The 103993-nt window shown below is 44.2% G+C and overlaps 5 protein-coding genes across 8 annotated transcripts; 3 read left to right on the top strand and 2 right to left on the bottom strand.

Moving 5' to 3' along the window:
- Window positions 1-2793: 2793 nt before the first annotated feature.
- Window positions 2794-35048, top strand: itga5 (integrin, alpha 5 (fibronectin receptor, alpha polypeptide)). 2 transcript variants are annotated; one of them, XM_068330028.1, is made up of 30 exons: window positions 2799-3297; window positions 11240-11370; window positions 14889-14989; window positions 15542-15665; window positions 16653-16714; window positions 16816-16861; window positions 16944-17069; window positions 17146-17190; window positions 17443-17486; window positions 17677-17733; window positions 18341-18393; window positions 18548-18756; window positions 18829-19020; window positions 19106-19151; window positions 19571-19684; window positions 20861-20916; window positions 21308-21465; window positions 21559-21696; window positions 24380-24447; window positions 26142-26292; window positions 26401-26493; window positions 27283-27362; window positions 27465-27545; window positions 27638-27743; window positions 28095-28253; window positions 29227-29334; window positions 31730-31843; window positions 32299-32400; window positions 32481-32603; window positions 32726-35048. In XM_068330028.1, the coding sequence occupies exons 1-30, from the start codon at window positions 3089-3091 to the stop codon at window positions 32807-32809; spliced, it is 3180 nt and encodes a 1059-aa protein (XP_068186129.1). In that variant the 5' UTR covers window positions 2799-3088; the 3' UTR covers window positions 32810-35048. The 2 variants fall into 2 exon arrangements, with proteins under 2 accessions (XP_068186134.1, XP_068186129.1); XM_068330033.1 differs by lacking the exons at window positions 32299-32400; window positions 32481-32603; window positions 32726-35048 and having other exon boundaries at window positions 2794-3297; window positions 29227-29404.
- Window positions 35049-35122: 74 nt separating this feature from the next.
- On the bottom strand, window positions 35123-52294 carry rapgef3 (Rap guanine nucleotide exchange factor (GEF) 3). 3 transcript variants are annotated; one of them, XM_068330064.1, is made up of 28 exons: window positions 50817-51153; window positions 50328-50406; window positions 44883-44927; window positions 42066-42172; window positions 41864-41985; window positions 41289-41466; window positions 41108-41192; window positions 40780-40840; window positions 40459-40535; window positions 40228-40374; window positions 39989-40092; window positions 38787-38875; window positions 38608-38686; window positions 38335-38485; window positions 38163-38245; window positions 38050-38080; window positions 37877-37952; window positions 37632-37769; window positions 37427-37524; window positions 37182-37307; window positions 36783-36964; window positions 36545-36635; window positions 36401-36451; window positions 36236-36323; window positions 36055-36119; window positions 35910-35964; window positions 35715-35786; window positions 35123-35629 (listed from the first exon to the last, which is right to left on the bottom strand). In XM_068330064.1, exons 2-28 carry the CDS (start codon window positions 50379-50381, stop codon window positions 35511-35513), a joined length of 2574 nt encoding a protein of 857 aa, XP_068186165.1. In that variant the 5' UTR covers window positions 50382-50406; window positions 50817-51153; the 3' UTR covers window positions 35123-35510. The 3 variants fall into 3 exon arrangements, with proteins under 3 accessions (XP_068186165.1, XP_068186148.1, XP_068186157.1); XM_068330056.1 differs by lacking the exon at window positions 50817-51153 and adding an exon at window positions 52228-52294 and having other exon boundaries at window positions 35124-35629; XM_068330047.1 differs by lacking the exons at window positions 50328-50406; window positions 50817-51153 and adding an exon at window positions 49032-49425.
- A 2225-nt stretch (window positions 52295-54519) lies between these two features.
- On the top strand, window positions 54520-57214 carry slc48a1a (solute carrier family 48 member 1a). The gene is made up of 3 exons (XM_068343182.1): window positions 54520-54956; window positions 55681-55848; window positions 56004-57214. Exons 1-3 carry the CDS (start codon window positions 54827-54829, stop codon window positions 56138-56140), a joined length of 435 nt encoding a protein of 144 aa, XP_068199283.1. The 5' UTR covers window positions 54520-54826; the 3' UTR covers window positions 56141-57214.
- A 103-nt stretch (window positions 57215-57317) lies between these two features.
- Window positions 57318-63553, top strand: LOC137613745 (solute carrier family 26 member 9-like). The gene is made up of 21 exons (XM_068343170.1): window positions 57318-57444; window positions 58214-58340; window positions 58422-58561; window positions 58673-58783; window positions 58862-59037; window positions 59113-59277; window positions 59348-59500; window positions 59606-59688; window positions 60177-60324; window positions 60397-60510; window positions 60619-60696; window positions 60790-60885; window positions 60967-61073; window positions 61160-61229; window positions 61319-61411; window positions 61493-61633; window positions 61712-61942; window positions 62057-62111; window positions 62315-62451; window positions 62799-62852; window positions 62933-63553. Exons 2-21 carry the CDS (start codon window positions 58216-58218, stop codon window positions 62942-62944), a joined length of 2289 nt encoding a protein of 762 aa, XP_068199271.1. The 5' UTR covers window positions 57318-57444; window positions 58214-58215; the 3' UTR covers window positions 62945-63553.
- Window positions 63554-76541: 12988 nt separating this feature from the next.
- Window positions 76542-82408, bottom strand: tmdd1 (transmembrane and death domain 1). Its single transcript, XM_068324197.1, has 7 exons — window positions 82369-82408; window positions 82183-82297; window positions 80076-80107; window positions 79650-79832; window positions 78696-78815; window positions 77792-77944; window positions 76542-77391 (listed from the first exon to the last, which is right to left on the bottom strand). The coding sequence occupies exons 1-7, from the start codon at window positions 82406-82408 to the stop codon at window positions 77201-77203; spliced, it is 834 nt and encodes a 277-aa protein (XP_068180298.1). The 3' UTR covers window positions 76542-77200.
- Between the last annotated feature and the right edge of the window lie 21585 nt (window positions 82409-103993).

Below are 103993 nucleotides of genomic sequence, written 5' to 3'. Positions count from 1 at the left end.
GGAACAAAGACAGAATGGGAGGTGACCGTAAATCTGAAAGTAAAGATTTTAAGAAATAATTTGTTTTGGGTTGATCAGTAGTGAGGAAGATGTGGCTCCTGTGCCATTTTCAGCTGATTTTCTTCTTCTTTGAATTGGCTGCTAACAGCTATTGGCTCCTCAATTGCTGTTAATAACTCTGCTGCTGTCCCAGAAGGGGGAAGACAATAGCCCCCCCATTGTTACCCTTTAAAATAGCTATGTAAACAGAGCCATAATGTTCTACAGAGTTTGGTGAAAGGATTGATACCCCTGGGCTGTATTATTAATATGAAAACTGAGCCTACTTTAGCTTAGCCTAGCACAAAGACAGGAAACAGGAGGGAAAACTTTTGCCGTTAAGTTTTATTGTGTGAGGGAAGTTGTTGCTTTCATTCAAGACAAGAGGATCTAAACCTCTATCATATCACTGTCACCTCAGACAGCATTGATTTAGCATTTTATGCTAACCACCCCCTATTTCACCCTTGTGTATCAACAAACAGCATTGATCTTCTCGCCTAACGCTCAGATAGAAATCAAATATAGATAAAATCCAGAATGTTGAAGTGTTCCAACCCAAATCACGCAGGAGAAAGAAAGCAGGTTATGGGGATGTTTGCTTTCATGTGTTGCCAGATCTGTTTAACTGCACCATAAAGAACTGTAAGGAAAATGGGAGACAGCTGCATGAAAATGCCATGTTGACACCTTCATACTTAGATAAAGCTGTGAGGAGATAATGACACTAAGTGGCCCTCTGGCTGCGCTATTAATAATTTGTCCCAGAATACTGGAAAACATTTGGTTGCTATAGAGGAGGAGATTCGATGTTTATGTGTGCAGGTGCTCAAGCAAATCCCATATATATATAATATATATATATATATATGCATATTTATAGATGCATATTTATTTATATAAATATAAATACAAGTATATGCAGGATCTTGCAGACGTGCCAATGTGTCAGGTCTATATTTAAAGTAGTTGGCCAGCTGTGTGGAGTTCTGCAAAATGTTCTCCTGCACTTCAGATCTGTTGCCACGGCGGCCAAGTGATGATGTCAAAGCAGAGGCATTGGAACAAAACCACACCCACCTTTTAAAATGAATTCACAGTTTAGACATAATGGAAAATATTGTTAAGTCATTCAGACTCAAATTTGCATCACAGAGCGGAGAAAGGGTTTGAAACTAAACAAGCTTGTATACTCCGGCTTTTATAGTTTAACTCATGATGTGAGCAGAAAAACCCTTGAAATAAATATTTCTCTTATCTCCTGGCCAATTGTGAGCCTTTGAGATGTCAAGCAGATCACTGAGGGTGGAGAGAAAACAGAAGAGTGCAGCTCAATAAGGGAGAAGAAACTAAAGAATGACTAACCTCTGATACCAGAATTATCTGTGGAAGTGTTTGCTGCCCTCTGACTCACCTCATCGCTGAGGTCATGGGACTGTTTGTGATGACACGATGACCTCTGATGGCTTCAGATGATCGGAAACGTCGATCATCATCATTCTGTGCCACCAGTTTGTTTTTTTAACAGATGCTAAAACGTCTTATTTCTACATACGATTTGTTTCTTGAACCCAACTCCTCCTTCAAGTTCATCCCAACAATCTAAAAACAGAATGAGACCCTCCAGGATCAGGATCAGGTCTTTGAACCATCAAGTGGCCCCGACAGCTGTGAACTCCCCCTCCCCCCACAGTCGCCCCGAGACACTATGGATTTCTCCCATCAGTCTACAGTCAGACTTCCCTCCCCATGCTGGAGCGCTTCAGACTAGTTATAAATACGAGCAGCACTTGACAGATTTCATGTTGTTCCTGCCACTCGTCCAAATTTGGCCCCTGTGTTCGATCCCCGAGGCTCGGAGTGATTCAGTTAAACCAACAGTCACCAATTCCAGCTGGCCTGGATCAGATGTTTGGAGGTTTTCTTTCGGTGATTGGTTGCTTTTCGCAGCCCAATTTCTCACCTCTGTCCTGTTTGAGTAAGAGGTAATAGTAAAAAAGCTGCCCATCCCCCTGACGTCCCATCCCTGTAAAGCCAGAAACATATGATCCATTGGGTTCTGATAGTGATCCGGATCGCCATCTGTGTCTGAATCCCTTTTCAAAGGATTATTAATGATTACCAGAGAAGGGTAATTACAAGATGTTTGGCTTCCAGCTTCATGATGTCGACAATGCCGGGACAAAAATGACACAATCCCCCTAAGACGTACCACATGTTGAAGTCCGATGTGGATCCAAGCAGCATTCCGGGTCTGATTACACTCATTGGAATCATGGTAAATTTGTTGCTGAGATTAAATAGTCGTAATCGTCTTCAATACCCACAAACCTGTGATTATTTTGAATTGTGGGAGATGGTTTCATGATGAAGGTGTCACACCAGCAAGGTCAACCTAGTGTTGAACTGCTGCTTTCTGGTGGAGACTTGTGCTCCGTTTCCTTGAAAATAACAACAATTTCCCAATTAATTCTCCTGATTTATCAGAGATTAAGAAGGTTTTCTTGACCCCCATCACCTTTAACAGCACATTCAGTCTTAACAGCTTAAGATAATCAAGATAAAAATGGAAACCAAGATTTGGGACCCATTGTTCTCGCATTAAGGTCACTGATAAGAAAATCCCTGAAGACAAAAGTGTGAAACTTGTTTCACCAACAGTGATCAGGGACAAATCTGTGGACGCGGCCATGTTTTTTTTTTTAAATTTATTTTTCTTTTCTTTTTTTAAATTCTCCCTTTTTTTAAAATAGGGAATCACAGGCTCCTCCTCTTCTAAACTTTGTCACGGGTGTGGGAACTCCCTGCTCCATGTATGATGTGTAGGTGAGTGTGGAAGGCGTGGGCATGGAGAGAGGCAAGAGCGGGCGACGCCGAGAGGAGCTGACGGAGCATTAATGAGACACTGGCCGGTTAGAGTTACAGGGATGCAGTTGTAGCCATATTCCACCGCTGTTTGCAGGATCCACTCGTGGTCTCGTAAGCGACAGAAAGTGGGACGATCTCCACATTTAAACCGAACTTCAGCGGATTTCTCTATTCGCCAAAAATGGGCTCCGGACAACTTTGCGTAAAGACGCCGAGGACAGCAGCGCGCCTGGCGCGATCGTTCCTCCACATCACCGGGTTATTTCTCACTTTTTCTCTGCCTGTCTGCGAGGCGTTCAACTTGGACGTGGAGAACCCAGCTGTTTACAGCGGACCATCAGGGAGCTATTTCGGATATGCCGTTGACTTTTATTTGGCTGATTCTTCCAGGTGAGATTCTCCAACGTCAAAATGTGTCCTGCGTTTGTAGGAATAAAATATTTAATCAAGATTTCCAGCAAAAAAAAAAAAAAAAAGTACATGAAACATTTGTGTTTAGTATTTCTGGGTACTTCAACATGTAACCAAACTTTCCATTAGATTGTGTAGATTTTTTTTCCAACACGTTAAAGCTCCCATGTTAAGTTACAAGACACGTTCATAATAGGAAAGAACATTTTGGTCAGTTAGATGTCCTTTTAGCTTCGATTTATTTTTTTGGAGCTGGTCTCTGGACACATGCTTTACGCACAGCGCACACGCCCTCTGCGCACAGAACTCATTGTAATAAAGCATTTAATTGACTAGTTTTCTAATTGAATCTATTAAATACGACAGTTCTGATTTTAAAAAAACCAAACGAGTTTGCGATTGAACCAAAATAAAGATTAGAACCCTTTGGAATCGCCATCAAATCTGTAAAATGACACTAAATCCCGACCTTTTAATCTGCTCTTGCCTTCAAACGGCAGAAAAATCCCATTAGCTGTAACCTTTAGCAATCACCTCCAAGTGGTTTTGGAGTGGAGCTACTCACTGAGATGCTTCCTGGCTCTGTTGAGGATGTGATCCCTGCAAAACCCAGCATTCTTCCTCTGGAGATTAACGCATCAATCATTCTGAGGGTTTTAAAATCATCCATACATGACTTTGGTCTGGACTAATCCCCCTCAGGAGAAGCGGAGAGTGTAGAACATCTTAGAGGACTTCATATCATCTGGGATGGAGCAGAGAGCGAGGCATGGGTTAAAGCAGCTGCTGACTGATGTGCATTTGTGCTGCTACCCGTTCTGTAGGTTTTCGTAAGCCTTGGACCCAACCCGGCAATCGTAATAATCATTACTAAAAGGTTAGGCAGCCACAGCCAAGGTTACGCTCAGACATAATCAGACTTCCTGGCTGTGTCTCCGTCTGCGGAGCCAATCTGCTGGCCGTTCAACCAGCCAGTACGCTTGGATTTGTGAGGGGGCTTTGTGCCGAGTGGGCCGCCAGCAGAAGCAGCTCTGGTTTCCCTGTTCCTCCTCCCCTCCTCTGTGGACGGCAGACACTCAGACAAGGGGAGATTTCCCCCCTCTTCCTGTGGCCCTAGCTGTTCTTTTAAAAGGCTGCTGCTTCATTTCCCTGTCTGGAAAGCACTGCCTTCAAGAGAAAGGTATGATTTAGGATGTGAAGATTGAGAGTGTGGACCCTTCATCTCTCTCCAACATCCCCCTCCTCACCTCCTCCTATGCTGATGTCATTCTGCAGGGCTTTTTAATTCATCCATCTAGTAAGACCTTCCCCCCACCGTCTAGCCTCTCGCTCGCCATCATCTCTCTTCGTCTCATTAAGTATGAGACAGAGTAGACGTCATCTTCCTGATGACTTAATCTGAACTTTCCTGCAGTGGAGATGCCACGCTTACGGAGGAGGGGGCGAGACAAAGGATCGAGTGTACAGAGAGCAGGAATAATTTGCAAGTGAAGCTTCCTTCAACCCAGTGCCCTGTCATTTTCCTGTGGATGATGACTATCCACAAGTCAAATGTCAAACAAAACAAAGTACGAGTGAGCAGATTTAAGAGCGCGAGTCATCGTTTTATCAGCAAACCGCATGTATCATCCACTTTAATTCACAGATCCTTAGAAGTTGACACCAAAACGCATCAGTGTGAGTTTCTGTTATCTCTTGTGGGGGAGTTGCTAGGATCCCGGGGTGAGGTCAGCCGAGGGCCTCTCTTCCTGTCAAGATTAGCTGCTGTTAGCCCGACTCCAACCTTATGAATAGAGCTGTTGGCATTCCATCATCGCTGTTTGGACTGTGGTGGGACAACAACAAAATGAGACCGATGGCAGATGTAGATCCAGAGACATGAAGGATGATACTTCTCCCATCTTTAGACGCTCTGGTCAGTCCTACAAACACAAAGCCTGGCTTTCGTCCACGTGGACGCTCATCTATTACCGCTCTATGTAAGCCGCTCTTTTGTGCCCTTCGGCCTGGAGTAATAAAATTAAGTTTGGATGCTGGCGGAATGCCCACCATGGGAGAACGCCTGAGGATAGAGTCCATGATCTGTGCGAAGGCTCTTGTCAGATGGACTCAGGAAGGGCAAGAGGATCTATGGCCTCCTGTTGTGTGTGTTATTTCATGTTGAGTGACGACTGACTCCTTGCTTGTGCTCCGGTTCCCAGGCTGGACCGCCTCTTCATCACTGGAAAGACATCTGAGGGATGCCTCTCTCCTCTCACACTTAATAATCAGACATTATCTGACTCCTCTTTGACTTTTCCCTGGTGCCTGGCAGAGATAAGGGAGTGGATTGTACCAAAGTTGAAGGTTAGGGGCTGTAAATAATAACCGACCCATCCTGGGGTGTATGAATGGGGTCCTGTTGCCTGTCTGCGAGCAACTGTTGGGCATTTGGTGGAGCATGAATTTCAAGCACCTTTCCCCTCCCGACAGCTCTGGGTGGGATTATAGAGCCATTACGAATCAGCGTTCAGTGATGGAGTAATATGTTCCAGTCCACACACTTGTGCCTGTGACGTTTGGGAAACGTGCATGAGCTCACGGATGGTTGAACCATGACAAGCACACGGTTGAGGTCAGCCAGTCCATGTAGGTCACTCTCCTGAAGTTTACCCTGTCAGACGGGACGGGAGTGGAACCAATATTGACACAGGACTGGGGGTCTCTTCTGACCACTTTGGCCGTTGTGTTTTCTTTGTCTATATTGAAGTCCCTCTCTATATGTGATCGGTCTTATTCCTGTTTTTTTCACTGACGTCCTTTTCTACCGTTCTTGAAGTTGAACCAATAAGTGTCCGTGCTGCAGGAGTTCGGCTTGTATATTTGGGCTGCCAAGCTTTTCTTTATCCAGGTTCACGTCTTTTGCGAGCAGACAATGGAGCTCTTTGTCCGACGGTATGACTTGTTTACTATTTTCAGTTTGAGGAGTTTTCAGCGTGACTCATTTCTTTCTTGATTTATGGGCCTCCTTTAATTTTCTGTTGTTAAACCTGGTGTTCAACATCGACGGTCAGACGTCGAGCAGGCTGGGAGCTTTAAAGGTCGGTCAGGATATACTAAACTTGGCTTGGCTGCAGTCTGTCTGAGACATAAAGCTCTTGTCTAATTTTTACTGCTCTGTAGGTAAGAAAGTGCTTTGAATAATGAGCCAGTGTGCGTTTCACTGGAAAAGGATGTGGACCTGGATGGTGATGATGTGTTTAAATGGCCCATAGACCCCGTCACGTCTGCTGTATCGGGTTGGGAATGCCCCAAAGACGTCATGTCTCCGTTGGAATGGTGCTAGCCGTTGGTCAGGACCATCTTGACTTATACTTCACTTGTTTTAATCTCAGAAGGCCAGTGGGTCTGGTTTGTTTTAACCCCCGGGTCACAAAGTGACTCATTGGTAACTTGAGAAAAGCTAACATATATATATATATGTATATATATATATATATATATATATATATATATATATATATATATATATATATATGACACAGCATCTTTCAGCACGCTGGTTGAAATTCAAATGAGTACAAAAGCTTTTTATATAGAAATGATATATCTGGATGTATGCGTGTGTGGATGAGTTTGTGGGTGCAAAACGTGGCTCAGTAGCTGCTCCCCAACACCCCCCGACCACCTTTCCCTCCCCCATTATCAGGTCTAACACAACAGCCTCCCTTTCCTGAGGTGAGAGGACCAGACCCCCTGATGTGAGCATTGTGGAGAGGTGTGAACCACCAGCAGTTAAAATCCCTGCAGGAAGATTTTAGAGCTCCGTGAAAGGATGGAGGTGGGGGGTTGCAAACGTTCGGCGTGAGAAAAGGCTTAAACATTTTAATATGGCTAATTGTTTAAAACTTGTGAAACGTTTATAATTCCTCATTGACCACATGTGAAGTTATTTTTTGACATAACACTCTAAACATAGAGAGATATAACCCATTCACATGATGGGTGCAGCTCCCTGATAGGTCAGAGGTAAAGACAACAATCACTAAATAAGTATCTAGGTCTGAGTAATTCCCACAAAGGTCCTAAGTGAAAATTTAAATTTCAAATTTCCTTTTAGATTTACGCATTTTTTGTTTTGTCCTGCTGTGAATTTAGCAGGGCCCCTTTTGCAATTCCGGTTTCCTTCTGAAGAGACTGAGAATATTTTTCTTGTGGTTGCAGAGGGATTAAATCTAAACAAAGTTTTCATTCATTGCGTGCCTCCAATATTCACTCATTTAACGCTGATTTAACTGTCATTAAGATTAAACATTATGACCCTTCATTGTCTGAGACGTTCATTTATTTATTACTGTTTTGACTCACCGCCTCCTGTTCCTTCTCGGTTTGCATATGTATGTGCAGCACGTACATATTTTACGGTGGGATCAGCGTGAACTCCACGGACTGGACTGTTTATTTGATCAGTGTAGGCTGGTTTGGGTTCAGATCTCAGTTTTCATGTTCATCCCAGGTGGTGGAAATGTTTATATATTTGGTTTACAGAAGACTCGACTTGCTGCTGTCCTGCAGGGCAACATACACATCCTTTATCTGCTACTAAAACACACAGTGCCGTATGACTATCTCCATGGCATGTGTCCTCAGTGCAGCAGACGCCGCAGCAGCGTGAACTGCTACTCTCATCATCCTCAGCGGCGCTGAGAACATGTGCGCATGTGGTGTGTGAATGGATGATCGTCCATATGGAGGATTTAAAGACTCAAACAGCTCCCGTCTGGATTCGCCTCTGAGGATGCGAGGCTCTTCGTACGGCTCCATGTGGTCTAGAATAAGTCATAACACAGTAGTCCAAGTCTCGCTTCTCTGATTCAGCCAATCTCATGCTGAAGTACCCAGGCAAGCCGAAGAAAGTCAATATTGCAAGCGTATGACTTCATGCAATGATTCAATTGTGGAACGTGTGACCAGCTCTGTATTTCCATGCATTGACCCAGGCATCGTTTGATTTAATTTTTAGCGGAGCAAATCATCAAAGCCGTGGTATTTTGATATCCTCTGTCATTCCGTTGCTGGAGTGGCAGCGCTGAAGGTCAAGTTCTGTCTGGCTTAAATCACTTGGTTAGGGTTCCTTTCCTGATATGGAACCACTCCAGTGTTGAAGCATGTGTTGATAGCTCAAGGTAAACTCCACGGACCACTGAGTGTCTTTTGCCGAGGTGTCGCTGAGTTCCAAAGACCACGGCTCCCCGTCCAACTGTTGTATCTGTGCCACAGTATTCAGTGAGTCCTGCTGAGGACTGCCGCCAGTGCTGGTTGGCTCTACACATATATGTCACGCTTAAACTGGCCATTGCTTACATTCAACTAACATCATCTCTGCAGCAGGGGTGGAATTGGTTCACGCGAAATTAGGAAAGAATTCCTTTTGCTAAAACGACAGGGGGCAATAGAGGAATTTGCCCTAAGACAACTTCCTCCTGCAACCTTCATCATTAACAATGCCAACACAGAAGCGTCACATCAGCGGTAGTATTACAGTACTCTTCCTCAGCCCCACATTAAATACTGGTTGCATTCCAGTAATTATGGAGGGGTGGGAAACTTCTTGTAGAATAGCCCTCCCTGACAAAAGACAAATTCAGTTGTTTGCTTATAGTGAAGCTATTTCACACATTTCTTCCACGCAAGATCAGTCTCATTTATTTAATTAACGTTAATCGCGTGTTGGGTGGTGGAGGCCATTAGTGGTTGCTGTATGAGTCGTCTATAGAGCTTCTAATGCTTTTCATTTGCTACCTCCCTGGGGACGATGTTGCTCATGTTTCTCTTTTCGTGAAATGGGGTTTTGTGTTTGTCCACAGAGACATGAAGGATTGAACACTGGTTTAATTTCCCAGTAGCCAAAACATTATACCGAGCATCACCAAAAGATTGGTCCTAGCTTTGATGCTACCTAAAGACAGAACAGCTCCAAATCACTTGACCTCCAAAAATGAAATATATGCATACGCCTTTCTGGTCCTAAACGCCACTACATTTACAAAGGAATCTGTAATCCAGTACTCGGGTAGCTAGTTGCCTTCACTGAATGCTAATGATACCAAATCTCTACCTTTTGAGCCCACCGCTAGCAGATTAGCCACTGGCAGGGGAAATGCCAGTTAAGCACCAGACTGACTCTTTCCAGATAAAGACCCATTAAATGCTAATCCCTCGTCATTTACAGTGCTTTCTGATTGCTATCAATCTGTACTCTCTCTCTCTCTCTCTCTGTGTGTGTGTATGCGTGTGTGTTGGCACATCTGTGTGTAACCGTGTAAGGTAATGAAAAGTTGCATCTACTGCCAGCTTGCTAATTAAAGCATGATCTGCTTGTTTGGTTATTTCCTGTATTTGTTTCTCTGTGAAAAACTTCCACAGAAATCTACGGTTGGACTCAAGATTCTTTGACACTGAACATCCTTGGTTTTGTTAGTTGGCACATTTTCCTTCAGCCGAGTTGTTTATTGAATACATGTGGTTGATTATTTCTTGACATTGAAACATTTGTTGATCTCTGCTCTTCTGTCTGATTCTTTTCTGGTTAAAGTTTCTGAGCAAATTAACAGAGGAGCGTTGAATATTTCCCTACTCTGTGCATTCCGAGAGGGAGATCCTCGGCCGCCTCATGAGAATTCTTCCAGAGGAAGACACCCTGTGATTTAGATTAATGCACAGGTGGAGCTCTGCTGCTCCCCTGATATATCCCTATGTCTGCACATGAGGTCATAAACCGTTCCTCTGCTCTCCAAGTCGGAGCAATTTGCTTCGTTTTCTTCCAAGACAAACTGGGAGTCTCTGCTTCTCATTTGGAATTTGGCGTTGCACCACATCTCCCCTGAGGTATTAAGACCACATTAATGGGCTGATACTAAATTCATTACCTCAGCTCTGTAGCCATCCCTTCATTCTCCCACATTTGTGTTTTCAAAACCTTGAGGTAGTTTACTGACCACCAACAAAATTAATGCCCATTTTTTTCCTTAAGCCATTCCATAACTTTTGCTGTTTTGTCATCTGAGGTAATAGATTGGTTTAATTGGATTAATCACGACTCACAAGTGCCTTTTGACGCTTGCTGCCTCAAAGTCTTCATAGCGTCTAGCTGCCCTTGGGGCAGGATGCTCCGTTTAGCCAAAATACAAACGTTCATGGACAATCTGGTTGAGGAAAGGGTGTGCTCTTCCTGCAGTGGAACCCTCTAGACGCCGTTTGCCCTTTGCCTCCTCTACCCACATCAATACCAGCAACTCTTAGTGTCAGGTCAAGTGGGTCCGGAATGAGGTAATGGCTAAATCATCCACTTACGGGGAGAAACTTTGCCAACTTTGCCCAAATCTTGATGTACATCAACAAATCGCGACTGGCTACGATTTCTACCTCCACCCTGAGAATCCTGTGCTCAGTTAGAACTTGAAGTGGTTGACTGCCCTTCCTCTAGTAGTACAGTGCAGCAAGGACCTCGAAGTTATGTGTCACAGCTGAAGAAACAAGAATGTGACTCCACTTAGCCTGTCTGCTTTTTTTGTTTTCCTATTGAATCTGCCCCACAGGGGTACATGTGCGACCGTTTGAGTGTTTCTCTTCGTATATATGACTGCACAAGTGGTGTTAATACATGCCATAGAAGCAGTTTCCCTGGTTTGTGTGTAAAAACAGTGCTGCTACCTGTTAAAATGTTTTTCTTCTGAGTCAGAATGCAGCTTGCTAAGTGCTAAAATAGGCATCGAGTTTGAAGCTGTCAGGTGGGAGGTCTGGAAAGTAATTCTTTAATTGAGGCCATGCTAGAAGCCTGTTCTTTTAAAAAAAAATGGTTTAGGTAAAATGTTCTGGTTTATTTTGTGGTTTTAGTAAATAAGAAACATTTGATTTTCAACAAATCGTCTCTTGTTTGCAGTGCGAGCGTCGTGATCGGCGCTCCCAAGGCCAACACGAGGCAGGCTAACATTACAGAGGGAGGATCCGTCTTCTACTGTCCGTGGAGCCTCGGCCAATCAGATTGCCACGTCATCGAGTTTGATACCAAAGGTAAGGATGGTGAAGGAGCCACTGAGGTGGTCTGACATTTCTACTGCAACTCTTCTGGTATTGTTTTGGGAAATACTTTCTGATAACTTTTGAACTTACTGATTCATTTTGGAACATATCCTGGTGGATGAAGAGGTTAAGAACCTGAAGATGCTGTTCATGTTCTATGAGAGCACACTCTTGAGTACATGAGTGTTTTCCTTCCTGGCTCGGGCGTCAGTATTCCGTTCCGCTGAGCGCTTGGTGACTACACTGATTCCTTGACTTGGGAAGATCCTTTTTTTTTTTTTTTTCCGGTTTGTGTCCTTTCTTTAGAGATGAGAAGGATAAAGAGGCACTGATGAGGGTTTTCAAGGAAACTTCTCACTTCCTCTCGGACATGTTTATGTTGCCTCTCCCCAGGAGGTATAGGCAGATAAGCAATCAATAAACAAACAGATGAGACAAAGAGATATCCCGTTGGTATGACAGGTGAATCAGACACCACCAGTCCTGACAAAAGAGCTCCAGTTCAGTTAGAATGAGGTAAGGTGTTTTGGGAGGACAAGGGGAAGTCGGTGAGGTTGTCTAATGAATGGATCTGTGTTTCAGTCTGTTGACAGACTACCGTTTGAATTGTTTGGCACGGCGTATCGATAGCAAGGTGAGGATCAGGACAGATACTGAGTCTTTTTTTAAAACTTTTCTCCGAAGAAATGAAACCATAGCGTTTGTAGGCCAACTTAAATACACCGTCCATAACTCTCGATATGGAGAAATATTCCATTGAGTGTTTCACAAGCCAGTTTAACAACATTCTTTTATTGGACACTGTAGCTCGGTACTCTTTGCTCCACAAATTTTTTTTTTTTGCTGTGTTTTTCTTGCATTATAAATGCGTGGGACGTCCAGGGTCGTTGGCTGGAGGCCAAGGCGAATGATGTCACTCGCTAGCATCGAGGTCTCGCCGTGATGGTTAGTGCCCTGAGTTGTCAGAGAATGTCTTTCATATTTTCTAAGGGCCTTTTAAACAGGGCTGATTTCAGTGCCAGCGCTGGTTCGGACATCTGGAGATCAAGACAGATTCGAGTACAATGGAGAAACACTCCACACATGGACGCATGCATATGAATGCGATCGCGCCAGACAGCTGGTATGTCGGTGACATTCGCCTTGCAATTCATTTGCTGCTGTCATTGTGACTCTTTACTTTGCTCATCCTGAATGTGGCAATGAATAGGCATTTATTGATCGAGCTAAGAGCTATTTTTTACTTTTGAAAAACTCTCCATAATGAATGCTAGTAAAAGGAGTGCTGCTGCATGAGATATGATTTTCCACCAGATTGCTGCTACTTACTATGAAACAAAGTGGTGTCATAGGTCTCCCAGTCTCTCGATGTGCTTCAGGTCTGACCCCTAAGCCACAGACCCTCTTAATTAGCCTAACTAATTGGGTCGAAGTGGCCAGAGGCCCCCTCCCTCCTATCCACTTCCTCTTCCATCGAGATAAGAGCCTTTCTATGGATCTGTGTGGGAGGGGTACATACGGATGGGATGGGAAGGGAGGGTGGGAAGGCCAGAAGGAGCGAGAGGGAAGTGGAAGAAACCAGAGCTCCGTCCCTCTGCCCCCGCCCCCCATCTTGTCTCCGGCTCCCAGCGCTCCCACAGGGGCAGCTGATGCGATGAGTGAATTTGGCCATTTGTCTTAGAAACTCTTGACACACAGAAATACACACACATTCACATGGAGAGGCTCGAGCCTCACTAATGGCTGCCCTCTCACACGCAGTTCAAAGGCGAGCGTGAGTCATATGGATGCACTCCAGACCCCCACACTCCTCTGCGGGTCCCACGGGACATGGGTCGGGGGCACCGCGTCGCTTCAGTGAACAGCGCTAACCGGCCTCCCCGGGGACTTCGGTCAGATGACTTGTTGTCGCTTGTATTTGGGTTTTATCTTTATCTGTTTTTTTCCTCAAAAGAATTTCACGTAGCTTCAGATGACAAACCGAACCGAAATGAACATTTTTAATACCCAATAAAGTGATTCCAAATTAACACAGCGATTAAAATGACTACGCTAGAGGTCTGCGAAGCGGTTATGTCAGTTTGTTTCCTCATTTTTTCGTGGTCAGACAACTGATGATCTCGTGGTTGCACAAATTCTAAGAGACCTTTTCTGCCTCTATTTCTGGTTACCTGGATAAAATGACTAAAACCGACACAGCCACTGTTTAGCACCCACCTTTGCTCGATGGCTTTGCATTACACTTATCCAAACAAAGACCCCGGAGTTAAGAAAATATTAACAAGATGTATGCTTTCAGAAATATACCATACAGCTAAGGCGGATTAGTTAAAGTAATAGGCTCATATGAATCCGTTTGAAGTGTTGGTCATGTCATTCCCCTTCAGACCACTTAAAACACAAGGACGAGGTTTTCGTTGCTGTAAGCCCATGATGAAAAAAGCCCACAGAGATTAAGCAGAAATACAGTGGGGTTATTAAAAAGCTATAATGTCTTTGTTGACCGTCTTGGGTGAGGGGAGGCAGGAATCCCCTGAAAACAAAAGCGCGAAATAGCTGTGTGGACATGGATATATGGGCGAGATAGGGGAAGAAAAATGAAGTAGATGTTTATAATACTGAAAATAAAAACATAGTAAGGGAGACAGGAGTGTGGGCCTAAACACAGATGAGCTTAGAGGCCGCTACGAGGAAACCGGGCCAGAGTTTGTGTGTTTTCCTTGGACCCCGGCCCCTTCGCTGTTTCCACAAGGACAAGAAGCAGCTTGAGGCGGCCTAGCTGGTTCAGGACAAAGACTAGGAGGAGTGAGCAGGAACGCGAGTCCTGATGCGCAGCCTGCTTTCTTCACGTTCATAAAGGTCATGACTATTTCTCAGTCTTTAAGAGATGCTGCTGTGCTCATTTGCAACACATATGTGGTTTGAAGAAGTCTGCAGGGCTTCAAACGTTGATCACCAGAACCGCTTAGGTCGTTCTTCACCTCACATGTCCACTTCCTTTACGAGCTCTACTTTTGACTTCGCCAGGCCTCCGGTGTATGAGCAATACAGTAATGATGTGACTTCCTCACTGAATCAATTTGTTTGCGTTTTGTTCTCCATTGCAGCACAGGCATGACATCTGCCTTCCAATAAAGTTGTCTTTAAACCTGACTCCCCAGGCCATCTGTCGCGTCGCCTGCTGCTGTCAAAGCGGCCATGTGGGAGATCTGCTTTAGAGGGCAGGTGCTCAAACAGACCAAAGGTTCAGCGAGGTTAAGCGAGGCCAGCCCCAAACCCAACTTAGACAATCCAAGAGAACAATCGTCTCCTGAAGATCGGCCAGAAATCCATTTCAAATTCTCACTCTGATTGTGTTTGCATGGAAAACTGCAGTCTTAAAACCTGCCAATGGTCCAGATGTTTCTGAGCACCTTGGAAGGGGAATTAAGTATTAGGACACTTGACAGATGGAATATGTGCTCTGTCATGCTCTTACTCTTACTGAGTGTCATGTTTACTTCTCTTAGGAGATCGCACTACTTTGCTGAATGAAACAGAACATCAGGTTGACTTCAAATCCAACCAGTGGTTTGGTGCCACTGTGCGTTCTCACGATGACACCATTCTGGTAAGTTGACCTCCTCAGAGATGATTTTTTTAAGGGGGTGGGTTTGGATGAGAAGGACTTAAGTGTCAGCTTTGCACCACACCACTGCTGCTCTTCGCTGTTATGATTGGGGGTTTTATTGAGGTCTGGCCACATGGTTGTGAGAACCAGGATTTGGAGTTGTGTTTCACTCCGACATCATGGGGGGTTGTGTGTGTTTCTAGTTAGAAATTTGTCTCCCAAATTACTGTCCATTAAGTTGTTGTAATTCAGGCTCAATTTTCACCTCCTGTTTCGACACACTGTAAAGAAATGTTTTGTGTGCGACCCCCTGACATCAAAGTGGAGCCGCCTCATGTTTGGTCTGATTGTGAGGGTTGTGACCTGGGTTGAGTTACGTGGTTACCCCGCTCCAGATGTTCCTCTGACCTCGGCCTGGGTCTCTTCCCGAGTTCACCAGGGTGATGTTGCAACGGGAAAAGATATACCTACCTAAAAAGCTCACCCTATTCATCACCACATATCCTCCCTCCCCACCAATCCCCATGCCTCTCCACTTCCTCTCTACCTCAGGCTTGCGCCCCCCTCTATTCCTGGCGGACTGAAAAGGATACCCCCCATTCTGACGCTACTGGAACCTGCTACCTCTCAGCAAAAAATTTCACCAAATTCGTGGAGTATGCACCTTGTCGCACAGGTAAGAGTCACTGTTAAAAAGGATCTTATACTTTTTATTTGATACCAATATGTTTTTCCAAGAATGTTATTTATAGTCTTCCCGTACTAAAGAGGTGTCTTTTGATATTTTGGGAATATCACTTTTTTTCTCCAATTTCGAAGCTTTTTCTCAGATATTCTTTTATAACAACAGGAACAACCTATTGATTCTACATCACCAAGTCTTAAAACTTCACTTTACTTTTGTACTACTTGAAAATATCTTAAGTTGGGAAAATATTTTTTTCTGATGTAGTTTAAACGGACTGAACACGGATTTTGTTATTCAAGATATTTCATCTTATTTCAAGACCCACTGGACCATGATGTTTGTAGATGACGCTGTGATCTGCAGCAAAAGCAGAGAGCAGGTGGAGGAACATTTAGATAGGTGGTGGCATGCATTGGAGAGGAGAGGAATGAAGATTAGCTGAACTCCTCATTTATTTGTGCATATATGAGAGGAATGGTGAAGGAAGAGTGAGGCTACAGGGAGAAGAAATAAGGGAGAAGAAATAGTGAAGGTGAAGAAACGGGTCCAAGCAGGCTTGAACAGGTGGAGGAAAGTGTCAGGTGTCTGATATCACAGAGAGTCTCTGCTAGAATAAAGGGCAAAGTTTGTAAGAGTGTGGTGGGGCCAGCCATGATGGACCGATTAGAGACATCATGACCGTAGCCATCCCTTCATTCTCCCACGGGGTCATGGCTGTGTGTCCATCAGTCTTATCAATCCAGCAAAAGACTTTGCTGTTTTTCCAGTCAAATGCACCTGTGATGGGGAATCTTTGGTATTCCACGCTTGTTTTCCATAAACATAGCTTGTCTTGATATGGCAGCTGTCTCCTTTGTGGGGGATGGACAAGGGTAACTCTTAATCTATGAAACTCATTGAATATTATTTGATTTTCCTGTTTTTATTAAAGAATTATTGCATCAAATAAATTACAATACTACTTGTGTGTTTTAGAGATCAGCGATGCGGTGGGACAAGGTTACTGTCAGGGGGGATTCAGTGCCGACTTCACAACGGTAATAACTAACGTCCTATTAATAAACCGACAGAGATTTCTGGGGTTTTATTTGATCTTTTTCATTTTCTTTGTAGTAATTCTCAAGGTTTTATCTTTCAGGACGGCAAAGTGGTATTGGGAGGGCCGGGCAGTTACTTTTGGCAAGGTATGTAGGTCACCGTAATTGAAGCTACTGCCTCAAAATACCCTTCAAATGCTATTTTAATTTCTCCTTGGTCTTTCTTCAGGTCAGGTGATCTCTGCAGCCAAGGAGGACATTATCAGAGCATACTACCCAGGTTATTTCATGCAGTCTGTTGGGAGCCAAATCCAGACCAAACAGGTCCTGGCTGAACATGATGACAGCTACCAAGGCAAGACACTGTCAGTGGTTGAGTTATATTACATACATATGACATATTAGACTCATGCCTTTGCTCTTGTTTACAGGCTATTCTGTTGCTGTTGGAGAATTCAGTGGCGATCAGGTAGAAGGTGGGTCAATAAAAGAGAGTATGCACCTCATGGCCAATGATAGATGAGGCAAGAAGGATGTGAAACACATATAGGTTTCTGCGTCGGAATGCAAATATTACAGCTGAAGTAAATTGCAGTCAGCTGTAGTATTTTAGATGATTATTGTGCTGGATATGCCTTCAATAATGTAATTCTCTTATCCCTCGCTGGACTTGACAAATGCATTCTTTCCTCCTAATTATTTGTCTCATCTCACTTTGCAACCCTCAGATTTTGTGGCCGGTGTCCCAAAAGGACTCATGCTCTATGGATTGGTAAGGGATTTAATCATCACTTTTATTTAGGAGTCTTTAGAATGAGAGACCTGAGTTTTGTTCAGGAAGGTTAAAGGTGATGTTGTCAGTGGGGATTGCTTTAACTGTGAATTTCATACCAGAGCCTGTGTTATACTGTTAGACCATATAAAAACATGTTCACCATATGTATGCAACGGCTGTGTTGCAGGTGTCCATTCTGAATGGAACAGACCTAAAGACCATGATTAACTACACTGGCGAACAGGTGAGTACCAGAGATCCTATCTCTACTTTCAACAGAAAGCTCCTTCACGTCCACTTCCACCCTTGTTTTAGTTGCCGTGCTCCGTGTGCAAGTTCGTAATCCGCTGAATCAGTCCAAGAAAAAATAATTTCCTTTAAAACGTCCCCTTTACTAGATTTTGGAGTCATTCGTGGTTTGGTGTAAAGCTTAACTTTGGGGAAAGTACTGTGGCAATTTGTGTAAATGGTTCCGAGACTTGAATTGCACGGCGCTTGCATAAACAATGATGATTAACCTTGAAGCTGAATAAATAAAATCACAAGTGAATTTCCTGGCTGCTTCTAGCATACCTGTGATTTTTTTTTTTTTTGCTAAAGTTTACGACAGAAAATGAAACTGACCTCAAACAGAAACAAGACAGAACTTGATCGAATCTGTTAAATCCATCGAGTTCTTATGTTTTCCTCCAGGCCTCATTTCTGTAATGCAGAAAGCACGTTTGAAATAGTGCGACTGTTTCTAATAATAAACCCAGTAATCCCAGATCAGACCAAATCGTCATGATGCTAATGCCTTATGAGAAAAGATTTTTTATTGGCTAAAGTCTTGGAAACAAATTTGTTTACAGATGGGGTCGTACTTTGGCTATGCGGTGGCAACGACTGACATAAACAGTGATGGGTGAGTGGTAACCTCGTCTCCCTTCCTCACCCTTCTCTTTCTTGTTCTATAATTAGCTGACAGAATCCAGATTGGATACCATCCACCACCCATTACAGGCATTGATGCACCTGACCTTAAATGAATTCCTGTGACTTTGCCTCGTTGTTTACAGGATGACGGACCTGCTGGTGGGCGCCCCCATGTTCATGGTCCGAGGCTCCGACGGCCGTCTGGAAGAGATGGGGCGGGTTTATGTTTACTTACAGAGTGACCCCCTGAATTTGGAGCTCCGCCTCCCTCATCTGACGGGCACACAAGTATTCGGGAGGTTTGGCAGCACCATTGCACCGCTTGGAGATCTGAACCAGGATGGTTTCAATGGTGAGAAAAACAAAAGAGAGAGCAAAAAAACTTGTGACGTAGACGAGTTAACGTAATGCTCTTCTTTGACAGATGTGGCTATCAGCTGTCCATTTGGTGGGGAAAATCAGCAGGGGCTTGTCTACATCTATAACGGACACCCCCTCGGCCTCAGGGAACAACCATCTCAGGTGATTGCTGGCCAGTGGGCAACTGGAAATTTTCCTGCCAGCTTTGGATTTGCCCTCAGGGGTGCAAAGGATCTGGACATGAATGGATACCCAGGTGAGCGCCGCTGGAAGTATGCAGTGACCATCAATAATCTTCTGTTGTTTTGGCGTGTTCTAATCATATTCCCTTTTCTCCTCAGATCTCATAGTCGGTGCCTTTGGTGTTAATAAAGCAGTTCTCTACAGGTATTTTGTTTTGAATCATGCATTGCAGAACCTCAGACCCCCAGACTCCAGTCTAGGATAAGCTAACTGTACCCCTAAAAGATATCGGCATCAAGTTTCTCATTTTACTCTCAGAAAGCAAAGACGCACATTTCCCAAAATCTAGAGATACATTCTTTTTCTTTATCCATAGCGAATGTATGTAACACTACTCCGTCCATCTGTAGCTACTGTACAATTCACATGTAATAGAGGTGGTGAGGAGGGCATGTGTGTGGGGGGGGTCTGTCCACATTATTTCAAAAACTGCTGGACAAAATTCCATGAGTTTCTCCCCATCTGTATTTGAGTCATAATGTGCGTCTCATAATTGGTTTCTTTAATTAGCTTATTTGAACCTTTGACAGCGATCACAGTCTACGTGTTTTCTTTTCCCACAGATCCCGGCCAATAGTTACCACCAGTGTTTCTCTGACGGTTCACCCGACCATGATCAACCCAGAAGAGAAGAACTGCGTGATCAACAGTGGAAACACAAGTGTTCCTGTTTCCTGGTGAGTGTCCAACTTGTCCACGATTAAATTGTAGCTTCCTGTTCTCTCTCTCTCTCTCGCCTTCACATCTTCCCTTCATGCATGAACACTCCTTCCTTGGCAGGAAACTCTTGATAAGGAATATCCTTTCCATCAGCGGTCACGGTATTAAACTGCACTGGAAGCAGCTTTTAACGTTTTTGAAAACGTTTTCACGTCACATTATTTCTGTCTGTGAGGAAAGAAACAACTCGCTGAATAGCAGCACTGTTTGCCAATTTCTAGCCTCACCCAAATGTGGATAGTTTTCAGTTCAACAAAAGGCGAGAGGAAACAGACGGCAGTCGTTCACTGCTCGACATGGTTGATTCTGCACTCACGTGTCTGTGCCCCCACCCCTCCCTCCAACCCCCCCCCAACCCCCAACCCCTTTCCAGATCCTGATCCATGAAGGAAACTCTTGTATACACATGTGTCTTGATTACGCTGAGTTGCCTGGCGATGACGAGCGTTGGGTGGGGGTGAAAAGCGAGCACAACGGATAATGGCAGGGAGAGCAAGAGGGGAGGGGCTGGGAGGCTCTTCGCTGCTACTTTGAATGAGATATTGTTTGGTGGTCGAACACAGCTGGGAAACATCAGGACACGTAGACTCCTGCGAGCGGGCGCATGCAGTCGTGCAGCAACGGGAGCATGTATGTGAAGTTAAACCAGCGTTTGAAAGACGTCCTCATTGCGCTCTGTGCCTTTTTCCAACAGGAGTTTTCTTTTTTTCCTTCCTCACGTCTTTGTGGGTTTATTAGTAAAAAGGTTGTTGGGGCGGGGGAGGTTTGGGGTTACTGACTTTTGGACAGTGGCATCATGGGAGAGATCTCCAGGCATATAAGGTCCATAGCTTTTTCCCCATATAGACGGTCATCACTGTGGAAACCTGAGTCGCTGCCCAATTTCACCCTTCTTAATTTTTTTTTTTTTTTGTTCCTGGGGGGGCTTTCAGATATATCTCCCCAAACATTTTGGTTTTATTATTCACTTAATTCTGTTGTGTTCCATGTAATGTAATGTCAAGCATGTCAGGGAAGAGAGGGAACAAACAAAAGCATGTGAGGTTTCTTGTCTATTTTGTATAATTGGACTGAATCTCTGCCATAAATGAACATGCTTCCCTCATCATTCCCTTGTCTTCTGTCCAAAACAGCGTCAGCCTGAATTTCTGCATATCTGCTGATGGGAAACACCTACCAGCCATCCTAGGTGAGCCAATTTTCCACATCTGCACTTAATTACAAGTAGGGAAACTGTTAAGTAGCCACTAGTGCTAATATTTTAAATCCTTAACAGTCTGCAGGTCAGTGTTTTGGCGGAGGAGGTGACCGTTTTGGGGGTTTATTACGGGGAAAAAATGCTTCTTTTTTTTTTGTGAGCAACATTTTAATTTTCAAACTTCTTCATTGCTCTTTTACTTTCTTTCAACTGGTGGCTATTTCTAATCATCCATTCTGTATGTACCAATTTGTGTGACACCGTGTGTGCATTAGAACATATCAACAGGTCTTTTTTAAACCTGTAGTCAGATGACCTGAACATTCATCGTGCTGTGAATACTCATCTGTGCGTGTGTGTGTGTGTGTGTTGCATGTCTCAGATTTCGAGGTGGAGGTGGATCTCGATAGTCATAAACACAAGCAGAAGGGTGCAGTGAAGAGAGCCCTATTCTTGGATTCCCAGCAGCCTTTGCTCAAGAGGAGCGTGAGGGTTCCCCACGGCGAGCGAGTGTGCAACCACACCAGGATCTACTTGAGAGTACGTCAATCTCTGATCAGCAGCTGTGAAAAAGCAGTAGCTATGTTTCTGTTTCCTGATTCAAGGTTGTTTCCTTTAACATTCTTTCTGCAGGATGAGAAAGACTTTAGGGATAAACTCTCCTCCATTTACGTGGCCTTGAACTTCAGCTTGGATCCAAAAGCGGCAGCTGACTCCCACGGCCTGCGGCCCATCCTCAACTATCAGAACACCAGCTTCATTGAAAAGAAGGTACTTTTGCTTGTACTAACCTTCCAGCAGTTAAAAATAGATGTCCCTCGGAGTTTGTAGTCATGGCGCCTAAAACAAATAGTCCCATGTTCATTTTAACCTCATGACGTGACTCCTTGAAAATGAAAACTTACCTCTAGAATTTGGAATCATATTGGTGTTATTATTGGTTTTAAAGTATTCCAATAAAAATAGAAGTTGACTAATGTTGGGTTCGTTCAGGATGGAGCTCTTAAGAACGATGATTTCTCCTGCGGGGACATGCCTCCCCCGTCCACTCAGTTTCACGCTAGTCCATCAAATTGTATAAAGATGGTCCAGAAAGCTCACAAGATTCAAAATGTTTTTAAAAAAACCCCGCTGTCTCGAATCACGCCAAAATTCAATGAGATCTCCTCTGCCACATGTCCAATACTTCTACCAAGTTTCATTAAAATATGTCATGTAGAATTTGCGTAATCTTGGTTAAAAGAAGGATAAAACAACGCCAGGGAAGATGTAACCTCCTTGGCCGAGGCCTTCTAACGTCAACGCATGATGGAGTACCGTTCTGTAATAATCTACATGTGGTGCTTACACTTGACTAGACTCGTCGTCTGAACTTAGATAAGAATATCCACCTCACCGAGTATCATTATCTGTATCTCTGGCCAACCTCTTGCTGACTTTCCTGTCTCTGATGAAAGCGTAGCTCTGTTCCTTTGAATGTCGTCTCGAAACCATCCAACCGGGAAGAGGTCCAAGGTGTCTGGAAAGTTCTTCTCAAAAGTAAAACGTGAGGCTTGTGAACATCGAAGCGTTTCTCCACCCCGGCAGGAACCGTTCTCGGCCCGCTTGGCGACACGACGGCGCGTAGATGGCGTGTTCCTGGGCTTCAGGCGCATACGGTATTCGGGGGCGGGGATCAGCCAAGCGATTTGCCCATCTGGGTGAAGTGTCTTGGCGTTCTGCCCGCTTGCCTCTGGCAGTGAGTGCAGTTGGATCAACATGTGGGCATCCTTTCAGCTGTGGCGCAGCACCGACCATATGTGAGCTCAATGCCAGCAGCGTTTGAGGAATGACAGCCAGTTTAAGCTCTGTCTCCATCCTATCTCTATCTCTATCCTGACGTGTTTGTATCTTTCTCTCATGGGGTCAAGACTGAACCCTGTCATTGATGTTCTTTCTACATATCAAAGCTGATGGGCCTCTAACAGATGTGGTCTGAGACTGCTGAACCAGAATTTGAGCTAAAAGCCTGAGCTAAAATTTTTCCCCCCTAAATGCCCAAATAGACAAATCTGATCCGTGCAGATTGGGAAAAGTTTGACAAGACGCACGATGTCAACACATGCTATGAATCTGTTGCAGGCCATGCGACCGTTCAGACACTGCCAAACTCTCTTCAAGCTTGAGTAAAAACAAGAGATGCTCAGTTGTTCTCTTTATGTGTTTAAATAAAAAACAAAGGGATGAGTATGTGCAAAACCAGAAATGACCCAAGTTGTCATCAGACTACTGAAAATGTGCATCAATGCCCTCTTTGTTGTGATAATAATAACATCTGACCAAATCTGTCTCAAGTTAATGAATGTGCTTCACTTTTAATGTGAATTTTTTGTGGATTGATTCTGTTGATGATGGCTGCCGTCATTGTGTCACATGTTCAGATGCATGTCGCTGTTGTTGAAATCCACCCATGAGCCTTCAGACATTGTTTTGCTTTCCTGCACAGGCGCGCATCCCGGGCTTCCACATGTGGTGGAGTTTGCACAGTGGTTACCACGGTGTTCATAATTAAAGCCCCTGGATGGTGTAATGACAAGGGGCGGGGGTGCTGCGCTCTCTCTAATCTCCTCCTCCATATCTATTTATTATCCTTATCGTCCCGAACATCATCACACTGTCACGGTCGCAGCGGCTCGCAATTTAGCGAATCCGCAGAGCTTTCCCCGCCGCCGCTCCCGCCACACGTTCGGCAGTCGTCCACTTATCCAGGGGGGGCTTCTGTCGCTTTCTTGTCTTTCCCTCCGCTGTAATCTCTCAACCCGCATTTCTGCTTTTCAAGTCAACACAGATTTCCTACATCCCAGTGAGTTTCCTTCGAGTCTCCTCCCATTTTTTGGTGTGATCAAACGCGGATACGGTTCTCCGGGTGGTGGAGCGTGTGGTTTGGACGCGGTTGGCCGCATGGCGCTCTGATGTGGGTACGCCGGGGAAGGATTGGGGGGAGTGGAAGAGAACTGGAAGCCCTGTGTTCTGCTCTCCAGGAGTATCTCCTTCGGCATTGGTCTCCGGGCCCAAGCTCTTCATCCCTTCATCATTTCCCCTCTCTTACAAACAGAAAACACGTGTGTGCACGCTTGGACAGCTGGTTATGGGGGGTGGGGGGCGTCTGCGCCCATGATGACCTCACCGAGTCAGTCATCGTTCCTTGGAGGCACAACTTTGTTTTTTATACTATCTTATGTGCACTGATGACATCTTGTAGATACTGTAGAGGAGATTGCAGTGCAGGTGCCTGTGTGTCACGGGGGGGGGGGGGGGGGGGGTGTATTAGTCATCACACATGTTGCATCCTGTTAAGCTCATCCTGTTGTCTCCCATAAATGGATACCTGTTTTATCTGTGTGATTAATCCTTCAACTTGTTGTGTGATCAGCCTGGAGGAAAACTTTAATCGCCCTCACCGTTCGTCTTTCAGGCTCAGATTCTGTTGGACTGTGGAGAAGATAACATCTGTGTCCCTAACCTGAAGCTGGCTGTTCATGGGTGAGTCTATTCATATACTGTCATTGTCAAAAGCAAAATGGATTCCAGGAAAAATGTTAAGATTCTGAACAGAGCCAGGCAGCAGATGCTGAACTCACCAATTTGGAAACGTGACCTTGGATTCAGTTCAAATAAAAACAGAACAAAGACATTATATCTAAAGCAATACCTCATCAATGTCATTGATGAGGTATTCCACACCAACACATTTCATAATAAGTTGGGACAGGGACATAATTGGATCATCTCACTATTATACAGCGTGGTGGGTGAGTATGAAAGGACAAACCAAGAAAGGCCCAGTCATTCGAAAGTAATTTTTTGGAAATCGTGGATGTGTCCTCCAGGCTAAAAAAGACTTACTAGCAAAAAGCACAAAAGTCTGAGCCTCCCTGAAGGCATCATTAATGCTAAGAGGTACAAACAGGTTTTTGAACAGCGTGTGCTTCAATCCAGAAGGTGTCTTTTTCAAGGACGTTCTGTCTTATTCCAGCAACACGAAGCCAAACCGCATTCTGCAGCCTGATAACCAGAGCCTGATGTGATTTTGGAATAAAATTATCTGGGTGCTAGCTGGACTATTGCCCCTGCAGTCCACACCTGTCCCCAGGTGTAAAAGTGTCCCATTATGAACTCTGACTGTGACAACAGAGACCTTGGATTGTTGAGCAGCTGATGTATCTGGCATGGAGGGGACAGAATTCCTCTTTGTTAGCATCCTGCTGGTAACTGAGGGTTGTTACAAGAAAAAGCGATGTCACAAAATAATACATGCCCCTGTTTCCATGTTTATTATTGTTTTTTGTTTTTTCTATAGACATCCTGTAAAAACAGGAAACCGCTCTACAGGTGGGGCGACTAAACGGAAAAAATGGATCTGTCTGGAAAAAAATCAAATTCCTCTGTTATTTTGATTTCATATTCCTGTATTCATCTAACATCTGCCTTCATTTTATTTTCAACATTTGGCTGATCCTTCGTGAGCGACCTCGGAAATGGAGCCGTATGAACCGTGATTGATGCAATTAAAATGATAGCTCAATGCATTTTTCTGCATTCTAGAAGTTAGTAGAATATAATAATACTAGCTGGTGTTTTGTAGTGATGATTAAAAGGAATTTTTTTTGGGGAAAAAAAGTGTCAATTCCGTTAAATTCTTCAATTTTGCTTCCAAGACATACATAACCTGCTAGGTAAGGGGGATTAAGGAAGCTTTACGGTTTTGTGCAGTTTTCTTATTTGGCGCCTTTGTTTGGTTTAAAACCAGCGCTGCCAGTTAAAAAATCACGGCTTTAACTCGAAGGCCATCAGAGGATCGGCTTCAGAAATCTTGTCTCACTCTCCTTTACTGCTTAATAAGAGCAGGCGGTAATTAAAAGCATATGTGTGGACAGCCTTATGGGTTTTCTTGTTGTTCCCAGCTATGGATGGACTGGGAGGATGGAAAGGTGAGGAGTTACTCACTTCCACTGAGATACTCAGCGTGCATGATGTAAAGAATTTAAAGTTTGAAGCTCAAAATGTGAAGTTGCGTTGAGTTTCTGCTGTGCAAAAAAAGAAACCTCACGTAATGAATGTCGTATTTGTTTTTTTATCAGAAAGACCTAACAACTATTTGTCTAAAGAGTCCTGACACCATTTGACCTGACCGTTGACCCCATTAGGAATCTTTTTCTCTTTGCTTGGGTCCTCAGGAACAGGAAGGAAGTCTACCTGGGTGATGACAACTCGCTAACCTTGACTTTCAACGCCAGGAACGACGGTGAGGGAGGGGCATACGAGTCCGAGCTGTATGTGGTGCTGCCTCCCGAAGCTGACTACAGCGGAATTGCCCGAAATAATGAGGTGACTAGCGATGCAAGAAAACCCGCAGCCTCCAATGAGTAATATATCTCTTAGACTTGAATGTGGTCGTTGTTTTACGTTTGATCCGTCTGTTCTCTCGTTTGTCAGAGCCTGACCCAGCTGACGTGCAGTTACGAGACGGAGAACCAGACCAGATACCTCAGCTGTGATTTGGGCAACCCCATGAAGTCTGGCACCAATGTAGGGACGCCGCTGCGTTTAATGAGCTTTATGGTCGTCAGACCTGAGGTGTTCTTAGAGAACTGTTGACAAAAGGTTTTCCTGTTGTTGTTTTTTTTTTTTGTTTCTGTTGGAAAAAAAGCTCTGCCATTCTAGGCTGGGTGCGAACAGCACGGGAAAAGTCAGCCTGTGTGAGGAAATGTTGTGACAGGAAGTACAGACTCAGTGCACTCAGCTCCCTGCTGGGAAGAGTTCCCTTTTTTTAATGGTAGTGTCACTAGCTGGCAGGCTTTTATAAGTTTGTAGAGGAAAACAATCGGCTATTCGCTAAGTGGATAAACTTCATTTTTCTTCTTTATGATACAGTATTTTCTGCACTATAAGGCGCACTGGACTATAAGGCTCCCCTTCAATGAATGGCCTATTTTAAAACCTTTTTCATATATAAGGCGCACTTGATTATAAGGCACAATGTCGTTTTTTGAGAAAATTGAAGGCTTTTAGTTGTGCCTTATAGTACGGAAAATACTGTAGTTGCTGTCACGGCATCCTGGAAGGTCTCATAGACCACGTCATTAAAGTTAGCTCATAAAAAAAGTGGATTCAGAGAGACTTTTTAAACAGGTTGTGTTGAAAGCAAATGGATTTTGAAATTTAAAAGGATAACAAGAATGTATCTGTGCACACGCACATGGTTTTTTTTACTTCCGTCCTTCTTTGTTAATGTTCAGTTTCAAATGTCATTTTTGCTGATCTATGTTTTCTCCACATTATTACAATAATTCCTAAAGATTATCTTCCTCTCTGCAGCTGTGGGCGGGTCTACGCTTCACGGTTCCGCGGCTGAAGGACACGCACAAAACAGTTCAGTTTGAGCTGCAGATTCGCAGGTACAGCTATCACCGGCCATTTACACGATACGAGTAGATTCTGATCGCTGTAGCACCGGAATGACATCAACTCATCAGTATTTCTTTTCTGTGTTTCCACAGTAAAAATGAGAATAATTCCCACAGTGAGGTTGTCCTTTACAAGCTGGAGGTTGTTGTTCAGGCTGAGGTCATCTTACAGGGGTGAGTGGGATGTTATGGTTCCCTCATTTGAACTTTCCAATTTTTAGTGCCTCTGGATGCATATTTTGACATCCCCCACTTTTCTTTTTAAGTGTGTCTCGACCAGATAAGGTCTCCTTCCCACCGGCCAACTGGAAGTTGACCAAAACCTACGGAGTGGAGCAGGACGTCGGGCCTCCGGTGGAACACATCTATGAGGTAATCAGCCACCTTCTTAGCTGTGGAGACTCATGGGGGCTTTGGCAGATTGGGTTGGAAAGCAATTCCCATTGTTCATAAAGCATGTCGGTTTCCCAGGGTAGCCGTGAAAGAGAAACTAATGAAAACATAACCCAGATTACGCAGGGAGATTTATTGTCAGGCGGTGCCAGTTTGCGTTCATGATTTAATGTAGATTGAGTAAATATGTCAAATATTAAACTTTCCGAATGGGAAAAGAAAAAAAAAACAGTTGCAAGTTCTTAGCTTCAAGTATGATATAAGATCGAGCTGCTCTTGAAGTTTTCTCATGCCTCACATGCTTGAGTTAATCTCATTTCCTTTGTCCAGCTGGTGAACAACGGGCCCAGTCGGATCAGCCACACCCCGCTTGAGCTGCACTGTCCCCTGGCTGTCCAGGGTCACACCCTCCTTTACCCCTTGGAGTTCTCCACGGAAGGCCCGATCAACTGCACCTCAGACAAAAACATGAACCACCTTCACCTCAAGGTGAGTGCTTTAAAAAGGGTTTCCTCACAACCAGGTTTGGTAAAACGCTGTAGTAAGCATGCCGGGACAGTAGGTGGCAGTGTAACATTTTAAATTCAACACTAGAATAAGATTCAGTCAATCTTCATCGGAGGGGCGTTACTAAGCAGAAACAAAACTGGACTTTTCTCACTTTTTTGTTGTTGTTGTTCTGTCCAGATTGTAGGTAATATACAGGAAATGGAAATGTGATGTCACCAGTTTTAGAGGAGTTGCATCTTGAAATTAAATGAAATCAACTTTATTGCCCATTTACATGGTTTGTTCAAAAGATCAACAGTTGGAACCTGGTTTTTTAAGTTTTCAGGCCACCGAAGAGTTGTTTTTTTGCCCTAAACACGAAATAAATGTACCATTTTAGGGTAGAACTGTTGTGTGAATGATCCCTGAGGCTAAATCAGAAAGGCAGCATCTCCTACCAAGTCCTCGTCAGATGTGTGATTCACATTTGGTTTGTCCTTTTGGTCGGCCCACACCCACCTCCTCCTCCCAACGTCTCAGCTCCACCCAGGACACTCACCCCACCATCGCTTTGAAGCTGAAGCTCTTCCCTACGCTCTGCACAGCTTGATTAACCACTTCACCAGTAATACGCTCACTCATCTTCGACATCCATGCCCCCTTGTGCCTCATCCGCGGTTGTTTCTGCGACTTCATCCGAAGCTTGACAGATGTTGAGCAGGGTTGTGAGCTGTCATCCATCTTAGCTGTGATCTAATGTCCCCCTCCCCCTGTTGAATTGCTAAGTTTGGTGTATTTCCACGGGAACCCATGTGGAGCGGAGCTCACATGCTCCTGATTAATGACAAACCGCCTCAGGGTCATGCTAACATTAGGTACTCTATTGACAGAAAGGGTGCTGTGCTCTTCTACTCGCTGAGGTCAATGTCTGCATCGGTCTAACGGGTGGTGTTTGTGTTCTCTGTCTCTTTAGCTCCAGCACACATCCACAGAGCCACCTATCCTGGCGCTTAAAGCCAATGAGCACCACGTTGACAGGAGGGACGTCCACAAGACTCAACTCGCTCATTTGACTAACCTGGTAAGACGCCTGAGACGCCGGTTGTGTTGAGACGACGCGTGAACATGGATGAACTTCATTTGGCCAGAAGGTGAAGGCCAATCTCATAAAGAGTCAGGGAATTAAAGAGCTTTGCAGGCAATTAGATGAGGAAGTTGAACACTAAAAAATAATTTGGAGCATTTCTTTACATCATGGCCTGGTTCTGTTTTGGGGACACGTGTCCAGATCTTGTATATGAGACCCCCGGGATTGGGTAATTAAATTATGATTTTGTTGAAAGGGAGGGGTCAGAGGGCACAGGCTTGTCCCCTTGATTACCATTAAAGAGCCTCGTAGCGGTGGAGGGGCGGCGAGGCCGAGGGACACGGGAGGGTTTTTTGTCCGCGATGCAGCGGTTACTTCACAGACCCCTCTGTAATTTTGGGCTCCGGGTGTCGTGAGGCCTAGAGCCTCTGCACACTGGACCTATTGATTCATCCAGCTGCAGGTAGCTTCTGTTGCTGACTCTGTCTGAGGATACCTACTTGAACTAAAGAGGTCTTTGTCCGGACGCCCGTCGCTCCTGACCATGCTCGTTTATCAAGCCTGTCTGGTGACACGTCGGAATAAAGGACCTCATTCTGCCGATTTTCTTTCTTTTTTATTTCCCTGTCTGCACTTTTGTTTTTTGTGCTCAGCAGGACAGACGTTTCAGCTGGAAGTGTCTCTTGATCTACGCGTGCTTCATGTCCAGCAGGGCTTTTGATGAAGCGGGTTGACTCGGTCGTGTCGTGAGAATTTAAAACGGTCTAGCCTCGTCTTTGAAGAGCTGAGCTAGGCAAGGACAAAGGGCCACTTAAACTGCAGTAATAACCAACTGCTATTATTTTTAACTTCTAGCATGATTTTTCCATGAGGTACTTTCTCAAGCCGATTTTCTAATCAAATCCATACCAACCCTGTCATTTCGGGTCATTTTCTGCTGGTCATTTGCGATTGTGAGATCCGGATAGGTGGACTTAGCTTTAAACTACCATTCCTTAGTGTCCAATGCAACGCGCAGCTATAGTTATCGTCTTATCAGTTGTTTTAGACTCTCTGTGTGCACCAGTTTTTAAGTTTAGCTTTATAACTCACCAGGATGTTGTCCCAAAGGACTACAGTAGTTCTTCCAGCAACATGTACTAAAGACTTTGATTAGAAAGTGTGCAATAGGTAAATATTTTGTAATGATAAACATTAATTATGACAGTATTACCAAATGTAAAAAATTAACAACCAGTCATGTCAGTAATGACATATTATCAATCCGTGAGGCACCAGAAGGTTTGTGTGACCTGTCTAAAATGTAGACTCATAAACTGTTTTCATAAAATCTCAAGCCGTAATCTAATTTACTACATTTTTAAAAATTTTTTATAAAGCCTGAACGCCCTAAACCTGAAGTAACCTCTTCTGAGCTCCATGAAACAAGACATGTTTGATGCATTTTCTTTCTCTAAATATGCTACTAGAATTATTTTGTCTGACCAGTATGACAGAAACCAGGAGGATAACATTTATTGAAGACGCCCTCAGTTTCAGTTTTTCTTGGACCAGCTGTTGTTTGGTTACATCAATTATCTGAGTGTTTGCAGATACATTTTCTGACTCTATGATTAATCTCCTAATCTACTTTTAATAACCTGGGTGTGCAGCAGCTGTGTGGAGAGGCCAGACTGTTATTTTATGAATCTGTGGGAATGGCTTCTATGCCCTCAGAGATTATGATCTTGACCACATAATCCCACCGGGGGAGGATACACGTTAGAGGCGTCTTTGGCACCGGTCCATGTTGGTGTAGTTTCCACAAACCTTTTCTTGCCCTGGCGCTCGGGGGAATCGGGGAGGTCTACCTCAAGGAAGTTGTCTGATGCGCTCCCCGTCTGTCTGAAATACACTCATTAAATCTGTCTACGCCCGAGCCTGAAGGAACTAGGTGGTGCGCTCTCCACCTTTGATTGGCCACGCTGAACCCCTTTAGTCTGGTTGGTGGTCTGGTTACACCATCAGCTCCACAACACATCGGGCGCATGTTGGTGTAAAACACACCAGACTGCATTATGGGGATCTAATTAAGTATTGAAGAGTCTTGAGAGAAATGGGTCGGTTTTAGCGGTTGGTGATAAATGTGGAGAGTGAACTTGCTGGATTTTTACAGTCTCATGACATTCCTTCAAACCTAATTTGAAGCAGGCGTGGAACTAAGATCATAACATTGGGTCCTTTGTTATATTTATTTGACCTGTGGTATTAACTACCATTTGTCCCTCCAATTAATAGTCGGCCAGTGTTCATATTTGTCCTCTTATGTTTCATATCCCTTTAGCCCTGTTCGCTAAATTAGGTGCACATATGAGTAAAACAATTTTAATTCTTCTTTGTGTTCCTGCAGTCTTGTTCTAATACAAAATGCTGGACGCTCCATTGCAACGTGGGCCTGCTGGAGAAGGGGACAACCGCCATCATCAAAGTGCGCTCTCGCGTCTGGGCTGAGACCTTCATTGAGGTGTGTTGAGGATGAATCATATCCTGACCAAACAGCTAATACAACACCTCGAATGTGCAGCTGGCAAATGTGCACGGCTGCAGTCGCCAGGCTTGCACGTTGACTCGGCAACATCTCTGGATTTGGATCAGCTGCTGGTTACAGTCGACCACAACAAATAAGACAACAGTTGCCAACTCAGAACTGTTGCACACTCAGCTGGACGACTGCAGCTGACATTCTTTTTTCCTGCCTGCTGTCACAGTTACACACTTCTTACCACACCCTCTTTGTAACACAAGCCAATATGTAAAAGCATTCAAAATTAATTTTCTGGTATCACAGCTGCTCACAGGAAAAAAATTCTTGACAGGGTTTTCTCTAGGAGAAGCATGCAGTCTTTGTCGACACCTAGTGTTCAATTTGTGAATTGCAATTTTTAAATAAACTTTTTTTATTTATTTTTTTACCCTCAGAGATCTTACAAGCAATATGTATTGGAATGCGTGGCCAGTTACAACGTGAAGAAGATGCCTTACGCCATCTCACCCAAACATTACCCCAGTGGAGACAAAAAGGTATTTGCTTGTTCTTCAACGCCTGCAGGAATGTGGTCTCAAAGCATTGTTGAATTATTCTGACCGATTTTTGTCCTCAGGTGGTGACGCATGTGGTGTGGAACAAGCCAGATGTGGAAAACTCAGTTCCTCTGTGGATCATCATCTTGGCCATCTTGGTTGGATTGCTGCTACTGGCTCTACTCATCTACATCCTGTACAAGGTCAGCACCACTGTAAATTTAAAAAAAAAGTCTACAACAGTATACCAGAGACTTAAAGGTGACTGAAAATTCAGTTGCACTGATCAGATTCTTTAATCTGATTTCTTTAATCTCCTTTGCAGTTTGGCTTCTTCAAGCGATCCCTACCTTACGGCACTGCCATGGAGAAAGCGCAACTCAAACCTCAGGCTGCGTCCGAGGCTTAGAGGGTGACCAGCGCCACCAGAACCGCGGTACCTGGCCGTATGATTGCAACAGAGAAACACAACGGAAGACGCAGAGTGGACCTGAGAGCAGTTAAGCGAAAGAGAGACCACTGGAACTCCACTGTGCTGCACTAGATGAAGACGAATCCAAAGACATCCACGCCAAATGAATGTTTTTTTTCTCTTTTCTTTTTTTAATTTATGTCTCGATTGTTGGCAGGTTGGGATTAACTAATAGAATTTATGTCCATGTCTCAAGGCTAATTTCAAACTGAACAAGGACAAAGTGACTTTTGTATCACCCATTTAACTGGCATATCTTGGTGCTAAATCTTTTCCGATGAGTTCATTGCTGGGAGCTGTGAATTCTGCTGCCTGCTGAGGCCTGACAGTATTCTTCTAGTGTTTCCTGAACACATGGTTTTATTTAAAGAAGATCGATGAATAGGTTTCAGGTGAAAACGGATGCCCAGACGTTAAAAATCTATTGAACTGACCCATCTTTTATCACAAAATTTTATGTAATGTAAGCCCTGTTGTGTCTGAGGTGCCCCCCTGATTCTCAGTGAATGCTGGGATAGGTCAACCCAGGCCTGTGCCAGAAAAGCAGGCGTAGAAAATGAATGGATGGACGTTTCTGTAATGATCTCTCTGTGACTCAGGTTGGTGGACAGGGTTGAGTTGTTTTTGCACTCAAAGGAAATCTACTGATATATCTCCAAAAGACACCTGAGACCGACCGACTGAGTTCTGATTTTGACTCCTACTGATGTTTCAATCCTGTTGGTTCACCTTCAGAGTTACCAGCACCGGCGTTGCTGTTGTTGTGTAGTCGACTGGGTTTGGACTGGAACCGTTGCAGACCTGTGAAACCTCACATCGGGCCTTGAAGTGGTGTGGCACTTCTGTCGCAAAGTGTGTTTTTATTTTCCTGGAGGTGCATTGTTTGCTTTGCTCTCACTCCGTTTGCTCTGGGCTTGCACGCTAAGGAGACCACGACTGAAACAATAATGCTCAAGGGGGAATCGCAGAATCGACAATGGCCATAGAGCGATGAGGTCTTGAACCAAAGACGAGACAATCAGCACTGTCGAGGCCCTTCGACGGGATCATCCCTCTTCAAGCGCGGAGACGCCATAATCCTGATTGTCTTTTGAGTTAAATGCGCGCCAGGTTTTGGAAGGAGAAGCGTCTGAAAATCATCCCGCCACCGCAAGACTCCAGGGACTGAACTTTAAATTGTTTAATTTGTCATGAACAAAGATTTTATGTGCCTTAAATGTAAATACTTAGTCTGTGGTCTGGAGTCAGGACTTTGTGTGCTTGCATGTGTAAATATGTCTCTATGTGCGTACATGCGTTTGGATGAATGGTATATTTATGAATGTTTGTTCAGCGTATGAATTGATTATTGGTTATTCCCAATGCTTGGTCCTTCCCCGTCACTTCTGCAGGTTCCGCCATGAGAATTCAGTCCTCGGTGGATAGAATGGAAACGACCGAGGCTGCCGTCCAGATGTCAGCATGTACCTCTAATAAAAGGGATCGCAACTAGGCACTGGGAACTAAATGTTGTTTGAAAGTGCAATATTTATATTCACTCTTTTTTTTTTTTTTTTTAAATTACAGTGCTTTTTAAAAAAAAATTTTTATTTGCGTCAGACTGCAGACTCAATCCTTTGTAAGGTTGTGGCTTTTCACTCACATGCTCACCACTTCATCAGCAATCACAATTCAAACCAAAGATAGATGATGCTAGAATTTAGATGTGTTGACGTGGTTTTAATACCTGTGCTCTGCTGTTTCACCTGTCCCAGAATATATTAACCGCGTATTTTACATTTGTTTGCCTCATCACAATCAAGATCCCCATTTGGTATCAGATTTACAGCATCTAATATCATTTGAAAACTCTTCACCAAACACGTCGGCCCGTTATTTATAAGGACAGGGGAACATTTTTATGACTTCCTCCATAGTTGCGTTGAGAGAAGGCACTGGGTTCTTTATTGTTTGTTTTTCCTGACATGTTTTTTTCTCTCCGGGACTTCCTAAAAGAAGTTGTACATATTTATGACAAGGGGGAGTGTTTTTTTTAAATCAAAGGATAACTGATGTATTGTGAATTTTTTTCTCACCCCATATTGGGGAGAAGATTTTTGTCAGTGGGGGGGGACGTGGTTGATTTTTACTTGTTACACTTTGTACTTTAAAAATAAAACATTTCCCTTTTTACAAATCCTTCTGCTTTCATTGAGTACACAAAAATGTGAAAATAATTTATTTAGAAAACAGTATATGAAATTCTATCACCAAAAAACAAAACAAAACAAAAGGATCCGGTACAATACGTAAGATTTAATGTGAATATTCTAGTGCACAAATACTGACCTAAAGTAAGAAGCTATGGCAGATACTTGTAGTTTGTGTTCCTACGGCACTTTTGAAGAACCCATTGGTTCTCAGCAACATGCAGGATGTGACAAACAAATTCTGACAGATGCGTATAATTTAACCGGACATGTAACGTTGCCTCTGTTTGATTAAAAAGGTCCAATTCCCAACTGGTGCAGAAGTGGATTCTCTGATCCAGTCACCACGAGCATCCATCGACAAGCATGGAAGATTTCTTCACCCAGCAACGATCGGTTCTCTGCTTCTGTTTTCTGCCCTGGTTGAAAAGTCTTTGCAGGCCGGTGTCCTAGCTCTCTAGCGTTCTGGATAAGTGTGTGAGTCTTCGCTGGTTGTCAATCACCTTTAAGTTCTGAATGTAGTGTCGGATGTTGCAGGGGATCCTCAGCGGGAGGGAGAGGTCCGAGTCTGGGTGGGAAGAACGAATCATTTTTCATGCCGTATGTTAAGAGTTATTCCTTGTAAAGTTTTGCCTAGATACAGTAAATCTTACAGGTAGATAAGCGGGTCGCAGGTCCATCCAGAAACATCCGGTCAGCCAGACCCCTCTGTGGAGACGACGGCACTGCAGAAGGAAAACAACTGAACTATCAGATAAACCCTGAACACATCTTTCATATAAATAAATAAAGCATATCTTCTCAGTTCTGTGATGCTGCTAGCGTCACCAGCTAACCGAGCCACGTACCATAAGGCTGGCTTCTGCACCCTCGTACAATTTTCACTGTCTTGGCGATCATGCGCTGGGTAAAAGAGGGTAAGAGAGAGCATTTTAAGTCATACTGTCAATAATTAAACCAGAATAAAATTAATTTAAAAAATTTTTGTCTTACCAATTTCTCAAAATTGACCAATTTGTCTATATAGTTTGGATTTCCCTCATTAATGAAAGTCATGTCTAGGGGTGGAAAAAGGCAACAAGCTTCAATAGATAGAATTTGTTTCCATGACAACCACATGCAATGCTTTACAGGTGACTCTGCTATAAGGATACCCCTATATATTTATCTATACCTTTGAGTAGCAGAGGTATGAAAGGGATGTAAGGTGGACTGAGTTTAGCCACAGCCAGTCTGTAGGCTCTGTGGTTCCGTGAGGGATCCTGACAAGAAAATAAATTATAATAACATGCACAGAAGGTTTTAATGCCCTTTAATGCCAACGTCATCTTTAACTTACCAGCAACCTCTCGTAAGCGCAGTATATTCTTTTAATCTTGCTGGGAATTCTCTGTAACGGACAGCACCATCAATACCGACAACGGTTTTATTATTGAACAAGCGGTTTTTTCAGATTTTTATGGTTGCATTCAGGTTTTCTCACCTCCCAGGTCTTGTAAAGTCGGCGCACTGCGCTGTTGCTCAAACCAAACATCACAGAGAAGAAAGAGTTGAGATTCTTTTGCTCCTTCAATCTGTAATAAATTTGCCAACAAAGAGATTCGATGGGAACGTTGCAAAAAAAGAAATATTAGCTAAATCTTGGTGACAAGACAAATCAGAGAGATTGCAAATTTGTCTCATATGGAGCAAAAGTGTCTTATGTAGCAAAAATCTCTCACACTGCCGCGATCTTTATGAACTTCTTGAGCAGGACGGCCCGTTTCATCAGATCTTCGCAGAGGCACAGCTCGGTCACCACCCAGTGCTGAACCTCGTTGAAGCGCCGCACGAACCGCTCCAGGTTGGCCGTGACGGTGCCTGCGAATTTATGACGGCCGAAAACTTGGTAGATGAGCTCCATCTGGAGAGACAGAGGCGTCACGGCTGATGACGTCAATCACTTCAGATGTGGAACTCAAACGGAGGACGGTTTTTACCGACGATGGTTTGAATCAGGTAGCAAACAGGAAGTAGAACACTCAATGATCTGATGGAAACCTCTAAGTCTAAGCTGTTAACATGATGAATACATGATTATTAAGTCTTAGCTGAGGTGTGTGTTTGAAATACTTTGTCACCTCGTGCACGGTGGTGAACAGCTCCCAGTCGTGATTGGTGAGTTCGCTGGCGATGTCCTTGGAGCCCATCTGCTCCAGGATGTCGGTCGTTCCTCGCTCTGGACCCTGCTGCTCTTTCAGGGGAATCTGGGAGGAAGAGAAGGAATTAAACAATATCGGGGCGAGTCTTCGACGGCTTAAACAGATGTGACGTTTCCAATTTCATTTGACAAAAACCGGCTTTGGAGGGAACACCTGCCGCTCACCAGATCGTCCACTTCATCACTTCTGCAGATGAACAGTCTCTCGTTGAGCTCCAGCGCCGTGTAGACCGCAGTGGCATCCAGCTTCAGGTGAACTCTTTCTGCGTCCATTTAATATAACAACAATATACTTAAGCGTAAAAATCTGAATGTTTTATCTTTATTATTGGATCATTGATAAGATGCCTATTCAACATCTGAATCCCACCTCCTGTGGAGTTCATTTTCACCAAGACGTGATCGTCGCAGGTTTTCCCGATCGCTGACATCACTTCCTGCACAGATGCGTTCACCGGCAACAGCAGATTGAGAGGTTTCCCATCCAGGTTGTAGATTTCATGAAGCACTGCACCGAGACGAGACAGATGGGGTGATGCGTGCAACTCGTGAAATACGTGTCACTCGTGAAACACGCCAGCACGTACATGAGATGATGTGAAGCGAAGTTCTTACCTTTATCCCGAGCTTTGATTGGCTGTAACCTCCCCACTGGCTCCTCGCTGTTCCAAAACCAGTCGAATACCTGATTCTGGTGAGAACATCCAAGTGTCTCAGCAAAGTCAGGGACATTAAATGACACATGAGACATACTGTAGAACTGTCATCAATAAACGAACAAAGCTCACCCTGCTCATGGAATTATATCCATTCTCTGAACTGTAAAGATATTTAGAGGAAAATTAGAAAATGTAGGGATCCAACAGAAATAGAACTTATCAGATTATATAGAGCAGTTTACACTTTAATCCTCCTCCTGTCTCGTAACTGTTCTTTCAGCACGCCGGACAGACGGTAATCATTCTCCACCTCCTTCTTCAGCCTCTGTGCCAGCAAGATGGATGTAAAAATACTTTTTTAATGAGACAGAAATAATCCAATTCAGATTGAATCGAACACGTGAACAATTTTACCTCCAGGAAGTCCATAGCGACCGGGTCCTCTCTCAGCAGAAGGCCGTACAGCGCCACCCACTGGCCGATCAGCTTCACGACCTTCTGCTTGGCAGTGAGGACGTAGGCGGCCTTCTCTTGATCGGAGCCCTCGGAGAGCTCCGCCCTGTAGGTGCGGTGATGTTAAAGAAATTAACACTAAAAAAGGGGAAAACATTGTTCACATTCATCATCATCATCATCATCATCATCATCATCATCATCATCATCATCATCATCATCATCACAGGATATTGGTGCAGCAGCGCGGGGAACAGCTGGCTGCAGGGCATGAAGACTTTGTGAGTCAAGAGGAAGTCGCTCATGCAAGCATCTGCGGGAAGGGGGGGGGGACGTCACAAAAAATGTATGTTTAAAAAAATCGTCATGTCTACGTCATCAAAAGAGGAAGTTGATTCCTGCAGTGGACCCACCTGGAGCGTCATTTCCATTAGTGTCCAGCTTCACCGTTTCAAGTAGGTGCTCCAGGATTTTCTCAGGCGTTCCCGACATAACTTTGTACCTGCAGAAGAGGAGAGTCCGCTTTCCCTAAACACGATGTAAAATAATTTGTTGTGCCTAAATTACAAAATACAGTAATATACAGTACAATATTATTACATCCCGCTTCAAAGCGGTGATGTATTGTAATTGCCAGTGTTTGTGTGTTCGTTCGTTTGTTCGCTAGTCCACCAAATATCTTCGCAACCGTTGCAGATAGAACGATGAAACAAAAGACACATTACTCAGGCAGCAAAGGGGATGAAAATGAGATGATGACCTTGACCTTGAGAAAAGTAGGTCAGGGTAAAATTTCAACATTTGTACACTCAGGAACCGGATAAGATAGAAAGACAAGAGAGAAGGCCAGTGTGAGCAAGACCATAGATCAAAGCACTAGCTTTGATCTATGGAAGTAGGTCAGAGCACTAGCTTTGATTTTTGACCTATGCAAGTAGGTCAGAGTAAAATTTTGAATTCAGGGGTGTTGTTGGAAGTTATAGTCTGTAACTGTCTCGGTTCTTGTTACTTTTAATGTCCTTCTAGTCATACTTTTGACTGTTTTATTGTTAGTTTTGCGTGTTGGCATTTGCTAATAGTTAATATACAATAAGAAATGACGTAAGTCAATAACGAGACTGCTCATTTTGTTGACCTGTCATTAGTTTGTGTGTTTTTGCCACCCACGTGGAAAAAAAAGAAGAACTGGAAGTAAGTATCTGACGTCATCACGGCGTAGTTTGACTCCTCTCCTAACGCACTCACAGCTGTGTTCTAAACCACAATTCAATTGCTAACGGAATGGGGTGGAGGCGTGACTCCTGATTGTTCAGAATCAGATAGGTCGGTCCTGATGTGTGCAGGTGAACGAGGTCCACGTCATGTTAATTGACTTTTATGTTTGTTAGAACACTTTAAAGGCTGATAAGATGCTGTTCAGGTTGGGGTGGAAGTCCATTTCTTCGCCGGTTGTTGTGTAACGACGCACACACTTTACTGTCTCACAATGTCCAGAGGCAGTATTTATGTCACCGGTTTGATACGGTATCTGACCACACCCTGGTAAAGTGTCTTAATGATTATAATCACGCGTGTGAAGCGGGTTTTGTGTTGTCTGTGCGTCACACTTTCTCACTTATTGTTCCCCACTCCTCCCTGCTTGGCCCAGTCGGAGCTCTTCTCCAACACCAGGACGGTTTTGCCGTGTTCTTCCAGTCGTACTGTATTTGCTTCAACATCCTACAAAAAACAAACAAACAACACGTTTGCGATTTACATATGTTACATATGTTACATATGTTACGTATGTTACATATTTACGTATGTTACATATGTTTATGTGCATCTCTGCACGTAAAAGAATCAGTCCCGCACCTTGAGGATGCGTATAAAGTCCTGTTTATCCACACGGAGGAAATGGCAGTTGTCTTCTTTCAGGATGATGGTGGCGGCGCGCGGCGCATCATTCAGCAGGGCCAGCTGCCCGAAGTCCTCGCCTTCATGCAGCGTGGTCACCAGGCCCTGCACGCACACGGATGCTCACCACGCATCTAAAACAGTACCGACGAAGAAAGGCAAGTCTACGATCTCTTCTATGGTACTTACCTTCCCGTGCGTGATCACATTTACGGAACCTTTCCAGATGATATACCAGGAAGTGCCTTTGTCTCCCTGACTGAACACTGAGAACACAAAGAGTCAACAGTGAGATGTGGCAACAGGAAAAAAACACACACATGATGACCTGATGGCCGCCTCTGAGGTTATAAATCCATCACATGAGGTCCTTTGGACATTCCCCTCCCAGTGTTGCTTTCAGTTTGGTAGTGATATTGCATCAGAGGAGGTTGTATACTTCGAGTGTTGTTGAACAACACAATGGAACCATGTGTAGTGTGTAAAAGTCAGCAAAGGCGTCACACTCACACACTGTTCCGGCTTTGGCATGTGATTCGAAGACCAGCACGGTCGCCAGCTCCTTACGCACCTACGGGAACATCAGGGCAAGAAATGAGCCCCGGCGTGTTTTCATTGTGCGACTGCTGCAATAATCATTATTTGGTCAAAGTTGTTAAAGAATTACAGGAAGGCAAAAGCATGGGTGTGTCGAGAAGCTATTGTTAACAACGGTACGGGCGACTGTTATTATTTTTGTTACCATAGAATTACAAATCTTGGAGGTAGAAGTGATCTAAAGGTAAAGGTTTAATCAATAGGATGTTGCTGTGATCAGAAGGCAGTGACGGTGACTGACGGAGGTGGAGAGGTGAGCGACGGCCTTGACGTGGAGCAGCTCCTCATAGATGACCTCCAGGTCTTCGGCGCTCCTCTGACTGGGGCTGAAAACAGAGAAGTTTAAATCATAAAAAACGACGTTTTTGCAGCTAGGTATGAAAGACGTGCTGGGACTCATCCCACCGAGACTCCACCCTCACCATTTGCGTAGAATCATGGTGAGGAGAGCGTCGGGTCCGAGCTGAGAAAGCAGCGAAAGACTCTCCTGCAGCTCGTCCTCCGAGTCTTTCTCGTTGGCCCTGTGGTTCTGGACGCCGTTGCAGCCTTGGACCCGGTAGAACTGGGTTTCCTTGTCGTGGAAGTTCAGTTCGTGTTTCACTTGATTCAGGCGGAAACAAAGAACGGACTGGTGAATATTGTAGTAACTTTAAAAACACGCAAATATGTGCAAATCTATTCTGAGCTGTCGCCCTTCAGGATGATGGAGTGTTCGTACACTGATTGGAGTGGGGGAACAACCCCCCCCCCCTACCAGCAGAAATATCAGCATAGTGAACACTTGACTGGGGGGACAAGTTGTGCAACATCCCACATTCATCAGGTTCCATGTTCCTCAAGCACCTCTGGAAAACTCTCAAGTGCAGTTTGAGATGCTTTTATCGGAATTTAGGAAAATATTCCAGTGATTTGCTCCGATTACTCCACATACTTCCATGTTGTGAGTGCGCAAACGTCCAATTAATGACTCCTAATTCTGGTCCGACACACATCTTACCATGAACAAGGACTCCTTCATCCACTAAGACCTGCCACATCCCCACCGCCTGGCTTCTTGATTGCAGGCATTCACTCTGCGTCATCAGCCAATCAACCAGTTCTTTACCGGGACAGCATTGTCTGGGAGCGCAGAGGAGAAATCATTAAGAGGATGATGGTCACACGTGGGTGGAAGAATTCCCGCCCACGGCGAGGGGTACCTGTAGGTTTTGAGGTGGTGCTTCCTGTCTCGGATCAGGCTGGGGTTCCTCTCCATCATGGTGCTGCACAGCAACCTCGCCGCCTTCACCACTCGATCTGAAAGGAACTGAACGTAGAGGAAAGCTCCGTTAACCCCTTTGTGTCTCCCTTTGACAGATATTACGTGAGTCGTGACCGACTTTATGAAAAACAACACGGGCAGCCTTGTTTACCGAGACGACAGAAGTGTGTGTACGTTGGTGTGTGTGTGTGTGTGTGTGTGTGTGTGTGCGTGTGCATGTGAAGGAGTAGGAGGCCAGTTTATTCCCCTTCAGCGTGAAGGTTGTTGTTTTTGTATGTTGACGCCGCAAGTGGAGATTCCTGTGGGTGTTGGAGTGTAATGCTCTGTGTGTGTGTGTGTGTTTGTGTGTGTGTGTGAGTGTGTGTGTGTGTGGGAGGTTGCAGGGAGGTGAGAATGGCTTAAAAATGACTGTTTAAAGCTCTCCCACGCCCCTCTGAGTGCTCCACGCCTCTGTCTCCGGCTGGCACACGGTGACGGCAAACTTTAATTCTCTGACCACCCTCGTTTTTCTCTCACTTCATTTCACACACACACACGCACACACACACACACACACACACACACACACACACACACACACACACACACACACACACACGCACACGCACACGGCCTTCACTCAGTCTTGTGATTCCATGAGTGACTCAGATGGTTTGCCTGTTTGTTCTTTGGATTTTCCTTCATGCGATTCTGTTTACCCAAGGCGGTTGTTTTGAAATTCTCACAGATCTGTAAAATTACTTTTTCCTCATACCATCATTTTTCCGGCGGCGTGAGAACACCGTTTGGATCCTTCCAGTCTTCTGCGACTCATTTAGGACCTTCCAGTCTTGCCGCCCTTTGACCGACAACACGTTTGTTATATCTAAGTTCTCACGGGTTGGTGATTATAACATACAACTCTAAAGGACGACTTTCATATCGACCTGTTCCCAGACATCAGCAGCGTAAATGTGCCCCAAGGCGTCTGCTGTGCCCGTCTGGATTTATGTTACCTCAAGGTCACCGGTTTTCCCAGGGGCCTACTTTCCCTCGGGACTCCTGTGGTCACATTCTCAGGCTTTCTTGATGAGGCAATTTTCCATTAGCTAACTCAGTCTTTTTAAAAGCAATATCAAACCCCATACATCCCTGAATGGGCTTCCGTCCAACTGCTTAACCTGACCACTATGTCATTTAATGTCTGCCTTTAGGCCTTTTAATCCTGTTATCTCGCAGGTGACTGTTTCAACAGAGTAGAGTTACAGAGAAAACACCTTCGCTGCCCACGACACCTACTGAACCGGTAGGGTGCATCCGGCGCTGATGTGTGGGCCGTCTGTAAAGTTTGGACAAGCACTTATAACCTATTTTATGACTTACTGCATGTGCTGCTGAAGTCATTTTACAAGCAGGAGCATTCACTTAAAAGGCATTTTAAGACCAGTGATGTAAAATATATGTAATAATCAACTTCAGATTGTATCATTTATATGGTCTTTACATATGAGTCTAAATTGCGACACTCCTTTAACAGGTGCTGCATAGGTCCATTATCAGATCGAACACATTCACTTGGGGAAAGTTTGTATTGTCTTTCAACATCATTTAATGTTTAATTTTACCTTCTATCTCTTCCATCTGGCCCTGGCTGAAAAAGTTAATCATGACTAAGCATCTGAAGCACACTGTAATTGGTTTTGGCGAATGCATTTGTCTCGCGGGGTCGATGGATGAGGAGTACCATCGTCCACTCGTCTCGTCTGTAGGTGAGACGGTGACCGTCGTGTGCCTGCAGCACAAAACGAGTACGGGGTGGGTTCCGTTGTCCGGTCATTTTGAATCGTCCAACTTGTGATAAGTAAAACGATAAATGAACGAAATTTTATTTTTTGAACTGGGGGAGGAAGCAGGACAACCAAATTCCAGACAGAAAATTCCCAGCTCCTCGGGTGGATTTGGAGGCGGTGGCGCCACTTCTACGCCGCCCTGGCTTGTGATGGAGTATGATGCAAGGTACTCCGGTGTGTTTATGTCAAGGACAATACATCATGTGCTTTTAGAAGCGGACAACAAATCAAACACGGGTTTGTAAAAGCAGCCTGTCTTGTACGCTGCTCTCAGAATGTTTGATGCTCATTAGTGACTTTTATAATCTGAAGCCAACAAACAAGACTCAGAGTTCAGCAACACCTGTCTCCTGATGATAGGATCAAGTCTCTATGATATAAACCTGAAAAGCACAGATATCAATTGTTCGGGTGCTGACAGATCTGTGTCATCGTCAACTTGTTCTAACTTAGGAGTCATTTTCCGTGTCACTGTCTCTTATCGCCGTTTTTAAAAAGGTACACTTCCTGACTTGCCGTCAAAGAGAACGAGATAAAACTGAGGGGCCTCGGCCGGACGAGGAAGAGCTCAGGAAGGGTGGAGGAGATCAATTAGCCGTGAGCTCTCTAGTGTCCTTTAGACTCCTTGACCGCTTGCCCTGTTGGGAATGTGTTTTTTAAGACTTGCTTGAGTAGTAATGCAGGATATTATAACAACAAAAGGATGAGTTCAGCAAACTGAGAGAATGCAAGCGTGGCGAATCTGAATACTAGCAGAGGTCAACGTGGCTTAAAGCCACCAGGAGAGAGACCATTCCTCTTTTTTGCTATCAGTCCCAGTTTTTAGCAGTACTGTAGTTCTGAAACACTCGTGGGAACATCAGGCTCTTCATCACTGTAGGAAGGTGATGTACTCCAGCATAGCTCATTATCTCTGGCATACACACCTGTTTCATTGTGTCCTTTGAATCCAGAGCCTCTGACAGCGGAGTCTAAGAGAGATAAGAAAAGATTCGTTAGCTGTTTCTTCATGACCCAAGCCCCTGAAATAAAGCAGACGGCTTGCTTTAGAATGGCAGGAACTGTAGCTGGACTGGTCACTGATGATAATGTTGCCCTGGCCGGCTCAAATAAACACATCTAAGAGAGTTGGTCTCCCTGGATAGAAAGGATAATATTTGTCTTTTCATTGGGATGAGGGTCAACACAAACACACTATCTCATCTGCGCTGTTACCATTGTCTCCGCTGTGATGGGGTGAGACGTGGGTGGGTGCAAAGTGTGTGTAATGAGGTGAGAATAGACTTGCTTGGATACCAACAGAAGTGAAGAGCACGGTTTGAACTGCAGACCTTCATCTGAAAAGACCAGTTAAAAAACCTTAACCATTTAAAGCAACACGATGAGACGTTTAATTATCTCCGTCGGATACTCCTTTTAGTCTCAAGCTAAAGCTGCTGCTGCGTTCTGTTATCCCGCATTCCCATGTCTGCAGTTTGACTTGCGTTTGTATTTCCTCTTTCTGGCTCGGTTTGGTTGTTTTTATGATCCTCTTCTAGCTTCTGTTGTCTCCACGCATTCCAAAGGCAATTACTTTCTGTGAATTTAATCCAGAGTTGTTTGAAGGTTTTTTTCAAGGCAGTTATTAAAATCAAATATTTCTCTCCAGGCTGGGTAACGTGGCGGTACTTATGGATATTTCTGGACCTCACAAAATGAAGGATAGCTCGGTCTCAGCAACTGACTGTTCATTTTGCGAGGAAAGAACATTATTTAATGAGATGTGGTTTACTGCATTCCATGCATTTCTTTTCTTTGTCCTGTGCTGATGCATAGTCTGGACATCCTGGGAAGAACGTGATAAATGCAAGGTGTCTGTAATGATCAGAAAGTCGTGATTCATATCTGCCGAGGGTCTCCAGTTCTTCACATGTTATGTTTGGTCTAATGTGCCACCAGATGGGAGAAAGAGGGTGAAACTTCTGACGCCACTCAAGGATCAGAAAGTACTTTTGTCACTGAAGAATCCTTTACAACAATTTCCAAAAACAACGGAGTGTTCAAGAACCCACAGCTGTGACCTGATCTGCCTCAAAACTTTTAAGGATGGAGAGCCATCTGTTCCTAAAAATACATATCAAACAAACATGGGTTATCACAAATCCTTCATCAACCATTGGTTGGATTGTTTATTTGATGTTCTGTCAGTTTGCCTCTCAGATTTCTTTGAAACTTGGGACGACTGAGTAAAAATCAGGGACAAATCTGTTAAACTTTGGAGTTGATCCAAGATCCTTATTCGCTTCCTTTAGTTTTTGGAGATAAGACATTTTCCCCCTCAACATTTCTGTCTAGTTAGCGTATATGTCTGACAGATTTTTATGAAGCTTGGAAAGGTTGGACTAACAGGAAAGAAGATCCCATTGTGTTTTGGGGTTGATTTGGGTAATGATAACGTAACAGGAAACAGACTGAATGTTCTGGCTTCAAAATTAAAGTTCGCATCCTCATATCTTGCCAAACGTCAGCGAGGACAGACTCTGGCCTCCATGCAACTAAAGTGGGTGGATGGAACCAGGAACTAAGTGGATGAGTGAACTTTGTCTCAAAACAGGAAGCATTCGATTTCTTTGACATTTGAGAGTCCTGAAGGGAACCGTCTCGATGGTGCAAAATATCTTGTCTTGTTTGGCGGAACTGTTTTCTCCACTGACTATCTTTCTCTCAACTGTGACTTGGGTTCTGAAGTAGTTGGAGTACATTTCAGTCTTTCCAGGACAGATACAACAAGCACATGGAGACGATGCCCTGGGATCGTCTAGTCAGGACAGAAAACCAGGCAAAGCTTTGACCCTGTTGGGAGTATCTGCCTGCATCTACCCGCAGACCGAAAGAACCAGCGTCTTGTGCCAGTTAAATTGTGTTCAGGGTGGATGTCACCCTCCAGTGAGCAGAGATACTGGATACCATCAGGGGAACATTTAACTCGGCAGTTCTCTGCACCTTTGAATAATATTGAGCCTGAATCATGTGGTGAGAAATTTATGATTCGGGCAGACCACAGCTTTTGTGGCACACAAACAACTCCCAAGGAAAACACAATCTTGTGGATCAAGGGTGTCACTTTGTTTGTTTGTTGACAACAACCCGAACGAGGTGACATTAGAAACCACTAGAAGCCTCTTCTACTTAAAGTCACTCTCTTCTTATGAACTCTAAAATCTGCTGAATAATAACCCCGTGGCTGTTATTTAGCTGGCTGATCACCTGGGGCTTGGGGCCTGTTTTACAATAAATGACAATAATATCTACCACTGACGGAACAATAGAAGTGTTCCTGCTCATATGTGGTTGTTAATTATATGCTTTAGCCTCAACTTCACACTAGAATCAACAGGTGCCGGTTTAACCTGCAGATGCTGATGAAGGGTCAACAGTTCTTGTTTATTGCTGAACAGTCCTTGGTACAAGAACATTTACAGAACACATTCACAATAAATTTGTGAAGCTTTGGCACATAAACATGTGCAAAATGAATTACATCATGCAACAAAAGGGGGGAAAAAAGACTATAAATGACATCAATGAATGTATAAAGTCAACTTGAACTTTACTCTTTAGTGTATATCTTGTCATCGCATCTTTGTGGAAGTGTTCTTGCGTAATTTATCACACATAAGATAACCTGAGTAAAAGCAAACCGACTTGATGCAGCGACAACAAGTTCAGCTACTCCTGTGGCACGTCGGAATAAGTGGAGAGACCATAAAGCTCAGGTCATCAGGTGCGTCAGGTGCTCACGGGTTCTTATCATGACTATCAGTCGGCCGCACGGGTTAAGATTCTGACCCGCTTCACATGTAACGCCACACTGGTATTGGGGCTGGAAGCAGCAGCGTGCCCAGAAGAAGGATTTACAGGTGTCTTTTTCCTCCTGATACGGAAAAGTCAAGTAAATTTAGAAACAATTGAGAGTCTTCCTGTGACCTGGAGACAATACCCTCCTTTTTTGTGTTCATCTGCAAAACTCCTCAGAAGAATTAGTGAAGTTGGAACGGCCACCAGCGAGAACAATAAACAATTCACTATTAATAACCAGAGTGTGATTAAAGAAAATAGCTTTGTGTTGTTGGCTTCCCGCGCTGCCGCCCTCGAGCTGCGAAAAACAATAGAGGAATCTGTTTCAATCCGGAAGCGATCTGGGAATATCTAATATCTAATGCTGTGTCACAGTGGAGGTGACAGGAAGTGAAGTTATCTAATCCCACCCCCCCACCACAAACACTGTCAGGTCACCTGATCTGACAAACGGCATCCCTGCAACTCCACCTTCTCCTCTTCTTCTTTATTACAAAACCTGTCAGAAGTTCCCTGTGTTGTTCAGGAACTGAGTAAACTTCTCAGGCTATCGAGCTGAAATTCACCCAATGCTAATTTGCACCACAGATTTTGGGGAACCAAACTTCTCCAGGTGTTGTCTTCAGGGGTTTTTTTTTTTTTTTTTACAGAAAAACAATCTCAATTTGATAAATATTACAATTTACAAATTCATTCATTCATTCACTCACTTTCCAAACGCGCTTCATTTGTTGTCACTGATTTGCAAAGTCACCACATGAAAAATAACAATCAAATCTCTCATTATTTAAAAAGACAGCACCTTATTTAAAAAGCTGCCAGTATCAGGTTGGTTGAACTCTAACCCTGTTTTAAAGCCTTCGGCTTTTACTCCACTAATTTTATTCAACATTAATTACTTGCTACTTCCCAAGTCACGATTATTGAAGTAACTAACTTCAAAATTAATTAATGGCTCTTAACATCCCATCAATATACAGTAAATAATGGATATGTTTATGTTAATATTGAAGGAAATATTTAACAAGCCCACAGATGCAGAACTCATACATAGATTCAATTTGGATTCCTTTCACATGCAACGGATTATTTTTACACTTATGTTAATGATACCGATAAACACTGATCAGCAAAAATGGTGGCGTCTTATGGTCGCTCTGATCTCCTCTCCTGTTAATCCCCGGCAGACGGTACTGCGCTGAAGCATTTCTCTGGAGGACACGGTAAAGGGAGCATACCCAGCTGATGCCTCGTATGGCCGGTGTATCCACAGAGCTGCGGTCCGGGAACACTTGGTAGTAGTGACTCCGAAAAAGATGCATCTTGCCTTAGATCACAGCAAACAAACCCCCCCCCAAAAAATAAAAACAAATAAAAACTTTCTCTATCGGACATTATTCACTGCGCGGCATCGTCCCGTTACGCACGAGTTACCGAACAGCGACCACGTCAGTTTGGGATTCTGCATTCTGTCCGCCCACAGAAAGACCACGAAGCAGTGCGGGTCTCCCCTGAATCCACACGCAGACGGGTTCCCTCAGTTCGGTCACGCTTGTGTCCGACGCGGACGGAGCGCGTAATGTTGTGCCAGCCCTCACGGCACAGGCGCACTGAGCCGATGTGCGCGATTTGGGGTTTGGGGAAGGAGACGTTAGACAGAGGGCCTCCTACAGCATTTTTTTTTTTTTTGCACTCTAATTAATGGCATTTGATTTTCCGAGCTTGACACGGACGCACGTACACCGTGTGCGTGCGGGACAGGTGCGCAGCGAACAAGTTGTTCTCTGTGTGACATCATGTCAGTGAACAGAGAATGCAATGTCTAAGTCAACAGACGCGCTCTGCGCATATTTTTACTGATGGCAGAGATGAGAGATAAAATGCCTCATCCCTCTGTCTCGCTGAACGGCGTCGTTCTGTTACACCGTGTGTCGCTTCGTGGAAAAATCTGGATCAAAGTTGAGCCCCTGACGTTTATTAGAACTGCCGCAACGCGCCAAATACGCGCGCTGCGTGGACTAGTTTGTTCAGCGTGTGGCGCACATGATCCACAGAACTCTGCACAAACACACACACACACACACACACACACACACACACACACACACACACACACACACACACACACACACACACACACACACACACACACACACACACACACACACACACACACACACTTATCAGGCTGCCCAGCTGTCTGGCTCGACCGGCCCCGGAGGCGCGTTTGTAGATAAACCTTTTCAAGGGCAGAAAACATTTAAGATTGAACGACTTATGATGGTTTTTGGTTAAATTATAAGCAGATACATAAATTTCAGCTTCGTTATTCAGACCCGGTGTGTGTAAGCTCAACGTTTCTTGGTGGAATGTGTGTGTGTGTGTGTGTGTGTGTGTGTGTGTGTGTGTGTGTGTGTGTGTGTGTGTGTGTGTGTGTGTGTGTGTGTGTGTGTGTGTGTGTGTGTGTGTGTGTGTGTGCGTGTGTGTGTGTGTGTGTGCGTGCGTGTGTGTGTGTGTGCATGCAGGTGACTCACGCCCCCCATGACTGGTGTACATCGTCTTCTCAAAGAACCAAACTTGCTCTCCATAGTGAGGATGGCTTTAAAATCGTGTCTGTGTGGAAACACATAGAAATGGGTTGATGTTCATTTTCTTCAACATACTTTTTTTTGGTTACTTCTCTTTAATGAGTCACAACCAAGACTCACTATCAAACGGGAGCAAGGGGGCCCCCTCTATTTAGGTCCAAGGGCTAGATGTTCACCTTATAACTGGAGCATGCCCAGCTGAGCCCTGCAGCCTGGACTCATTATGTAAGACTTGTTTAAATACCAGCTATTGTTCCAGCAGTAGGACTGCCCTTCCTGTACTGACCTCGACGCCGGAGCCACTAAACCACAGCTCTCCTCGAGATTCACACGCAAGAATAAGAACAGAAGATCCATTGGTGACGGAATCTTAAAGCTTCTGCAAGCATGCATGTCTAATGAAATCTTTTTTAGTATAAATAGAAAACTTCTTACCAACTTTGGACCCCTGTGGACACATGAGAATCCTCCCGTCATAGGGAGACAAAGACCTGGTGTTAAAAATAAGCGAGCAATCAAGCTGTAAACAGAGAATGTTGTTGTCTGTGCATCGACTCAAGTTGTGTGACGACTTGTTTCACTCACAGGGATGTCAAATTCTGAATGTTCCAATAGAGGAATCTAGTCTGATGGGATGGAATGAGACATTTGAGCTGATAACAGATTGTTACCATCTGTCTGATAGAATCTAACCTCGTTGTTTTGATTCTTGTCTTTTAGTTTTCCTCTGAAGAATAGGTGTCTTTATTGGTTTAGCTGTGACCTTGAAGCAAAACTAAAAAGATTTCTGCCACTATGAAGGAAAAAAATCTATTTAAAAAAAAACAAAAGTACCTTGAAGTGTACATTTACACGTAAAAGTTTATTTTATACACCTGTGTGGCATTTTAAGTATAGATGCTGCCCTCTATTGAGAACACGGTTGCCGTGCAGACTCCATGTAGGAGGAAGAAGCCTCTAATGATGTCAGGCAGATTTAGATTCCTGCAGGAAAAACACTAAATGAGTATGTTTATGTTAGATTAACACATAAATATGACTTTTAATTGATCGTACACTCATTATTCAACTAAATTAATAAGCCAATGACATTTTTGGTTGTGATGTTTGTATTTATTTCTCAATATTTCTTATTTATTCCTTGTTAATCTCATTTTATTTCTATATTCATCTGCATGTGTGTGAATGTTTTTATTTATATCCACTGGGAATGGGAGTGGGATTTCCTGCAACACATCTACGCCCACGGATTGTGTACTTTGCCAGCTAACTTTGTTGTTGTGACTGTCTGGTCTAACACACACACACACACACACACACACACACACACACACACACACACACACACACACACACACACACACACACACACACACACACACACACACACACACACACACACACACACACACACACACACACACACCTTTTCCTTCCTCTGTGTCTCTTAGAGGCGACAGCGAGGACATATATTTCATTAGCTTGACCTCACGGTCAATGAGGACTGACAATCAGCTTTAAAACAGGATAACAATAATTCAGAGCTTTGTTAGCATCATTCTCACACATTTAAGAGTTTAACATTTAACATGATTCGTTAAATAGAAATAACACTTTAAGAAACAAAATATTATCAACACTCGCATGTAATAAAAAACTCGCTCTCCGTGAAAACGCTTGTGATGAAAAGTTTTCAAAAACTTCTCACCATGCAGAATTGATTTGTCAGATCTTACATTTACATCACATCATAGAAAAACAGAAAAGTTCATTTCACATCTGTTAGCAGAAATCACAAATCAAACCATCCACAGTCTGTCAGAAGTGTTTCGATGAGGATCCATACCTCACGCTGGAGCTCTCCTTCCTGCTCTCTGCTGCTCTGGTCACATATCAGAGGATGATTTCCCAGCTGATGAGGTTTATGTGAGCTGAGTGGAATTTGCCGGACACAGCTTCCTCTATCTGTCTGGTTGGTCATAAAGACGGAGCCCCGGGACATGGGCTGAGTGCAGCAACGAGACACAGCCATGTGTCAATGTGTGGAAAGATGGAATGAGAATAAAGGCAACAAAATCTTTGGTGTGGTTTGCTTTCACCTCGCAGCTGCAAAGAAATACTTTGGCTTTTTGATGTCACATTTGATTTAGACTGGTTCATATCTTCTGATAATCACTGGAAATGTTTGAAGTTCAGCTTTGGATGGCAGACTTCTAACATCATGTGTGCTGAAATTATTTGTATAAAACATTATTTTTATAATACATTGTTAATTTCCCTGACGGAACCTCCTTAAGGGATCAATAAAGTTATACTGTACTCTCTACTCTATTACTCTTAATGATTACTATGCTTCCATGTTTCCTGCAGGGATTCCTGGATTTCTCTGATCCACCTAGAGCAGGGGTGTTAAACTCATTTTCACTGAGGGGCCACATTAGCATTAAATGTTCTAGTTATTGTTAAATAACTCTGAATTTATTACCTATTCATGTTACAAACATTACAATTGCACAGAAAAAACGTATGCTCGTTGCTCTTGTAGCTGCTGCAAAAGTGAGGACTCAGAATGGAGTCTGGGAACATTAAATGATTCAACTGACTTGTCTAAGCTCATCAACAAGACACAGATATTGAAAATTGACACAAGAGACGGTCCAATAATGGTCAGAAACGAAGATCTTCCCCCAAGACTACCAACTTTATTAAAAGAGAATAAAATCAACAACACAAACACCAACGGACCAATCAGGTCTCAATTACCTGCATGAGCACTGCAGGACGGCAAGGATGACTGCAATCAGGGAGCCAATCAATGCCAGGGCCCTCACCAAGCTCCGTGCCCGACACACACACTGACACAGCAAACAAACCATAAAAAACAAGGATAAAAGTATAAAATGTGAAGGCTGTGTGAAAATTACCACTACACACACAAACTAAGGGGAATGTGGCGCTGAAGCGAGGGACAACACGTGCAGCACGTGCAGCAATCAGCCAGGAATTGGTATAAATTGTTACCATGAGCCAGACAGGGAGCATGATGCTTCCTTTCTCGGGGTCGGGGTCCCTCGCTTCAGCTCCACACTCCCCTTAGTTTGTGTGTGTAGTGGTAATTTTCGCACAGAAAGGAAGCATGATGCTTCCTTTCTCACTCAGGAGTTGATTGCTGCACATGCTGCTGTAAGTTATTCCATCAATCAAGGATCAAACTATCCAAGTGAATTAAAGAAAAATTACATCAAACACAAGTTGGGACATTAACTGTGTTCAAAACGTTTTGGTCAAAATTAAAATGGGTTTAACTACTGCATTTTGGGAAATGTAGTTTTTGGTCAAAGCAAACTTTTGACCTATTTATTTTTAGATACTTTGACCTTTTATGCTCTCAAGGGCTACATAAGATGATGTGGCGGGGCACATTTGGCCCCCAGGTCTTGAGTTTGGTATTTCATCTATCTTTCTATATGAAACTTAATGTTATACTCAGTATACTACTTTGAAAATCTTTGTCGGTTTGTTCTTGATTTGTGTGTGACATTTTGTACCTTTAATTTATACTTAACCCTTAAAAAAATACATACTTACTTCTTTTTACTTCATACTTATTTCTTTTAATTTACTTGTGATGAATTGAACTAAAATAAGCAGCACGTGACTTCAAAGTGTACTCTGCCTTCCAGAGTCACCTGAGACAAGCTGTTTCAGCGTTTCCCTAAAAATATAATGAATGTTTTTCAAACGGGTTTTTGTGGAACTAAAATGCTTCCTCTTCACCAAACCGTATTTTTGGAGGCGCAGTCAGCAAATTATCAGCTCTGGGAAACAATTTGCTGTTTTTCTTATCTCCACTTGGGGCGCTGTGTCCCCCAGTCAGGTATTTAATTGTTGCAAAGATCTTCTATGTAGAAGAGATGGTTGACGCAAGTGCAAAAGTCAAAAAAATAGACTTGACATTTTCTTTAATATCATAATAAAAAAATTACTTATTCTTTATTCCGTGTGACGCATATTCCCGAAACAAACAAAAACAAAATAAAAACCGGATAAAAGTTGTCATTTTTTAAAATATTGACATCATTTGCTGAAGACAGAGATCCGCTGTGACGAGGTTCTCTTTTCGGACCGCTCACTATCTTCGCGGGGGCACGTTGAATAAACAGTCCTGCTGATGTTTTTGTTGCCGCCTGGTAGAAACTCAATTTCCTCCATCGCCGCTTATGTGTTCTAACTTTAATTCGAACCAACGATTATTTCACTAAAGAGGTAGTTTCCCCAGCAGCGAGGACGTCGTTAAGATTAAGGGAACATCTTGTTATTTTTCCCTCTGTTGGTACTGAGGATGTTACATAATGTGGCGGTGAGCTGTTAGCTAATGTCGCTCTGATCTGTACTCCGCCTTTCACGCCCGTTTCCAGGATTTGGGTCGCAGTAGTTCAACCACGATGGGAGTCAACAGAATCTACATTAGCATAGGGTACGCCACCTTCGGCACCATGGTCGGGCTGTCGGCTTTCTTCGTCTGGAACATAGCATACAAGCAGCCGTGGACGGCGGCCATGGGAGGCCTATCAGGTATGCTAGCTAGCGCACCTTTAGCCGCGATGCTCGCTGTGTTGTTCTGGGATTCCTCACGTGACGTCCAATCGTGTGGGATTATTATCTAAAAATAATCCCACACGATTAAACGTCATTAAAATGTTATATACATGTAGTGTCATTTATTCAGCTGAAAGCAGAATACTGTATCCCTTGTTATGTGGCTACGGTGTTCTGTGTTAGCGGGATAAATGCTTCAGCATGACCGATGCTAACGTGATCAGATTAGCAGCTTCTGCTTCCGTAGCTTCATCGTTCGGCCTTCGCTTTAACGCGAATTAAATGCTTAGTTTGTTTGTTGGACTGAGGGCAAAATCGTCCAAAATCAATGTTACGATCAGCAAATTCTTTCAGTAGTCTCAAAGCAAACATATCGATTACCAGCCTCTCAGATTCATCCATGTTGAGTTTGCATGTCTTATTGGTAACCAATTTATTTGATTTCATCTCCTGTCTCTCAGAATATTACTTGGAAATTTTCTGTCACATAAAGCCAAACACAGAAGAAATATCTTGTGCTATTTTAAGTTTTTTCTCCTAACATGAGTTTCTACTAACGAGGACAGATAAAATAACTGGATCCTGAGTGTTTCATGCTCACTGGATTGATTTTAAATGAAGTTACGAAGTTGTTTGTTATAATTTTTAAACTTGCAAAATCTGAATTCAATTGTTTGGGGTTTTTTTTTTTTTTCAACAGGGGTCCTGGCGCTCTGGTGTCTTGTCACACACATCATGTACCTGCAGGACTTTTGGCGCACCTGGCTCAAAGGCTTGAAGTTCTTCATCGCCGTGGGTGTGATATTCTCAGCTCTGGCCGTTGCCGGATTCATCACCTTCTTGACTCTTGCCATTACAGAGAAGCAATGTAAACCCTCTTTCCTGTACACAACTGATACTGACTGATTTGTGAATTGATAATGAATTGGAAGGACACATGAACTAATCATGGTTGTGTCTTGATACAGTTGATTTTTTTTTGCTCATGCTTGCATTCATTGTGCTGTGATTTCCTTCCCACAGCTCCTACTGACCCGGCGAGCCTCTTTCTGGCCTGCGTGTGGAGCTTCCTGACATTCAAATGGTCTTTCCTTTTGGCCTTATACTCGTACAGATATCGACAGGAGTTTGCCGACATCAGCATCCTCAGCGACTTCTAGTCGGTACCGATTTTATAGATTGCGATGAAATTTATGTTGTGTGCTGCGGACCGGAACTTTTCAAAGAGTATTTGTAACGAAGGAGAACAAGTGGATATGGCCGGATTAAAACGACGTGTGAGTTCCACGTGGAGTTTCCCTTGTTACACTTGCTTATCCAGTCCTGTTCTTCCCATTGTAACCTGCTCTTCTACTTCTAATGACCCACACATCATATTCCTGCAAGTAGCTGTGAGTCTAAACCTGTGAAGACTATAACTGCTCATGATTTAATTCCTCAACAATATTTAGGAAGAGACATGTGGATGCTTTTTCAAACAGATTTTATATCGGTGTAGTTAAGTATGAAAATAAGGAAAAACAAGGAAGTTGTCCCAATAAAGAAGCTTTAATTCAGTGATAATCATTATAGCAAGAGTAAAAACACCTCATCAGAACCCAAAATGAATGCTCCTTCCTGAAGCCATTCAGCTGACACTGATGGCAGTGTGGGTTGGAGCGCTTGAATGTTTCTGCCCAGATGTTTCAAATCACAGAATACTCATCTCTGTAGACAGTTGCTGTCATAGTATCAGCATAGATAGTCTCCTCACTCTTTTTTTCTTTTTTTCCATACTTTATTTTATCATTTCCTTTCATCATCACAGAGGAAAAGGCTGTCCTGTCTAACGAAGGTTGTTCCTCTCACGTTCCACCAGAGGGCGACTCTCATCGTACTGTTCAGTATCCAGATATGTTGATATTCCAGTAATGAGAAAAAAACAAATGGATTTGATAAAAAAAAACTGCACTTTAGTCTTTGATATTGATGCCATTGTTTTGCACATAAGTCCTGATGTAATGGGGAAAAGATCATGTTTACACATCTTCATCTCTGTCTCACCCTTTTTAATGTTTAATTACACTATTGATGTGTATCATTTATTTTAGTGTTGGTATGAGTGAAGTCTAACTAGGCTTTGTAAATGGCTAGTTACTTTTATGTCTACCTTTTACCATGAAATGTCTCCAAATGTATTTTAGTCGACGCTATATGTACATAAAACACAAACCCATTAAAGTTGTATTTATAAATTGCATCAGCGTGTCCTTCTTGAACACCACACAGACACACAACTGCTGTAACAAAGGAGTTTTGGTGACGTTTGTGGGGTTTAAGCTCCACCTAGAAGGTGTAGAGGCCTCTGTGGATCAGCAGTCAAACACATCTGAGCTCAATGCCCACAGGTGTGCTGCAACAAAACGGTGCGCTGGTGTCTTACACTTCTGGATACGGAATCAAATCGGCCTGTGAAATTCTGGAGGTTAGCTTTGTGTGTGTGTGTGTGTGTGTGATATGTAGTTATGTGGTTTTAAGGTAGCTGAAGGTACATTTGTCGCATGATTTTTATATTCTTTTATGTTTCCAGACATTTCATCTTAAAATCAATTTGAGTGTTAAGCTGGAAAGCAAATCGTTCATGCCTTCACCTGCAGATAGAATATTTAAATGTAAAGATTGTCCTGTTAACTCATTAAGCTTCTTTCTCCAGCAGTTAGCGAACTTGAATGAACTCGGATGTGTGGTTATTTACCTGTTTTTGAGCAAATATATCCACAGTCCACCTGCGTGTTGGTTGATCCTTCAAGGTCAGATTAGAGCTCCTGACTGTAGATATAAGACAACAGAACACAGAATATTTGACCTGCCTGGATTTTATAAGATAAGCCTTTATTCGTCCAACAGTGAGGACATTTTCATATATATGTATATGGTGCATATGGTATTTAAATGGTGCTTTCTACTTTAACTGAAGTGCCTTTTTTTAAAAATGTTTTTTATTGTGTAATTATAGGTTTACAAATTATGTGTCCATTTTTACATGTAAAACAGAAAGATGATAAAATAAGTTTTTCTGTGAATAAAGACTCATGAAATACACTGACAACGAATTGATCTCCTGAACCGTCACATGATAATTATCATAGTGAACTGAACACCTGGTATGGAAGTCTGGTTTTGGAAGTTCATGTAATTCTTTTGTATGGACGTGATTTTTCTGCTGTCTTGGACCACATTCCTTCCTACCGTAGCCATGCACCCGGACCGCCCCCGTTATGTGATCGACAGGCCGGCCTATAACTTACCGGACTTCGACAAAGAGTTTGACAAGAAGAGTCGACAGTTTCCTGTTGGGGAGAAAGTGAAGAAACTCTTCAGGTACAGAAATCCGATATCTTTCCAGGCAACAACTACCAAACTGGACAACCTCAGACTGATCCTCTTGTCCGCCTCCGTCAGATGCTCCGTGTCCAGATTGAGGGGCTTGCTGTTCAGACACCTGCCTGTCCTGAGCTGGCTCCCCAGGTACAAAGTCAAGGAAAACCTGCTGTGTGATGTCATCAGCGGGGTCAGCGCCGGTACCATTCAGGTTCCCCAAGGTCGGCCCTCACTCCTCTCCCCGATGCCTCTGCTATCCCACTGAATGATACTTGCTGCAGTCTCACCTGTGATTTACGTGACGCTCCTGAAAAGACTTCCTTTCTTTCCAGGCATGGCGTTTGCCCTGCTGGCGAGCCTCCCTCCTGTCAATGGGCTCTATTCCTCTTTCTTCCCCCTCATCCCGTATTTCTTCATGGGCACCGCTCACCAGATGGTCCCAGGTGAGTCTAGGTGATTTATCCTCAGCACTTCTGTAGACGAAAAGGCGATGAAAATAAAAGTGATTCACTGGTTTCCAGGTACGTTTGCAGTCCTCAGCATCATGGTCGGTATCGTGTGTCTCAGGCTGGCCCCAGAGTCGGACTTCAGCCACTTCAACTCCACCCTGAACGCTACGGTGGTGGACAGACACCTGATGAATGATGTCCGCCTGGGGATATCTGGGACACTGGCCTGCCTCACTGCGATCATACAGGTACCTGTAAGCTTGACATGCCTTTGAAATTTAAAGAGAGCGTCGACGCTTTCGTGACTCCTTCCGTCCGTTTAGGTCGGTCTCGGGTTCATGCAGTTTGGATTTGTGGCCATCTACCTGTCAGAGTCCTTCGTCAGAGGCTTCATGACCGCCGCAGGGTTACAAATCCTCATCTCGGTGCTCAAGTATATCTTTGGCATCACCGTTCCGTCTTACAGCGGTCCGTTCGCGGTCATATATGTAAGTGACCACTTCTTGTCGTCATCAAATGAAGTTACACGTTCAAATTCACCTTAGTTCTTTGTCCCAGACTCTCATAGATATTATTTGCGGCATTCCTGACACCAACATAGCGTCTCTAGTATTTGCTCTGGTCAGCTGTGTGGTTCTGATTGTGGTGAAGGAGCTGAGCGCTCGCTACCGCCACAAGCTGCCCTTCCCCGTTCCCATCGAGATCGTCGTTGTAAGTATGGCCGTTTCTCCTGGGACACATTCGTTCTTTAACTTTGTGTAGACTTTTGAAGTGATCTGAGACTAATATACAATCACATATTCCCATTGTGCACAGGTGGTAGTGGCCACCGCCATCTCCGGCCCTCTACACCTCCCTGAGATCTATCACATGGATATAGTGGGGGAAATTTCTTTGGGGTAAAATATTCTTTTTCTTCTCCTTTCGGCTTTTCCCTTCAGGGGTCGCCACAGCGAATCAGTTGCCTCCATCTAACCCTGTCTTCTGCATCCTCTTCTCTCACACCAACTACCTTCATGTCCTCTTTCACTACATCCATAAACCTCCTCTTTGGTCTTCCTCTAGGCCTCCTGCCTGGTAGTTCAAAACTCAGCATCCTTCTACCAATATATTCACTATCTCTCCTCTGGACATGTCCAAACCATCTCAGTCTGGCCTCTCTGACTTTATCTCCAAAACCTCTAACATGTGCTGTCCCTCTGATGTACTCATTCCTGGTCCTATCCTTCCTGGTCACTCCCAAAGAAAACCTCAGCATCTTCATCTCTGCTACCTCCAGCTCTGTCTCCTGTCTTTTCCTTTTGGGGTAAAACATTTGCCAGTGAAAAATCGGTGATTTCTTCTTGTACTTGTGGAATTTTGATTCAGTCTTGCATCTGTTTTTCAGATTTCCCACACCGATCCTGCCCACTGTGAGTCAGTGGGAAGACATGCTTAGCACAGCTTTCTCCTTGGCGATCGTGGGTTACGTCATCAACCTGGCCATGGGCAGGACGCTGGCGGCCAAACACGGCTACAACGTGGATCCCAACCAGGTAGAACGGCTGCATATCACTCATTTGTACTGCAGTCCGTTTAATGAATATCCTGTTTGTGTCTTTGGGCAGGAAATGCTGGCTCTGGGCTGCAGCAATTTACTGGGGGGCTTTTTCAAGATCCATGTGATCTGCTGCGCCCTGTCCGTGACGCTGGCTGTGGACAGCGCAGGGGGAACGTCACAGGTGGGCGCCGTCCTTTCGTGGCGTTTTAGAATTCCTGAAGCACAATTTGATGATAAATATTCCCAAACAGTAAAGCGTCTTCTAATCCGCCCTTGCGACTTCCTGTAGTTTGCCAGCCTGTGTGTGATGCTGGTTGTCATGGTTACGATGCTTGCATTGGGAGCCTTCCTGGAGCCTCTTCCAAAAGTAGGTCAACGCGAGGTCATGGCTGAAACATTAAACTAGAATTAAAAGGTAATCCCGGGCGTGCTTGGTGATGTATAATCTCTGTTTTCCCAGTCGGTGCTCGGGGCCTTGATCGCGGTGAACCTGAAGAACACACTCCTGCAGCTGTCAGACCCCTATTACTTATGGAAGAAGAGCAAACTGGACTGTGTGAGTGGAAGATGGCGATGCATCTTCATCACGCCGTCTTTCCATCCCTGATGGGTTTTTTTGTTGATCTTTCTCCTGCAGTGCGTTTGGGTCGTGTCGTTCTTGGCCACCTTCTTTCTCAGCCTGCCTTACGGAGTCGCCATCGGCGTGGGCTTCTCCATCCTGGTAGTGGTGTTCAAAACACAATTGTGAGTATATACTACACGTTACGCGCCTCCGGATGGGACGCTAAGACAACTGTCTAATTAATGGTTTCATGTTGTGCTTCTCACAGTCGTAACGGTTCCAAAGTGGTTCAGATTATGGGTACAGATCTCTACAAAAACCCCAAAATGTACAGCAGGGTATGGAAAAAATATTTTGTTTAAACTTTTGTCGCTATAATTAATATGAAGAGAACTGCGTCTGAATATTTTTTCTCAAAACTCCACAGGCTTTGTCAATAACTGGTGTGAAGATAGTGAACTACTGCTCGCCGCTGTATTTTGCTAATGCAGAACTGTTTCGACAGAAGGTCATCAAGAAGGTAGAACCGGAACCATTAAAGGTTTATTCCTTTGAAATGAATACACCAAGCGAGCGTGCTGCTGTTTGTGTTCCTGCCCAGACTGGACTGGATCCCGACAAACTCATCCTAGCCAGGAGGAAGTTCTTGGAGAAGGAACAGAAGGAAAAAATGAAAGGAGAGAAGAAAGACAAGGGAGCAAGGAGGAGGAAACCCAGTTCTTTGGTCACCATGAAGAATCAAGTGAGATCAGAAACCAAAAAATACATGCTAAAAAACCCTAGAACAGAACCTGCAGTCCTTTTTTTGTGTTTCCTGTAGACCGTCTCTCAGCTCGAGCTGCAAAATGACTTCGACGCGAACGATCCGCCCACCAGCTACGTCAACTTCCGCTGCGGTGACGCCCAGCCGGGCGAGAGGTCAGCTGACCAGGAGCAACCCGCCCCTCCGGCGTTGGCGCTGGAGTCCCAGCCGACGCCCTTCCACACCCTCATTATGGACTTGGCAGGGGTCTGTTTCGTAGACCTGATGGGCATCAAAGTGCTGACAAAGGTGGGAAATTTAAACCATGGAATGGTCTTACAAATGAGAAATATCTGAAGAAATATCAATTGATTTGGTCATCATTCCATCATCAGCCGTGATTCTTTCCTTTCTTTCCAACAGATGAACTCGAGCTACTCCACGCTGGGCATCCATCTATACCTGGCTAACGTTCAAGGTAACAGCTGAAACCATTCAAGTGCCTTTCACAAATACCTGATGCTGCTGAATAGTTGGCATGGCAACAGACTCATTCATTCTACATGGCGTTCATAAGGTTCCTTGAGTACGCTGGTAGAAAAGTGAACTGAATTAAAACGTGTAGTTATTAAAGGGTGCGTTTGATTTCCTCCTGTAAAAACGGTTTGTGCTCACCTGCAGCTCAGGTGTACGACGAGCTGGAAGCCGGGGGAACTTTCGATGAGGGGAATATTCCTCGCAGTCATCTCTTTCTTTCTGTGCACGACGCTGTCCTGTTTGCTCAGCGGACCACCAGGGAGAGGAGAGTCTCCCTTGAGGTAGGCCCAGCCCCCACCCCGCCGCTGCGTGAATCGGCCTTATCACACAAATCCTTTTCATGACATCACTGCCGCTCAGAGATTTTAGGGTTTTAGGGATTAAAAGCAGCAGAAAAGCATTATCTTAGTTGTAAATTCCTCTTTTTTGTCACCTTATCTGGTGCAAGGAGGGTAAACAGAAATATCACAAAGGTTTTTGTGACGCTTTAAGAACCTCAACAAACAGTTGGAAGTTACACCAAGGTCATGTTGTGTATTTCTATGCTGCGTGCCTCCTTTTGTCTTGTGTTTGTGCTGTTTGTACACATGTGTTTTGGATAAATGTGCACCTGGTTTGTTGTCCACAGGCGGAGAAACCGAACCAGGAGGTCACGTTTAAGATGCACCAGGATCTGGAGCAGGTATACGACTAAAAGCAGCATTTGCCCTTTAATTCACCACCAGATTCTTGCTCTGCAGCTAACAGCAGTTTCTTCCACAGGAAATGTTCTGAGCGCCGACTGAAACGCAGAAGAAACGATCCACCTCGTCATTTTTAATTCCCCCTCGCCAAATGACATTTGCTGCATCTTCTGCTTCGATTTGATTGATGAAGTTATTAAGAAATCATCCAGAGGTGTCCTGGTGCACCTCTGCTCCTCTGAGCTCCTCTTTCTCTGCAGCAAATTTGGCGCCACGAGTGATTGCAAGGCTTCTGGTGCAATCAGGTTTAATTTGGAGCTGTGGGAATAATGGCGCTTGTGTGTGTTTGTGTGTGTGTGTGTTTGATTTCATCACCTGCAGCTCACCTGTCTTCCTCTCCTCCCCGATTGAGTTTATAATATTCAGATTGAAGGAGCTGCTATGTTCACACTTTTGCCTTGGTGTCTTTTCATCTTTTCATGTGTTACGTCACATTTATAATTTCACATGCTAATGATGCTACATGCTAAGTCAAGCAGTCCTTGAGATACCTGAGTGTCTTGTTGGTGTGAACGCCACAATCACACAATGATGTGTAAAGTAAAGCAAAAGGTTGGAAAAATTTGTAACAAGACAGGTGAAGACAACTTGTAAACAACAGTAACAACAAATGTATTAAACCCTTAAGAAAACACGTTGATTTGTCTTTTATTACATTTTAAGGATTCATTGACTAAGATATTCCCAAGATATCACCAACACGGCGCAGGGTCACACGGGGTAATGTTTAGAATTTTGGATGTGAGTTTGGATGTTTTGGTTTTGTCCTTTGAATTTGAATTTGTCCAGCTTGATGTTATTCTTCATAATGACCCCGAATTGTCTAAGTCAAACGACTGAACACTTTCCACAACCTCAGCTTCTCAATCCCGGTAATTGCAAGGTGAAATAAAAATTAATTTTACACCCCCTTCACACACGCACTGACCCCGGCAGTTTAATTAACAGGGTTCCTTTTAGGAACCTGAGAGCCACAGATTTATGTTCTGGATCTGTTTACACGCCCAGTGGTTTTCATGTCATTGAGACTAATTGCGTGGCTTTGGAGGGAGATGCGGGGCCTTCTCTCCTGCGTTCATGAAGGGGTGTCCCTCAGGGAATATCCAGATCTGACCTCTTATGAGTTGACATTGAAATGTGGTTTGATTCGATAGAAGAATCGAGAATAACAAAGCTGGCCCATCTGAGGAAATGAGCCGGACATAAAGTATAAAAATTGCACCCATGACCAATGAGAACTACTAATAAATATTACCTCAGTCATTCCATTGATCCAGCTGCAATCCAATCCTCACTAGATGTTTCTAATTATGCTTTAAAATCATAACGTTTGGGGTTGGTTAATTTTGTAAAGTACATAAAATGAATCCTGATGGAGGGTACGGCTCGACCATGTTGCTGTAACCGACCCTGACTGGCCAGTTACATTTATAATGACGGTGAAACTATGACTGTAGATGGCCGAAGAACTGAAGGAGGCGTGGAGCAGATCCGCTGTGTTTTATTTTTCTGTAACACAAAAGGTGGGGTACGTCATGTGAGAGCTGGGGTAACGCTGGCATGCCCCTCTCTCCAGACCTCCAGCACGAGGATGCCATAACAATAAAATAATGACATTTAACACAACTAAATAAACAGTAGGTCAAATCAAAAGAATAAAAATAAATAAATACAAACATGTAAAACACTTAACAGATCCTTTTACAGCTTTTCTTTTTCTGTTTAAACAGTTAAACATACCTGTAACACAAAAGGTGGGGTACGTCATGTGAGAGCTGGGGTAACGCTGGCATGCCTGCAACACGCAGTGAGCCGTTAGCACTTGTTCGCCGCTTAGCGCCTACTAATTAACATAAATTACGTCGTGAATATATAAATAAATAATATTTAAACATAGCGAGTGTGAAAGTGAGCGACTATGTACCACAAAATCACATCCACTGGTAGAAAATAATGAAAATGAAGAATATATTAACAAAAAGTTTCCGCAGCATTGAGCAAGTGTAACTCACCCCTCTCTCCAGACCTCCAGCACGAGGATGCCTGGGCGTGTGCACCCCCAATAATTGCCCCACCGAAACACAACCAAATCATGGAACCAAAAACAAAGTAAATGTAAAATTTGGGGAAGTTCATTAAAAAAATTAAATAAAAATAAATTTATTTATAACACTGTTACATACTCCCCTCTGAACTTCACCAAATCAGCATAGCAGGTGAACCAGTTAAAAAAACTGACACAGTACAACACTACCGGACAAAGTACACTCAAAAGCATACTGCAACGCATCTGTCACCCAACTAAAGGGAAAGCGACCATAGAGGGCTGCGCAAACCCCCTACAATCCACTCGCTACAGGAGTGCCTTATACACTACCCGTATAGGTCCGAAATAAGTACTGTCACCTGACTCAAAAAAAAGAAAAGAAACGTCATCACTAAATGACTCGCCAATATAACATGGGTGCGTGTGGGGCGTTCATGACATCAACGCACTAACAAAACGACGAACCGAACTGCCCGTGCGGTGAACATAGTGTTGTGTCATGTTCTGAATCAGTCTGTTCACTGGCTTAACCACTCTGCCCACACGCGTGCTAACAACACCGACCCCACTGCTCGAGAAACCAGGAGCGTTACAGGGCTGCACAGAGGCCACAGACCTCCGATCGGCACTAGAACAACCAGACATCCCAGGTTCAGATTGTACCTCGCTAACTTCACCAGTCACTCCGGAGGCCAACTGCCCAACCAAACTAGTGTCCTGTGTGCGTGGGCGCTCAAGTGAGTCAGTGGAGGCAGAAGCCTCAGCCACCCAACTGGCAGTCCAAGCTGACCTATCAATTTCTGACTCAGCAATGTGTGACTCATCCGAAGGTAAGCCGTCCTGAGCATCCACGGACTGGCATGACTCGCTCAAAGTAGATTCGTCAACGTCATTGACTACCTCGACTGGCAGAAAATTAACCAGCAGAAGCAAGTTGCGGTGAACAACCTTCTCCTGTCCGGTGGAGGTGTTCCTGACTCTGTAAGTATGGCACCTGGGGTCGGCAGAAACAACGACATGTGGGGTGGAGCCCCACTTGTCCGCAATTTTCCTGCGACCTCGCTCACCCTTATTCGCCAACAAGACGCGGTCACCCTCAACAATTGTGTTGCCTTTCGTCTTCCTGTTGTACATGTCAGCTTGATGTTCCTGACTTCTGATAGCATTGGCTTGTGCTGTAGCAACAGCCTCCTGAAGATCCTGCCTCATCTTGGAAACAAACTGATCATAGTCCACAATGTCACAGTCCCTGGTCGCAACCTGAAACATGACATCAATGGGCAGACGCGGTACCCTGCCGAACATCAAATAGAAGGGCGCATACCCAGTTGACTCATGCACCGTGCAGTTATACGCGAACGTCAAAGTTTGCAACATCTGAGGCCAATGTAGTTTTGCTCTTGGCGGAAGGGTTCTGATCATACTGCCCAAAGTTCTGTTGAACCTCTCAGCGTTCCCGTTACCCATTGGGTGATAAGCCGTGGTCCTGGATTTCTTCACTCCAGCAACTTGCAACAGCTCCTGGATCAATTCACTCTCGAAGTTCGCCCCCTGATCCGAGTGGATTCTTTCGGGGAACCCGTATACACAAAAGTACTTGTCCCAGAGCTGTCGTGCAACCTGCTTTGCCGATTGGTCGCGACAGGGATAAGCATGGGCCATTCTAGTAAAATGGTCTGTAACCACTAAAACGTCCATGCTCTTGCCCTTACAGTCTTCAGCGGACCAGAAATCCATACAGACCAGTTCGAGTGGGCTCGAGGTTCTAATGCTCTCAAGAGGGGCCCTGGCCTCTGGTTCAGGAGTCTTGCTGACCACACAGCGCATACAAGTTTTCACATACTCCCTGACATCCTGTTCCATATCAGTCCAAAAGAACCTCTGCCTGGCAAGATACAAAGTTCTGTACTGTCCCTGATGGCCGGCATCATCATGTATGCCTTGCAGCACCTGCTGGACCAACGAGGCTGCAACAACATACTGAAACCTTTTCTTCTTAGTCAGAGGATCTTTGATCACTCTGTAAAGAAGCCCATCAAACAATTTCAGTTTATCCCACTGCTTCAACATTTTCAAAACTCTGCTTGCCTCGAGAGCTCGTTCTCTTCTCGATGGACGTCTGCCGCGAGTCACATAAAACAGAACCCTGGACAGTGTACTGTCTTGATGCTGTTTTTCTTGCAGAACCTTAATAGGAAGCGCGGGTAAGGGACACTGACCAGCAGGGATCAACTGCTGCACAACCTGGGGAAGGTAAGAAATGGCTCTCCCTTCCGGACCCACCTCCCACTCGACATGACCCTCCAGCAAGGCTTTCACCTCGTGGGTGTCCAAGGAGTGATTTCCCAGTGTGGTGGTGTAAGTGCGGCAACCAACCCCCTGCTGATTAGCACTCAATCTGAATACCTCCTGAATGGTAATCTCTTGTATATGCTTGGCCTCTTCAAGCAAAGCTCCATAAGGCTCAGACACCAGTCTTCTGCCAACATGAGTCTGAACAAAAGGCTGTCTGCTGAGTGCGTCCGCGACAATGTTTTTGCTGCCAGGAATGTACTTAATGCTAAAATTGTACGGAGCCAACTTTGCAACCCACCTTTGCTCACATGCATCCAACTTCGGTTTGGTAAGTATGTACGTGAGTGGATTATTATCAGTCCAGACAGTAAAGTCATGGCCTTTCAGCCAATGACTGAACTTTTCGCAGACCGCCCATTTAAGAGCCAAGAATTCGAGCCTATGTGCAGGGTACTTTGTCTGAGCATGGGAAAGAGACTTGCTCGCAAAGGCAATGGGACGGGCCTTGCTTTCCCCCTTCGGCACTTGAGAGATGACTGCACCCAGTCCATCAAGTGACGCATCAGTGGAAAGGACGAAGGGTTGGGAGAAATCTGGATGAGCTAAAACCACTGAATTGAGCAACGCCGATTTCAGTTGTTGGAACGACCTCTGATGTGCACTCGTCCAGTCACTTGGCTTGAGTTTCCTAAAGATGGCAACATTCTTTGACTGGCCCCTGTTCTTCCTAGGTGTCGCAGTCAAAGCAAAGAGAGGCTTAGCAATCCCAGAACAGTTCGGAATGAAGCGCTGGTAGTACATCACCATCCCTAAGAAAGACTTCAACTTCTTCGGAGAAGGTGTGACACCATCATCCGCCATCAAAGCTTTTTCAGTCACAGCAGCAATTGTCTGCACCTTGTCAGGGTCTGTGGAGACTCCTCCCTCATCCACAATATGACCCAGAAATTTTACACTCCGACGAAGTAAATAGCACTTTTTAGGCGCAAGCTTCAACCCATGAGCCCTCAGTCTGCTGAACACCAGCTCAAGCCGCCTCAGAGCCTCTCCTTCATCGGGTGCAAAAACCAAGAGATCGTCCAAGTAGCAGAGAAGAGTTAGGAAATTCTGATCGCCAAAGATGTTGGTCATAAGGCGCATAAAACTGGCTGGCGCATTACACAAACCCTGAGGCATACGATTAAACTCGTGGAGCCCCATGGGCGTGGTAAAGGCAGTCAATTTCTTGTCTTCCTCATGCATAGGAATGTTGTAATACCCAGACGTTAAGTCCATAGTGCTGAAGAAGGCATTGCCCCCCAGAGCAGAGAGACAATCAGCCTGGTGAGGTAATGGGTGAGCATCTTTGACCGTTCTGGAATTTAACCAACGGTAGTCAACACACACTCTCAAATCACCATTCTTCTTCCACACAAGCACCAGGGGCGACGCCCACTCACTGGAAGACTTCCTAATGATTTCCTTTTCCTCCATCTCTGACAGCACTTGCCTCAACTTTAGGTAATGCCCTGGCGGAACCCGCCGGTATGGGAGTCTGAACGGACGCGTGTCCGTGAGGTGGATTCGATGAACAAACCCAATGTCTTCACCACAGTCTAACTTGCCTCTAGAAAACACACCTTCATACTTCTGCAGCAAGATGTATAACTGATCTTTCCAGTATTTTGACACCTCACAAGAATCAATGTCAATATCACCCAATCCAATTTCCTGCAGAGCATTGCTGAACAGAGAGGCAGACGGGAGTGAGAGCCGACTACCGGTGTCAATCACGCTCTGGCTTTGCACCTGAATTGGTGAAGGGGTATCGGCCGCGCATAAATCCAAATCTTCTAAAGCGACACATGGAAAAACATCAGCCACTTTGGCATTACGTCTCAAAGTAACGGGTTTGTCGCTCGGATTGATAATTTTGACTGGCACCCATCTATCACCTGACATAGTCGCCACAGCTCTCCCCACCATGATATTCTTCTTGTGAGACTGAGAATGCGGAGCATCAATAAGAACTGCACTACCCCCAGAAACAGGAGCGCTCGATGGCAACCTAGCCCACACAAGATGCTCATGGCGTGGCAGCAAGGTCACAGCTTGAGACAATTTGGCTGTGCCAATGACATCAGGAATCACATTCCCCTTCCATCGGTTAACTCCTGATAACATATTCAAAAAATGTTCAATTGCAGGGTCATCTGTGGATTCAGGTTTGTTCATCACACGCCAATAACTCGGATTACGTCTGAATTGGCAAATGAGATGTTTTATCACATTTGAGCCCAAAATCAGTTGATCGTGTTGGCCGGGAACAATCAGAGTAGGTACACTAACCTCCTGTCCGTAGACATTCATCTCCAATTGAAAGACACATTTTGGTGTTACTTGCACTCCACCACATCCTACAAGTACAATGTCAGTGGGCACTTCGCTGCGTTGTGAAAACAAGCCAGCGCTTCGTAATTTCTGTTCGGCCTCCTCATTCATTGTACAGGCCATTGATCCACTGTCTATCAATGCTCGCAAAGAAACTTTACTATTCACAACAACATCAGTATAGAAGAGACTGTCAGATTTCACTAGCTTGTGTACATTCTGACAAACAATCACCCTACGACTAGGGAACGACTTACAACTTTCATCATATACCGATGACATATCATCTACAACGTTGAGGGACTGACTAAATGAACCCACATTGTTCCCTCCCACATGTGGGTGAGTCAGTTTTCCTGAACAGATGCAGTATTGGACCTAATGACCCCATTCGGCATGCATTCACGCTTCTGATGTCCAACAGCAAAGCATGCAAAGCACCTCCTCTCCCTCATACAGTGCGATCGTGTAGAGTGAGCTTTGTCCCCGCAGACGCGACAAGTAGCGTTATACACCCTAAGACCAGGTGGCATAGCTGCAGGTGAATTTACCTGATTGGTTTTCTCCAACACTCTCTCTAACATACACAAAACACGCTCAAGTGCACCACCCTCTGCAGCTGAGGACTCACTAGGCCTGACTGGGCCACTGGAACTGGTTACGTTTGTACCGGGCATGTTTGAACTAACCTCCTCCTTAACATCTGCCATGGTGTGGGCAGCAGCCACAGCCACTTGGACTGGCTTAACTCTCCCTGCCTTTCCCATGAACACATGCTCTCTTTGATACTCGTCAATTGCTTCTTGGACTTCCATGAAAGTCCATCTACCTAAAGGCTTGCCTTTAAAGACACTAGTTAGTTCGGGATCATTGCAGCTCCTAATGAACATCATAGAAATCTCAGCATCCATGTTTTCCAATTTTCTGCCTTGCATTTTCAGGTGACGGTCTGCCTGCTCTGCCGCTGTATTCAACCGTACCCAATAATCCACTGGATCCTCACCCACACTGGGTTGAGTGGCATAAAAATCAGCTAACGGCAAGCTTGATACAGGATTCTCACTGAAGTACCGTCTGAGAATTTCATAAATCATTTCGGGATGAACTGCAGTATCAGGTGTTGAGCAACTCTTTAACCCCACCTGTACGATTTTCTTGGCCTTGCCCATTAAATGACTCAAAATCTCCTCAGGTTGATCTGAAAGAAGACACTTCTTTTTTTTCATATACACCTCCATCAGCTCTATCCATTCCTGCACTGTACATTTATCAGATGCTTCACCCCTGAATACAGCAGGTTCACGGACGTCAGACTTGATGACCACATTCACTTTGGAGAGATCCAGAGTGGTAGTGCCATTGTTGTCACTAGTCACTGGTGAGACTGGGATGGGCGATGGATTAGGAACAAATATCCGGCTGGCTATTGAATCACCTATTTGATTCCCTAATGTAGTGATCAAGTCACGAAGCTCAGCTCTAGCTTCAATGTTACCAACAGACACAATAGGTGTGGATGATTCTGGGCCTGCAGGAGATGTAACTACATTGCCTGCATCAACCTGTGCATGATCTTCACTATTGCTGACGTGGGGGGGTGGAACTTCTGAGGGCGGAGTGAATTCTACAGGACGTGTAGCACTGAGCCCACCTACCCGAGTGTCGTCTGTGAAGGTTAATATCTTGCCCTCCCCCACTGAAAATCCCATAATGCCCCTGCCCCTACCTCTTACCACATAAGGGGTCACATCGTCAGAAAATAAAAATCCACGTCCACTGGCCATAATGGAAATTGAAAATTCTCAATGCAAAATCAAAATTACAGGGAGATTTTCCCTCATTAACCCCTTTTTAAAAGAACAAAACAAAACTTGACACGGTCAATTTAAACTTCACCAGATAACTTACAACCAAAACAGTAAAACATGGGTACTGATGACGAGGATTCGCTGGTCTTCCACCACAATACCTCCACGTGGGAAGCTTGACCCCGGTGATCGGCGGCAGCGGCTGATCAGTTGAATCCTTGAAAGGTCACGGCACCAGTTTATGTAACCGACCCTGACTGGCCAGTTACATTTATAATGACGGTGAAACTATGACTGTAGATGGCCGAAGAACTGAAGGAGGCGTGGAGCAGATCCGCTGTGTTTTATTTTTCTGTAACACAAAAGGTGGGGTACGTCATGTGAGAGCTGGGGTAACGCTGGCATGCCCCTCTCTCCAGACCTCCAGCACGAGGATGCCATAACAATAAAATAATGACATTTAACACAACTAAATAAACAGTAGGTCAAATCAAAAGAATAAAAATAAATAAATACAAACATGTAAAACACTTAACAGATCCTTTTACAGCTTTTCTTTTTCTGTTTAAACAGTTAAACATACCTGTAACACAAAAGGTGGGGTACGTCATGTGAGAGCTGGGGTAACGCTGGCATGCCTGCAACACGCAGTGAGCCGTTAGCACTTGTTCGCCGCTTAGCGCCTACTAATTAACATAAATTACGTCGTGAATATATAAATAAATAATATTTAAACATAGCGAGTGTGAAAGTGAGCGACTATGTACCACAAAATCACATCCACTGGTAGAAAATAATGAAAATGAAGAATATATTAACAAAAAGTTTCCGCAGCATTGAGCAAGTGTAACTCACCCCTCTCTCTCCAGACCTCCAGCACGAGGATGCCTGGGCGTGTGCACCCCCAATAATTGCCCCACCGAAACACAACCAAATCATGGAACCAAAAACAAAGTAAATGTAAAATTTGGGGAAGTTCATTAAAAAAATTAAATAAAAATAAATTTATTTATAACACTGTTACATTGCCATGTTTGTTTTTCCCTCTTTGCATCCTCCTGCCCACGCATTAATGCATTAAAAGCAGTCAGGAACTGAAATCAAAAACTTGAAAACGAAGATGAAAAACTGTTTGAAACCGAGGCTGCAGAAAGCCCAAATAAATCAGCAGTTACGTCACTGAGAAGGAATGGACATTTATTTTAAGTTGTAAGACTTTCAGAACGATCCACAGATTTGACCTTTGCCCAAGAACGCGCGCACCATCAACACACAGACGTGTTGGACGGATGCGTAAAGACGCGTCATCGGTGAGGTGTTTTATCATCCATCACCTCATTACGCGGAGCAGCGGGTCCTGTTTGCTCCCCTGTCTTCGGATTAGATAAAGCCGCAAGTGTGATAGCTGCAGACAGGAGCTTCTCAGCGAGGGGCGAGGGATCAGCGGGGAAATTAAACAAGACAATGCACAAAAAAAAAAGTGCGCAGCACGGCGCAGCGCCGGGGTAACTCGTTTGGGAAGTCACGTGACGACTTGCCACCCATCATGGGGGCTGTAAGTGTTATTACACAATCAGTATGTGATGAGGTTATTTTTAGGGAGTCAGGATGCGTTGTTATATTCAACAGCTCACTTTAGAGGCAAAGCCCCCCCCGCCCCCACCACCACCAACACCACCTCACTCCTCTGGCGCTTCAGCTCCATAATATCTCTGAATCATTAAGACAAGAATGTGCAAATGAGCTTTTCCAGCAAGCTCGACATGAAAGCGCGACATATCGTTTATCATGTAAAACTCATTAAGTTTGGGGGAAAAAAACACACACTTTCAAACAGGAAGGAAGAAAAAAAAAAACACCCCGAGAGGATAAAAATGGTTTGGTTTGCCCACCTGTTCCTCCCGGTGGAGAGGAGACACACCTGTCTGAAGCTCGGAGGAGAACGCTGCGGTGGTTTATTTGCTCTTTTAAATTAGAGCTAAATTAAATCCATCGATTGGACGCATGAAAGCTCAAAGTAAACCTCATAAGAAGAAATGATCTAGGGCAACCACACAGAAAATATCTACTGCCCTACCTCTCCTCTTGAGGCCCAGTAGGAAAATAAATAAATAAATAAATAAATAAATAAATAAATAATAAATTCTAAATAAATTTTATATATATATATATATATATATATATATATATATATATATATAGGGTTAGGGTTAGGGTTAGGGTTAGGGTATATATATATATATATATATATATATATATATATATATATATATATATATATATATATATATATATATATATATATAAAATGGTGGGTCTGAGAGATAAATATTTGTGATGTGGTTAAGTGAATATCTCATTAAATGTATGGACACAGGTTTTATCTTTTTGCCCCTGTCGCTCCGCATCCCCGTGATAAAACACTCCACGGCTGTGTTTTTAAACACTGCCGAACGCTGCAGATTTATTACAGCTATTTAAAACTGCTCAGAAGTTAAACTAACAAAAAATAATTCTCAGCTGGGATTTCGAGAATATCTTTTGTTGTAATGACCCGTTATAACCACAGGATGGCACTGTGGCGCCACCTGTAAACCCAGCGGATCGTTTTAAAAAAAAAAAAAAAAAAATGTAATCAGCAGTAAAAACTTTGAAGAAGTCTCAGACCCCCCCTCCCTACACCCCCTCCCATCTCCTCCACGAGGAAACCTTGAAAGACAAAGTTGTGAAAGCTGGAATGGAGGTGATTAAAAAAAGCATGACTGTAAAAGAGCTGGTGTTGTGATCTTGTTTCCTGTGATCCATACATATTGAGTTGAGGGAGACTGATGGTTAATTGGGGACTGCAGAATCTCAGCGGTCCTGCAGATGAATGAAGATGCAAATGGAGGGAGGGAGAAGTTAAATCCTTTAGTGACACTAGGCACACCCAAGAGGCCTTTCCCTCCACCCCCGGAATACTCCGTCTCAGCACATCAAGGACGCGGCCCCTCTAAAGTCAGAGCGGCCCCCTCGGCACGCTTCGCAACCCGTCCATCCACATTTCCATCCAGACAAACACTTCGCTGCTGATGATGCACTGAGCCGATGACAAGAGACAGATGCGTGCTCCTCTGAGAATTCGGTTTGATAAGCTGCTGCTCCGCAAACCATTAAATAACCCAAAGGAACCATCTGAGTAAAAAATGAAAAGCCCTATTTTACATGAGAATGGATGTGTCTGGAAACCATGTGCTCACACGTCGGGCCTCACCTTGGCTGTAAATGTCAATTTCATGTCAGATTCTCTCTCTATTCAGCCATGACATCTGTGATTGCTTCATCTCTTTGCATGAGAATTGCTTGAAATGAACGTTGGGCCCGTTCCGGCGCTCATTTACGGCACACTGTCAGGGAAATGTATCTGAAAGGAGCGGCAGACAATCCCATGATGAGGCTTCGCTTAGCAGAATAAAAAATAAATAAATAAAAAATGGGGCACACGCGCCTCAAAACAGGCTCGATATGTTTCTGGTTTCGTATACGCACTAAGAGCGCGTCCTAGCGGGGCCATGAGCGACAACTAGGAGTGTGGCAACCATGATGCGGGCCCCATGTGGCACGGTGTTTCCATGCGTCAGTCAGGCGTATAGTGTGCCAGTTTCCTCTCCACTGGTTGCACAAATACAGGTGAGCCCACAGAAGGTGAACCTGTCACACTCAGCACTTACAGGACGCTAACAGCCAAGAGGGGGGAAATGAAGGACAAAGAAGTTTTTAGTGAAAGCTGGGCGATAAAGGTGAAATATAAATACTGTAATTTACAGGTTAAAGCATTTTTTTAAACCTTGGAAGAAGAGTAAAAATGTTTACAAGACAGTTTTGCTCTTTGACACTATCTTGACTTTCGGTAACAGTAACCCCCGATGACAAGGAGTCTCTGGGACCTTGAACTCGGTGTTAACTTGGTGTTAAACTTGGTGTTTTAATGAACTAACAAGGATTGATATACTACAGTCTGCTAACGCAACCAAATCTGGCAATAAAGGTTTAGTTTAAAGGAGAGTCCCTCCATCCAAAGAGAACCTCCAACAAATCTGCTTGGGAGTCATCCGACATTTCTGATCCTCACATTTTTAGCACTATAATTTGTTTAAATGTTGATTTATGAACTAATCGTCTGTAATTGCTGCTTAGTTCCACTGTTAATCCAAGCTGTCTGCCTCCTGAAGCGCATTAGGCCAAATTTGTATAATGAAGTAATTAGTTCAATTATGAAGAAGAAAGTATGGATATTGTAGGAACCAGAAGCTGGAGAAGCACTCCTGTGGTTCGCTATTATGAAACATATTCAATACAGTCTGGGGAAATACCCCTGATGGGAGCAAATTATTATTTCTATTGAAGGTTGTCAACAAAGTTAAATCTTTTCTCTGTTTTATATCAGGTCTGGACTTCCTTTGGTTTAGCATCTCACACATGAAGCTATCTCAGCTTGCTAACAGTTCAGACATAAAAAAAATGAATAAATAAAATAAATAAATATATATATGTAGAGAGAGAGAGAAAGAGAGCAAACTCTATTCTATTTGGCTTCTGTCACCCGCCAGAAGCTATTATCACAACCAAGAGTGCTCCATTGTCTGCTAGCATTGTCACTGTTATTAGACTTTTGGATTGCCTGTGGAGGTATCGGCAGGCTCCGGGGAAGCAGGCGCTAAGCTGGATAATTAGTTGTTCTTTGATGCCAGACGGGCACGTTGCCGTCACTTGGAGGGGAAATGGAAGTGGCATCGCTATCACAGTCACACCGGAACAACCTTCGGTGCGAGGGCCGAGTTCCAGTGCATCTGTCGCGCCGCTAGTCGTCTACCCGCTGGCGAGACAATAATGTCTACCAGTCTAGTGAAAGACAGACGCACAGACAGCACGGGTGATGACTCTAGTTGAAACTGAAACATTCTTGTCGCATCTTTCCTAATTAGCTGTGGTGGAATCAACCGTGGGTTCGGTATTGGTTCTGCTGATCGCTGGAGACAGAATGATGGACGACTTTAGCAGGAAAGACAAAGAGGATGAGCCTTTAATCATTGCCGTGTGTCAGTTGTACAAATATTACAGTTGGACATCTTATTTAAAACCATTAGACGCCTTGTGTATTTCATACTAGTACAAGCAAACCTTGGTTTTCGAACACTTTAGACATCGAACAAATTGGAATTCGGCCAAAAAATTCGGAATTTTTTTGTCTTAGAAGTCGAACAAAATTTGGAAGTCGAACGCGAAACACCTTTTTCTCGCCGCCAAGCACGAGAAAAAGCCAGGAAAGTCGAGAGTAAACGTGACGGTAATGTACTTTTTATTTTAGTTTACTGTATTCAATAATTTCACTTAATTTGTGTTCCATTGCCTACGGTACGAGTTATGGTACCGTAAACTTCTGTCCAAAAGACGACGGTAACTCGTACCTTAGTCTAACCTGATTACGTCAATTTTTTTTTCATTCTTTCTTGTGTTTGCTTCTTTCTTTTACATTTCTTTGATATGTTTCATTACTATACAATTTGATATATAAATGACATTATGAAATAACATATTATGTTGAAAAAAGGTAGTTTTCTAGCGTCTTGGAATGGATTAAGACCATTTACATAATTTGGAATGGGAAAAATATATTTGGAATTCGAACAAGTTGCTATTCGAACAGCCTTCTGGAACGAATTGTGGTCGGAAACCGAGGTTTGGCTGCAGCTCATTGCTGGTGCTTCTGGTGATGCCGACTTGATGGTTACTCTGGTCTCTGATGGGAGATTCGGAGGATGAGGAGTAACACTGAGGTCCCGAGCAGCAATGTGCCCCCGAAGCCCGCCAGGATTCCACACAAGATCGGGAGAACTACGTCCAAAGGTCCCTTCAGGTAGGGCCGGAGGGGAGACCTCTCCACGATCAGATCCAGGTGTTTCCAATCCAGATCTGTTGCTTTGACACAAACAGGACACTTAAATTGATTGAAGCAACCACAGAGGATTAAAAAACTGGACAGGTGATAATTACGTTTTTAAATTTCTTGGTATCCTGGGAAATACTGGTGGGAGCGTTGATGTTGAGAAATAATGAGTTGGAGACATGCCCACGGCCACCAGATCTAATCTGGCATCTCATCTAAACACTTAATAGATTCACGGTTCAGTGAAACATGATATCATTTGTCATCCTGACAGTCTCTAGAGGGATGGTCCAAAAATCTCTTGATATCAATAGTTGGAGATATTTGGGGCTCAGACGTGGGTGCAGATGATAAGACTTCTTTCTCCATTAATAATTCTATTTTCTTGCGTGCCAAACTGATGCCACTTTTTTGAGCTGTAGGATGAATTACCTTTACTTTTCTTGGCGGCCCGGCGTTCACGTTTGCCGTCCTTGGAGTCCATTGGCATCGTTGGGATGTTTAACGTCTGGGCGTATTTGTGATAATCTTCGACGTAGCGTTTCAATTTGAGGATATGGTCCTGGTTGATGTTCTTCCCCGCTTCTGTAAAGTTATGAAGACAGCCAGTCAAAAAATTTAAAAAAAAGAAGGATCTTTGCCCCAAAGTGTGTTTCATCCGTAAAAGATTTTCTAGTCGTGTAACATTCTGAGTTCTGGCTGGAGACCGATGGTCCTCCTTCAGAGCAGAATAACATCAAGTAAATTGCTCACATTTGCACGACTTCATCTCAGAACTGCAATCTAGTGTATGATAATGGCGGCATTCTGCATCCACACAGTTTTTCCTCAAAGCGCCCCCTCATGTCTCCTAACTCATCACTTCCCATCCTCTCCCTGTCTTTCTTTTTTTTTTTTTGCTCCAAAGCTGCTGATGAAAGGAGCAGATGGTTTGTTCTGTGGCTGGTGTCAGCTCCACTGAGTCCTCCGTCAGATCATTTACACCTCCTTCGCCACTCGGCTGTGGAGTTTTGTGTATACTGGACTGCAACACATGCCAGAGCCTGGCATCATGCGAAATATGCCACATTTCAAGGATCCAATTAAAATGATTCTCAAAGTAATGACAAAAATTGGTATTCTGGAGGCCTTCTTGACCGAAATAATAGTTTTTGCACATTGTCGTGAACCCAACTGAAGCTTTGTTCCAAATTTGCTTTGTTTGTCAGGAATGTACATTTCACAAAAAGTGGATCATTTTAATTTGAAACCCATTATAATTGGTAGCACAGTTTGGAATTGCCCCATTTTGATGCCGTAGAGCAGCATGCGTACTTTCCCCGCCTTTATTTCTCACCGATTGCGATGTCCATCCTTCCGATGTGGTGCAAGGCACGAGAGAGCCTGTCATAGTAGGTCTGCTCGCCGTGTTTCAGCAGCCAGTCCTCCAGGGCCGTCCTGCACTTAGCCTGTTCTCCTGGTAAACACAGAACATATGGCCCTCAGATACACTGACGGTTAGCTTAGCTGCCAGAAGCGTCACCAGCTGAGCTGAATCTGTGAGAAACAGGCAGAACAGGATGTGTTTCCACCTGCTTAATACTTTTTGAAAAATGCAAGTTTACAACTTTTGGACAATTTATAACTACCTGATTGATTACCATGAAACTGGGTGGAATGATCGAAGGATCGAACTGACTGTGATAAACTTGATTTCATAAGGGTTACAAAAGAATTTTACTGTATAAAATATGTGCAATACAAACTGCAGTATCTTCGCTTTTGTATTAGTGTCCATGGAGGATTGTACAGAATCACTTGTACGGAGATATCTTTACGTAATCACAAATGTTATTTAAGTCATTTATTAAGTGATGTTTTCAGCTTCAGGCTAATTTATTTGGAAAACCTTTACACATATGTTTTTATTTTTAAATAATATCAATACATTTTTATTAATTAATAACCAGCGTTTCTTTATAATCATATTAAATGGCCTTTTTTAACCCGTCTGCTTTCGCGGGTCACGGTGGTTGCTGGAGCCTATCCCAGCGGAGTTATGGGTATGAGGTGGGGAGACACTCTGGACACGGTGCCAGTGCATCGCACAGCCACATGAAAGACGAGCAACCACACACACACACGCGCGCACACACACACGTACCTACGGAGCTGTTTGTGTTTCAGGTGAGGTAGTGTGTGCTTCAGGTGAGGTGGGGTGTGTTTCGGGTGAGGTGGGGTGTGCTTCAGGTGAGGTGGCGTGTGCTTCAGGTGAGGTGGGGTGTGTTTCAAGTGATGATGAACACTCCACCTGCATAAGAAAGGTCTCTCTTGGCTCTAGGCTTGAACTGACTTCCATCATCCGTGAGGTGTTTGAGGTGCTCCATGATGTTTGGCTCCGGGTGGGAGAGGGCGACCAGAAGTTCCTCACATTCGCTAGACGTCAGCAGCTCCACTAAACGCTCGAGCTGATGGACGCCGATGTCTTCTGCCACTAAACAGCCACAACACACACTCATCAAGATGAGGAATGAAGGCGTGTGACGCACTGTGAATTGGGTTTAATGAAGCATGGCGCTGCAGCTACACAACATCTCTACACGTCTGTTCGCAAAATGTCGTCTGCGTTGAACGAAGCTGACATTTTTCTCCTTCAGAGGCCGAGATAAGAAACCGAATGAAATTTCTGACAACACGGCTGCCGCTGATGAAGGAGCACCTGGTTATTCGTTCTCACCTGTGTCAGCATCCCTCAAAGATGATGAAGACCTGATTAGAAAAAGGAGGAAGGTGCAAAACAACCAGCGTTTCATGTTAGCTGAAACAGTGATGCTACTATGCTAATAGAGCTAGCTATGCAGAACTAAATATATATATATACACACACACACACACATCAAAGCTGCTGATGAAAGGAGCAGATGAAAGGAGTGATGTCATTTCCTCTCTGTGTTGTCTTGTGTGACTTTTCTACAAGTAGTCGCTGTGCTGTCTGAGGCTAGCGTTGCTCAGATACGGGGTGGGCAGGGGGTCTGTACCGCGCCTCCGAGAATTTTCTACTTGTGTTTATATTTTATGAGTCTACCCACATGCGTAGCCACGGGCCGAGAGTGTGTTGCTCTGCTCTGTGGTATTACTCTTATTTCACATTTCAAATAGTCTCCAAAGGAGATTGATTGTCAGGAGCTGAAAGCAAACTAGACCCCGGCTGTGAAGGGTTATGCTTACAAACCTCGAGATGGAATGCTCTGGTTTATTTAAAATTCTGTTGAACTTTAGAGCTTTGACCAGATCAGGTCTGGTTTAAAAATTTTTTTTTAAAAATGGCGCTGCAGTTTAAAAAAAAAAAAAAAAAGCCTGCGTAGACGTATGGGATCTACATCCTGGGCATGACAAAGAATGCATATAGAGCAGAAGTGATTGTAGATGTAAAAGTAAAATAGCAGTAAGGACGGGATCATATTTGTATTTGGTGAGCAGCGCTACAGGAGAGAAATGTTCTGGGATGAGTTCAAGCGTCTCTCGCAGAGGGAAATATGTTTAATGACGTTACTGTGTGGGCTACAGCGAGGGCATGTTTTAAATTGTTAATAAGCTTCATTTGCCAAACAGTAAAGGTTGTTTGTGTGGGATGAGTTTCAAATTCTCCATGTTGGCTATTAAAAAAAAAGAAAAAGAAAAAGAGAATCATGCTGTAGGGCTGAGAGGCGTTCAGAGTTGGGTGTGGGTGGTATAATGGCTCTGGAATGATTTGAGATGTTGTACTTGTAGAAAAATAAAAAGAGAAACCAGACGCAAGGTCAGGAAATTTTATTCACATCATTTGAGTTGTGGGATATCTTAAACTAGGAAAATACATTAGATTAGCATAACAGGTTGTGTCATGGAACAAACATACACAACACAAAACCATAGCATGCATGTGTTACAGGTTATAAAAAGAACCATAATTAAAAATTTTAAATGGAACAAACGGAGTGACTTCTTGACTTTTGTTAGCTTGTGGCGCCGTGCCTCCATGTCTCTTACACTTCACGCCACTGAAATCTGGTAGAATACAGGTACAGACTCCGGTGGAATGAAGGACAGGACACATGGAATATTCCTGCTGGACTTGTCTGAAAAGTAAAAGGCAAATAGAAACACAGCTCTGATCGTTCCCAACTTAAAATTTTCATTGGAATATTCTTCTGCTGACTGAAACGTGTTGCCTGCAGCTTTGCTTTGCCGGATGGAGGCTGACACCTGGAGCCGAGCAGCCGTTTGGGACTGTATGATTTACGAGGAAGCCCCCCCAGGGGGTTTTCAGGGGGTGGCGATGTGTGCGGCAGGAATTGCATTTTTGCCTCTCCCTTTTTCTTGACTTGAAGTTTGATTCTGAGCGAGACCAGGCCTGCCCTGCTCCATGGCTCCAGGGTTTCAGGCTGGTGTTGAAATCCGGGGTTCTGGCACGTTTTCACAGGCCTGAGCTGAACGACTGTTTAGTCACTGGTGATGCAACCCCCTCCACACACTTCCTCCAGCCTGCTACCTGCCAACCAGACACAAGACACCGCAGCTGGTTGCAGCGCCTGTTCGCCCCCCGAGTCAGACACCTGGGAAACACACCGACCTGCTCGCTCCCCCACACCTGAACATTTCTTTTTTTTATGCACATAGATTTGCATACTTTGACACAATTGCACACATAAATCCTCAGTTGGACCTCCCGGATTTAAGTATAAAAGCCTCCAAACACAGGTTATCTTATCATCTTAATAAATTTGCCACATTCTAAACGTTCAGCAGACTAACCTGAGTGACTCGCAGGAATAAGCTTACCTTGCTCAAAGTGCGTTACTCACCTTATTTGCTCGTTTATTTTCCCCGTCGGCTCTGTGAACGCAACAAAAGCTCGAGACAGCCAGAGGTGCAACTGCCAGTGTGCTAACCTGCCTCCCCTCTGACGTTTTCCTCTACCTGTTTCAGGTAATGGTGTTTTAGAGAGCTGAGGTCGACCAATCAGGGTGCAGGCACCTTGGTCAGACCACCTCCCTTTTTCAGCCGTAAAAAGCTGCCACACCCTGCCATGTGGCGGAATTTTACAGCCAGGAATTCAAATTAAAAAAAAAAAAAGAAATGCCCAAAAAATTAAGCTGGAATCAAAGAAAAAGGTGTTATTCCCAGTGTAAAAGTAAAATCATTCCTTAATCTCTTATTAATAGACAAGACAGCTTCAAAGGCTTTGAAGACTCCACGAGAGGGAATAAACTTACAAGTGAAATAAAGAGGTTTCATGTGAAATTAATTTAGTAGGGTCCTAGTGTTCATTATAGGATGAGTCTCTGCTGTAATTTGCTCGTTTTTGCCTCGCTCTCTGGGGGTAAACTACATTGTTCATTAGGACAGAGCATCTCTGAAGCTTTTCTGGAGCTGCTGGAATCATTTCTGTACAGATATTCAAACGACCGTTTGCAGCTATGGTGACAAAACAAGTTGAGTTTCTATCGTCTGAGTGACAGGAAGCTTGTCCGTCATTACAGTCCTAGACTCAAATACATTAAAATAACATTTCCTGCACAGAAAAAACAGGCAAACTGCTCCCCAGCTGCAAAGTATCCTCCTTTCGTCCATGAATGAAAAATGGAGGGGGTGACACCGGTTGTCCTTCACTGTGAAGAGAGCAAGTTTTTGAAAAGCATTCCTTCGCCTAACAATGGCAGAGCTGACAGGAGGGGGGGGGGGTAGCGTGGGGGGGTCAGATGGGTGAAGACGAACTGCACATTCCTGAGGTTAAAAAGCTGCTCCAGGCCCCACCTGATGAGAGATTTCCCTGAGGAGGGCATTCATTTTCAAGCGAATCTTCTTTATGTGTGATTTTATTGACAAGAACACAAATATCTGTGAGTTATGAGTCGTCATTCTCGGGGGTGGGGGTGGGGCTTTGCCTCTGTGATCAGTCTGGGTCCGATAACTCTAGACAGTGTGACTGGTTTGAGGTAATCTTTTGGACCTCTGTGAGGTGACAGCTGAAAAACGAGCCTCTGAAAACGCTGCGCTCGGAGGCGAGACCCGTGCCTGGTTTACTAAGAGCGGCAAAAAAAAAAAGTCAAAGGAAACCGTAATACTCCACGCCGTGAGGCGTCTGAAGTAATGGTTGAAGCTGTATGTTGCAAGTAAATACGCACTCAAAAGTACATACGCGTGCATCAAATGCATGGCTTGAAGTTTGCTTGTGAGCTTTCAGGGAGCGGCCACAGATGGGATGAAAAGCCCTCGTGCTAAAACAGAAGCTCCAAAAAGCTTGATCAGCAAAGAGAACGGGGTGTTCAAAGCATTTTAGTGATGCCGTTAAAACGACCAGCTTAGAATGACCACAGAAAGTCATCCTGCTGTTACATCACATCATTTCTCTTCTGATCATTTCACCTTTTTAGGACGTCTGGAAGATAATCTGCTCTCCGCCCTTCAGAGCTCAAACTTGTTTTTGTCAACAGTCTGCTGCTAAAACCAACAACTGAGGTAATTTTTCAGGAAGCAGGTTGAGTTGTACTGTTGACCCTCACACGAAGACAATCTGTCGGGCGAAGAAGACTGTGCGAAGATGTAAGGTCGTGACCATGAGGAACGTGAACGTCCATGCAGAATTCACATCTATAGGAAGCCTTGGCGACACAGAGTCTCCACAGGCAGATGAAACACTTATTATAAGAATTCTACATGAATCCCGTTCTAGCCTCTGGCCCTACAGCGCTCATATTAAAACTCAAGACAAAGAAAGAAAAAACCCAAGTTGCCCAACACAGATTGATTGGCTTTTAGGGCTAAAATGATGTTAAAGTATACTTCCGTGAGCGAAACAGATCAAATCAAAAGATAAATGGCTAAGCTGAAATAAATCTGTGTTAAAAAAAAACCCCAAATTACAGCATTTTCTTTAACTCAGATTTGCCGGTTTCTTGATTAATGACACATAAAAGTACAGAAGCACATCGCAGATGTTGCAGACTCTTATTCTTCATTAGCGCATGTAGCATGAAACGTGCTGCACCACAGGCAGATAGTGCTGCTGCTAGAATGCAGCCTTCAGCATAAGATCTGCCTCAGAATAAATGCATCTAATAATCCCATATTTGAATAATGAGACAAAAGTGCCTTTTTAAATGATGCTATTTGCCTCAGAGGCTGCCAGCATTTATTGCAGTTTGAATGTTTTTTGCGTGGGATCGCTGGGTCTCGGCCTCCGGGTGCCGGCTCTGCACCCGGGGGCCGGCTGAGGTTACCTCCCCTGCCATAACACTCCCCATCGTCCCTCCCTGCCCCACACCTCCTCGGATGATTCTATTCTAACTTGCCCGGACAGGAATGCGTCTACCTTCTAATGCGCTTTTATGTTCAAGCAATCTGACAATGAAGAGAGCCATCATTTCACAGCATAAATATTTCATTCCCCATTTGGCTGCAGATTTGAGACGTCACGCCCAGAATACAAATGCGCCGTCTCTCCTGTGGAAAATAATGGAGACTCTGTGTGAATATGATTTGTGTAAGCTCCAGACAAATATGGTTCAACGTGATTAGGTTTTATTGAGAATGATTGTCACTGTAAAAAAAACAACAGCAGTAATAAATAACTACAATGACGAGGCTACGTACTGTAAGTATGTCTAGCCCCACCCCCCACCCCCTTGTCCTTGAAGTCTTATTCAATTACTGTAGTTCAAATTTTAGAAAAGTGGACGTAATGCGCGTCAGTAAAAGCAGTATCCAGTGGATATCTAGGTTGTCTAGTATGAACTCCAAATGATCCCCATGCTCTTACTCCCACTGCTAAATGCACCCCAACGTTCGCCAGTTAGCTCCTAACTTTGTTTGTCCACTGTATGTTGCTGTACATTTTGGTGTACACTGAGTTTTTAGAGTATTTCAGTCAAAATCTTCAAAAGAGCAGTAAAAGGGAAGCAAAACAGTTAAGGTGTTGCAGGAAAACACCGACCTGGGCAGTAATTCTAATTTGGTCTATTGGGCGGAGCCTCTCACGAGCCATCTAGTGGCCAGTTGGAGTGACTGCACAACACAAATGATTTGGAAATATAGAAGGTGTCCCAAGAAATGTATACACCCTTTAGCAGATGATAACTAAATCGTTTATGGGTTTTTTATAGATTAAAAGCTCTGAACGAGGCAGCTAGACAAAACTTTGAAGGGCATTCATTCTAAACTGCTCCTGAAAGTATGGAAAGGCAATAGAAGCGCAAAGACAATTTAGGAGGGAGTTTCAAAAAGGACCACGAACATAAGCTGCCATCACTCGAATTAGAGATGAGTTTGAAGCTAATGCAACTGTTCAGAATGATCTGGTAAGGCCGGCAAAGGAAGAAAGAGTCCTGGAAACGTTTCAGCAAAGTCCAAGAAAGTCTCTGTGGCAAGCTTGTCGTGAAAGGACTCCGTCCGAAATAGTCTTTGCACTTCAACTGCATTTTCATTCTTTCAGTAGTACTTTAGACTGACTTTCCTTTCTTAGAAGTGTAGTCTGGCTGCCATCATTGACTTCATTTAATCTGCAAAAAAATCCAAAAACGATTTACTCATCAGTTGCTAAAGAGACTATAGATTTTTTGGGGCACCCTGTATTTTTTAATCGAGGCTGTGCATCCTGTCGATGCAGTTGCAGCAGGAGGAAACTGAATTTTGAGAAGGTTGGGGTAGGGGTGGATGGGTGCTATACTTTTCTCTCACCTACATGGTGTAAAATGGAACACGTAGCGGAAATAGCTGAAAATGTTCTGCCCGGCTGCAACACTGTGCCTTATCTGAATTTTACTGGAGTGTAAATGGCGAGCCTGCATCATCGCCGCAACGCGAGAAACCCGATTAGCTCTTCTTTTCGTGCGAAACCATCAAGAAAACACATTACTCCCGTTGCCATGGGGATAAAACACATTCATTTGTAATTAGGTTGTAATTGTGTCATTATGTTTTGGCTCCATTAGTTGTCGCATTCTGCAGAACTTGCAACATTTTCCCAGCCAAGAGTCGTTCACTCAGCAAGACAACAAACACAAAAGCACACAAACACTCCCTTTTTTTTTTATAATAGTGCGCTGCACTCTCATCAGTGAACAAGTCTGGGCTCGTTCTCCTCCCGAATACCTGTCTGGTTTTTCTCTAAGCCTCTATTTCTATAGAAACTAGGGACATTCCAGCTGGCTGTAGGTGCTGATTACTCGCATGTTGTTTTCAATGAGAGCGAATGAGGCTTCTATGTCTGTCTAGGGGGTTGGAGACTTGGGGGAGGGGGTCAGGCGTGGTTCGGAGGTCAACCCTCTTCTATTGACGAAGGTGAGACGGACACCCTTTGATTAGCTAGTCCATTAGTTTGCCTGGTCACACAACGGAGCGACTGGGTCACATTTCATGTTGTGTTTCTAAAAGTCTAACTGTGATTGGAAGAAGATATGACCTCCTGTCTGTTTCTGGGTGTGATGTGTGAGTCTGTCACACATACAATTAGATTCTGGGCTCTTCTGTCTGACCAATATGGAAATAAATTATAATTTTATTTATGTTCACCCCCAGTCTTCCACCTCTGCACCTGAATTCCCAACTCACCTAAAGAAGAAAAGGTTATTCCAGGCGTGTCTTCCTGGATCCTCCTTCTCAAATATACAGATTCTCAGATGAATTGATTTTTGTTTTCCTGCTAACCTCAGAGCAAAGGGTTCGGGTACCTCCGCGCACAAAGTCAATACCTCGTCTAAAGGGACTGAAAGGGGTCACTGAGAGCCAATTTAGATTCTTCATCCCGCAGTCAGAAGTTAATCCAAGGACAAAACAAGCGTCAGAAGGAGCGTTCAAGGTGTGACCAGGTTCACAACGCACCGGAGTTTGTTTTTGTAAAGGTTATGTGGTCAAACTGACAAGCTTGAATGTAAGTACCAGTTACAAAATGAATATAAGATGATGGCAGGTAGACAGGCGGTTAAACTGAACCAGTATGAAAGAAATTAGCAGTGGGTTAGTTCTGGAAACAGAGTGGAACTTCACCTTGTTTTCACTCTATCTGCTAAGCTAATCTTATCCGTACCAAAAGAAAAGAAAAAAAGAAAATCACTTCCTGTTGTGCCTTTGCTGTCCCTTTGTCCTGGTTGAGGTTGAGGAGTAGACATCACCTGGTCGGGGCTGGAAGGACATGTTTTGACTGAAAATATCCGATTTGTCTTCACAAACACCGCTGGAAATTTTTCTTCGATGCTGTTCAACATCAACCTGAGTTTCCTCAAACACAGATGGATAATCTACTCACATGTAGGTCAAAATATTTGCATGTAGTACCACAAAAAAGTCCCAAGTTGTGATGTTCTCCAGGTACCATGGCAACAATGACCTCACCACCTCTCCCTAGGAAAGATCATCCAATATAGAAGTGATCTGAACATGATGTTGTACAATTATTGATGTATGAGGAGCATTTTATTGTGGTGTCTGGGCAGCTCAGGCTCAGAATCGTTGGTTCTGTCTCAAATGTAAGACTACCAATGAGGTAAATACACAGATTGATCCATTTTCCCTCTCCCGTTTGCTGATTTCATCTGTTGAGTGCCGTATTCTCTCACTTTTGGCTTGTGGAGAACTCCAAAGGGCAACATGCCCGTTGTGTCTTGTTATGATACGACTGAACGATTGCCGTTTAGGGGGTCAGGCTTTTGTTAATGGTCAATCATAGTAAAAAAAACCCTCTAAATAATACCTAAAAGGGCTGCTATAAACGCAAGAAAAAAGGGGAAAGCCCCAAAGCACCAAACGAGACTAAGGCCGGTCATCTCGCTCAGGATTGGTGGCCGACATGGACATTGGGGCTGAAACCGGCCATTGCGGTCCTGTTTCGCTCTCCAATTTTCATGTTGATATATAGAGTCACAGGATTATCCGAGCTGAGCCAGAAAGATCGCAGCGGCGGTGTCAACAAATGTTTAGCAGGAGTCCGCTAAGAGGAGATGATCCCACATCTGAGGAGAACACGGATACTCTGTGGATGTTGGCTGTTATGCACCGTTAGCCTCCTTAAAGAGACGTTTGTTAGCTGTTATGTCTTTATAATATGTTCAGTGATGTGATTCGATTTGCTGCGGCTGTTAGCGTGTGCCATTCATATGTAATGTACTCTCTAATGATCTCACTATATTGGACTTATAGGACTTTTTAAATATAATGATTACTCAGTATTTTGTCAAAATTTAAACAAGGAATGATTAAAAGGTCGGGGTTTTAGTTAAAGTACAAGGAATTAGGAAGGCTGAACCTCAGCATGTCTCCTCCAGGGTGTGAAGCCTATAGAAGACAGTGATTCCTTATATGGTCATATGATGGTCTAGAGCACTAAATTATATATGTATCAATAATCATAAAGTAATATTAGAATTCATATAAACTTACAATGATTCTCTACCTACACTTTTCTCCTTCACTTCAATTATACTGGTTTTAACAACATGTCAGACAATGAAAGGATCTGCAGATGTAACAAGTAAAGGAATTCCACTGTTTAGTCGATCAATCAATTAATCAATCATCAATCAATCAATCCATCAAGTTTTATGTGTGTGCCAGGCTAACACACTGTTTGTGCCTTTGGGTGCAGGGCCTCCAGCCTCATCTTCCTCTTCCCTTTCAATGAGGAAGCACAGAGGCAGATCTCCTTTTGCCGAGGCAAGTGTGCTCCAACACGTCTGGAATGTCACGGATAAACACGCTAGTCGAGGAGTATCAGGCGGGAGAGGCTTTAGTTTTAGAACGTGTGTGTTTCTGTAAATATTTGTTTGCGTGAAGTGTTGTTAGAGGCGAGATGTGTGTGTGTGGGTGTGATGCCGCAAACGTGGGAGTCTGTGTGTCTAGTACATACCGTTCCATCTGTCGCGTGCGTTAGCGTTTACCACAATTGAAAGAAATTATGTATAAAATTTGAGTACCAAAATTTTTTGCAAAGCAGAGATCGTTTGTTTGATGGATGGCGTCGTCATCCAAACTTCAAAAAGCTCCAACATGAAAATTTAAGGTAAAAACGCTCATAAAGGGACTTTTTTGACGACTCGAAGGAAATTGAATCGTCCCAAACTTTAGGAGGAAGCACATTCCTGAATCACAAACAGGGGTTCATGTTTTTAGCCTGGAGATGTTTCCCTCATAATTCTATTTCTAGAAGTCATTGACATTAAATGGAGTGTTTGCAATCTGGCAATGGTTATTTTGTAGCCTCTCCTTATCTGAATAGAACATGAGGAGCAGAATGAGTTCCCGATTTTTGAAAATAAGAGTCGCAGCCGTCGGCTTTACATATTTATTCGCTGGCAAAAGGTTGGATAACACAACTGGGAAAGTAAATTATGTATCAACACCTAATGCTGATTTCTCTTCATGGGCCAAACTCTCTCGATGTGGAAGGGGGGGGGGGGGGGGGGGCAACAAGGATGGCAGATGTATGGCTCTGCAAGGCCTATTTATCCTGCTGAAGTATGCAGAGTCAGAATAAATAGCTCCTGCTCTACATGTGGAGAAGAAGAGTTCTGGGTTTGGGCTTTGATTGAAAGGACTGCGATCTAATCTGTGATAAATATTCATCCAGTGGCCTTTTGTATTCAATTGCTGTGGTGACTTGAATTAATGGGAATTTATCTGGTCAGCTCCGAGATGATTCATGACATTTGGACGTCTTCGGGCTTTTGTTGATGGGTGGGGGCAAGGGGAGTGGGGGTGGGTTGTCATCCTATTCCTACTGGAGGAAAATCAAAACTATGCACACTTTCAGAATCAAACTTGAAACACTTTTCAAAGATTTTCTCTGTGTTCTAGTCGTTCTGCTCTCTAGACCTCTTCGTCAACTCCCCAGCAGGAATTTTCCACAAGTGTTTCTACAGGGCTGTGGAATGCTGACAGGATGGAGCATGCTTCTGGTTCTCATCCCAGTGTCAGAACACGCAGGAGCTGCTTCTATTAAAAGAAGGATTTACCAATGAACACAAACGTCCACGGATCAGGGACCGGTGCTGTGTCACGTCTGACGGCGCAGTGTGCTAAAATTCACCAATGTTGAGTCATACTGTCTGGGAAGCATGTGATTACGGATGCTAACTGTGGCTAACTGTAGCTCAGGTGCTATGGAATGCTGGGAATGGGAGGTTTTCAGCCCTGGAGGGGGGGGGGGGGTCACGTTCTCTCTGGGTTAGAACTCAGTGAATTACACTTTACCTTTGACCCAACCTGAGCTTGTGGATTGTCTTCACCTCCTCTCCCTCCTCCGTTCCTCGCATTCAGAAGTTGTCCTGTTGACTTTGGCTTGTTTTTTGTTTTCTTCCTGAACAATACTGACGGGAGGCAACACGAGCTGCAACTCGTCCTCAGGTGATCAGCTCTGGTTAAGTCAGGTTTCACCTGCCTGCCACGTGAAACCTGATCCAGTAGGGAAACTTTCCGTGAAACAGAAAGGTAATAGAATTCAATGACAGGTCGGGGTCTTATTGACTTTAATAAAATGCATTAGTGCACACACAGCTCCATGGAGGCGTCAAAGTTTATTCTTTTGTTGGTGAAGCTAAGCTCAACCCCAGCAGTGGTCTGATGAAAATAGGGATGAGGACAGAGTTCCAAATCAAATCCCACCTAATTATCCTTTTATACGAGAAATGTTCAGGTCCTCCAAGAGACATCGGATCATTTAAAGCAATGTAGTTATAAAGGAAAGGGACAGTTTCAGCAGGACGACTGAGGACGGACTCAGGAAGATCACCGTAGAGGCTGAAGATGCACGTTTGCACCATCTATCGGAGGAAAGAAGGAACTTCAGGCTCAGAAATACAAAGAAATAAAAATAAAAAACTTTATTCTGTGTTGTGGTTGTGTCCCCCCCCCCCTCCTGTGATCTTAGACGATTTTCTGAGTTTGATTTTGAGAACTACCTCCAAAGCATATTGAAATGTTTATGGACTAAATGTGAAAATATAAAACTGGATCTGAAGGTCAAGAGAAAGACCAATTTAGCTATGTGGCTCCCGTTAATGTCAATCGGTTAATCATATGAGGTGAAAACATATCACTCCTTCTTTCACCTGTAGATTCATCACTTGATTCTTGCCTTCATCTTAAGTACAGCTGCTGACTGTCCTATTAAGCGTATTAGCAATTAGGTGCGGAATAACAACAGGAACATCTGCAATGCAGCCAAGTTGATCAAAAAAATCTGCAGAAGATGTCAAAATACTTGTAATCTGAATCCTCGAGGAGAAAAATACTTGGATAAAAGCAGCGACTTTACGTCAGTGGATGGACCGCCGGAAAAACAGCTTACTTTAAAACTGACATTGTGTGAAATTGGTCTCTCTACTCTGATTCAATGTGAGGAACTCCGTCAGACCTTTTCTCACCTTACCGTCGGAGGCACAGAACTTCCATTTGATTAAGGCAGGAGTTCATTGTGCAGAGATGTGAAGCGAGCGGTCGGGCCGGCTCCTGTTTAATAGCTTCCGAGTATTTCTCCCCTTTTTTTTTGACATCTAATTTAATTTTGCTCTTTAACTCACCGTAATATACATTTGACACAGAGAGCGAGCACAGTCTGAACCAGTTCTGTGATTCAGCACCGACGCCTGACAGAGGAAATTCTTTATTTCCAACAGACGGGAAAGAACAGAGCCTCTCATTTCATGCAGTAATCGACAATTTGGAATATCTGATATTCATTTTTTATGTTTATCTTGTAGCGTGACCACTGCGCTTCCTTTACGAGAACAGACAATGTCTGCTTGTTAATAATGAATAATTTAGCATGGGGGAAACTGTTGAATGCTCACGCAGTATTTTCATATTTCTTCATCAACTATGGATGAGGCTTCTCCCCATCTGTCTCCCTCAGCATGCAGCCTGTTTCCACACCTGAGATGTTTCCTATGATATGGATTTTTTTCATGAATGTGCAAAAAGTAGATTTTGAAAGTTACAAATATTCCTCGCTGTCTCTTTTTCTCCACGAGTCATGCAGAGGTGTTTTCTGTAGCTGAGGGAGATGCATAAAAAAAATAGAAAAAAAAGAGAGAAAAGTTGGCAATATTATTTCTGAAACCGAGTTGACGTTATTGCAGTTTTATGTGTCGTGGGAAATCATCGTGTCCTGGGCTGCAGAAAATGATTATTGAGAGCTAATAGTGTGCAATGTTTAATATAAGGGGAAGGAAAGACAAAATCACTCACGACACCCCCGGGGGAATAAATTAAGGGTGAGGTAGAGTGAGGGTTTGAGGCTTCTCTGCAGAAAGAGAATCTTTATTACCACCTGCCTGGCTTTGTGTCGTGTCATTACTGGAACACAACAAATTTCACACCGTACAGCTGCTTGAGCACTCCATTCCCTCTCTGCAGGAATGAGCGCCGCAGTATTTACCGAAGCCAATACATCCAGCAAATATTGACCTGCGAGATGTGTGATGGGGTGGGTGGGGTGGGTGGTGGGGGCAGCCGGCTGCAAACTCCTGAGGCAATCTGCAGCATTACCTCAATTTCCTTCTCCATATGTTGGGCTTAACGAGTCCACATTCACTCCGTTATATTGTTTTCTCAACTGGGTGAAGCCAAACAGAGACGTGCACGAACCGAATCATGTATGATTTACTTCTTTAAACCGTCCGACTCGCACATCCTGACAAACGGTGGTGTCAGGTCGGCGAGTCTCCTCCAGATTTCTGCCTGTCTGTGGTTGACCTTCTGCTGGGCAGACGGTCACCTATGGGATGTTGAGGAAAGCAGCTCGATCTCAAGAGGAACGCTAATCAGCCGGCGGAGGAGAGGAGTTATTTTCTCCTATCCTTCAACGAAGGGCACCTGGTGAGGTTCCAGCTCAGGTGGGAGTAAAACCAACAACACAGCAAACGAAACGGAATTACTGGTCAATACTTCAGTCAGTCATGAGATCGACGCCCGTCAGTCTCCGTCATGAAAGGGATTATTTAAGCATCTTGCTGGACTTGGCTGAATATCCTTATTGTAAAAATTTTATACATAAGCCTTCAGTTCACAAATCAGAGAATAGATGTCACTGCCAGGGACACAAACTACTCAGTCTGGTAATATAATAATCAATACAACGATAAATGAAGGACTTATCGTTGGTGCTTTAATCACTGTCTTAATGTTGGACGTCTTTACGGATATAAATATCACTCCGAACAGTTGCTGTGCTTCCACAGTGACAAAAGAAGCAGTAATTCTACCATTGAGTGAAATTATTCATTCATTCATTCATTTTCCAACCCGCTTAATCCGCTAACGCAGGTCGCGGGGTAGCCAGTGCCTATCCTGGCAGTCTCAGGGCGTGAGGCGGGGGACACTCCGGGCACGACGCCAGTGTACCGCGGAGCCACATACAAACAAACATACATTCACACACACACTCACTCCTATGGTCAATTTGGGACCGGCCAATTAACCTGAAGCGCATGCTTTTTGGAGGTGGGAGGAAGCCGGAGAACCCGGAGGGAACCCACGCAGACACGGGGAGAGCATGCGAACTCCGCACAGAGCGGGACTCGAACCCGGGTCCGCCGTGTTGTGAGGCAGCAGCGCTAACCACTGCGCCGCCGTGCCGCCTGAGTGAAATTAATTGAGACTTTTATAATACTTTATGAGCATCTTGTCCTCTTTAAGGATGATAACTCTAGTCTTACTTGGTCTAGAAACCTAAAAGTTGTGCCTTACTCATATTACAAATCCATGTGTGGGACTGATCTACTTGGTTGTTGCTCTTGAATGAAAAATAAAAGTTACTTTGCCTTCCTCCAGTGAAGCCTGGTCCACTCCAGCCTCTGTGCCCTCTGCTTCGTCTTACAGAGCTGGAGGTCTCAACAGAGCAGCAGTGGAGCGAGCGGTGATTAAGTTGGAAGGTCAGGTGGAATTGATTGCCTCCCCCTCGGCGTGTCCTCGCAGCACTTAGGCTGGAGTTCAGCCCCAATTTGTTTTGGGAGCATAGGAATATTTTGGAGACATTCGCTCCTCTTCTTCCCCCTCGTTCCTCTCTTGGGGTTTTGCTCCGATCCTTCCGGCCCTCCAGCGCCGCCCTGGCCGGACGACTGCTGTTGCCGGCTGGAGGTCGGAGCAGCGGTCAGACGTGCAGAGGACACGGCGAGCCCTTTGGAGATTGGCTTAATGGAGCTCAATTACTTCTTGAGATGACATTCCAAACAGGCAATGATCTTGTCTAATGATTCATTAGTGATTAATCACCCATTTAGCTAATGAAAATAACCCTCCGAGCTTTAACAGCCGTTACACAAACTGGACCTGCGATTAAACCCTCGGCAATAAAATCGCTAAAGTGTAAAACAAAGCACTTTCTTTTTTTTATTATTTGTTTATTTGCAGGGTTTGTGTTCGACATGGCGGCGTCACCTCATGTGAACAACATCGGAGCGGCGCCGGCTTCAATCTGACAACTCATTCTGTCGTCTTAATGCCTCATCAAACACAGACGGCGAGCTGCGATTGTGTACCCAGCTCGTTTTGATCGGGCTGACCGACGTGTGGCTGACGACGCGTTCAGCCGCCATCCGTGGTGGAGCCGACTTCATCGTCTGTGGTGATTGGGGATGAGTTGAATCAGAGACACCTGAGGCACCGAGAACATGTCAATGAAGATAATTTAAAGTAGTGTGTGTGTGGGTGGGGGGGCGGGACGGGAGGGGTGGAGCCACTCTAACCAACAGGTGTAAAACCTCACCTCCACTCCCGAAGGAAATGTCGACTCTGCACTCTGCCGGGTCACGGTGGTGAGACCTGGGAGGTGGCGCCGGAGGTGATTTTTGGTTGGTTGGTCAGTTGGGCGAAGGGTTGGCGGGGTCATCATGACGCAGGTAGCGTTAGCTCGGAATGCTAATGCCATCGCAACGATTTTGAGGGAATGTCTTCATAAATGTCTGCTCTCTGGGGAGGCAGAGGGGTGGCGCGGAGCCTTTCGTGGACGGGCTCTTTCCAACCATGAATAAATTCATGTCCACTCCTGCGTGCCACCGCCACCGCCGCCGCCGCCTCTGTTTGCTCGTCTCGTATGCAGTCGGTTCTGCGGCCTGTCCCACGAGATGAGAGTCTGTAAACATGAATAATAATCAGGAGCAGGTAGACGGCAGGTAATCTGCATGTGGTTTCCAGAGGCCGGCTCGCCCAGCGTGCATCCATATGGGGGTGGTGGTTGTCCCTCCCCCCCATTAGAGTCAGGTAATGTTTGATCAAACGGCGTAGACTAGGTTTCTAATTGCCTTAAAAGGAGATTAAACCTGACATAAAGAGGGGGATGAATGCCGATTGTATGAAATGATTTCTGGGCACCTTGTCTAATATTTGCTCGACATTGATGACTCAACGGACCCCAAAGCTAGTTTAATGTAGAATTTCATTGACGGTTGGATTGGAAACCAGTGATTTTACAGGTTTCACATTGAGGTTCTGCTGAAAGCCGGTTCCTGACTTGTTGGACTCCGGTGACCAATCCAGACCCGGATTATTCTCATCCCTGTGGCGACAGAGACAGAGAGAGAGAGAGAGAGGGGTTTGATCTTGAAGTGACTTTGGAGCAAGAAGAGAGACCTCAGTTTTGCTATTCAGCAGCAATACCTTCTCCAGGAACTAACAAGGCCCCTGACAGCCAGCGAATCCCTGACAAGTCCCCCTCATTGCCCCACCCCCTTTCATAGATAGTCTTAAGACTTTAATCCGGATGCAGTGACAGGCTCATCCCCAGTCAATAGGGTAAAGAGAAGCTCATGCCGGGGATGTGTGCACTTGTCCGAAGGCTGGTTCAAGCGGACATGCTCCGAATGGGAAATGGGAGCTCACCTCAAGTGAAGGGTATGAAGAAAGGATTGATAGAAATGCGGATGAGGTCACGCTCTGTTGTTATTGTCGTGTTTAGTTTACGGCAAATTCATCTTCCTGAATTTTACAGATGAAAAGGGACTGAAATGAAAAAAGAAAAAAAAAAATCCACAAGCTGAATTAAATTCACCTCAGTGTTTAATCAAAAGATTGTATTCTAATGTCTTAAACTGCTTCGCAAACCCTTTAGAAATATCTACCCCCCGCATCCGTCCCGCATGCTTTAGAAATGAGATATCTCCGTCCTGTCAGGGGTGATCCATGCACGTAGTCACATTTCGGAGCTTAAATCCGGAGGATCTGCTGCTGGTAGCCGGCCGCCCCTGCAGGTCCCAATCTGTCTTTGTTAGGCCGGCTGCACAGCCTATCGCACCTGCCTGGGTGAAGACTGATCACCGCCATCTCCACCCGCCTGTGCAGCCCAGGCTAATACAACAGTTTGCCATCACTTTGTAACTGTCACCAGTGGCGCTTTAACTCCGCCAACCCCCCCCCCCCGATCTCACGAAATGTGCTGACGTTGGAATGATGTGCAGATGGCGGAGAAACAAAACACGTTTGACTGTGTGAATTGTGCGAGGCTGTACATTTCACTCCAGGAAGACTTGTCGTCGTTGGAGAAGCACAGGTGTTGCTGGTGGAGTCAACGCTTCATCGCTCCCCGCAGGTATGTTTGCACAGAGGTGTCTGGGAGTGACGAGCAAACAAGAAGCCTCGGAGAGGAAGTGTTTGCAGCATAAATACACAAACTGAAAGGGTCAACTTTAACCAGGTGGAGGGGTGATCAGTTAATTCTAGTGGTGGGCGGAGCTAAAAAAAAAAAGGATGCAAAGAAAAAACTGTCTCTGAGTTAATGCTTGTGTTAATTATTGCTGGTCATTTTCAAAATAAAAGCCTTGTATATGATTTGAAATGAAACGCTCCCATATGGATGAAGCACACATTAGCTGCATCTCATTACTTTCGACATAAAGCGCTTCTAGGTTTATTGACTTGTTGTTAACTTTATCATGATGTCAATAGTCATTATTGCTTATCTTGTCTTGATTATCCTCTAAGCTGCAAAATCAATTAGACACAATCCGATCCCATTCCACAGGTCAAAAGGTCACACTGTACAACGACTGGCTGCACGCCGTCATCAACACTCCTACAAATGTACTTCTGCAATATCTCATCTCACATTTCTGCCCTTCTGAAGAGCAGCGGAGGTAATTAAATTTTCCAAGCGCATCAAGAATGAATCCAGCTCGCTAAATAATGCCATTGCTTCACCTCTTTCTCGGCGGGAGCGCACAGGTCATGCAGTGCTAATCACAAGGCTAATAATGTCGGATACAGTTGTAAGCAGGGACGGTAATGATCAATACAGATGAGCCGGTGTGCAAAATAAATTCACTGCAGAGCGCGCAGGTTAAAGGTGGACAAGTTGACCTTGCTTGATTTAGCAGCTGACATGGGGTAATTATGAATTTCCATATCCAAGGGCGGACGACCCACATAGATCCACAGGCTCCACTCAACAACAGAACATCTTCAGGTTATTAGCCTGTAATCTCTGGGAATTCTTCCATCCTTTCTCTCTGGGTTCACGATCAACTTTTTTGTCACAAGGGTGCGGAAAAGAAGCGGGGAGAAGAAAAACACTGAAGTAGAAATAATTCCCTTATTCCCCCCAGTAAATCCAATTTTAGCAGCGTATTGTGTCTGGATTGGCGTTTCTCCTTCTCAACTGACTTTGATGAAAACCTGCAATAACATGCAGACGTGCCCGATGAAATGCAAAGCGACATTTCCAGAGAGCCTTTGTTTTATGCCCCCCCCCCCCAACTATATAATTTAATGACTACAGAATTAGATATCTTTGTGATTAGGAGGAAGAAAAAAGAACCCACTGAGCCTCAGGTGCGGTTTAAGGACTGGACCTTCAGTGGGGGGCGAGCCCCTGGGGAGGCTGCTGCATGCATATGGTGCATTTTTAATATCACAATTATACATTATTAGTTTTCAATATGTGAATTTTATTGGCTGAAAGACATCACCCGCTTCGGATTGCTATTTTTTTCATTCTTCATTTCCAACCTCTGCGCCCAATTTGAGACTCTAGATTCACTTTCCTCATTGACCTGCAGCATGTAAATAAGTGATGACACAGATGTTAAATATGCATGTAACCACGGCAACATCTACTACAACAGAATGTGAAATATCACAACTTTATACTGGACTGGGATTAATGAGACGAGTTTGCTAAGTTTAACAACAGAGGGCTAAGATCATTTCACGAAATATAACAACAATAATCACAGTATTATTATAAACCAGAATAAGAATAAGAATAAGAATAATAAAATTATTAGCATGCTGGGATACAATTTAGGTGCACCTGAGCAGTCCTAACAAGTGTTGAGATAATTTAGGCTCTAAATTGGAAAGTCAATAACACAGTCTGATATTAAAAACGCAATGATGAAACAAATGCTCGCTTCCCATTTGAATAATCCACAGCTTTAATGGGGCTGAAGAGCTGCAGGTTACGGAGGGGCCGTCCCTCCAGCGGCCCCCGGCCTAAGCCCTCCAGATCAGACTAACACTAATTTGATTTCACGGCGTGCCGATGAAGATGCATTAATCTTTCCCAGACCGCCGTGTGCCTCCAGGAACAGAAGGAGAGAGACACGGAAAGGGAACCGGGCTCGTTGAGATGTGCCTCCCATGCTAACGATGCTCTACTGCTAACAGAAACACACGCGTGTGTAAATGACATCCATGCCTTCAGAGTCTGTAACCCCGTCACCCCTGGAACTGTGTGTGTATGGTTCATCAGAAGGCGTTTAACCGTTAAAAGTGCACAGATGATTATTTGCAATATCCCTTTAAAACAATCTAAAACTATCTATTACTATCAAAAAGGTCTGCAGGACCGATAGCATTGGCTTCCTATAGATGGAATGCTAATGCTAGCAGCTCTGGGTCACATGTATCCTGCATGTTGGCCCTGACACAGCTGTGAGCAGAGATAGCGTCTGTCACATGATCAAAGCTAATCCGGAGCTGCGGGGCGACGCCCTCGTGTCGTTCGTTTGGAGCAAAGTGGAAATAAAAGCATCCATCAATGAGCAAACGTCCCCGAGTCGATTTGAGCCAACAGAAACCAAAGAGAAAGAAGCAGCAGAAGAAGAAGAAGAAGAAGAGGAAGAGAGAGGAGATGAAGGTGGTCACCGCCTCCCACCGGACTGTCATCCCATTCTCGGATAGAGCAAATCCTTCTTGTCTTGTTCCATTGATCCATTTTAACACGCGGCGGCGAACTCATCAAACGCCACACGCCACGCCGGGTCTGTACCCCTGGCTTCACGGCTTTCAAAGGAAATGATGAAGGCGTGGAAATATGAAAAACGCTTTTCACAGGGTGTGTGTGAAGGGGGCCATTTCCATCATGCCCATTTCTATTTTCCACGCGGGGGGAAATAACACATTTTTCTAATGTTCCTCCACGTGGGGACCTCTGCTGCGGGTTATGGCGAGGGGATGCAGGTTGGGGGCGGGGTCAAATCACAAAGCAAGCTGATATTACTTTAAACTCTTTATTTGCTTTACACCCCTGGGCTATGTAATGGTTGCCACGGCAAATACTGGGATTCGCTCATTAGCATATTCATATCGCATGAGTTATTTGTTGACATGAAATTTTTGCGCTTGGCCTTGATAAGTGATACGGTGGTGTTAGCGTTAGCCGCACAAAGGAAGCGTCTAAGATTCCCTAACCCCTAGGGGGTTAGGGTTAGGGGTTAGGGGTTAGGGTTAGGGTTAGGGTTAGGGTTAGAGGTTAGGGTTAGGGTTAGAGGTTAGGGTTAAGGTTAGAGGTTAGGGTTAGGGTTAGAGGTTAGGGTTAGAGGTTAGGGTTAAGGTTAGAGGTTAGGGTTAGGGGTTAGGGTTAGGGTTAGGGTTAGAGGTTAGGGTTAGGGTTAGAGGTTAGGGTTAGAGGTTAGGGGTTAGGGTTAGGGTTAGGGTTAGAGGTTAGGGTTAGGGTTATGGGAATGAGACAAGCGTTTAACCCTTGCAACGCAGACCATGCTGACGTATGAAGAAAAGAGTTTGTGCTTTTGTTTGGAGGCAGAAAAAAACACTGGCTTTCACTTTAATAAAGGATAAATCTCTGCTCTTCTAATATAATTTGAGAAAACCAGGCTTAAGACAATGGATAATCACTCATGCAGGTTGAAAATAAGGATAAGGTCAATGGGGGATCATGGCGTCACGCGTCAGAGCGGAGTGGCGTTCCAAGCAGGAGTCATTTGCATGAAGGAGACGTGTCCACACTAGAATTTAATGAGCTGTGCTAGCTTGGTAAATAAATGAATTAATCCCATCTATATTGTCCTTGAGATTTATTCAGCTGGTGTCCTCACAGGAGAGCAGAAGTTAATTAAGAGCATCTTGAGGGATGCGCTTCTGTCTGGCTACTCATAAAGATGTTGCATTGAGTGGATGGCGTTCCTCAGGGCGGCTGCAGAAGAAGATTTTCTTTTTGACTGTTGAGATATGGCAGATATCAGATACATCAGTTATCAGTTATCGCCACAAAATTAGTTTCATTGAAAAATAATCTGGCAGAAATTGCTTTCGAACTGAACGCCAGCGCCGTTGGCAGATGGATTTAAAAGATAATAAAGGAGAATACCTGTGATGGGATCTGTCTGCCTTTCATTCAAAGATACTGAAAAGCAGGGTTTAGATGTAAATAACTTTCTAAATTACTTTAAATTGTTTTGTGCCCTTCTAAATTGTGCAGACAATACATTATTGCTGGTAATTTTCAAAATAATATCCTTTTGTGTTAATGGATTTTTTTTTTTTTCCATTACAACGACTTGTTGTTGTCATCAGCCAATCAAATCTTTCTGCTGACAGTTTGTACTTTCACTGTGTTCACTGAACCCATCAGGTTTCATCATCGTTCATCAGTCAGCACTTTAACGACAGACCTTGAACGTAACATTTGGAGCTCGGTGACAAGTGTCCCAGCTCCCTACGTGTACCTGAATGCACCAACAAGAAATGAAGGTCAAGGTCAGTTCCAGTGACACGCAGTTATCAACATGAGTGATTGATTGATTGATTGACTAATATTCATCGAAATGCACATAATGTAGATGCAATGTATAGTTTATAAGTTCCTTCCTTCCTTCCTTCCTTCCTTCCTTCCTTCCTTCCTTCCTTCCTTCCTTCCTTCCTTCCTTCCTTCCTTCCTTCCTTCCTTCCTTCCTTCCTTCCTTCCTTCCTTCCTTCCTTCCTTCCTTCCTTCCTTCCTTCCTTCCTTCCTTCCTTCCCTCCTTCCCTCTCAGGCTTGATGTGTGAGCATTATCATGTATTTAAATCATTTTTTCCATTATAAATATATACAGTATAGGGGGCACCATTGGCACTGCCCCCCCAGTCGTTAGTGTGACTATATTTCACATGTACTCATGTGCCGTCCTCGTCAAATTCTTTGGGGGGGGGGATGACTGAAGGGAGGCTGACAGCTCCAGCCTTGATATTAATGGAGGCCCACATAATTGTTCATGTCATTAAGGAGGCGCAGACGCTATCAGGGGGCGCACGCCATTATTTCTCAGTATAACACCTCATTAATATTTGTTGTTTCTTAATTTTTCCTCACTACCTCCCCTCCCACTCCTGAAAGGAGGAGGGCTGGATTGGAATCTGCGTAGGATTGGAAATGACAATGAAATGAATCTTCCTGACTCCGGGCAGATGTTTCCTGTTCAGCATTTTAATTACGGACCCGCCCTCGCTGGCGTTGAACCAGCATGCCCACTGGAAAAAAAAAAAAAAAAGCAAAACATTTCTGAAGATCTTGAAGCAGATTTTAGGCGTCCGTGTCGCACGCTCGCAACCTCCATGTCTATTGAAAGGTCAGATGGCTGAGAGCGAGGTGTGATCTATTCGGAGAAGCCCTCCGTAACCTTTTGCTGCTCAGGTCCTCGTTAGGTCTGCGCTGACCTTTAGTTATAGCTGGAAAAAGTGTTGGACTGGCAAACATGGCAACACAATGATTTCCACGGTGTCGTGTCATGAAACCAGCTGAGTAACACCTCGCTGAACGTTTGCTTTGTTCAGCCGGCTAATGGAAGAACTCATCGCTCACGTTCAGGTCATCCTCGTTTCCTCAACCCCTGCTGGGAAGGGGGAAGAATCAATTTTTCCCAGTGAGTCGGGCTTTTGCTAAACAAGCTGCGGCTGATCTGTGGCGAACACGAGCATTAAAGAGGCAAATCTTTTCATTTTCATCACTTATCTTTTCTGGCTCCGCCATTTTGTCCAAACAAAGACGCCACTTTCTGGATCCCTTTCTCCAGCTTTGAAGCAAATCTCTTAAACCCACACTTGTGTTTTCCTCCGCCGCGCCGCCGCTCTTTCTCTCCTGACTTCCTCCTCTCAGCTCAGGAGATAAAACATTCTTTAGAGAAGCGGGAGTGTGGATATTTGGACTTGAAGCAGATTCCTGTCATCTGTGATTCAAATGATTCCTCTATCCATTCTGTAATCCCTGCGTTAAAGGAAACGGGCCAGTGGCTGTCTCTTCTTCTTAAACTTAAACTTATTTTTCTCCTTGAATAAAAAGCGAAGGTTATATTTTAAAGCTGTGGTTTATCTCCATGAGACTTTCTGTTCTTATTATATGACACCAAACTTCGCATTTGTCAGCTACTGCTAGCGTTTCAACACCGTTCGGTCATTTTGCCGTCGTTTTTTTTAACAATAGCAAAGTCACTATTGCATTTATTTTCACTCAGGTGAACCGGTTATATCCATGGCACGATAAATAAATGGTTAAACAGCATTATACACGTCTCACCAATGACAAACAAACTATTAAATTTAATGTACAACATGTAGACCACATGCTGCAAAATGATTGTTTCCTGGCTAATAAAGGCGGCGGCGCGTTCACCCTTTAATAAACCCGGTTTGCACGGACGCATGTTCAAACCCACGCAGGAACATTAGTGTAATATATGACTTTGTTTACAGTTAGAAACCTTAGTGCGACTTCACTTATTCATCTTCACCGCCTTATTACTGTTATTTGCAATGAGGTAACAATTTCGAGGCAATTTTCCTGCATCTAACTAGACCAACTGGGAATGTGTTTGTTGAGAATGATATGACTGGGACACATCACCATCACTCCTCCCCGTATTACTGTCATGTTACGGCGCTCCAATATAATTACTGCGTATGAATAATGCCACGCAATATCCCTCTCTAAACGAAGCGGGCCCTAAATTGGCCCCGGAAGGAAATATAAGTCGTTCAAATTGAGAAAGTATTTGATGAACTGGTCTAAGTTTTTTATTATTTCCGCTTGGAAATTGGGCTCCTCTTTATATGCGCTCCTTGACGACGATTCAGCCCACACATTGTGCGGAGTTGATTCTAAACAATGTGAACCCCCGGAATCAAATTAGAGTGAATCGATGCCATGATGGATAATCCTTTAAGATGAAAGTTTCCCACTTTAGGAAAGTGATTAGTTTTACGCTCCATTTTTCATTCTGGTCATGCGTTCCCCATATTTCCACCGACGGCAGGCATTATTTTTGATCTAATTTCTATTATTTGTCTTCTCTGTACCCTTCCTCGCATCTCTTCCTCGCTCCTCTTTAACGGCATTAAGAGGATTGAGATGTCTGTAAGTCGAGATTGATTTGCGGGTCAGGTGGAGGGCGGCGGACGGGGAGGAACGAAGAGGAATGA

The sequence above is a fragment of the Antennarius striatus genome, chromosome 2 (genome assembly GCF_040054535.1).
Source record: "Antennarius striatus isolate MH-2024 chromosome 2, ASM4005453v1, whole genome shotgun sequence".
Classification (NCBI taxonomy): domain Eukaryota; kingdom Metazoa; phylum Chordata; class Actinopteri; order Lophiiformes; family Antennariidae; genus Antennarius; species Antennarius striatus.
Note: the sequence above shows the minus strand (reverse complement) of the source record. Positions and strands in the feature narration are given on the sequence as shown.

Coding starts and splice junctions, on each gene's coding strand:
- itga5 (XM_068330028.1), top strand. CDS start 3,089: ATGGGCTCCGGACAACTTTGCGTAAAGACGCCGAGGACAGCAGCGCGC. Junction 18,394..18,547: donor ACTGACATAAACAGTGATGG/GTGAGTGGTAAC, acceptor CGTTGTTTACAG/GATGACGGACCTGCTGGTGG. Junction 26,494..27,282: donor CCATGAAGTCTGGCACCAAT/GTAGGGACGCCG, acceptor TCCTCTCTGCAG/CTGTGGGCGGGTCTACGCTT.
- rapgef3 (XM_068330047.1), bottom strand. CDS start 49,115: ATGCATCTTTTTCGGAGTCACTACTACCAAGTGTTCCCGGACCGCAGC. Junction 40,841..41,107: donor TCGCTCACCTCTCCACCTCC/GTCAGTCACCGT, acceptor ATGTTCCCGTAG/GTGCGTAAGGAGCTGGCGAC. Junction 40,375..40,458: donor ATGTGATCACGCACGGGAAG/GTAAGTACCATA, acceptor GTGTGCGTGCAG/GGCCTGGTGACCACGCTGCA.
- slc48a1a (XM_068343182.1), top strand. CDS start 54,827: ATGGGAGTCAACAGAATCTACATTAGCATAGGGTACGCCACCTTCGGC. Junction 54,957..55,680: donor GGCCATGGGAGGCCTATCAG/GTATGCTAGCTA, acceptor TTTTTTCAACAG/GGGTCCTGGCGCTCTGGTGT. Junction 55,849..56,003: donor TGCCATTACAGAGAAGCAAT/GTAAACCCTCTT, acceptor TCCTTCCCACAG/CTCCTACTGACCCGGCGAGC.
- LOC137613745 (XM_068343170.1), top strand. CDS start 58,216: ATGCACCCGGACCGCCCCCGTTATGTGATCGACAGGCCGGCCTATAAC. Junction 61,412..61,492: donor GACAGAAGGTCATCAAGAAG/GTAGAACCGGAA, acceptor GTTCCTGCCCAG/ACTGGACTGGATCCCGACAA. Junction 61,634..61,711: donor TGGTCACCATGAAGAATCAA/GTGAGATCAGAA, acceptor TGTTTCCTGTAG/ACCGTCTCTCAGCTCGAGCT.
- tmdd1 (XM_068324197.1), bottom strand. CDS start 82,408: ATGGCAGGGTGTGGCAGCTTTTTACGGCTGAAAAAGGGAG. Junction 80,108..82,182: donor AAAATAAACGAGCAAATAAG/GTGAGTAACGCA, acceptor TTTTCTAATCAG/GTCTTCATCATCTTTGAGGG. Junction 79,833..80,075: donor TTTGAGGGATGCTGACACAG/GTGAGAACGAAT, acceptor GTGGCTGTTTAG/TGGCAGAAGACATCGGCGTC.